Genomic DNA, 144,179 nt, shown 5'->3' with positions numbered 1-144,179 from the left:
TAGCTGTCGTTGTGCTCGTGCACAGGTTGTGACATGGCCCTGTGTTTTGCCATGGAGGAGAGGGGGGGTGCTGGCACTGGCCACCCTTGTCTACATGCACGCAGTCCACCCGCTGACGAGCAGACATTCCCACACACCACATGGCTGATTTGCTCTCCCTGTGTCTCCCTCCCTCTCTGTCCCCCTCTCCCTCCCTCCGTGTGTCAGCCTCCTCCCTCTGTCCGTGTCCCTGTGTCTCCCTCCCTCTCTGTCCCCCTCTCCCTCCCTCTGTGTGTCAGCCTCCTCCCTCTGTCCGTCTCCCTGTGTCTCCCTCCCTCTCTGTCCCCCTCTCCCTCCCTCCGTGTGTCAGCCTCCTCCCTCTGTCCGTGTCCCTGTGTCTCCCTCCCTCTCTGTCCCCCTCTCCCTCCCTCCATGTGTCAGCCTCCTCCCTCTGTCCGTGTCCCTGTGTCTCCCTCCCTCTCTGTCCCCCTCTCCCTCCCTCTGTGTGTCAGCCTCCTCCCTCTGTCCGTGTCCCTGTGTCTCCCTCCCTCTCTGTCCCCCTCTCCCTCCCTCTGTGTGTCAGCCTCCTCCCTCTGTCCGTCTCCCTGTGTCTCCCTCCCTCTCTGTCCCCCTCTCCCTCCCTCCGTGTGTCAGCCTCCTCCCTCTGTCCGTGTCACTGTGTCTCCCTCCCTCTCTGTCCCCCTCTCCCTCCCTCTGTGTGTCAGCCTCCTCCCTCTGTCCGTCTCCCTGTGTCTCCCTCCCTCTCTGTCCCCCTCTCCCTCCCTCCGTGTGTCAGCCTCCTCCCTCTGTCCGTGTCCCTGTGTCTCCCTCCCTCTCTGTCCCCCTCTCCCTCCCTCTGTGTGTCAGCCTCCTCCCTCTGTCCGTCTCCCTGTGTCTCCCTCCCTCTCTGTCCCCCTCTCCCTCCCTCTCTATCCCCTTCTCCCTCCCTCTGTGTGTCACCCTCTGTCACCGCAGCCCAGCTTCCTGGGCACACACTGTTAGCAGATCTTTGAATGGCCCTTGGCTTGTTGATGTGAGTTTGTTTCTGATCTCCAGGCACCCATTGGGTGTAGTGTGTGTCTCTGCGCTGCTGCTGTGGTGGTGTGTGCTGCCACTTGTTAGAAGGCGACCTCAGAGGGGCCCGGAGGGGGCCCTGACTGCCCTGAGACCCACCCTCGAGGTATCGTAGCCGGGCACTGGCGGGAGACTCCTCAAGGGAGGAACCTCGTATCTAGGATCGCACACTCGGCACCGCACGACAGAGAGACACCACACGAGGAGTTCTTAAGAGCAAATCTTTATCAGACCGGAGTGGTAAGATCTTTATGATCAGCAAGGCAAAATATATACAAGTAGAGCGCGGGCTCACAAAGTCTTGGAGGGGGGGTTAGGAGGTAGCGGGACAGTCTTTGGGGGTATGGATCAAATGCAGGAGCGTATCCGGCGCACAGCTCACAATCCTCGAGCTGGGGGATACGCTTGTCGTCGTGGGGTCCGGCGGAACCAAGGGAGTCTGTGGAAGCCGCGAGTCACTCAGCAGGCTCGAGTACAAGTTCGGAGGTCTTACGATCTTCAGGGAGCCGCGAGTCACTCAGCAGGGCTCAAGCACAAGTTCGGAGGTCTTACGATCTTCAGGGAGCCGCGAGTCACTCAGCAGGGCTCAAGCACAAGTTCGGAGGTCTTACGATCTTCAGGGAGCCGCGAGTCACTCAGCAGGGCTCATGTGTTTCCAAGGCGAATCTGCCGGACAGTCCCAGAGCACCCCTTGTTATAGGGCGACTCCTCTTTGATGTCCGGAGTCTGTGCAGGCAGGGGTCTTGTCACCTGGGGGTCGCTTGTTGGGGTTTTCCTGCCATTGTCCTTTGATCCTTTCAAGGCCGGGCCGGGAGGAGCCCCAGACACCCAGCAGGCGTGGAGCCAGCCCTCGGGGAGGCCGGCGGGTCGATCGAAACCCACCTTCCCAGGGAAGCGCAGAGGTGTGATGGAAACTGCTCCTCCCTTTCTCATCCCAAGGGGAGCGCGATATCCTCCAGCCGGAGTGGCGCCTGTGGCTAGGGTCCGCTGGGGCCGGGTGGCCATCTTGGTGCATGAAGTGGGCACGCGGGCCCGGGGTGGCCGAAGGAGGAAGGCCACGGACGGGGGAAGTCCGGGTCGGGTGTGTGTGTTCTGGTGGGAAGGATCGGCTAGGCCGTGGGCTCGGGGCTGGTGTGAGGTGCAGGGGTCAGGTCTGACTATGTTACGAGGGCCGGGTCTAACACCACTCTTTCACAATGTTGGCTGTTCATTAGCTGCTGTCATGTGCAAAACAGTGCCTTCACCCCCATGTGTTAATGCAAGGCGTCCGCCATTTGCTGGCGACTCTTTCCTGTGTGGGGACACACTGTTTGTCTGGCTGTGACCTAGGCCATATGGGCAGAGGGCATTGTTGTCTGCTTCTGAGTTGCACTATGTGATTTTTTGGGCCCACCCTCCCGCCATCCGGGTTACCGTGTCATGTGTTGGTGTCTTCTGTGGCCTGTGACTTGACATTGTCCAGCTGGGTGCATGGGGCATGGTGGCGCCAGTGGCATGTGCGTGTTCATGGAGTGTGGTTGAGTCATGCGATAGCTTGGGGTGGTTGCGTGCCTGTTTGTGAGTTTGGTTGTGGATGACGTTCCCCCCATGTGAGGTGCGTTGTTTGTGTACTCACCCGGGTCTCGGAGTCCTCCTAATCCTGCGACTGCCTCCACCGGCAGTATGGCCATCACCCTCTCCTCCCAGGGATGGTAGTGTACGGGTCTGCGGGACGGCCCTCCTCCAGTGACATTGGCCTGGTTGTGTTCATCCGTCATCTTGGCTCGGACCCTCCTCCGCAGATCGTACCACCTGGCTTGGCATTCCTGCTTGTTCCTTCTGGTGTCCGCAACAGCATTCACAGCATCGACGATGGTCTGCCACATGGCTGTTTTATCTGCAATGCTGGTCTGTCTGACCAATGTTCCAAAGAGCTGTGGCTTGACTCTGAGGATTTCATCGACAAGGACCTCCAACTCTCGGTTACTGAACTTTGGATTCTTGTTAGTGGGCATGGTGAGGGGTGTGGGTGTGGATGGTGGGGGGGTGTGGATGGTTGTGGGTGTGTGGTTGTGGTTGTGCAGGTGTGTGTATGAATGTGATGAGGGGGTGTTTGTGAAGGTGGTTGTGTGAAGGTGTGCAAGTGTAAGCGGTGGTGAAGCTTCTAGTTTGGTGCTGTAGGTTGTCTGTGGGGTCTGGCAGCAGTGAGTCTGTTGCAAAGGCTCATGGTTTGTGTGTGTGGGCCCTTTTTATTGGTCCATTGGTGGGTGTGGCTGTGTTTGAAGTTTGGGTGGGTGTGTTATAAGGAGTGGTGGTGTTTTGGGCCTCTGTTTGTTTTTGGCAGTTGCAGGTCAGTGAATGTGTTGTTTTGGTAGTTGTTGGACATGTTTTGTGGCTTTGTGCCATTCGAATGGTGTATTCTTGTGTCGTTTTGGTTTGTCCTGGTTGTGTACCTGCGTTTTTTGGCGTGTATACGGTGTGTACATGGCCCATTTTGTTGTACAGTGCTGTCCTTGTGTGTGGCTTGGTACGAGTCGTACATTCGGTTGTGATGTTGGGGCTTGGGGTGCGCTCCGTCCTTAGGATGTTGTGGTGGGGGTACGCTCCATGCATACGCGGGTGGGGGTACGACTCTGACGTACACGGGTGTAGGTACACGGGGGTACGACATGTACAGGGGTGTACATACACGGGTGGGGCTTCGACACGTACACGGGTGTACATACATGGTGGTACGACACGTACAGGGGTGGGGGTACGACTCGAACGTACAGGGGTGTACATAGATGGTAGTACGACACGTTCAGGGGTGGGGGTACGACTCGAACGTACAGGGGTGTACATACACAGTGGTACGACACGTACAGGGGTGTACATACACGGTGGTACGACACGTACAGGGGTGTACATACACGGTGGTACGACACGTACAGGGGTGGGGGTACGACTCGAATGTACAGGGGTGTACATACACGGTGGTACGACACGTACAGGGGTGGGGGTACGACTCAAACGTACAGGGGTGTACATAGACGGTGGTACGACACGTACAGGGGTGGGGGTACGACTCAAACGTACAGGGGTGTACATACACGGTGGTACGACACGTACAGGGGTGGGGGTACGACTCGAATGTACAGGGGTGTACATAGACGGTGGTACGACACGTACAGGGGTGGGGGTACGACTCGAACGTACAGGGGTGTACATACACGGTGGTACAACACGTACAGGGGTGTACATACACGGTGGTACGACACGTACAGGGGTGGGGGTATGACTCGAACGTACAGGGGTGTACATAGACGGTGGTACGACACGTACAGGGGTGGGGGTACGACTCGAACGTACAGGGGTGTACATACACGGTGGTACGACACGTACAGGGGTGTACATACACGGTGGAACGACACGTACAGGGGTGTACATACACGGTGATACGACACGTACAGGGGTGGGGGTACGACTCGAACGTACAGGGGTGTACATACACGGTGGTACGACACGTACACGGGTGGGGGTACGACTCGAACGTACAGGGGTGTACATACACGGTGGTACGACACGTACACGGGTGGGGGTACGACTCGAACGTACAGGGGTGTACATACACGGTGGTACGACACGTACACGGGTGGGAGTACGACTCGAACGTACAGGGGTGTACATACACGGTGGTACGACATGTACAGGGGTGTACATAGACGGTGGTACGACACGTACAGGGGTGGGGGTACGACTCGAACGTACAGGGGTGTACATACACGGTGGTACGGCACGTACAGGGGTGTACATAGACGGTGGTACGACACGTACAGGGGTGGGGGTACGACTCGAACGTACAGGGGTGTACATACACGGTGGTACGACACGTACAGGGGTGTACATACACGGTGGAACGACACGTACAGGGGTGTACATACATGGTGATACGACACGTACAGGGGTGGGGGTACGACTCGAACGTACAGGGGTGTACATACACGGTGGTACGACACGTACACGGGTGGGGGTACGACTCGAACGTACAGGGGTGTACATACACGGTGGTACGACACGTACACGGGTGGGGGTACGGGTGGGGGTACGACTCGAACGTACAGGGGTGTACATACACGGTGGTACGACACGTACACGGGTGGGGGTATGACTCGAACGTACAGGGGTGTACATACACGGTGGTACGACACGTACAGGGGTGTACATAGACGGTGGTACGACACATACAGGGGTGGGGGTACGACTCGAACGTACAGGGGTGTACATACACGGTGGTACGACACGTACAGGGGTGTACATAGACGGTGGTACGACACGTACAGGGGTGGGGGTACGGCTCGAACGTACAGGGGTGTACATACACGGTGGTACGACGCGTACAGGGGTGGGGGTACGACTCGAACGTACAGGGGCGTACATAGACAGTGGTACGACACGTACAGGGGTGGGGGTACGACTCGAACGTACAGGGGTGTACATACACGGTGGTACGACACGTACAGGGGTGTACATACACGGTGGTACGACACGTACAGGGGTGGGGGTACGACTCGAACGTACAGGGGTGTACATACACGGTGGTACGACACGTACACGGGTGGGGGTAGGACTCGAACGTACAGGGGTGTACATACACGGTGGTACGACACGTACACGGGTGGGGGTAGGACTCGAACGTACAGGGGTGTACATACACGGTGGTACGACACGTACAGGGGTGGGGGTACGACTCGAACGTACACGGGTGTGCATACACGGGTGGGGGTTTGACACGTACACGGGTGTACATACAGGGGGGGTGTACATTCACGGGGAGTACGACTCGTACGTATGGGTGCTGGGGGGAGTGTTGTGCGTGTATGCGGGCACATGTCTCCATGGTTGCAATGGGAGTTCGGTGCAGACGGTGTTTTTACCATACGGTTGTAAGATCGGACGCACGGGTTTGATCGTGATTCCTCGGTCGGACTTCACTTTTCACATTTGTACGGTAAATCGTCCGAGGACGTGTCGGACACATTTTCCGACCCGAGGACGTGTGGGGATTAATTCCCAAGGCGGTTCGTATGGACTTTTTACCATGCGAATCGTGATTGCCAGTTTGTACGGCACTTGTACGATTCGTACGGTAAAAAGACCGGATACGAGTCGTACGGGCTATTTTTTTACCGGATCGTGATCGGCACCCTAGTGTTGCGTGAACAGGGGCGATATTTACAAGCACGGGTTAAGTCACGCAGGGTGACTTTACCTGTGCTTGTAAATATCAATCAGCAGGCTGTGCCACTGGTGCGTCACGCAATGTGATGAACTGGCGGCGCAAGGGGCTTGTAAATCTGCCCCACAGTGTTTATTCCAAGCCTTTTTGAGGGACACATGTGCTTCATACTTTGAGCAAAGGTCAAATAAATTACAGCTTAACATTGGCCTACCAGGCTTGGAACTGCACTGTATGCTGCTTGTGATGGTTGGAGCCCCCTGCCATCTTCCATGAGCAGCACATGTCATGAAGCCAGCGGGGGCCGCCACAAAAATAAAGCAGTGGGCGGGGGGAGGGTTCGCGGGGGAGAGTGCGGGAGGAGGAGCAAAGGGGGAGGGAGTTTATATTAATAATAAATAGTTAAACTTACCTTCTGCTGGCTGCCTCATCATGGCTCTGTACTGGTTCTTCCGGGTCTCAGACTCCCTGTCCAATCTCCATGCTGCTGTCCTACTAGGAGAACAGCACAGGGATTGACCTGAGTGGGCTGGAGAGGTGCTCCGCTCAGGTCAGGGAGTCTGTGGGGTTTCTCCAGCCGGGCTGTTCAATGCAGCCAGGTTAGAGAAGCCTAAGTGCGCATGTGTGTTTTGGTCAGTCTGAGACGGCTGGCCTAGCACACATGCTGACTTGAAAAGTGCCCATAGCACTCCTCCTTCTGCCTCCCATGCCTCTGCCCCTCCCCTCCCTGCACACACTGGCTGAGCCAGCTGCTTCAAAATAAAACAATAATTAAGTATCGCATTTCTCTGACAGGCCTTCTTCCGAGGGCTCGTCCTCTGTAGCGGAGCCCAGTATTGCTGCTCCTGTGAGTTCAGATTGGTGGCCAATCACAACACACTTCACAATGTGAAGCAGCATACCAGATAGCCCTAGGCTGCACCTGGTGCTAGCAGCGAGGGCCGGAGCCACTTGCCATGTAGATTTTTAAGATGGGTGCTCTGTAGATAGCAGGGGCTGCAACTCGAGATAGATCAAATATTATAGTAATACGAGCATTAGCACAAACCCCATGGAGAAGTGCAAAAGATAGAGGGGGTGTTGGACTTGGCCCTTTTTTGCAAAAGTTCCTTAAACATTTTTCTTTCCTCCTAGAACTTTTTCTGACATTATGTTGCCGACTTAGATGCTTTGGGCACTTTGCCACTGCTGATCAGTGTCAAAGCGCAAGTGCTCCCTGTATAAAGTGTTATGGTAATTGGTTGTCCATAATTGATATGTTTATCTTACTAGTAAAGTCCCTAGTAAAGTGCATGATGTGTGCCAGGGTTGGTAATACAAATGCTACTAGTGAGCCTGCAGCACTAATTGTGCCACTCACACAAGTACCCCTAAAAAGAGATCTCAGGCCTGCCACTTCAGAGCCTGCGCGCAGTTTGTTAACTGCCTTGTTGTGTTGACAAGTGCACTCACTTCCCAGGCCTTACCCTTCCATTTTTATGCACATCAGACACCCCTATAGTAGGCCCAAGGTACCCCCCTGGGCAGGGTGCAGTGTATGTGAAAGGTAGGACATGCACTGAGGTGTGTACCATGTCCTGACAGTGAAATACTGCCAAATTCGTTTTTCATTTTTGCAAGGCCATCTTGCCCATAGGACAGAATGGGGAATGCTGGGTCCCATGTTTCCAGCATATCTTCCCATAAGCATAAGATGGAGGGATGAAGTTTAGTGTGCCTGAATTCAGAATTTAATAACACATCTTTCTATGAAGATGGTTTTTAAATTGTGTGTTTAGAAACCACACTTTTAGAAGTGGCTGGTTTCTTGTCCTAACCCTCCTTTGTGCCTCTGCCTGGTTGTGTATTGACGGTCTGGGTTTGGATGTGACAGGGTCTGGGGAGTGTCCTAACACCAGGGGGGAGTAGTTGAGACATCCCAGGCTGGCCTGCATTTGGTGTAGTGGGAGGAGTAGCCCCTTTGATGCGAAGAGGCCTGTGCTGCTGCCACAAAAGAATGGCTCCACCTCCTGCTTTGGTGCCGATTACGATCCGGCAAAAACCGGGTACGAACCGTCGGTCGGAGCGTTTTCTCCGTCCGACTCGTACCCGGTCGTAAAACTTCACAAACATGGAATTACGATTCGCACGGAAACACCATTTCCGAACGAATCGTAAAAAACACCGACCGACGAAAATATACATACGAATGTGCTCCGGGAATGCTGCGACGTGACGTCGGGACGCTGTCAGGCAGTGTTTCACGACCCAGGAACCACGATTCGAACCGACAGCAGTCCGGACGGCAATATTTTCACGGCACCAAAGAAGTGCCGGAAAAGCGAAGTACGTCGCGAAACGACCAGAGTAGGTGGCCCGGTACGTGCCGTACCCCCCCCCAGCCCCCGTACGTACGCGCCGACCCCCCCAAGCCCCCCAGCCCCCGTACGTACGCACCGACCCCCCCAGCCCCCGTACGTTCGAGTCGTACCCCCCCAGCCCCCGTACGTTCGAGCCGTACCCCCCCAGCCCCCGTACGTTCGAGTCGTACCCCCATGTATGTACACCCGTGTACGTGTCGAACCCCCCGTGTATGTACACCTGTGTACGTGTCGTACCCACCCGTGTATGTACACCCATGTACGTGTCGAACCCCCCGTGTATGTACACCCGTGTACGTGTCGAACCCCCCTTGTATGTACACCTGTGTACGTGTCGAACCCCCCGTGTATGTACACCCGTGTACGTGTCGAACCCCCCGTGTATGTACACCCGTGTACGTGTCGTACACCCCCGTGTATGTATACCCGTGTACGTGTCGAACCCCCCTGTGTATGTACACCCGTGTACGTGTCAAACCCCCCCGTGTATGCACCGTACATACACGGGTAGAGGTACGACTCGAACGCACACGGGTGTACATACACGGGGGGTTCGACACGTACACGGGTGTACATACACGGGGGGTTCGACACGTACACGGGTGTACATACACGGGGGGTACGACTCGAACGTACACGGGTGTACATACACGGGGGGGTTCGACACGTACACGGGTGTACATACACGGGGGTTTCAACACGTACACGGGTGTACATACACGGGGGGTACGACTCGAACGTACGGGGGCTGGGGGGGGGTACGACTCGAACGTACAGGGGCTGGGGGGGTCGGCGCGTACGTACGGGGGCTGGGGGGGTCGGCGCGTACGTACAGGGGCTGGGGGGTACGACTCGAACGTACGGGGGCTGGGGGGGGTCGGCACGTACGTACGGGAGCTGGGGGGGTCGGCGCATATGCGGGCACATGTCTCCATGGTTGCTATGGGAGTTCGGTGCGGACGGTGTTTTTTCCATACGGTTGTAACATCGGACGCACGGGATGGATCGTAATTCCTCGGTCGGACTTCACTTTTCACATTTGTACGGTAAATCGTCCGTGGACGTGTCGGACACATTTTCCGACCCGAGGACGTGTGGGGAATACTTCCCAATGCGATTCGTATGGACTTTTTACCATGCGAATCGTAATTGGCAGTTTGTACGGCACTTGTGCGATTCGTACGGTAAAAAGACCGGATACGAGTCGTACGGGGAATTTTTTTACCAGATCGTGATCGGCACCATAGTGTCTGGGGCCCAGACCCTCATTATCAAAGAAAGAGGGTGTGCATTGGCAGGAAGACACCCAGGTCTGGTTTGGACCAGGCTCAGAGCCCCCTGAACACAAAGACTTTAAAGGCATTTAGGGGTATAATTGAGAGAGCTGAAACCCTTGAACTCAAGACTGAAATCCAGACTGGAAAAGGATTGAAAATACTTTGTGATCAAGAGGAACCTCTGCCAAAGAAGAACAGCTGAAGAGACTGAAGAGAAGGACTGCCCTTGCTGTGTGTTATGGGGCTGGCCTGCAGTTTGCTGATTTGACTAAGGAGAGGACAAGGGACTTTGCTGTGTGCTGTGTCCCCCTGCTTGAAAGGACTTTGCTGTGTGCTGTGTCCTGAAGTAGCGTGTCTCCAAGGGCCCAAGGAGAGCTGGTCCCCTGTTGTGGAAACTCAGTAACATCAAAGATTCCAGCGACGCTTGGTGCGTGTGCTTTTGCATGCCTGAGACTGTCGTGTGGTCTGTGGTGCTGTTTACGAGGAGCCCCGTGACCGCATTGCCGCCGCAGCATGAAACGTCGTCCACGCTTCTGCATTGCTGTTTGTGGCTCGAGCCGTCATCGTAACTGAGGCTGTGAGTGAGGATCGCCGCTGCTGGCCCCAGCCTCAACGTGCTAAAGGATTTCTTGAAGCTAAGAAGGCTGCAAGGTGAATGGGATCGTGAGACTAAGGAGAAGGCAGCACCGTGACCTGTCTGGCTACAGCGTCGCCTAAGCAACGGAGCTGCAACGTCGTCGGGCCGCCCAGAAGGACGTCCGATGAGCGTAGAGAGAGAGAGCGAGGTAACGCACCCCCCAGGTTAGGCTTGGACTCCGGTCGGGAGTCACAAGCATGTGTGGCCTGGGGAGGCATGCAGGAGGAGTAAAGGAGTGCTCCGATCTCTCTCTCGCTGCACCGCATCAGACGCGCTGAGTCCCCGAGCGGCCCAGCAGTACCGGGGTCGCGCCTTTAAGCTTACGACCGATGTCTCTGCTGTTGGGGCCTAGTGGTGCCCGACTTGACCCCACAGATTGGCTTATAGCATTATTCCTTGCATTACGAAATGCCTGATTCTTGCATTCAGAACCGCATTCTTCTTGCATTACAAACTGCCTGATTCTTGCATTACGAACTGCCTTATTCTTGCATTACGAACCGCATTATTCTTGCATTACGAACTGCCTGATTCTTGCATTACGAACCACATTATTCTTGCATTGCGAACCGCATTATTCTTGCATTACGACCTGCATTATTTCTGCGTTACGAACTGCATTAGCACGGGCATTAAGGACTGTCTTATTACTACATTACGAACTGCATTACGAACTGCATAGCATTGCATTAGGACTGCATTAGATCATCGTGAACTGCTCATTAATACCGCAAGAACCTACAAGTGATTGCTGGCCTAATAACCGGCAAAGTGAAATATTGTGAATACACATATGTTGGATTACTATTGTTTGGTCTCATCGTATTCCTTTTGATAAAGATACCGCTATTTTTATAAAACCAGTGTAGTGTCCATTTGTGGTGTTATCACTGTGTTACTGGGAGTGTGGTTGCAAATACTTTACACATTGCCTTGGAGATAAGCCTGACTGCTCGTGCCAAGCTACCGGGGGGTGAGCAGTGTGTCCCTCCTTTGCCTGACTAGAAGCAAGGGTCCCTATTTGGACTAAGGTACCTACCTCAGCCAACTAGAGACCCCCAGTTCTAACAGGTGGTAACCAAGGAAATGGGCATCTCCATGTAGAATCACCACATGGAGATGGCTGTTGCATTGTGATGTTGACGCAGCGGTCATGTTCCTTCATTAAGGTGTGCAATCTACAGTTGTACTTTAGCAGCTGCAGCAAGATGGGATATCATTAGTAATAGAAAGAAGCAACACAAACCCCCTGCGGTGTACCTAAGGTGTGAGTAGCAGCTGAGGAGACGGTCTTCTTCATGGATAGTCCCTTCAAGTAAGAGGAGAGTTGAGTCATGACTGTGGCCTTCTTATATGAGGGGATGCCCACTCCTGGAGCAGCCACGGCCCCCAGACCACATTCTTCAGTGGTCAATTACTGTCCTCAGAAGTGCTGTAGGGTAATCACCTTGTGTAAGAAAAGAAACTGCTTGCTTGGAAGGAACTACTTTTTTCTACTCACCAATGGGAAAATGTATAGCGAAATGTGCAAACATTTGTGAAATGATGTGGGTTGATACCAGTTCTGATGGATGACCCTGTCAGCCAGTGCCTAAAGTGAGCTAGACCTCAGTAACCAATGGCTGAAAGGGGCATTCCAAAAGCCCCTTTCTGTATCTGTCTGTGTGTATGTTTTATGGTATGTGGTATGTATTGTTTGTTGGGTGATGTCAAGAGTTCTCATCAAACAGCTGTCGGTAGGTGAGACCTACCGAATAGAATGAAAGCATGTTCCCCTTACTGCCCTACCTTCTGTGTAGCTGCCAATTGCCCCCGTGTCATGTGTGAAACTTTCAAGGGTACTCTTTTGCTAACCCCACTTTGCACACTGGGACTTGTGGTTTAGCATTATGCTCATCATGAAACCCAGTATGCGGTTGAATAAAAGGCCACAACTGGCTGAATGTGTCAAACACATCACAAGGATACATTTAAGCTCTGCATCTCTTTTGGTCAGTGCTGGGTCCAGGTAATTACGTCAGAGTTTTATAAGGGGTGACAAATCAATAGTTTTGCAGATTCAAAGCTTTTGCGATAGCTCAGTGGGTTAATAATACATGTTCTAAAAATAATGACCGCTTATGTAGCACCATCACAAACTGTCATTGGTTTTGGCACCTTTTATAGCAGTTGCTACTACCATCCGATTGTGCAGTTCTCATTTTATTTATTTTGGAAGGATGACAATGGGAATGTGTAATCCATCTTGATCAGTCCCACTTTCATTTGGAGGCATGGCATCACCCTGTCAGCAGAAGGGTGTAAGTTTTCAAGAGATTTAGACACATTAAAAGAGCTGAGGTTCATTAAACCTGCACTCTTAAGTTGCGTTAAAATACCTGTATTTTTCCGGATTACTATATTAAGAAACATATATGTGGTCTCAGAATTATAGATCAACAGCTTCAGAATAAATTCTATCTTTGTGCCTTCAATGCTTGCCGACATGGCTTCGTGGCGCTGTATATCACAGATCCTGGTATTCCCCAAGATTGTGGGAATCACATCATCGTGCTAGGATTCAAACCTGTCAGATGCAAATAGCATAGATATTTCAATAGCAGGTATGATAACCAATTAAGTTATTTTAGGAAATTAAGAAATCAAAAATCTATGAAACTTTAAAATAAAGAGCATCTTTTTCAGCTGAAAAAGGTGCTCTTCATTTTAAAGTAATAATAATATTGCAGTGCTCAAAAGAGCAGATAGTCTAAACTAACTGAGTGATTATGCTCTTTTTTTGAGTTGTTTATCTCTTTCCAGTTTGCAGAGATTGCAGACCAGGTGGTATGACTTGGAAGTTCACTTTTTAGGTCTGCCTCACCCAGCGTATGCACTGGTCTGGCGAGACTTTTTGTGAGGGCTCAAAAAATGCTACCATGGCCAGCCTAGAGCTACAGTGCATGTTCGCGGGTGCGCGCTTAGGAGCAGAGGCTGGCAAACCTCGTCATGCTCATTAGGCGCCCGCGATCACTTTCACTTTCGCCCGCGATCACTTTCGCGGCACCCCTTTGATGTTCTCGTTCAAAGAACATCAAACATCAAAGAACATGTTATTGTGTTAATGCTTTGCTGCGCCCGTTTGACTTACAATGTACTTTCTCTTTCCACAAACTCGATGTTTGTGTTCCTTTATTTTGAGATGCTTTTAGTATTACTGTTTTGTGACTAAAAGAACATTAAGGAAATGTTACTGTGAAACTGGACAACGTTCACAGTGTTTATTTCTGATCGCAGCGGCTGCTTCATGTCCGTTGCACCAGTCAGGGAGTTCTTTCCTTGGCGCTTTCATGAGGACATGATGAGGAAGCTGGAAGCTTTTGGCACATTCTCTTTAAAAGCACAGCATGTTGGCGACTGGTTAATCGATTAGACCGATTTAGCGCTTTAGATCTCAAAGCGCTATGGTGGATGCAGCAGTTACAACTCATGAAATATGGGGTGCAACTCACAAGGAGGGGGAGGTTTGAGTGCACATTGGCTGCAATCAACCTCTTAAGATGATGGGCTGTGTGTATCCATTATCAGCACTCAGTCTTCGCTAAGTGATATTGTTTGTTTTGTTGTTCTGTTAATGCTTTGCTGCGCCCGTTAGACTTACAACGTGCTTTCTCTTTCCACAAACTCGATGTTTGTGTTCCTTTATTTTGAGATGCTTTTAGTATTACTGTCACACACAACCACAACCAAACTCACAACCACACACACAACCACACACACAACCACAACCAAACACAACCACATGCACAACCACACAACCACACACACAACCACAACCACACACAACCACACATACAACCACACACACAGCCACACACACACACACAACCACACCCACAACCACACACACACAACCACACAACCACACACACAACCACACACAACCCCATACACAACCCCACACCCAACCACACAACCACACACACAACCACAACCACACAAACAACCACACACACAACCACACACAACCACACACAACACACACAAACACACACAAACACACACACAACCACACACACACACACAACCACACACACAACCACACACACAACCACACACACACAACCACACAAACAACCACACACACAACCACACCCACAACCACACCCACAACCACACACACACAACCACAACCGCACCCAACCACACCCACAACCACACACACACACACAACCACACCCACACAACCACACATACAACCACAACCACAACCACACACACAACACACACAACCACACACAACCACACACACACAACCACACACACAACCACACACACAACCACACACAAACACATACACAACCACACACACAACTCCACACACAACCACACACACAACCACACACACAACCACACCCAAACACACACAACCACACACAACCACATAACCACACACACAACCACAACCACACACACAACCACACACACACAACCACACACAACCATACACACAACCACACACACAACCACACCCACACAACCACAACCACACACAACCACACCCACACACACACAACCACACACAGCCACACACACAAGCACACACATAAGCACACACACAAGCACACACACAACCACACACAACCACAACCATACACACAACCACACCCACAATCACACACAACCACAACCACACACACAACCACACACACAACCACACACAACCACACATAACAACACACACACACACACAAACACACACACAATCACACACACAACCACACACACAACCACACACACACAACCACACAAACAACCACAACCACACCCACAACCACACACACACAACCACAACCGCACCCAACCACACCCATAACCACACACACACACACAACCACACACACACAACCACACACACACACAACAACAAACACACATACAACCACAACCACACACACAACCACAACCACACACACAACACACACAACCACACACACACAACCACACACACACAACCACAACCACACACACAACCACACACACAACCACACACAAACACATACACAACCACACACACAACTCCACACACAACCACACCCACAACCACTCACACAACCACACCCAAACACACACAACGACACACAACCACATAACCACACACACAACCACAACCACACACACAACCACATACACACAACCACACACAACCACACACACAACCACACACACAACCACACACACACAAACACAACCACAACCACACACAACCACACCCACACACACACACCCACACACAGCCACACACACAAGCACACACACAAGCACACACACAAGCACACACACAACCACACACAACCACAACCATACACACAACCACACACAACCACAACCATACACACAACCACGCACACACACAACCACACACAACCACACACAACCACACACACAACACACACAACAACAACCACACACAACCACACACCAACCATACCCAACCACACATCCACAAACACACCCACACCCGCACCAACAACCACACCCGCACCCACAACTGCACCCACACCCACAACCACAACCACACACACAACCACACACACAACCATACACCCACAGCCACACACACACACAACCACACACACACACACACACAGTAGCCACACACACACACAACCACACACATGCACAACCACACACACACACACAACCACACACACACAACCACACACACACACACACACAGCCACACACACACAACCACACACACACAACCACACACACACAACCACACACACACAACCACACACTACCACACACACAACCACACCAAGCATTGTCATAGCCAATAGGTCTCACCTTTGGGACCTTATAAGTGTTTAGCCATGCAACAGTTGATGTGGTTGCAACAAGGATATTGTGCTGCATAACTAAATACTTAGAAGGTCCCAAAAGCGAGACCTATTGGCTATGCTAATGCTTGTTTAAATCTGTTTTCCCTCTAGCAGGCCTTCATTTACAGATACATCTCAAGGATGAACTGTCTAGCTAACTTTGGTTCCTTTCATTCTTTGTAAAGAGCAGATCACATGACAAACTATCATTTGGCAATGTTTTGTGCCTACAATGTTGGCATGTATGCTTGTATGGATGTTAGTTAAGCGTGCCTTAAATCCAGCTCTATTGGCTTTGTCATTGCTTGCATATAAGGTATTGCATGGTGCCCTTCGAATGTAGATATTTCCTGTTTCCATATTGATCTGAAAAGTATACATTAGAAGTTTTCCTAAATAGGAAGGTAAATAGATTGAAGGGGCACATGAGGAGGAGTACATACGTATTACCAGTTACCAGTTCATACAATATCTTGTTTTACAGATCTACGCTCACAAAAACACAGACATATAAAAAATACGCCTGCACACATAGACACACACACGGGCAGAAAGATGATTGAATCCATATGTTGCAGTTAAATAGCCCACGAGTACACCTTAGTCCTTTCTTTGCCTGTTAAGCGGGATCATGATATCTTACTGACTAATGTTCTAAAACTACAGGACGGCTCAAAAGAGACACTTGATTCACTCATGAATAAAGTTATTCATTGGCTCTGAAAGGTAAGAGGTTGTAGATCAGTCATCAAAGAAGACATGGTAGCGGCCACCCAATTTAGGGGCCGATTCCGATGCGATCAGAAACAGGTCCGACCATCGTTCGGAGCCGTTCCGACCGCATCGGAATGTCCCGTTCAAATTCCTTCCCGACCGACCCATTTTGATGGGGTCGGTCAGAAAGGAATCCGAACCGGATCTTCGAATGGCCTCCGATGGGCTCAGAGAGCCCGGCTGCCATTCGGAAAGCCTCCATCAATCCCTCGGGCGGCTCTTTCCAGCCGAGGGATTCAGATGGAAGATTCCAACAGCCTTTCTGTGCCGGCCTTTCCGACACAGAAAGGCTGTGGGAATCCTACTTTGGGGGTCCCCAGCAGGCCCCCCATTGGTGCAAGGCTTCCGAAAGGGGACCTAGGAAGCACTTATGGTGCACCCCTATTAATCCCTGCACCCGGTGGCAGGTACCTCCAAGTGCCTGCCACTGGGTGCAGTGATGAACTGCACCTCTGCTCTTTGCAATGAGAGCACTCATTTTGTTCGGAATGCATGCTCCCATTGTAAAGTATAGGATTGTGGCCAAACAAGGTTCAGTCGCATCCTAGTTGCTGGCCTAGAACTGACGACAGGAGTTCGTTCAGTTCCAGTTCCCAAACAATGTCGGCGGACTCCGGTCTGTCCAACATCGTATTCGGGAACTTAGTAGGAAGTACTTGCTATTAGATCATATTGGCATAAAGCTAATAAACTATGAGATTGCAAAAGGACTAATAGCACTAGAGCGTTGATTCAGGTCACCTATTGACTCACAAATGAGACTCAAGGCCAGTGCTCCCCTTCTTTCTCTTACTACAGAAACAAAACGCTGGTCGATTTCCCAGGTTTCCCCTCACCCCACTATTCCAGCTGAGGCTGGTGTAGCTGATATTTCAGATATTGACTGGCTGCCCCTGGAACAGCTTGTGTTTATGATACCCTGGGCACAAGACTTCCAGCCTCCTCTGATCGCTCAAGGTGGGCCAACTGCTAGTGTGGGATGCACTCAGGTGGAGAACCCAAAAGTAGACCCCAGCGATCCAACTCCCTCAGCATCACCAACAAGTTAACAGGCTATCATTATTTGCCCAGGTCTCAGAGGTAAATATGAGAGTAAACACTAGTTGAAACTCCTGTCCTGGAACGTTGCCAGGGTCAGATCTAAAGTGTGCCCAGAATGGGGTACATTCATTGACCAGCATCATATCACTCTACTCCAAAAAACCTGGGTGACAGAACCGTTCTTTAGAGCGGGGTACATTACATTTCATGCAAATGCGAAACCTTCTAGTCCAGAGAGGACTTCTGGCGGGCTCCTGATCTGGTTATGGATGGATCTGTTCCCTTTAACTATTAAAATTCTGGTTGAATGCAGAGACATATTGCGCATAGTAATAAAGTTGGCCTCTAAGATGGGGCAAGACTTGTTGCCATTTTCAACATCTATCTTCGCTCAGTCGCCCTTAATAATATATTCAGAAACAGTGGATTGTTTAGCGGCCACCATAGAGGAACTATACACTGGCTACCCAAAAATCATTGCAGGAGACTGCAATACTTATGTTCCATCTGTCACAAAGACCCTGGCCCAGACTGAACTTTTGTGCAACCCGAGGAGATCATCTTACGTTTCCACTACTCTGGTCACTAGGATATTCAATGTCTCTTCCCAATTAGTTAATCCACTCGAGGCCCAAGGATTGAGGGTGTTGAATGGTTCTACTGCCTCTGATTCCCCGCCACACCCAACTTTCACACCCAACTTTCAAGAGAGGCTCCTGCCTAAGCCATATCGATTCATAGACAGCATATTTTGGCCACATATGCTCGGTATGAAGTTTGTCGTAAGGCCTGATATTGAACACGACACACTAAGGGGCATATTTACAAGGGAAGTGGCGGAGCGAAGCGTTAGCTATCCTGGCTTAACGCCTCACTCCGCCACTTCAGAGATGCAGGGCTGCACCATATTTATAAAAATATGGTGCAGCCCTGCGTTTTCCCCTGCGTTGGCGTTACACTTAGCAGCCTAGCGCCAATGCAGTTATCCTTGCACCATGGTGCAAGGGTGTCTGCGTTCAGGGGAAAATTGTTTACGTGCCAGGAGGTGTCCCCTGCTGCACATAAACAATCTTTAAATGCCGCTTTGTAACTTCATGCCGCAAGTGCTTAATTTGTGCCTGTGTTTTCTGGTGCTCAGGAACGGCACTTATTTCGTAACACCGGCACATATTTAATATAGTCCATCGAAGGGTCCATCACATGGTGGCTCTGTCAGTCTATTTTTTTTTTTAAAGCAGATGAGCAAAGTGTTTATCCATTAAATATACACTAAAAGTAATAACAGTAGAGTGCTTAGGCCATTCTTAAAGCTTTGGGGATACCTAGTAAAGTTCAAATTGTAACATTTGTAGGACTGTAGTGGCAAGTATGTGTTGTTAGGGCTGGTATTTGGCAGCATTGGCTTAAAATTTAAAGTGGGACAAGCAGCAGTGCCTTCCTGAGAAATATCTTGGGCCCTGGCACTTATTATTTTACAAATTAAGCACTGCATGCACCACACATAGAAGTTGCAAAACTGAATTTTTAAAAAAAATTATTGTTTATGTGCAGGAAGGGGGACCTTCCTGTACATAAACAATCATTGACCTTTTGCTGTTTCCATGTGTGCTGCACAACGCAGAACATGAAAACAGCAAAAACAAGGAGAAATTAAACATTTATCCTTGTTGCACCGGGGTAAGACCATGTTTTCCCTGGTCTAAATTCTGGCGCTGCCTCCTTTTTATGCCTCCCTTGTAAATAAGGGGCAGCATCAGAATCAATCGGTGTTACGGTGGAACGTCCACAGCAACACCCATTGCCCTAAGCATAGCGTGAAAGGGGTTCTTATTTACAAGTCAGCGTTAAGCCACAATAAGTGGCCTAACACTTCTTGCAAATAAGGCAAAACCCATATCGCCACATGAATGTCACTAAAAGTGTTGTTCCTGTGGCGATAGGGTTTTGTAAATATGTCCCTCAATGTCATTTTCCAACTTGAGCCGTTTGCAAATAGCAAACTCACTCGTAACATCTCCTCGAGCCCAATGGAGGCCATTAACAACAAGAGACGTATGAAATGGCCTATACTCGCAGCCGATACCGAAATTCAAACCCAAATATACAAATAATTTGTGGATAATCCAGCATTATCAGTAGATAGGCATAAGGCCACAATAAACTTAGTGGGAATTCACTGCGAACTCATGGCATCCTTACAAATGTTATTTACAAAAACGGGGAGAAGAGGACATTATGCACCAAAACCCCAAAGATGGTACACTAAGTAATGCAGGTTAGCCAAAATGTAACTCTTGGATGTGGTAAAAAAAGGAGCAAGAGGGGTGATTACTGTAGCCAGAAAAGAAAACAGGACTATCCTACTACAAGCAAACAGGCACTGGGAACCAGAGCAGTAGGAAGAACTGGCGAAGCCCTGCAGAATGGAAATGTCAAGGGCTTTTGGAACCTATAAGAGCTCTAATATTGTAGACAATCATTTGCAGTCAGTGGTAGAACTAGGGGCTTGGGTAGCCCATTTTACTGACCTCTACAGGCAGTGACACACAAATAAAATGATGGGAGAGTTTGCGCCGCCCCCAGTTCCCCTACCTATTTTTGTTTAGGCTATTGAGGGATGCCTGAATGAACTAGAAAAGAGGAAGACAGAAAATCTTACACCTACTACAATAACCCTGATAGGGGACTCTTTTGTGTTCAATGCCAAGGAAGCATCACAGGCACTAAAGCTAATGAAAAAAGAGAAAGCACTGTGCTCAGATGGTAGCCCTGGGGACCTTTATTTGTTGCAACCTGAAGTATCGATCCCCTACCTGAACGCTCTAGGAAATGCCATTTTAGGCAGAGAGGAGATTACCCCGTCATGCAAGGGAGCCCATATAGTCCCAGTTTATAACAAGCACTGGTAATGCAGCGGTTTCGCCTATGTAATGAATATAGAGCTATTTTTATCAATCATCGTCCTGGAGAAAGAAAGAGCTTCCTGACAGATAACACAGGAGTAGAGAGGATGTGGATCCTGGTTCGAGTCTCGGCTGCACCGCGTAACATTCTATGATTCTGTGCAAATCACTTAATCTCTCTGGGTGATAAATTGTTATATAAATATGCTGCAAGAGTAAAAGGCAAAACTGAATGAAAATATAGTTCAGCCAAAGCAGATGTTAACAGTATTCTGGTGGCAGGAAACTGATATGAGAAGCAGACGAGAAACAAGCATTAGAAAATGCAGGAAAATATGCTACAGCCAAGAGAAATGAAGAAAAGGTAAGTGGCACACACAGGAACCAATGAGAAGCCAGGAACGAAAGGAGGCGGAATGCAAGTCCCTTTTAATTTTACACGAAAAACAATAGATTTCTCAAGCACAGCTCAAGCGCTGTGCAGGCAAAACCTAAAAAGGGGAGGAGGGATGTGCCATCAAACTATAGGCCAATTAGCCTGATTGATAATAGTCAGAAAGTCTTTTACAAGCAGGTGTTAGCAATATTACATGCCTGGATGTCAGACAATAACATTCTCTCAGATTGTCGAGTGAGCTTTAGGTCAAAAGTGAGCACCGTAGACCAGGTCTTTCGATTTTGCCTCACAAGTTAGAAGTATATCAAAATCAGCCTGAACCATCTCCATGTTGCCTTTATTGACCTAAGGGCAGCAATTGATTTGGTTCCAAGGTACAACCTTTGGAAAGTGCTTGATTCCTATAGTATTCCCAGGGACCTCCAGAGAATTGTACGACTTTTGCACATGGTTACATATTGTCGTGTAGTTCCTAGGAATCCCCCAGGACCTGCGCGTTTTGGATGACCTAAACTGAGGGCTTGGTGTCCAAACTGCTTGCGGACACCCCCACAGGATATGTCAGCCATTAGACCAGGTAGCTCTACAGTGCCACTAGCACCCCCCTGTATTCTAAAGTGGCATAGGTAGTCTCTGCCAACCACTAAATATGACAACCCTGATTCTTCAGGGACTGTGGAAAACAGTACAGTATGTTTCGCTCAGACACTCATGCTTGCATACTCTCAGAAAATACATAGGAAGGCGATTAGCACGTTTCAATAAGAATTTATTGGTCCAGCGACAATCTTGTGTAAAACATATGTGCTGCGACAATCAGGAGACAGAAGCATACAAAAAAGATTGCTAGTCCCAATAGAGTAAATAGTAGATACATTTCTACCGTAGTGCTAATATGATGAACATAAGTAGTTCAGGTAAAAACAGTAGCGCTTGCATATTCCTAAAATGCGCGCCCTAAGCAATTTGTCTAAATGTGTCAGGAAGCAGGCATCGCGCGCCTGCATTGACTACGCTTCCCAGACTAACCTGGGATAGAGTGGGAGGAGCCGTGTGAATAAATAAGCCATGACGCACACCCGACGCTGTGCGTAATTCAGGATTAGCGAGTTCCGCTTCCCGAACCAGCTCCAAGGCGTTTTTGGGAGCCGCGTTGTTTGGATTGCTCACCTGCCTTCGTGTGGGGATTTTCGTTCATGTGCAGGGGGCCTGGACACTTCCCCCCCACCTTTCCGGAGTATTTTCGAGGCCGAGGTTCTGCTGAGGACCACGGCTGTTGACGCGCACGCGAGTATCTGCGTGCACGCCGGAGCCGGGTTCGGTCATCGGACCAGGTAACACACCCACAGGTATTCGCGCCGGAGCTTACTTCCCCGCAGGGGGAGTAAGCCTTCTTTGGGACAATCACTGCTGGTCGCCTCTGTCTATGGCGAGGCAGGAAGCGCTACCACATGGGCAATAAGCGTTAAGCTTGCTCGTTTGCTACTTTGCCCTCACCTCCCTAAACTGGGGTACTTTGATTTATTTTGGATTTTGGGTATAGGAGCTGGGGTCCAAGGAGCGGTGAGGCAACCGTTGTGGACTTCCTAGCACTCACTTTCGTGAAACTCCAGGAGGTGCTCAGGAGACAGCAGTTCATGTCTTTCTGCAAGTAAAACCATTTTTAGTTATCAAGTCTCTGGAACACATACCTTCTTTTCTCTTAGGCCATAACGAGACGATTCAAGATACTCAGTGTGGGACTCATGAGGCATTAGGGAGTTTGCTTTCGCTCTTTTCACTACAGGAGGGCACCAGCACATGGAAGAGGATAGAAGGTCGCTATGTTCCTGTTTGTTTTTGCGGTGCCTGGGTTTGGGTCTGATTTATGTGTTGGCCTGATTATGGTGCAATATTGGTGCTAATGGAGAGCTGATAGCCACCGCCGTTTGGCTAACAGTTTAAGATGCATTGGAGCTCTTAGCGAGAATTAAAGAGTGTAGCATTTCATGCATGTCCAAGACGTGTGTTGTTTTTGTGTTATTGTTTTTCTTTACAGGCTCTACTCCCCGCTGTTCCCTTCCTTCCCTTCCCTCGCTTGATTGCTCCAACCTTCCGTGCCATTAGTGCAGGAGTTGGGGACGTCGAGAGGTGGACCCCCTATAGCATCACTCGAATCCTGAGGAGTATCGGACCTGGGACGGAATCGTTACAAAATGTACCTAGCCTAGATCTGTATGTGTAGCATGTATATGCATGTGTATGTATATCTATAGCCAAGAAACCCCTACGGAAGAACCAGCCCCTTCACCTGATGGTTGAGAATGGAGGACCCCGTCTCTGCTTCGAGGATGACACCCGCAAGGGATGTCAGACTGCTGCGTGTCAAAGATTCAGCATGCAGGGCCCGTGTCAGCTTGGAAGGAATTCTCCTCTAATTTGTAGGGGGCAGTGAGGGTCTATTATACTAAAGTGGTCACTCCAGGTTTTTTTCTAGAATCGATATGTTTTTAAAACAATTATGGATGCTTTGAAAACAATCATAAATATTTTGAAAACAATCACCAATGGTTATCTAAACAAATGCGATCATGCACAGGTGTCTGTTGGCCAAGGATGAAAAAAGTGGTGACCCTTATCCAGAATAATTCTGCTGTGCCTGGGGACATGTTTATGTACCTCAGGTACAGGGATTATGATAGAATACTAAGAGCCTGGGGTCGAAGAAACAGGAGCAAGCTACTAGGTAAAAGGTCACCTGTTTAGAACTGTTATTGTCGTGTGGATGGGACAAATGTATCTAATAGAGGTATACATTACAGGACTAGCCTAGAGGACATGACAATATTCCCAGTTGAGGAGGAACTCTAGCGGGGACCTCAATTCAAGGATTCCTATTAACCATGGGGTCAGACAGGGATGCATATTGGCTCCTACACTTTTTTGCTTGTATATAAATGAAGCAGTAGACTGTTTACTCAATGCATACATGATGCCTCCAAATTGGTTGGCAGAAGCCTGCCAACACTAATGTTTGCTGACGATACGCTCCTGATCTCTAGAACACCCGCAGCACTTAAAATACTTCTGGACAGCTTTCAAGAATTTTGCATTGCCAGAGGCCTTGAGGGAAACCCGGCTGAACCTAAATTCATGATGCTGAACCCACACAAGTTATTTAGAGGCAAGATGAGACTAGGTGGGGTCCCTCTTGAGAAAGTCAAATGTTTTGAGTACTTAGGTGTCAGACTCCCCGATAGTATGTCTTGGGTTCGCCGGGTCTGGAAAAGTAGTTCAGCCCTTCAACAAAGGGCATTTGCCATAGCAAGGAGATTTAAAAACACTTCCAGTAGTGCAGCGTCTCCTGCTCTGGAAGCCTACAGGGCTACTGCTTTGGCGGGAGCTACATATGGTGCAGAGCTCTGGTGAAGTGCCAATGTGTCCATCCTCACACTTATTAAAAACAAATGTATTAGATCTTTGTGCATCCGCTGCCAAAGTACTCCCCTCATGTCCCTTCGATTGAACCTTTCCTTACAAAGAATCTACCACGTAGTCCACTTAAAACTGTTGGCATACTTGGTCCATCTATGGTCTACAGAGGAAAAAACCCCTTATAGGGAGCTCTGACAAAATTTATAGAAACTGACAAGTATGCATGCACTCCATGGCTGAGCAGAATCAAACACTTAAGTAGGGCAATTAAGGTCCCCAAATTACGGTTAGCCCCTGACTCGTTAGAGAAATGCATACTTACTAAACTGAAACAAGCTTAGTGGGAGTATTTGCTACAGTTAAGCTGGAATAACGAAGATAGTATTACTGGGAAGTTTTTATCATACAAACGCTATCACAGCATTGAGTTGTATCTAGATAGGATAAGTACGCCCACAGCGAAAACCAGTGCTTGAAATGGAAAAATAGAAGTGCAGGTACCCTGTACCAGAGTACTTGCTAGTTTCTGAGGGGTGCTGGTACTCTCCAATTATAAGTATTTGTCCGTTTTGTCTGACTTTGCCAGAAACAGTCAATCACTGCATGTTTTCTGCCTGGTCTATGTAACCTCCTTCCCCCTCACCCCCAAAGGCGGTGGATTCTCCCAGTATGTAAGTCTCTAGGCACATCTCATTCCTAGGATGGAATCAGAATCCTGCTTCAATGTGAAATCAAGAAATATATTGCCTTTGCTACCTCTAGGTTTTTACTGCGGGCTTGGAGAATACACTCAGCCAAAATGAATGTGAGGGGGAAAAGACATGCCGTAGCCTCCTCTGGACTTCTGTGATAGTTTCATCTTTCTTAGGGCCCGATTCACAGAACTAACTTAAGACAAAATCCTAAACTTACTACCATTTTGGTATTCACAGAAGGCACGTACTCATTTTGGTATTCACAGAAGGCACGTACTCATTTCGGTATTCACAGAAGTTAGGAGTCCTAACTTTAGGACTCCTAAATGCCTTCTGTCAATACCGAAAGTCTTAAAGTTAGGATTTTTCTCAGTTTAGGAGTAGTAAAGTTAGGACTCCTAACTTTAGGACTCCTAAATGCCTTCTGTGAATACCGAAAGTCTTAAAGTTAGGATTTCTCTCAGTTTAGGAGTAGTAAAGTTAGGACTCCTAACTTTAGGACTCCTAAATGCCTTCTGTAAATACCGAAAGTCTTAAAGTTAGGATTTTTCTCAGTTTAGGAGTAGTAAAGTTAGGACTCCTAACTTTAGGACTCCTAAATGCCTTCTGTAAATACCGAAAGTCTTAAAGTTAGGATTTTTCTCAGTTTAGGAGTCCTACAGTTAGGACTCCTAACTTCTGTGAATACCGAAATTAGTAAGTGCCTTCTGTGAATACCAAAATGGTAGTAAGTTTAGGATTTTGTCTTAAGTTAGTTCTGTGAATCGGGCCCTCAGTTTCTACCATGAATGTCCTATTCTTTTAGTAGCTATTACCAATGATTTTAACTGGAAAACGGGTTTGTTATGGACTATGTATATGTCTTTTAATCTATGGTGTATTGTATTTTAATTATTTATGTTTTTATTGTATGTGTACTACTTTCATGCAAACCGAAATAAAGTATAGATATTGAGACGATTGACACCAACACATGTAGAGGTGCACAGGATCCACAGACACAGGCACACACACCAACACCGTCTCACACACTCACACAAAGAGAAGCAAACATACAACCAGACAGATTCACAAGAAGAGAAACCCTATCAGACATGGATGCGCATAAACCCACACTATACACGCACACACACACACACCCAAACACACAACTTCCTCCCCAGCCCATTTACAAACAGCAATAGAAGCAAGCTGACAAGAGTGTAGGTGGGGGCTCCTCGCCGTCCCAGCCCCCCCTTCCCCCCTTGGGTCGTGCGGTTCTCTGCTACGTTAATTTCATACATTGGCCTGTCTGTCTCTTGTGAGCTTTAGCAACTTTCAATGGATCAACAAAAAAGGTATTGACATGATACATGCAATCTTAAAATATAGAACTGTAAACAGGGGACTCAAATGGCAAAATGCTGCCTATTTTATCTTTGTGTAGTTGGTATTTTTGGTAAACATGCAACGCTGATTTTTAGTGTAAAATCTATCTCAATCGATGTTGCCTCTGTTTGATTTTATTTTGTTTCTGAAAAATGTCTCAATAAAAATCTTGGGCAGATTTACAAGCCCCTTGCGCCACCTTTGCGTCACTTTTCCCTTGTTATAAGTGGCGCAAGCGGCTTGTAAATCTGCCCCCTTGAATTAAAAAAAATCTATTTAGCAAGGGTTAATACTTCGAAAATGAAACCTAGTTCTGGCCAGTGAGGCATCGTGTGAGTACTTCCTTGAACAGCATATGTATGCTTCAGGAACAGTTCGCAGATGTGATGTGACGCTGGGGCGTGTAAATATTGTGCCCGTTGAGGGAAAAGGCTCAGCTGCGCGGTGAAAGCCGCGGCTCCGAGCGGCCACCTCCTTTCATCCAGTTGGTTACCCATGGCGACAGGGGGCATTGTATCCTCTGGACGGACAGCGCCGAGGCCAGACAAGGAACACGCAGATACACACGCAGGGCCAGGAAAGAGAGGAGGGAAGTGCAAATACCGGGTGGAATGCAGCAGCGGGCCTTCGCGGTGGCACGTGGGTTTTCCAGGAAGTGAGCTCTGCCTTTTCTTTAAGTACAGTACCAGATGGCAGAATGGCCACTGACAGAACACAATAGACCAAGAGGAAGAGTGCTATCACTTTGTAATGATAAATAAATAAACAGTTTGAATTAGGGGCCCTCCTGGCAGAGGGCGCCATGTTGTTTTGGGTGTGTCAGTGACGCAGGGGCGAGTGTGTGTATTGTAAATAAATGGAACGTTCGATGCCAGGAGGAGATAGGACTGCGCAATCATCTGGTGTAGAGTTCGGCGGTGTACGTCTCAAGTTCAAATCTGGCCAGGTCACACAATCAACTGACGTTTACCACCTGGCAGCTGCTCGGCGGCCAGGGATGTTGGCACTAATTAACCCCATTGTTGGCAGCCTGGGCAGCGGAGACAAGGATTGAATGGGCATGGAATTTCAATTGCTCCCTCCCGCGAGTCAAGGTCTAGAAACAAAAGGTAGACCATGTGGGATGGGGGTGGAAAGGGAAACAGGAGATAAATTACCTCTCTCCAGACTGAATCGGATATTGGAATAAATGGATGACTTTATTTTCTATTCCAGAAAGGCATTTTAGCATATTTCATAAGTCAGAAACCTGGCACACCTTACATGCAAAATGATTGGTCGAAGCACGGCACAAATTCTCCAGTAAGTTCCATTAGCGCTCTAGTGACATTTTTTACCGTAAATATGACGACACTGTTTATGCTGCTGTTTCTGAAACTGCTATCTAACTGGGTTAAAAATCTATCTTACCTTCATTGCAGTTTTACCAGTGAAGTGTACAATCCTCTTCTGAAGGTGCTAATAGACACTCTGGGAGATTTACTAAGATTTTACGCAAAAGTGACGCAAATTAGCTCAAAATCTTTTTTTCTGATTTACTTTCCAGTGCTAAACTTGTTTAGCGCTGGAAATAATGTGAAAGTAACGCAAAGCAGCGCATAGCGCTGCTTTGCATTGCTTAGCGCTAGGGGGGCGTATAATGGGTGGAGAATGGGCATTCCCATGGAACCAGCCAAGGTTTCTGGCACTAAACCCAATTTACTAAAAAAAGTGGACAGAGTTTAGCGTCAGAAAACTGCGCCCTTTTGAAGTAGGCGCAACGAAGGAGAAATGCTTTAATTTCTCCTTCTTTTTCTGACTGTACGTGTGCACTTTACAGCACAAGTACAAAGAGGGAAAAGGGTTAAAGTCAGTCTATGCACAGTATTTTGTACTGGAACGCTATCCTTCCTGTACGAAACCTATGCTAGACTCACGGAGACACCTGATTTCAGCACAGGCGCCTGGGAAAGTGGAGGAAAGTGACATATTTCTGTAAATATGGCGCTCTCTTCCTCTCTCATCTTTTCACGCAGCGCAGCATTTCCGGCTGCTGCACTGTGCTGCGTGAGTAAGTGGTAAATCTGGCCAGCAGAGTGCTCATACAAGATTACGCTTAACCCCTTGCATGCTTCTGACGGAACCACTCCGTCATGAGCCACGGGCGGCGTGTGCTCATGACGGAGTGGTTCCGTCATGCTGCGGCCGTTGGCAGCCGCTCCGCCCACGCGGTGCTGTTTCCCCGCCTGTGCGGGCGATCAGCGCAAGTGGGTGGAGTCATGACGGAACCACGCCGTCATGAGCACAGCTCGCCCGTGACTCATGACGGCGTGGTTCCGTCATGAGCATGGCGGCGCCGCGCTCGGCCCAAACCCCCCCAGCGCTGCGGCGGAATTCGCGCCGCAGCGAAGGGGTTAAATGGAAGAACATCCTGATAGGCAGAGTCAGCATGGACATCCATTTGCCCTCATAATAATACTAAATGCTGCCCACTGTCATGGTGAACAACAAAGCAGAGAACATGGAGGTACATCATATGAGCCAAACATTGGATGCAGGCTGGAGACAACAAAGATATAAACATGTATTCACAAATGCATCAGGTTTCCCTTTGCTCAACCCTTTCTCCAAATCCCGGGCTTTGGCAATGATTTATCTGTCCAGGGTTTTAGTGAAAGTGCTAAACGTACGCTCGTGCATGTGTGACATATAGTAATCTGTATGGTTCCTCTCTTCTCTGGCGAAGTATGTCAAAATAATGTCTACAAAAATGTCCCAATAAAAAATATCATGGTAAAAAAAATTATAGGTCAAACTTTCGAGTTCCCCTACTCCTCCTTAATCTCTCCTAATTTCCCACTTATCCAGTGCTTAATTTGAGCCTGTAGTTGCAGGTGGGAGTCGTCTGCACTTATTATTGGGGACCGGCACTTATTTTACCCTTCAAAAAATGTCATCCAGAGCAAGTCAGACACAAACACAAAAGAGGGGAAAGGAGGAAGAGAAAGATGGAGAAACTCTTACAAAGGGAGAAAGGAGGGCTGAAAAAGTACTTTAAAGAGTTAAATAAAGCAGCAGGGAGTGTCTGGTGGTGGATTAAAGAGATATGTAGTGGTATCAAGACAGCGCAGCATTGGTATACAGTTGTCTGAAATTCGATAGCGCTGGCCACAATTATATGAACCACATTTTGGGCCCCAGTACTTATTCTTTTGCAAATTAAGTACTGCACCTATACTCCACTATCACTTTTGTCTCATTGCAATACTAATCTCTCCCGGCACATCTTCTCCCACAAACCTCTCCATTCCACAACCCCTCCCATTTTTCATAAAGCACCCGACCACCACACCTAAACCCTCTACTTAACACCACAACCACAGACATAACTAGATGCATCAACTGCTGTGTTTTCTCCACTCACACATGTTCACCTACCTCCTACAAAAACTTACAAAGACAAACCAAAGACAGGTGTAGAAATCTGGTTATTGGTTGAGGGGGTGAAATCCCCACTCAGGCACCAACCACAATCCTAGTCAGGCTGAACCACAAAACATCACTAAATTAATCTGTGGTTAACCCTTGGTCAGCCTGGCACAAAGCAATCAGGCTTAACTTAGAGGCAATGTGTAAAGTATGCAGCACACAAACAGTAATAGAGCAAAAACACAAGAAAAATCCCAAACCAATTTAGAAAATAGAGTAAATTCTAATAAATAAAACAATATCAAAATGAGAAAAATCCATTCAAATGAATCAGAGATATGTAATTTCAAAGTTTTAGGTAAAAGTAAGCTCTTACAAGCACAAAGTGCCAACTGTGGTTATCTGGTCGCACTGGACCGGGAAAAAGTTAAAAGTTCAGGATGACCATAATTGGAGCATGGGCAGGATACAGGGAACAGTTTAGTCCAGCTTAGTATTGTACCCTATGTACGTGATGTGAGGCATTGTGTCATCCTGCATCAGTTCTGATGAGGAGCAGTGAGGTCCTGCGCCAGGCCGCGTCGAGCTGTGTCGTACTATGTGGGTTCCGATGAGACTGCTGATAAGGAGCTGCGGTGCGTGGTGCTGTGTCAAGTTGCGACACACTGAATTGGTTCCGATGAGACTGCCGATCTGGAGCTCTGAGGGGCTGCAATGTGAGGTCCTGTGTCAAGTTGTGTAGATCTGTGTCAGTTCTGGTGGAACCCACATCTAGGCAGGGAGGAGTATACTCTGAGGCCAGCCAAAGTGGGGGGGCAAGTCTCCTTCTCAGACAGCAAGGCAGTCTTCAAGCAGCAGGGCAGTCTTCTGGTAGTAGGGCCCTACGATCCGCTATCCTTTCCCTCGCAGACACCCCCGCAACCACCAAAGCAACAGCGGAGGACGCTACTTCTCACACCTTGCGGCCAAGACTTGGAACAATCTGCCCCTGCATCTCAGGACCGCCTCATCGCTCCAGCAATTCAGGAAAGGGCTCAAGACCTGGCTGTTTGAATGATCAGATCTCCACCAGCAGACAGCTACTCCAGAGCCTTGAGACCCTCATGGGTGGTTTGCCATGCTTTACAAAATCCTTGATTGATTGATAGGGCAGTCCTTTTTCTGTAAGGTCCACAGGCCCAGGAGTGTACTGATGAGTGGCTCAGGAGGTCCAATATGTATACCTGGTATCAGCCTTTGTGTCTGGGAAACACCGTGGCCTTCCCCCACTTCTGGTTTGCAAAAGGTCTTCCCTTCCCCTGTCAAGGCTCCAAGATGTCAGGGGTGACAATAGGCTGGTGGTCGTTTGTGTGTGCTGGAGGCAAGCCCTTTGAAGTATAAGAGGGGCAGGGCATAGCTCCACCTCAGCCATCCTGTCAGGGTCCGCAGTTCTCACCAAGTGCCATTTGTGCCACTGAATGGGAGGAACACACAAATCCCAACAGCAAAGTCATTCACAATTGATCTAGGGCACTGGTAGAAAACACAAATGGTTAGGACAAGAAAATACCAACTCTCTAAAATGGGGATTTTCAGAATTGTGACCTAAAATCCAACTGTACCATTGAAGATGATTTTAAATTACAATTCATTTGAGTGTAAATAGTAAATGCCTATCTGCTCCCAATCTAAAGTTATCACTTATTAAATGTAATAAGGTAACCCAGCGTTAGTCAGTGTGAGAGCTAGATCTTGCAACAGTGAAAAACAACTTTAGGAGTTTTTCACTGCCAGTACATGTAAAACTAAAGTACACATGCCCTACTTTTTTAAATACAATGCACACTGTCGTATGAGCCTTTAGGGCCTACCTCAGGGTTGACTTATATGTACAAAAGGTTATTTTGCCCGGTCAAAATGGCAGTTTAAAATTGCACTCCAGCTGCAGTGGCAGAATGTGTGCTGCAGGCCCACTAACAGCATTTAAGTAATAGGCCCTGGGCACAGGTAGTACTATTTTTATTTTTATTTAGAGTGTTTTATAAAGCGCGAACATGGCGCAAGGGTATCTGAGAGCTATACATATGATTGATAAACATTAATAAATACATCAAAAGTAACAAACTCAAGTAAGTATGTTATATTGTAACAGAGATAATATTAAACATCCACCATTCACCTATTAAGCACTGGGATAGAATTTTCAGGTTGGTTTTCTGTGTCAGCTCTAAATCCGTTCAGTACCAGGTACCCGGGGAGCAATGATTGAGTGGGGTTCTCCTGGGAAGAATGTGCTTCTGTTCAGATTAGAAAGTATTGTCATTATAGCTCCCACTGAGCCCAAGGGATAGGCTAACCAAGAGTTTATGAGAGGAACCTATTCATTAGGATCTTTTTCACCTCTTTTTTGAAAAAGTGGGTCGATGGGTTTGAATGCACCTTGGGTCGCAAGGTGTTCCAAATCCTTGGTGCCGATACAGAAATTTAGCACGTGTAGGTTTTATGTTTTCTGAAGCTAGGGTATTCAAGCCTGAGAGAGTTTGTGTTTTTTGAGGGAGCAACTGCATCCTGAGATTTTAATCTTTTCTGCCAGATACCACAGTTTGTTAAAATGTATGACATTGTGTGTGAGGCAAGCAATTTTCAGTTGAGTAATGGCCTTGAGAAGGAACCAGTCTAGATACCTAAGTGAAGAGGTAATGTGGTCAAAGCATCTAGTGCCTGTTACCAGTTGCACTGCTGCACTGAGGGTCGCTTTCAGTGCAGCTGTTCTCGCCTTGGGAATTCCTGAAAGGGTCGCAGATCCGTAATCTAGTCTGGAGACCACTAATGATTGTACTGCTTGTTTCAAGTCTGGAGGTGGCAGGAATGGTTTCACTTTTTTCAGTATTTTGCGTTGGAATGACTCACTGAGTGTGGTTGCACTGATATTTACTAGCATGTTCAGATTCTTGTCCAGTGTTATTTCGAGGGATTTAGTGGAATCAATAATGGTAGGTTTGCAGTTTAAGGCGTTTAGGTGATTAAGCCAATCTTGGATGAGTGTGGAGCTGTTATGAGGGGAGAAAAGTAGGAATTCTGTTTTCAGAGAGTTCAGCTTGAGGTGTTTTGAGATAGCCAGGACTGAGTTTTGAATAAGAGTTATTTAGTTGGATGACATTTTCTAGGGTTGATATCTTTAAATATAATTGTGTGGCGTCTGCATACAAGTGGTATGCAATGTTCAATTGTTTGAGGATTCCCATTAGTGGATCCATATATAGATTAAAGGATGTGGTGGAAATGGTCGACCCATGTGGGACTTCGAATCTCACTGATAAGGTATCTGAGCATGAGTTGCCTAGTTTAATTCGTTCTGAGCAGTTCATCAGGAAGAATGCGAACCAGGAGAGCAGTTTCACGGACAGCACCATTCTGTTTTCTAGCAATTTTAGTATTATTTGCCATCGACTTATAAGTAAATTAAATGTGTCAATCAGGTGGATGTCACTTTTAGCATGTCTGAAGGGGTGAGCACAAACACTTTACCACTTGTTAGCAGTGGTAAAGTGCACAGAGCCCTACCATCAACAAAATAAATTCAGCACACAGGAGGAGTGAAGGCAAAAGGTTGGGGGAATACCACACCAAGGATGTCAGGTCTAACAACAGCACAGTGCTAAATCCCTCAGCAGCAAACAGGAGGATGCTGAGGGATATAAGTGGAGTAAGAGGGCAACCTAGTGATCTTATTAGGTGGTTAAATGGTGCATAATGGCATTTAAGTTACTCCTGGCTTGAAGGTGATTCAACAGTAATGGATATATAAAAACCAAATCACTTAAAAACAGGCTAATGTCACACTACTCTACCTGGATAGCCCTTGTAATCCCAAACACACATGCCAAGGCCTTCTCTATAATAACACAGCATACTATGTAGCATTCTCCAGGCACTTCTCCCATCAAACACCAACACATACATATTACAAACTCCATCTTAACATCAGCATATACACAAATCTAAATGGGAGCACACCTAGGTGCAGTCCACACATTACAAAATATTCACAGTTTTCTTAGCCAAACTGAAATCAAATCAAATAGCTTTATTCGAACTTTTGATATTTATCATAAAAGCAAATACAGTTCATATTTTAGCATAATAAACAGTTAAGGTGTACATGAGTAGTAGTAATGTTTAAAGGCAAGAATGCCTGCAAAAACATTAAGAAAACATTACGAAAAAAACTTTACAATAAAAAGAAAACTCAACACCTTAATTCAGAAAAGCATGGAGTTCCTGACACAAAGGGCATTTTTTAAGAAAAGAACAAACACTAAGGAAAATTTCAGGCATGCTCAACAATTGTAAATAAAGTAACATCTTATGATCCCTAACCTAAATCTGATTAAAAGAGTCCTGTCACATGGTTTAATCACAAAGTCCAGGTACAGCCCTATACCTATTGTGGTTTAGATTAAGATACAATCTCAATACCGGGTCTTTGTCAAATCTGCCACCTCTCTTTTCCGCTGCCTCCAATCTAAATAGGATCTTTTGACCCAGGTTCTACCCATTTTGGTTAATTCACGTGGCTTAGTAAAGATAGTTCGTCTTCCCAGAGTGACACTCACTTGCTTGATGTAGTCCATCCACAGGATACAGTGACCAAAATCACAGGACATGCAGTCCTGGATGTGGGGGATGGAGGGCTGGGAGCACAATCCTTTGAGGCTTATTATCTTGCGGAAGAGAACAATGGTTCGGGATGGCCTGAGAAGGTCCGATGAAATGAAAAACCCTTTGGAGGGCGAATGATTTGGTATAGGTTCAAAGACTCATATGGGAGAGTAATACCTAATATAGAGAAACAGGGGACAGGAGAGGTCAATGTATGACACTTATTTATTGAACATAGATTGAATTCAAGTGCTCACATATTTAGTGACAAGAAAGCGTGACATGCAGGTGAGGGTGGACTCTTTAAAAAGGAACATCGCATTGGCAACAATAGAGAACCATTTTTTCTTAGTAAAATCAGTACAAAAAAGGTTCAAGTTGCATAGGGTCGACGACGTTTCGAACTCAGTTATTTGAGTTCATCTTCAGGACAAAATGTGAGCATATGAACTTGAAGTTACACACTAAGTCCAAGCCTTCTCAATGAATGGAGGCGGGGTGTCAGTGCCGAAAAGTTTTCAATCAGGTATCGGAAGAGGTCAGTTGCTGAAGTGAAGAGTGTAGTCCAGCCTGCTCAACGAATGGAGGCGGGGTTCCGGTGCCGAGAAATTAATTCAATACATGCGGCACTCGGAGCAGTCAATGGGGGTCATGGAGAGTGGAGCGAGTCCTGGGTGCGTGCAGCTACGCGCACCCAGGACTCGTTGAGCAGGCTGGACTACACTCTTCACTTCAGCAACTGACCTCTTCCGATACCTGATTGAAAACTTTTCGGCACTGACACCCCGCCTCCATTCATTGAGAAGGCTTGGACTTAGTGTGTAACTTCAAGTTCATATGCTCACATTTTGTCCTGAAGATGAACTCAAATAACTGAGTTCGAAACGTCGTCGACCCTATGCAACTTGAACCTTTTTTGTACTGATTTTACTAAGAAAAAATGGTTCTCTATTGTTGCCAATGCGATGTTCCTTTTTAAAGAGTCCACCCTCACCTGCATGTCACGCTTTCTTGTCACTAAATATGTGAGCACTTGAATTCAATCTATGTTCAATAAATAAGTGTCATACATTGACCTCTCCTGTCCCCTGTTTCTCTATATTAAGTATTACTCTCCCATATAAGTCTTTGAACCTATACCAAATCATTCGCCCTCCAAAGGGTTTTTCATTTCATCGGACCTTCTCAGGCCATCCCGAACCATTGTTCTCTTCCACATTATATCACCCCAGGTTCGCATAAGGGGTACCCTTGTCCTTTAAAACACTTATTATCTTGCAGCACAACTGGAATGGGTGGCCAGATGGCTATCGGGAAAAAATCTTTTTGGAACTAGTATGGGGGATGGCCTCCTGCCTCCGCATTTGATACAGAAAATTCTTCATCCTACTATTCAGCTGCCTCATTCCTGTACCCTGCATGTTTGTATAGCTTGCAAGTGCTTGACACGAGTTTTTCAGCGTACAAAACATACAATCTCTTACTTTCCAGTCACGTCATTACAAGGCCTACCAGGACCCCAAGGACACTTTACTGCTGATCAATTAGCAACCTGGTATGAATATTCCATCAACATTGTGGGGAATTTGTTTCAGAATGGCTACTTACTTACATTTGATCAGATATGTCAAGAAAATAGCATTCCTCCAACTCAACTTCCACTAAATGAGCAGTTATTAGGAGAGGCTGTGGGGTGCAGTGGACACAGAACCACCAACACAAAGTGATACACCGGTTACACACCTTGGGAACAGGTCATCACCTAATCACGTGGTTTTAGAGAGCCATTAGGGATCAAACTGGGATCTCTCTGAGCCAACTCCATCATTTTCATGCATAGAGCATACTTTCTTTTCTCCAATGAAAGCACAGCAATTTCTTCTTACATACTTCCTTACCGCCACACTTACACTTAAAGCCCACCTCAACTGCTCATTCACAGCAAAACCCACACCACTGTAACCATCCTAACAGCCCAGTCCCCTTGAATATCTCCCTTACAGTACACATCTCTCACTCCATGAACAACATACCCTTTTACACTCACAAGTTCCCTCACAGCACACTTAACACAGACCACATAACTTGGCAAATCTCCAGTAACATCCACAGCACTGCAATCCTCCCTCAAACCATAAATCCCTCCAATATTTCACACAAAGGCCACACTTATTCTACTCTACAAAAGCAAGGCAACTAACACCCACACAGCCTTACACGACTAAAAGTTAGCCCTGCAGCCATATTCACCATATAGAGAACCCATATACCCCATTCTCACAAACACCCTCAAACATGTTCCTAATCAGGGACATTTACCCATAACCTCACTGCTAGGTCACACTCTGCTCGACCACTAAAATTACACCAAATAACACATACACATGCACCTTGACTACAATATTTGAAATAAAGCCACACCACTGAAAACAATCTTCCCAGCAACATTTACACATGCATATAACCCACCTACTCCATTTCCTAACAACACTCCTGGCAGGAAATCCCCTGACTCCAATTTTCCGAATCAGAAGCCTCATACTCTCTGCAAAAAAAATGTCATCAAGGACACCACACTTCATATTATAAAGAACAATTACATTACAGAAAATAAGCAGTGTTGCACTGGTCTGCTGGATGCTCTTGGACTGCCAGATGGGCCAACTTGAAAGAGGCAGTGTTTAGGCCATTTCTTTTTTGGCCCGTCACAGCCGAAAGGACCAAAAAACGGACCCACATACTGATCCTTTTACGTTGATCCATATGGCAATGCAAGAGTGGCCGACAGGCCAATCCAACACTGACAATGAGAGTATCGACTGAACCATAGATAAAGAAACATGCTTTAGACCTGGAGTTTGACAGAACAGGCAAGTGAAATGGCACCACCATACCCACTCAACACCATATGCACAAACACAATGCTATCTCACTGTCCACAGAGCATCGCTGAACTGCAACCACCACCCAAAATGGAAACCCTAATGAACTACCAGGAATGGCGGAATAGTCAAAAACCTTGATGAAACAGTACACCCATTAACAGAATGGAAAGCCGGGTGCATAGCCACATTGCCTCGTTACCATTAGCTCTGATGTCCCTAGGGTTCTTACCTACACATTCAATGCTTACACCTATGTTTGGACTCCAATTAGGTTGGGTGGAACGTCCTCCAATTTTTGACACATGTCCCAAATCCACCAAACTCTACACCCCTCTAATTGTCTGTCTCACTTGTAACCACTGCAGCAACTTCAGGGCAGAGGTGACAAGGGGGCAGATGAATCCTTGGCTGTGTGATTGCACAGCACCTGGGATGTGACCTAAGCGATTCTTTGCACTGTGCTGAATATACCAATTCTGCACAGTGCTAGGAAGCTAGTCCTAAGGTCTTGCAGAAACACTACCTCATAAATATACATGACGCAGGATTTCTTCTGCCAATGATTGTGACCAGCTGCAAATTTGAAGAATTCAACCATCATATTGATTTCCACTATCTTATCCGGCCTTGCTGTAGATGGTATCAAGAGCAGAACTTTAATGTTCTTTATAATATGTTACATAAAACCCTATTTCAGATCTTCAATAATAGCAACTAGAGTCAGGCTTCTCCCACATTCCTTTCAGTCTTAGAGACAACCTTGCATTATTGAAGATAAATTACAGATCCTCTCCACTAATCAGGACACGAGGAACTCCATCTGTGACAGAAAGTTATTTTCCCTTTGCTAGTTGATTCTCTAACTTTTCCTATTTACTAGGTGGTATGAAGTTTGAGTTAGGGTGCATTACAACTCTATCATCTAGAGTCTCAGTGAGAGTAAAAACAGCAATCAAACAATGAAAGGCACACACATTGCATAGGTATCACAACAAACACAATGAAATACAGTTGCAACGCTTGACATTCAAGTAATACACAATGTATTTTGTTCTCATTCAGAGTCTGATCAAGAATGCTAACAAAGAGAACAGAAGCAATCATGTTCCAAATTATAGTTAACCTTTAAATAATGTTTAAATCCTGATCACAATACCAACATTGTTGAAACTTGTAAAGGAATAAAACAGGATCCAACTACAGATGGACCATGTGTTTCAGACGCTGTGTGATTTCAGACACTGTGTGACCCTCAGATGCAATGGATATGTGAGCACACAAGAACAAGAGCAAACTAAAAGCCTACACAAGTATTCTTTGAACTAGATAGTTACAGCTAGTGTACAAGCCCTCCCTACGCTGGATATCTACACTCCAGGGCTGTGCGAGGTGAACCCCAAGTGTGACTTGGTGGAACTTCTCCTCCTGGCTCCAAGCCACCTTTAGGCTGGCAATAGGAGCTCACACCACATCACAAGGGGCCAATAGATACCAGGGAAGGGCAAGCGGGGAGTTCTTTCCAGATCAAGAACAAGAATATCAAAATGATGGTACAAGGCGGGAGTTTGCACTCCAGAGGCACCAATCCACGCACATGTACTCGTAGGCTTTGGTTCTTGGGGAGTTCTCTTTGGATCTCTGGGGAGGGATAAAAAGTGCTTCTTGCTGTTCCATGTCACATCTGGTAGGCTTCTATGCAGGCAAGGCATGCCAGCAGAGCATCAGCTTGAGACTGGGCCTGATCCTAGCCTTGATGAAACAGGCAGCCTCATTTTTTCCCCAGCAGATCTTCATTAGGTTTTGCATAAAACAGGTACATATGTATATAATGGACTCAAAATAGGTGATATGTCCATTGACCTGGACAGCAATTACGGTGCATACACCACTGTGGAAGTGGGTGTGGGTATTTCACAATCACACGAGTAATTTGGTACATTTGTATTCGCAACCAGTGTTGCAATACCTAGTGGTGTATTGAGTGGGCATGTTATGTGTAATCAGCTTATGATATCCACTAATACACAGCATGACAGCTATGAAGTAATAATAGTGCCAAACAAGGGCTTTATGTTGTAACTTCTGGTGAAAAACAACCTAGCATTCGATTCTGATGGGCCGTAGAGTTCCTGTGCAGTATGTAGTCATTCTGTGGGTGGGGTCTGCGAGTGCAGCTCACACAAGGATGTGTACATCTCATTTATGATCCCATGGGAAGGAGTAATGTATGAATCCATATTCAGAAAGGGGGTCGGCTCTAGGGCAGTGCGTTCTGTCTTGAGTTTGGTTTCCGATCTTCTCCAAGAGAGCTTTGATATATTTTTTTGGCCCTCTTGTTGCCTTATTATTTTAGGTTGATGCATGTTTGCTTACATTTAAGGTAAGTTAACCTGTCTTTGCCTCATAAGACGTGATATGAAAACAATTTTCTCTTATTCGCAAGGATGAACCCATAGGGCAATTGCTGTAGTTTTTTTGGGGGGGGGACACGTTTTACATTGGAGAAGTGAATTCCTGTCATACATTTTTAGTACATTATGTTTGAGATGTCCTTGAATGATTCCTAAATAGATTCTTTTAAATACATTTTCCCTTTAATTTATTTTTAATGTGGGTAATGTCTGAAAGTTTTTTACAGACATTTTGCACAGAAATGTTGTGTTTATGTTTCATGCAACATCCATAAAAAAGTTTTTTAGATCAAAACAGAACCTCATATATGAGAAATGGGAGGGTTTCACAGAGATTTGCAGTCATGTTAGTGAGCTGCTGCTGTGTTACAGCATTGAAAACACACCTCACTGTCCCTGAATACTAGATGTAAACACATTTAGTATTTGGAGAGTGTTCCAATGCACCTGGCTAAAGAGGGCATGAAAGAGCTGACATTGAATCATAAATTCAAAGCTGTTCCAGACAGGGGGCCCCAAAATATGTTTGGCCTAGGGCCCCTAAAATCCTTAAGATGCGTCTGATGAAAATGCATCGAACAATTATAGATCATCTCCCAGTTTCTACACACCTGTACCATTCCAAGCAAGTCTGCATGTAGGGAACAATGCCTGTGCTCATCCCCCTCTGACTTGGGGGCCTACCGCTCTGAACTTCTGGCATCTCTGGCTCAAATTGTCACCTCCACTCCATCTATTGTAATAGGTATGTAGGAGGTGCCTAAAAACTCCACCCCCAAACTCTGCACGCAGTCCTAACTTTAACCTACCGGAAATAGGACCCCCACCCCTAATGCCATCGACCTTCCTAAAAACTACCCTTCCCCACCCCCCTTACGGAACCTTCCAATCCCCTGCTGTGCCTCCAAGCCTGAATCCACTACCTTAATCCCTTTTGGGGAGAACCCCACTAGTCTTATGAGTGGTATTATCTAATTGTTTGGCTGATGAGCAGGCGGTATCTTTGTAGGGTCTTAGGTACAGGTTGCATTCATGGTTGGTCTCACTACTGGTCTGGCCGCTCAGCTCGAGGGAGTAAAATGGGTGTAGGTAGAGGGGGTTAAGAGGTTGTCATTGCGAGTTAACAAGATCATTGGTTGACTGTTGTTTCCTTGGGGGCTCGAGGTATTGAGGATTGTTCTTGAACGGAGATGCTCGCATTTTTCATTGGATGAAAGTATTATGTGGGTTTGGAGATGGGGGAATTTGGATAGGTTTGCGTTGATGTATAGTGAGGCGTGTACATAGCCCGTAAGGCGTTTATAAGGGATTGTCATTTGGAATATGCACCTGTTTCATTAAAGCAGCCTTTTTCACATGCAACACATGGTGTGGTCCCTGTGTCCTGCACAATCGTGTACAAAGCCAGTTAGACAACATGTTGAGGATTGGACCCCCATAGACTATTGAGTCTATCAATAACTGACCAGTAGCTATAATATGACATAAATGAGTCCAGTTTCATTCCTTCATAACAAGGTGACCACACAAACATCTGAGTAAATTCTGGTCACTAATCGGACAGAGTATAAAGCTCCCTGGGTGAATATCACAGTGACTTACAATGTCTCTTTGCACTACAATCAAGCACGTTTGTGCAATAACTAGAAAAGAGAAGTCGAAAAAAACAAGCGTTGGATGAAGATGATGATCTCAAATTAAACATATTAATAGAAATAGACAGTGTAGAAACTCACATGTTTATAGACTTTCGACGTTCAAGGGAGATTATATAATGCAATAAATCGTATCGTATTGGCTGTAGAGGATGAGGCAGTAAATTGGACTTCTTCTTTCATTTCCCTCTTTTATTATCTGGTACGATTCGACTCCTGAACAAGAAGAGAAAAGACCTCTCTTTCCTCATCCCCCTAACAGCAGCTGGTACAGTAGTTCACATCAGTGTGATGAATGAGTAAAACCAGCCCTCTGCTATTAAAACACAGAAACGTGAGCAAGAACTGAAGGGTGACGATAGCCCTCACTCTTTGACTTCTGTGAATGTGTTAATAAAGGAATAGCAACCAACCGGTCCCAGTTTTAGCTTCTACATTAGCCCTTAGTGAACGGTATTGGTAACTTGGTATGTTAGTACCAGTATTACTGCAGCAACACATAAGCAATGCACGAGGCAGGAGGCAGATACCACTCCCCTAAAACTGTACTGCATTAATTTACTCCACAATATCCTTTTTGGACCAAAGGCAGGAAATAGTGTGACATCTGCAGGTTCCTCCTGGTCTTTAGCTGTATATGGTCGAGGTTCTTCCTTACGCAAGAAGTCCATCATTTGACTATGACTCCTAAGACGCGTTAACTTGAGACTGTAATGAGGATTGCTTCACATTCAATGTCAATCCATCCAAAAAACAGGGGGACCTTCCATGGAGTTTTTCAAAAGGGGAGGATTTTTACTGCTCAACCTTTCATGAGGTGGGTGTACTCATGGTTTTTTTTGTTTGTTATTGGAACGACTAGTATCGTTAAATTCTTCCCAAGAATTCTCACAGTATACCAAGGAACTTCTAGAATTCTGCTTAGTGTTGCCAGAATGTTGCCAAAAGGACCACAATGGTACTGTTCTGGGTAATTAGGGTACCATCAGGCGAAGGTGAAATACCCCACACCCCAACTATACACCCAGACGTCTTAGCCCTCCAATCTCCCAATCCAATACATACAAATTCCCACACTCGTATCCATGCATAAACTCGTACCCTCACATACACACATGCAACCCACATAAACATCGGCCATTCCCCTCCCTCCCTACTTATCTTCTCAGGCCTAGTAGTGCTGCAGGTAGATCTTGCTCCTGGTAGTAGAAGGCGCAGAGCAACAGCAGTGACAGGTGAAAGTGTCATGGCCGACAGCTTCCGCATGCCCCTTCCCAGTTCCTCAAGCCTTTGCTAATCAGCAGACGAAGGAGGGGTTGAAGTGGGCCTGGGTGTAGACTAGTGCTTCCACTCCCACGCTCTTGCAAAGACATGTTTTTTTTAAAGTACTCTGCTTGTAGAAGGTTATATATGGCTACGCAGCTTTCTGCTTACATGCTGGTGTAGATGTGCACTAGAGTAAGTAAGCTGATGGCCTGAGTTAAGATGCTCAGCATCACTTTAGAGTCTTCAGTGCTGGTTGAAAGTTGCACCGTAACCTAATGGGCCAGCCAACACTGGGTTTTTTACATTTTCTATGTTCATTTTTATATATTTCTAAAGGTCTAATGTGTGAAAGGTCAAATCCATGCTGGCCTCAAGGGGAAACTGAGTACTGAACCAAGCAACACAGATCACCCAATCACATCATGTACACAATGTGTAAGAGAAGTTTCTGCCTAAATAGCAACCCCGGGCGGAGCTTGCGGAGTGGATCTACACGGAGGTCCATGGAGTTTGGGGGAACTCCTTGGACCTCCGCTCTGCTCCGCTCTGCCACCCGTCTCCACTTACCTGTATTGCGGCGTGCCCGGGCTGCCCTCCTCCGACCTCACCGTACATCTTGCACAAACTGCGCATTTCTCACAAAGAAATGCACATGCGCAGTCCATGCAAGATGAACGGCGAGGAGGAGGAGAACAACCCGGGGACGCCGCAATACAGGTAAGTGACTTTTATTTCTTTTAAATTTCTTTGCAACTATTATTTTATTAGGCAGGGTGGAGGCGGGGGGCCAATTTAGCGGGGGCTGGCTAACTCCGCTCTGCTGCGGAGTCTGAGTTTTTTTCCCTACTCCGCATTCTCAGCGGAGCACGGAGTAGGGAAATCCCCGTAGACTCCTCTGGCGGAGCGGAGTTCTCGGCACACGCTTACTTAGTAGGAAAAGACAGAGATACTCTATTTGAGTATCACTGCTTGGCACACACTGCATTTCATGTGTATCTTAGTTTCACACCGGTAGAAAGTTGAAGATGTCAGAACCCTGTAGTTATGCAATAACTGTCATCATACTACATCCTGGATAGATCTTACAGAAATAAAGGGCAACCATTTATCCAATTTAAATACCTGCATATACAATGAAAATACCTCCTAGCTGTAATCATTTCCACAAAGCACGTATCATTTTTCATAAGACTATTTAACCAAATCCAACAATTTTCTAGATTAAAAAGTTTAACTCCATATTGATATAATGCTGAGTCAATTGAATAATTATTTATAGATAAAAAGGAATCAAAGACTTTAATTCATCAGAATTTCATTATGTAATGTTTACATCAAATTATTATTATCACACATTTGTACAAGGTGAAAATTGAGGACTGAAGTATAAAAGGTGGGCAGAACCATGAGAGAATACCTACCATGAGCTAATAATAAGGTATATGAACATTTTAGCCCATTGGGCACTATATAGTATCCTCCTGAGGAAATTAATTTCATTTATGAATCAAAATCATTTGTGCAGATTATCATATTCAGCCTCCAAAATAAGTGGTTGTCTGTCTCTAAGAAGGTGTTAGTCAGTAGGTGCAGATAGGTACCTACGGCTACTAATAACACCACAATCACTAATAAGGTCCAGTCAAGTCTCAATAAATTAATCCTTGCTCAACACTTGGCAGCTTGACTTAGGAGACAGGCGTGTAAAGCATTTAATATCACCAAAACAGTAAATAAGTAAAACCCAAAGCAACAAAAATTCAACACCAGTTTATGAAAATAGAGTATATTTTTATCTTTAAAAAGACATCAAAACGACCATAATCCAATGTAGGAAACTAGAGATATGAATTTTCAAAGATTAAATGCAAAAATGTGCTTTCTAGTGCCTAAAAGTGAAAAGCGCCAACCACGGCAATCTAGACGCACTGGACCAGGCCAAAGACAGGGTTTCAGGCTAACCGCGATGGAACGAGGTTCGGCTACGATGAGCGGTAGGGCCCGGTCAAGTTTTTACCTTCTGACTTAGTCACTTTTTTGGAGCTTTTTTCTCGACATCGAGCAAGCGGGTCTTCGGATCTAGACTTTGGTTTGATGACACTGACCTGCTGTAGCACGATGCTTCGGTGAGTTCTTGAGGTCTTTGTCTTCATCGTTGACAGTGAGGAGCTCCAGAGCTTTTAGCAGGGCAAACAAGCATGGTCATGTCAAGTCATGCTTCAACGTCGCCAGCTTGAATCTCGTCATCAATGCCAGTCTTCTCATGGAGCTTTTTCACAAACCTTTACCAAAACTTGGTCAATTTTCAGAAGTTCTTTCCTGAAGGTTGAGTTGCACAGGAAAGGGGTCCAAACCACCAGCCAAAGGTTCAGAAGCTCTGGTTTGCCTTTTGGGGTTTGGAACTACAACTTCCACAATTCACCTGGTCAATCCACCCACTACATGGCTGCATTGTTTCAGCCCCTGGCATCTTCAAACCTCATCAGGGAGCAACTTGGCTCAGGCTGCCAAAAGCTGGTCAATCAGAAAATGCTATACAGGGCTGTTTTAGGTAATTTAGGAAAGTAGGTTCTAAAACTACTTCCCTGCAATATAATGAATCCGACCTAGGTAAGTTGTTGGATGTATTGTAAGTATTATTATTTTTATACTTGAATTATGTTGCTAGCTCATTCCTGTCAAATGTTATACTTTATTAAAGTGGCATAAAGCCTTCCTATGCTAGCCTATGGAGCTAGAGGCACTACTATGGGGAAAATAGACTTTGGCTGTTTTTCCCTCACAAGGGCATATATTACATCTTTTATAATTTCCCCGCTTTTTATAACAAGGCACCCTACCCTTGGGGCACCTAGGGCAGAACAGATCTTAGGGGTAACCTATATGTAATAAAAAGGTAGTTTTAGACTTTGGAAGTATTTGTAATCCCAAAGTCGAATTTGGACACTGTGTTATTTTAAAATCAGCCTGAAGGGCAGGGCTGGCTTTAAAATGACAGCAGACACCACTGCAGTGCACTCTTACGTGCATTAAGTCCACTGGAGCCTCTAAACCTACATCCCCTATTATATACTAGGGATTTACACGTAGGTTGTCTGAACCAATTGTAATTACACTGATTACCATATACCTTTTAAACAGAGCACTGGGCCTGGTTAGCAGAGTCCTAGGGAACATTCAGAGTCCGTAACCACGAGTATCAGTCAGAAAATAGGGGTGATCAGGGCAAAAAGGAATACTATTTTCTCACACTGTCTCTTTACAGTACCACTGTGTAGTGTTCTGCAAAATACAGGATTGCCACACGCCACACGCCAAACTCCACATGCCACATGCCACAAAAGACAGACCACAGAAGACAGGTACTAGGGTTTCACCTTCTTTATTTAGAATATTGGCAACTTGAGGGATCGCTTGCCCCAGGGTCAGCGAGCTCTTGCTAGCTAAGCCATCTTTATCCTTGCCTGGTCTTTAATGTCCAATCCTCCTAATCCTGCAACCATTTCCATACCTCTCCTCCTTCCAAGAAATGGTCATTGCCCAAGTGTTCAGATGACCTCCAGCCTTTGACCTTTTTCCCAGGGTTCTAGCTCCTGCTCAACACATGCTTCTCCTATAATTGGTTAACAAGTAACTAGTGGGAGACTTGAAGCTTCACACAAGAGGAAAAAGCTCTTTTAATCAAGCTAAATCATTGTCCTTTCTCTTCCAGACCAATTCGTTGGAAGCCATGATTTCAATCTCACTCAACATGTAAAGTTTCATGCACAAGCCCCTCTCTGATTCTTCCTCTGTAAATCTCTCTTACTTTGTAGTCAAAATAGTTTATTTAAGGTATCAACAATATAGCATACCGGAATAAAACTAATAAATAAAAACAAATTAGCTGATAGAATGTTTTTTAAAGGAATTGTGGACAGCATCACAGTACGATAAAAATAGAATGGCAAATTATTCTTCTTTTAGTTGGAATATGATCAACATCACAGTCTATTAAGCCTGTAACTAAAAGGTAAGCACTGAACAAGTAACGGGCTAAGGCAAACGCTGTTGCTCTTGAAGTGGAGGCCTTAAATATTTTCAAGGCTAAAATGAGATTCTGGACACCTTTGAAAATGAGACTTGGCTTTAAATGCATTTATAAACTAGTACAATACTGATTCAATGTTTATTGTATGGGATAGGTAAGAGGATTTTGATACATAAATTCGATTTTCTGATGATTTTGAGACATAAATTAAATTTTTCCGAAGATCGCATTTCCCATGAAGGACATTGCGATTGTTCCCATACCATGTTTCTATTTATTTTCTTTTGTTTACCACGGCAGAATAACGCAAAATAATTCCTGTCCAATGTCCCCAATACATCTATAAGGGAAATCCTGATTTGACTGACTTTCCATTGAAATAAATATGTCAAGGTTCTTCTATAAAAGGCTAAAGAAAATGTATAAATTCACTGATGCTCCATCACATGCCACTGATCTCATAAATGAAAGATTTATTTCAAGGAAGGTGAGACACTCTGCTGGACTTAGTGTTGTATATTTGTGGGTTAGCATTTGCTACGATGCATTAAGACATATGTATCTAGAAAATACTTTTGAGATATTCCCAATTTGAACTAGTCCTTATAGCAAATATCCAAAGTGATGGTCACAAATTAGTTTTGCCACCTTGGTAAAAGTGAATACCTGTTTAATCAACAGTTAACTATTCCTTATCAATAGCATATAAAACCTAACACACTTATGAAGAACAGAGTTTTATCAATAATTCTTTCAGAACAATTATTTTTCAATTTCAACCTTTGATGGGTTTTGCTGCTAAATTCAGATGCCAGTTGTACTGTACATTGCATCTTTAAATATTAAAGCGAAAGGATATTTAGACTTATTGAAACATCAATATTGGTTGTCACAAGAGGAGCTCTCTATTCGGATGCATTTAATACTTAAAAATCATTTAAGATGCCAGAGATGTGCTAAGATCAGTTTATGACACTTTGGCACAGATTTAGGAAACCCTTTGTTGCTATTGTGTCATACAAGGCCGTGCAAGACAACGCAATGGCTTCAGTAGGATTTACAAAGCCATGAAAGCCACTTTGAGCAGCTGTGTGTGGCTAAGTAAATCCAGAGTAATGCAAGGCAGGGCAAGTTGAAGTCGAGAAGAAAGAGGAAATGCCTCTGAGGATTGGTTTGGTTCAAGAATGTGTCATTTCCAGTGCAATAGCAATCCTGCCTGTGATGCAGGCACCCTTGCACCACGGTGCAGGGGTGCCTGCATTGATACTAGACTGCCAAAAGACAACAGCTTCACCGAGACCTCATCTAGTGGCTATTCAACAACTTGAAGCCCTTTTCAGCCAAAGCCTGTTGCCTTGTCCGGCTGAGGATTTTTGACTTCCATTCTAGAGACTAAGACTGAAAGTAAAGCTTTTCTTTGGGACAAACCTGTTTCCTGTATCTCAACCGCGCTCCATCGCGGTCGGCCTTTGTCCCTGTCAAGAGCAACCAGAAGACTGCGGTTGGGTTCTAACGCTTTTTGGTGCTATTTTGAACTTTAAACTTTAAAAATTAATAAATGCCATTTTTGTCATTTTTATCAATTTTAGAAAAATCTTTACATATTACATTTTCTTGTTGTAAAAGTAAGTCAGTACAACAACGAGTTTCGTTAAGGTATACATCATTACTGTGCACATTTGTCTCTGTTAACCATTGTGGAAACTCCCCTGTGTACATCATAAACATAACAAGAGTAGCATTTAATTTTCCTAAGCTTATGTAAATTCCAGGTTGTTCAAGCTAGAGTAGTGGTTTCCACAGGGTAACAGGTGGAGTGTGCCACTGTGTTGTGTGTTAGTAACTACCTCCTGCCAGAGATCTGCAATTAGATTCCTACTGAGTCCTCCAATCGGAGTCCTGTTTCCTGCTCCCTCACCCAGATCAGCAACTTCGCCTTCTATAGAAGTTGCGGACTTCCAATGTCAGGCAATATCCCTGTGGGCTGTGCCAAGCAGTAGGTGCAGGAGTTTATTACCCACTTTTGCTGCATGCTGTGCCCTTAAAGGCCTAAAAGGCAGGTTTCTGTTGTTCCCAGGCCCTGCCGGCCCAGGGTGCATTCCAGGTCAGCTACCACCAGCGACCAGAAATGCGTAATCACAGAACAGTTCCACACCATGTGGCCAAAGTCCTCATCTGGGTGGCCGCACCGGAGGCAGCCCCTATCTGTCAGTTGCTACATAACATTCACCCAATGGGGTGTAAGAAGGTAGTGTGGCAATAGTTAAATTGTGTATCCTTAAAACATGTATTTCTCAAGACTTTTTTTTGGAGTGCTCCAAAGTGTGCTGCCATTCCTTACCTGCAATTTGTCGCCCAATGTATAGCCTCCCATCTGACCCCTGCAGTGAGGAAGACATCCCCGGTCGTAGCTGTCATCATTTGGTACAGCCACAATACTAGGTGCCGGCCACTACCAAATCTCAACACTGTATGGAGTAAGTCATGGACAGGCAGCTCCCAATCCAGATTCCTGTAAAGCCAAAGCAGCATTCAGGTGAGCGCCCCATACACCAGGAACTGCACTCCGGGGAGAGGACCATCCTCCACCAGTGTGTCCAGCTGTCAGAAGGTGTCCTCTTTGTCACAGTCTACTAAGGTCAAGTCCACTTCCACCTGACTTGCCATTCGGCGTGCCATGAGATAACCACCTCTAACAGTGGCTACTCCCACCACTGGCTCCACCGGAGCATACAGTGGCCATTCCCCCAGGTGCAGAATCACCCCTTTCCACCAGCACAAGGCCACTGCTAGCAGCCTTGGTTTCCTCGCAGGGCACATCTTTATTCCTAGGGTCAATGTAATAAGGGCTCCTTCCCTTTGAGTGTCTCCAAACCCCCCCAGATCTGCCCTGTCTAGCCCAGCAATCCATCATCCATCCATTGCAGCTGTGCTGTGTAGAAATACAGTTCAAAATCTGATACCCCAAGCCACTCTTCCAGTGGTGGTCTTGTCATTCTACTTATTAAAATTCACTCTATTTTTCTAAATTGTTTTGGGATTTTTCTTGTGTTGTGTTTAAACTTTATTACTGTTTGAATACTACATAAATACTTTGCACATTGAATCTTAGTTAAGCACTTTGCACATTGAATCTTAGTTAAGCCTGATTGCTTTTGTACAAAGCTATCAGAGGGTTAAGCACAGGTTTATTATGTGACTTTCGTGATTCACCCTGACAAGGATTGTGATTATAATTTGAGATGGGTTCTCAGCCCCACTGAATTAATACTCCCACTTTCTTACAGTTACATGATCATGATCGTAATAATATTGTGCGCACAAGAAACTATGTGCACCCTCCAATTACTAGTTACTTGTTACTGGAGTAGTCCATCATTTTCTATTCACTTCCCATTGCACTATAGAAAAAGTTGTACTTCAGACAAATTGTCAGAAGATAAATATTTTCTCTTTCAAAACATTATTTGCAGAAGTTTCCCTAAATTCCTAGTTTAGTAAAATATTATGTATATGTGATACAATAAAGTTTTATGAATCCTTTTTTATGAATTGGTAGGGAAATATCCAACAGAAATTCAAGTGAAAAGCATTTGAAGCACTGCAAACGTTATTGATATTAATCCAATTATTTGATTAGAGATGTTCAATCAATCAATCAGGACATTTTTAGCGCGCTACTCACCCATGGGGGTCTCAAGGCACTGAGGGGGGGGTCCGCAGACCTGTTTAGTCGAAGAGCCAGGTCTTGAGGGTCTTCCTGAAGGTGTTCGTCGAGGGGGCGCGTCCGATATCTGCCGGTAGCTCGTTCCAGGTCTTGGCTGCAATGTGAGAGAAGGATCTTCCGCCTGCTCTGACTCTGATGCGCTGTGTTTCGGCCAGTGCGAAGTTGGAAGATCGTAGGTTTCTTTTGGGTACGTGGAAGTTGATTCTGTTGTTGTGGTATTTGGGTCCGTTGTTGTGTAGGCATTTGTAGGCGTGAGTGAGGATTTTGAAAGTGACTCTTTTCTCCACGGGGAGCCAGTGGAGACCTCGTAGGTGTTGACTGATGTGTTTGTATCAGGGGATGCCGAGGACAAGTCTGGCGGCAGTGTTCTGTATTGTCTGGAGTTTGCGGAGTAGGGACTTGTTGATGCCGGCATAGAGTGCGTTTCCATAGCCAGTCTGCTGGTGATGAGTGCGTGGGTGACTATCTTCCTTGACTCAGGGGGGATCCACTTGAAGGTCTTGTGGAGGATGCAGAGGGTGTTGAAGCAGCTGGAGGTGACGGCGTTGACCTGTTGGTTCATGGTGAGTGATGAGTCGAGTACGATGCCGAAGTTCTTGGCGTGGTCTGAGGGGGTAGGTGGGCTTCCGAGGGCGGTCGGCCACCAGGTGCTGTCCCATGCAGAAGGGGTGGTACGAGGACGAGGACTTCTGTCTACTCGGCATTGAGCTTCAGGCAGCTGTTGGTCATCCAGACTGCGATGTCTTGCATTCCTTTCCGGAAGCTGAGTATGGCAGTGGTAGGGTCTTTGGTGAGGGAGAGGATGGGCTGGGTGTCGTCGGCGTGGGATACGATGTTGAGGCTGTGTTGTTGAACGATGGCTGCAAGGGGGGGCCATGTAGATGTTGAAGAGGGTGGGGCTCAGGGATGAACCTTGTGGGACTCCGCAGGGGATTTTCGTGGGGTCGGAGAGGAAAGGTGGGAGTCTGATCCTTTGGCTTCTTCCGGTGAGGAATGATTGGATCCAGTCCAGGGCTGTTTCTTGTATGCCTGCATCGTGTAGTCTAGCGACTAGTGTGCAGTGGGAGACAGTGTCAAAGGCCGCTGATAGGTCGAGTAGGATGAGGGCTGCGGAGTGACCTTGGTCCAGGAAGGTGCGGATGTCATCTGTGGCGGAGAGTAGGGCGGGCTCTGTGCTGTGGTTGCTACGGAATCCGGATTGGGACGGGTCGAGGACTGCGTTCTCTTCAATGAATCATGTCAGTTTCCTGTTGACTGTTTTCTCTGCAACTTTGGCTGCGAAGGGGAGGAGCGAGATGTGCCGATAGTTCTTGAGGTTGGTGGGGTCAGCTGTGGGCTTCTTGAGCAGAGGTCTGACTTCTGTGCGCTTCCAGTCATCTGGGAAGGTGCCTGTTTTGAAGGTGGTGTTGATGGTGTGTTGTAGTTCGGGTGCGGTGGTGGCCGCGGCTCTGTGGTAGATGTGAGGGGGGCAGGGGTCAGTGGGGGCCCCAGAGTGGATGCTTTTCATGGTCGAGGCAGTGTCTTCGGCCGTGAACAGTGTCCAGTTGGAGATGGTGGGCTGGCTGGTGTTTCTGGGGGGTGGGAGGCCGTCTGTGGCACCTGGTGGATGGTCGATGAAGTTGTCGTAGAGGTTTTTGATCTTGAGGTGGAAATAGGTTCCAAGCTTGTCGCAGAGGTCTTGGGATGGAGTGATGTCCGTGGTTTCGCTGCACGGGTTGGTGAATTCTTGAATGACACTGAAAAGTTATTTGGAGTTGGTGAAGTTGGCCAGGATTTTGTTGTGTATGAAGTTTCTCTTGGTGGCTCTGATCTGGTTGTGGTAGTCCGTATTGGCGTCCTTGTAGGTGGTGTGGTTTTCGGTTGTCTTGGTGTTTCTCCAGTTATTCTCCAGGCATCTGCAGGTGCGTCTGGCTTCTTGGAGAGCGGTGGTGAACCAGGCGGCTTTCCTGGGGCGTTGTCTGTTGGGGTTACGTAGCGGGGCGAGCTCGTCTGCGCAGTCGGAGATCCAGGTTTAGAGTTCTCTGGCTGCGTCGTTTGCGTCGGGTGCCCAGGTGTGGTTGTCTCGGGTGAGGGTGGAGTTAAGTTGCTCGTCAGTAACCTTGCTCCAGTTTCTTCGTGGTTAGCGTGGGGCTAGTTTGGGTGCCTTGGGTTTGTTGATGGCGAAGTGTACACAGTGGTGCTAGGTCCACTGCATTGTGTGGCTGAATTGGATGCTGTTTCCGGTCGCGAAGATGGGGTCAAGGGTGTGTCCTGCTCTGTGGGTCGGTGTGTTGACGAGTTGTTTATGTCCGATGCTGGTGAGGTTGTCACGAAGGATAGTGGAGTTGGTGTCGCTGGGGTTGTCGAGGTGGAAGTATAAGTCTCCAATGAGTATGTAGTTTGTTGAGGTGATGGCGTGGGGTGCGATGAAGTCGGTGATGGTGGTGGCGAAGGGTGTTCGGGGGCCGGGGGGTCTGTAGTCGAGGTTTCCTCGGAGTGTGGCTTTGGGGGTGGTCTGGATCTGGAAGTGCAGGTGTTCGGCGGAGGTGAAGATTTCGCTGGAGGTTGTGAGGCGGAGGGTGCTCTTGTGGGCGATGGCGAGGCCCCTTCCTGGGTGGTTGGGGTGGTCTTTCCTCTGGATCTTGTATCCATCTGGGATGGCGGTGCTGATGTTGGGGGCGGAGGATGCGTTGGTCCAGGTCTCTGTGAAGAAGGCGATGTCGGGCAAAAGAGAGTCGAGTAGGTTCCAGATTTCCATGGCGTGTTTGTGTACGGAGCGTACGTTGAGGAGGATGCATTTTAGGGTGTCGCCGGTGCTGGTGTCGGTGGTGTTGGAGGCCGGGGTGGCTGTGAGGGTCTGGCGGCAGTGGAGGCAGGAGAACTGGCCGTGAGTCCTGTACGGCGAGGCCTGTTGGCATTCTCTAAGTCTTCCAGGGTTGAGTGCAAGGAGGGTGGTGGTGTCGCAGCGATGGGTAATAGGAGGTCCAGGGTTCCTGGCACTGGCCGCGGTCGGGTTGCGGACGGGCACAGACGGGCTTACCCCTGGCGAGCCTTCGGCGCTCCAGCAGCGCACCCGCTGCGCGACCGCGCAGTGGCCTCCATTAAGTAGGGGAGGTGGGAGGGAGGAGAGGCTGGGAGGCGGGTGCGGGGGAATTCCGGGGGAAAATACCTGGGTGGACTTCCAGGAGGGAGGGGCCGCAGGGGCAACAGCGGCGAAAGGCGAAAGGAACAGGCAGGCATGAGAAAATGAAAACAGTGGTGGAATTAGAGCAAGACACAGATGGGCACAATAACCGTGGCACAACAGGGAAAAATTAAGAAGAAAAAAACAGCTGAGAAAGGTTACAGTGGTTGCAGGCAGTCTGGTCCCAGTTGGAGCAGGTAGCAGGCGCAGGAGCGGACAGCAGCCTCGAACCTCTGAGGAGGAGGTCAGGGTCTGGAGGCAAGAAACGGCACAGCAGAGCTGCAGGGAGAGAGTGGACCTAGACCAAGTTTCGGAGGTCTTGGATGTTAGTAAGAATACTAAATATGAATCTAATTAATCTAATTGAACTGATATCAGCTATGTATTGATATTGTGTCCTGGCAGGTAAAAGAGCACTTACTATGCAATTTAACACAACATTATTATAGAAATGAATATACATGCTAAAGTCTGAACACACATATTGCTCCAAAGACATTTTTGTTGATATGTGTCTTGGTAAAAGAATAATTTCTAGCGCTCTACTATTTTCCCATACCAGTTTTTGATGCTTATTTACAGGAATGTATCAATTCCAATAAATGAAAAAAGAACAATTAATGGACAGAATGCTGAACAATGTCAAACATTCACCCCAGTACAGCGATCTGGGCCTAATTCCATCATTTTTTTTGTTCCACATGCCATTCCAGTTTAAACCCAGCCAGATGCAAATCAGTCTTGTCCCTGCCCCCCATGGCAACAGTCCAGTCCGAACTGCCAGTCCAGGTCCTCCCTGGACCATCAAAAAGCATCCTGGGACCAGTTTCGGGGGAATATATGACGTTACAACGCGGTCGTTGTAACGACAGCGTTGTAATTTCCTGCGGCGAATAAGTTTAGTAGTAATCGTTGTTTACTGCGCTTGCTGCACATATTGTGCCCCGTGTGTCTCATTACATAGAGTGCTCGATGAGTGAGTGTGCTGCCTGCCTCTATCATGCTAGCTGGCATGCAAGCCACTCACATGGGACCCAGCACCAGGTATTCTGGAGCACATGTGGCTCCTGGCATGCAAGACGGTGTCCATGGTTATCCTGTGTGACTCACCGCCTTGCATTCAGTTAAACCTATAACCAAGAGGTAAACACTTTCATGGCGACAAATACCAAACGCAATAAGCCCACCCTCCTCCTAGGGTTAGAAAAAAGAATCAACACATCTTTGACTAATCAGTTTAGTCCTATCATCTAGGTGCATTCTAGCTTTAAACCAAACATAACACCTATTAAATCACCCACAGGTCGGTTTGCTAATCCTCTGCACATTGGCCATATTGTATTCTTGGGAGGTAACTGGCTCAACTGTTTGTCTAAGAGACCTAGGGTTGATGCTAAGGATCAGCTCTCACATATACTGATCGGGTGGATATGTCTAGTTTTTAATTGCCCAAAAATGTAGAATTGTGGGCACAAGCATGACATAAAAACGAAGTCCTCGAGAGCACAGTAATCCCTAGAGCTTTTCTTGAAACAACACAAAACACAAGGCCTCAAGGGAAATACCTGAGATGCAAACTAAATAAAAAGCTGAAAGTAGCAACAAAAATTAATGAGAGGATGAACAATAGCCAGTGAACTGTTCAAGGGATGGAAAATCGTATCAGATGATATAATTTACTCTAGTCTTGCTCCTCACGACTTTATGAAAAACAAAATAAAGATTATCTATTAATGAACAGCAAGGTAAATGGACATAAGAAAGTGAATAGAAAGGGAAATAGTTATGTGAGAGAAATACCTAACTAACCTCTGACAATTATTGGAATCTTTTACCATGAAGAAAGATAACCCTGAAAATGGGACTTCTGTGCATCGGCTGACCCAAGTAACATATCAGAAAAGGGCAAGGGGAGAGTTCCTTCAAGCAAAATTAAGATACCATCAGACAATCAGAGCACATTTAAGAAAGGTCACCCAACCAAATGTTACATTTCCTCTTAAGAATGTTTTATTTATATATACAGATAGAGCCTCATTACGATGTCGGGACACTGTCGCGGAATCGGGACCGACCGACCTCCTGTAAGTGGTCCCGACCACCTAATTATGAATCGACCGCACATGGTGCGGTAGCATACTCACATTTCCCTATGGGAGCTTGTGTTATGGCTGTAAACTAGAGGTAACACAAGCTCCCATAGAGAAATGGGAGCTTGTGTTAATCCCTGCACCCCATGGCAGGCACCTCAAAGTGCCTGCCACAAGATGCAGGGATCAACAATGCCCCCTCGGTTTCCAACCGGAGGCCGCAAACAGAAGGGGGCCCTACTAGGGGCCCCCAAACATGATTTCCGACAGGCTTTCCATGTCGGAAAGCCCGGCATGGAAAGCCTGGCTGAATCCAGCCAGAATGACCGGCCAATTTCAATTCCGACCGGCTGTATTGTAATCAGCCGGTCAAATTGAAACTGACAATGTCGATCGGAAAGGCTCCGACCACGGGTCGGAGGCTTTTCGACTGAAATCGGAATTGGCCCAAGAATGTCTCTACCTTCAGTTGTTATGAAAATGACATTGACATTTTGATCCAAGATGTTCTATATTATCTATATTTCTTCAAAGCTCTGAACTCGACTATTCCCAAAGGTTAGGAGAAGCTCTTGGGGTGTCTTCAGAGAAAGGCAGTTCTTGGGGTAATGTCCACTATTACCCTTCAGAACTATGCCATGGTTACTCTTCTAGAAAGGGTTGTTTTATAGACTCCAGTCACCTAACTTTACCACACATGTAAGCATGTCTGATAAATCTGGGCACAAGTAAAGTAATGCCTTAAGGGTAATTGCCCCAGCCAATATTAAACCGCCAGTGCAAACTCAATCCCTCATATTATTATGTGACTTGTTCACTTTAGTTAGGCAGTGAAATAGGGCCGGTGTTGGGAAATGGAATGGGCGAAAAACTATTTCAAATACTTATGAATGGCTTAAAGGAATGTATCGTAGCGGCTCAATGGAACATCTAATGGATCCATCTAGCTAACCTTATTTCGACAACGATCACAATTTCCCAAAAATGTATTGCACCAGTAAAGTGATACGGGGGCATCATGCTGTGGTCTAAGGCACTGCCGTACCACCACCAATATCGGAAGTGCCACACAACCTGTGGGATCTGTCTGGCTTGGACCGAGTTGACTTTTCGAAGAGAGATGGTCTCTCATCGTTATCGGGTAACCATGCAGTGCGGAGCAAGATGGGGCATGGTGGAAGCATCCCTGTACTGAATCTTTTCCAGGTGACTCACAAGAGCTCGCAATAGGTGCATTCCAATTCCAATTGCTAATTGCAATCAACATCTGCATATTACAAATTAATAGTTTGGATTCACTAAGTGAGGTTTGCTGTCTTTGCTAATGCAAAGCACTTTCGTTAAATTGGTCCTATATTGTTATATTTAGTGGGAAAATTATATAAAATAAGCACAAGGTAAAAACACAATTAAAAAGTATAACTAAAATAAACATTATTCTGGAAACTGCCTGGTTACTCCTAGGAAGAGAATGTTAACCAGACTCCTTCAGGAATCCTGACAAACATGGATTACAAGAACAAAACAGGTAGACGTTTACCTTTTTACATTCCCTCATTAGTCATTTTTGGGGAAGGACATATCGTACTTCATGACTTTGACCCAGAGAAAGAAAACGGAAAGCGGGAAGGGAGAAAGAAGGCGAACGGGAAAGATAGGCAACAGTGACAAAAGGGAGAAAGCAGGGGTGAAAATAACCTGGAAAAGTGAAAAAAAAGAGACAGGAATTGTTGGAAGGTGGGAGAAAGCGGAGAAATTAATAGTAGACAATCTTTGTATTGACACCCATGTGTCAACCTTGGATTCTGGAAGCTCAGCACATTGGGCTCCTAAGGAAAGAAATTCGCCTCTTGCACTTTTTTGTATGATTTTTATTTTTCTATCTACGTACCGCCTATGAACATATTAGGAAGAATTTATCTTGATTCTCTCCTTTAACCCTGATTGCCAACTGATGCCTCTCTTAGACTCCCCATTGACGGGGGAGGGTCCAGGTAACACATACAGAACTTAATGGGCAGTTCTGAAGTCATGGCCTGACTTGAAATGTGTTTAAAGAAAGAACCCGGCCGCGTGACAGGTTCATCGAACATGAGCTGTGCCCTTGTTATGAAATAGTCCCAATTCCCTGAAAGTACAAAGTAATAGAAGAGATGAGAGATGCAGCATTTGTCCCTGAAAGGAAATTCCCCGATACACCCGTTAACATGCACATACCAGAAGAGGGAAATAAGGCATGGCACTGTTTACCAGAAGCCAACACCTGCGGCCAAGAACGAGTGTCACAAGGAGGAAATAGCAGAGATCTGAAAAGCAACAGTTTTTTCAGTGGGCGAAAGGCTGGAGGATGTTGTCTAGTGACTCAGCAGGATAGTCCCCGGTGAATACCTTAAGCGCACGCTAGCAAAGAGCGCGGAGTTTTTGGTGACACAGTGGCCAACCTTAGACATGTCACCGTAGATGACTGTGAAAATTCAGTGAACTTTTTTTACTTTACTTATTTGCAGTTTGCTTTAGCATGGATCCTGTCAAGATGATGCCAGGGAGCATCATTCCATTCCATTACTCCTTTGCATTGAGGCAGCAATGTGTGAGCACACTGTAAAGACTCAGCAGGAATGAGGGTATTTTGCAGACTGGCAGGGACTTCTGGTCACTGATCCAGTGCTTACCAGTGGGGAAGGTGCTGCATTCAAACAAGCCGGGTTAAAGGTAGACTTGGCGAGGACCTCTGGTGCCTGAACTCTAAGTAGCTCAATAGAACTCCAGGTGACTGCCAAGCACCTTGGCTCAAGCACACACTCCTATCAGCGCTGGACCTCTTTGCTACCTGTATGAAATGGTCCAGGATCATCATTGGGCACCGGCCACCGACAACCACCGCTGTTCGGCCTGCGTCACTGGATAACATCTTTACATTTTACATGAATGGGCTTCGAATACATTCTTTTTGGCTTATCAATGATGCTCAATGTCTCACACATGAGGTGCTGTCTCATCTTCCTTTGGGACTAAGAGGGGCTGCTGGCACTAGCCCCCTGTTCTTTCTAGAGCAGAGACACAGCAGAAGGCGATACCATCTACTGGGGACCAGGCTAATTTAGGAACTAGGGAACCACCTAGGTTCAGGATTGGCGTGTGACTAAAAATTCTACCATTCTGCGCACATCGCTTAATCTTCCTCTGCCTAAAGTTCTATGTGAGATGCAATTGTAAATACATGATATGTAAATTAATTATGGAATTTAGAAATGTAAATCCCCTCTTGATGTTCACGATCTAGCGTCTCCCAGCACGGGGGTCTGTTACTCTATCCTTGCTTCAGATAATTCCCACAGGCTGATACACAATTTTTCCATTAAAATTCAGGAGTAGTGACACCAGAGTCTAAGGTAATAAACAGCACCTCACAGAAAATAATGAATGAATGGGGACCTGATTGTGCCCGTTCAGAGTGCCATGCAGCTGATAGAATGATGCCCCTCTCTCCTTTGCCAGGTTAAACACCCTGAGAGTTCAGGAGGGACTTAAGAAACTAGAAATTGAATTCACAGACTGATACGATTGCTATTTAAGTATTTGACAGTGCGTTGAAGATTCACAAAGTGGAAAATCAACCACGATCAGACTAATGACCTCAGATGATTCATTAATTAACCTGGGCGGAGTCGGCCAACTTTAAAGCCAATTTGCATTGATGGAGAGCTCTGACTACAGGACATTGATCACGTAACAGAGAACAGAAAATGTTTGTTTGCAGTTCACCCAATAGGTGGATTTTCACATAAGTAGTTGGTGTTACAGCCAGCTCTTCATGCCTTTGTTTGGTAACCTTCAGGAAATAAAGTTTTTGGTACTTTCCAATTCGTAGAAAAAGTGTGCTTCTTCTTGTCCAATAACAGTTCTCTACTGGGAGAGATACTAACCTGATGTGGCTTAGAATTCACATGTAAAATGTTAGGATTCAACATTAAAAGAGTTGGTTGATACTGGTGTGTGTCCCCTGGTCAGATGCATTTGTTTCGAAACCACGTAAAATGAGGTTCCAAGAAAAGAATCTGCCTGGAAGACAATTAAACTAAGAGTTTCTAGTCACAACTTGCGGCAACATTTTGGACCTAAGACAGTTTTTATGGGTAGCTTATAATGGGTTATTGTCATATCTAAAGCGGTACACAACCAGGGATAGTACAACCTATTGGAAATGTCATGATGGAAGACAGGTTCATTTTCTAAAGTGGGTTGACTGCGAGTTAGTTTTGTAGGTTATACCATCAGGGAAATTATTTTTGGACAGGTCATTCTCTTACTCCCTGACGTCCCCCATAAATTATGGTAAAGGTTCATTCATTTTCATTACTAGAAAAATTTGCTGCTGCACTGGTCTTACTCTCATCTTGACACCTCCCACTTGTCTCATCATTGCTGACTGTGGTCAATTTCTGGTGTGAAGATTACTGTCCTAAAGCTGGCTCTCTGACCTAAAACCCTGTGTCTCATTGAATAGATATTGAGGACAAAGACCAAAATCACACTAGTTGGTAAGAAACCCAACACCTAACATGACAATAACAGACCTCGGTTGACTCAACAGGATCTATAAATCATTCTCAAAGAAAAACGGTTCCACTGTTCCCGATGGATTTCCGATGCCAAATGCCCTACCAAAAAACTTCAAAGGATCCTCACGGGATTCCACAACTTGAGGTGCATCATCCCCCATACAGACCCAAGCTTTCTGAAATACAACAGACCAACTCATTTTAAAGCAAAGATTCATGTAAAACAACAAACATTCAGTATACCTGGACCAAGATGAAGACAACTACATTAATTTGCAAAAAGCTAGCCTCCTTCCATCAACTCATAGGGGCCTATTAGGATGTCGGTCAAAGGCCCGGATCACCAAATTATGATGCGACGACACATGGTGGGGTCGCATTCCCCCATTTCCCTATGGGAGCATGTGTTATGGCCGCAAACTGGCCGTAACACATGCTCCCAAAGGGAAAAGGGCGTTTGTGTTAATCCCTGCACCCCGTGGCACGCACCCCAAGGTGCCTGCCATGGGGTGCAAGGATTAACAGGGGGCCACCATAGGTGCCCCTTTGGCCCCCAACCGGAGGTCGCAAGGGAAAGGGGGCCCTGCTAGGGGCCCACAAACACGCATTCCGTCAGGGTTTCCATGTCGGAAAGGCCAGAACGAAAACCCTGCCGGAAACCATGCATTGTAATCCAGACGGCATACCCCGCCATCCATATGGATTACAGGCCAATTCCAACTGTCCGATTGGCTCCTAAAGCCGGAAACCACCCGGAATGACTGGTGGGTTTCAATTCCGACCGGCTGTATCATAATCAGCCAGTCGGAATTATAACCGACGATGTTGGTCATAAAGCCTCCGACTTAAGGTCAGAGGTTTTTTGACCAACATCGTAATCAGCATCTAAGACTCCTAATTCGGGGAACTGATAAAGGGAAATGACTCTGCAAGCCCGGAAACAAACCCTGGTCTTGCTAAAACTGGCAAATATATTTTGCTATCAACAGGGCCTCTTACAACAGATCTCTCATCATGAAGAAGAACCATCATCCAGCAGACCCTTCCGGCTATTGAGTCTCCAATGTCCCGTTCTTACCAAAATTGCTTGAAAGAGCTGGCATCAACCATACCTGTGACATTTTGGAACAAGCCTACATACTTTTTGGCCATGATATGATTTCACCTAGGAGAAGCACCAAATACACACTGATTTCCATTTGGAATGACCTAAAAACTACAGTGTACAGACATGAAGTCGCCACACTTTGCTCTTGAAATTGTCCACTGGACTTGACATGATCCACCATTGCTTCCTATGGAGAACAGGCGAATACAGCATGAAAAAATCCACATACCTCCCTGACAAGTGTATCATCATCTTCCTAAGGCAATTTAGTGCATTTCCTCTTAACACTAACATCTCAAAGCATGATCATTCAATCACTCCTCTTCAATGTGTACCCCAGTCCACTCCTCTTCAAACCTTCAACCTAACTTGATACAGTTACACAGATTACACTCAAATGTTCCAAAAGCCATTAAACCACTGCCTCTGAGGGATAAACATGAAGTTGTTGAGTTACCATCTTAAAGAGAATATTCCAAACCAGAGATCCTAACTTCAGTGCTTAATTTGAGGCAGTGGTTTCAGTTGTTCAGCACCAATAGTTAATTACCAACATTAGCACTTATGACAGTCTGCCACATGGTGGTTCTGTCTATCTAATTTAGAGCTTAGGACAACAACAGTTGTATATTCATTCAATATACATTACAAATGACTAGTGCCAAGGGCAGCGCTGGCAGGGGCAATGGGTGGCGCAAGTGCAGTTGCCTCCTGACAAGAGCCCTGGCACTTATATCTTTACAAATAGAGCAGTGCCTAACTTGAGTTGAATGTAAGAACTCCCAGCCTACAACAGTTTGGCCACCGGACTTAGACCCCCCCAAAAGTAACATCACTTTTCCAAGTCCTTCAATAGTACCAGATGACAAGAAGCATGTTCTACACCATGCAAACTCTTTGATGCATCTTCCCTCCTCAAGAATTTCTACAGAAGTTAAAAGCCACAGTCATCCTTGTCATGTCTCTTCTAGATCCATTCACCTTTGTCTGTAGGACTACGTCTCACTAGCCCTTAAAGTGCGCCACTGACTACTCAAGAATAGGTGCTCTGCCTTCAAGGCCATCTACATTGCCAACGGGGTCATCCAGGGCAAGAGCCTATGATCATTCAAGAAATATTGCAAACATACCCTCAGAACAGAACCCTTCACTCTAGACTTTCACCCTGACTGATGATTCCCTCCTACAAGGTGAAATGGTAGACTTCCAGCCTCTTTACAGACAGGAACACTATGGAAAAGATGAGAAACATACAAGGACCACCTGGAAATGAGGAAAATTGTAAAATCCAGCAGACCAGGGACCTTACCTAACCACGAACTGGAACCAAATCTGTCTAAAGGATGGTAGTCATATGGACATTTGCAACTAAGTCTCACTAATATTCACTCTACTCCTCATATAACTGTGTCTGCTTTCTAATTTTCTTTGATTCCCTTTCATGTACTTTCCATGAAAGGGAGGAATAGAGTCAGTGGAAGGCAAAGATAAAGTACAAGCAATGGTGGGTGTGTATAAGGGGAGGCAGAGCAAATAGTAGAGCTGTTTTGTGGAGGTGAAGGTGGAGTGGACATAAGGTGGAATGTGTTGGCTTGGATTGGAGAAGACATAGATGGTGCATGAAAAGTGACTGGTGCTACCATGGGTGAGTAGCTGAAGGGAGGTGCTTATTGATGGTAGAAATTGAGGATAAACAAAGGATTAGCTTGGAATGAGATTGGGTGATGGACTGAGTGGGTTGAAGAAGAGCAGTACAACGTAGCTGGATAGAAAGAGGGTTCCTGGTGTGAGTATGTGGCCTAGGTGGTGGTAGAGGATTGGGGACTTCAAGGGGTCAGCCATGGATATTTAAGGGGAGGAAACACTGCGAAAGTATGAATGTATAGGTGGTGAAGGGGAACAATGTATATTGAAGATTATTAGTAAAAATAATGAAGTAGGGGAAAGTGTTATTTTAGCATATTTGGTGTGAATCAGAATGAGACCAAGAGTCTGGGTAATGGAGAAAGTTGGAGGTGGGTAGCCATGTTATTGAGTTATGTCACAGAATTGGTTATGGATGCAGTTCCTCAAACATTTTCGGGTGATAGGTGTTTTGAGTATGATAAGGTACAGGATGATCAAGCTGAGTAAGATGGAAGGTTGAAGGTAGAGTAGGGTTGGGAATAGCACAGTGGAAGAGGACAGTTATACATATTAGAGTGTAATGCAAGTTAACTAGAAAAGAACCAGGCATAAAGGAGTGTGCAGATATATAATAGAGTAAAGGAGATACCAGTTTGGTGCTTGATGGTTGAGGAAAAAACGGGCAGGGAAATAGAAGGGATTCAGAAGTGGTGCCAGTAGATGTATGTATTCTATGGTTTGGTTCAAGAAGCATTGTTATGAAGTTACGGTCTTAAGGTTGAGGGAGTGGAGGCTAGAAGGAGGGTATCAGGTGAGGAAAGGTATCAAAGTTGGTGATGATAACTGGTAGGGGAAACATATGGCAGAGCTGGGACAAGTGAGTTGCGTGTATGCCAGAGTCTGGCGTAGGCAGTGGGTTAGGATGATATACAAGGGTGTATAGGAATGTGTGCCATGGGATTAGGGCAAAACAATTAGAGGCGAAAATGGGACAAGAGGTGGAGGTATCTGGAAGTGGTGGGGCAAGAAGTAGGAGGGAGCTTAGTGGGAGAGTGGGTGAAAAATTGGCCAAGAGGTGGAACATAGGGTTAACGTGGTGCAGTTGAGAGGCTGTTTCTGAAGGAGATACAGTTATTTGAAGGGTAAGAGTATGGGAGTTTGGAAACATTGAAAGTGATTTTAATGTGAAGAATGGAAGTTTGATTTTGCCAAGGTGAAGTTTGGGGAAAAAACATGAATTGATGGACTTCAACTACCAATATCACAGAAGAGGAAATATCAGTGGCACTTAAAGTTATTCCCGCAAACAAAGTCCCTGGCGAAGACGGTTTGCCACTCTAATTTCATAAGGTCAGTGCACCAATTGTTGTTTAGCTTCTACGTAAAGCTTTTGCTGAAGCTTTGGCATCAACGATCGTATGACCCGATTTCAAACACGTCCTCATTTCTCCGAATCAAAACCCGGATAAGGACCATCACTTCTGTAAACACTATGGACCAATCACACACATCAACGTTAACATGAATCTATCTTGGTAAAAATTATAGCCACCAGACTACAGAGTTCATTAAATTTTCTGATCCACAATAATCAGGTGGGATATGTTTCAGGGTGATCCTCACCACACCCTCTTCGGACACTCATGCATTTATTCTGGCAAAGAAGACACGACCAAAAGAATGTCCTAGCAGTATCGCTCAATGCTGAGAAATTGTATTATCACTTGGAATGGCAATATTTGTTCTGAACACGGGAGAATGCCTGGCAAGGCCTCAAATTCCTCCCAAAATTAGCTTGCACTTCCATAATCCCTTGGTTGCAATGAACAGTTGTGGATTTATGTCTGACACGTTTCCGATCCACAGGGACGCCGGGCAAGGATGTCCGTGGTCCCCTGCTCTTTTCTTACAGTCCCTGCAACTAAGCAGAGCACTGCTGAGTTGCGGTTCGTAGGACCAGGAAAAACGCTAATTGTTTTTGCACGTTCGCTTACAACTGTCTTTTTAAAATTTTAATCCACTTACTTGTTGTCACCTGGAGCTGCCCTGCACCCCGGTCCGTCGCGGCAAGTGCCGATCGAATGGAGGGTGGACCTCGGGCTTGACTCCTCCCCCTCCCCCCACCACTTCCGGGGCATTGGGGTCAAAAACACTGGCGTGGCGAACGCGCAGCGGATGCAGCAGAGCACTGCTGAGTTGCGGTTCGTAGGACCAGGAAAAACGCTAATTGTTTTTGCACGTTCGCTTACAACTGTCTTTTTAAAAAAAAATTTTTTTTTTATTTATTTTTTTTAAAACCTTTATTTCGAAATTCAGGACACAGCTATTCAGCCGACAGCCCGAAGGTTCGGCAGCATTGCAAGTTAGATACAATAATGCGTCCCGGATACAGTACGAAGAGTAATGCAAAGGTCCAATTTTAAATAAACACAGAAAAAACACACAACAACCCCCAGCAAGGCAGAACATTGAAATCCCATGGCGAAAGCCCCCAGGGGAGGCAGGACCCCACTCATCTACTGTTGGACTTGGCCCTTTTTGCAGGGTCATCCCTAAACTTTTTGCCTTCCTCCTGTATTTTTTCTGACCTGTTGTTGGCTGTTTTATGACTCTGGGCACCTTACCACTGCTGACCAGTGCTAAGGTGCATATGCTCTCCCTATGGTAAAATGTATACATTGATTGGTGTCCATGTTTGGCTTATTCGGTTTACTATCAGCCCCTAGTAAAGTGCACCAGGAGTGCCAGGGCTTGTAAATACGAATGCTGCTGGTGGGCTTGCAGCACTGGTTGTGCCACCCACGGAAGCGGCCTTGTAAAATGTGTCTAGGGTCTGCCACTGCAGAACCTGCGTGCAGTCTGGTACTGTCATGCTGGCTGGGCAAGTGCACACACTTGCCAGCCTCCAAACCTTCCCTTTGCCTCATGTTAGTCACCCCTATGGTAGGCCCACGGGCAGGGTGCATTGTAGGCATAAGGTAGGACCTGCCCTGATGTGTGTGGCATGTCTTAGTAGTGAATTACAGCCATTTTCGTTCTTCACTATTGAAGGCTACCTGCTCTCCATAGGCCAGAATGGGCTGCTGGGATCACGCCAACGCTGTGACCCCAGTGGACTCAGAGAGCATGGTAGAGTGTCAAGTTTAGTATGCCTGAACTCAGAATAATAAAATACTTCTTGTAGTCAAGTTTATTTTAATATCCTGGGTTTGTAAATACTACTTTTAGAAAGTTAGTATTTACTGACCTGACCATCTCAGTCCGCCTCTGCTGTGTGTGTGTGTGTTCTGCCTAGCAACAGTAAGGAGCAGGGTGGGGGGATCCCCAGAGACAGGTTGGCTGCCAGGTGGTGGGTAGAGAGATTACACCAGGATGGGTGGGAGGAGTACACCTTGACTCTTGAATAGACCTGTGCTCTGCCACCACAAAGCCGGCGCCACCCCCTGTGGGGCGGCTGATGTCTCTGCCCTGCTGCTGAAAGGAAAGAGCAGAGTCACCATAACAAAGTGCTCCAGAACTGGACTGAGCCAGGCCTAGGCCCCCTGGCGCTAAAGAACAAAAGAATTGGTGTATAAAAGTAGGAGCCTGGCTCCTAAGAAATCAGAATCCCGTTTACCACAAAGAACCTCTGCCCGACTAGAAGGAGAAGGAGACGCTGGAGGAGCTGGCCTGCTGCCTGCCTTGCTGAGAAAGGAGAGGAAGAGACTTACTGAAAAGACTTTGCTACTTTGTGCTTGAACATTCTCCAAGGGCTTGATCTGAGCTTGCCCCCTGAACTGAACCCCAGGAACAGTGGGTTCTCTGTGCTTCTTGCTCGTCCTCCAATTCGAGCCGTGTGTGCATCCCGCTGGAAAAGAGACTGCGCCCCTCATCGCCCCTCCTAGGGCCGTGACACTCAGAAGCTCGCCTGCCTCCAACCCGTGAGAGCCCCGCTCCGTCCCGAGCCGCTCTCTGTTCCCGGGCCAGGCCGCCTGCATCCCTGTCACCGCCTGCCATTGGAGTGCGCTGAACGCGCTATCACCCCTCCTGCCGGAAGCCGTCCGACGACTGTGATCTACGCCGGGTCATCCAGCTGCACTGACTGTGCCCTGTGACCCCGCTTCGCTATCCCCGGACATCTCAGGCCGCGCCGCCCCCGCTGTGGAGACCCTCCTGCACCGCCGTGCTAAAGGGTCGCTGGCCGCGCCTGCCTACGTGCCCACACCTGCTGATTGAGGACCCAAGAACACTTCCCAAGCTGAGAGTCGCCCCGACCTGTGCCGACTCTCCACATCACGAAAGAAGTTCCAGTATCGGGCTCGGGGCCCGCAACGCCTTATTTCCCCGTTCGCAGGAACCGATCTCTGTGAGTACTGGAACTACAAGTAAAGAGACTACGAACTATCCATTTGAAACTACGAACCAAGAACATTTACCTGCTGTATAACCTGGTGGTCTAGCGAAAACGTTATTGGTCTTGTGATAAGTCTGCTGAGATATATATACCTTATTTTTACATAAAGAATCGTATTTTTATATATATCCAAGTCTGGTGTCCGTTTCTGGGGGGATTGATGTATTTACTGTGTGTACGATTGTAAGTGCTTAACCAACAACGCCTGAGGAATCGCCTTGGCTGCTCACGCCACGCACCTAGAGGGTGAGCAAGGGTCATTCGCGAGGGGTTATCCTGCGCCCTGACGTGGAGGAGAGGGTTCCTGCTTGACACAAGGGCAACCTTGCGCCAACCAGAGATCCCCGACTCTAACATTGTTGGCAGCGGTTGGGATTTCGGATTTGCACTTGTAATTTGCATACAGTGAATTATTAATCGCCAGATAGTGAGAGCAGACCAAATAACGCAGCCACAGGTTTGTAATTGTTGAACTTTGTTGAGACATCTGCCATTACTGCAACCATGCCTGGCTCGCACTCCGCTGGAAGAGCACTCTCTGTGATTTCTGGAATAGATGAGGTGGATTGGGAGAGACTGGAAGGCTACACGATGGAGCAATTGAAAGGCTACAGTGTACAATTCAGAGTCCCCCATGCTGGATGCAAGAGGAAGCCCCAGTACACCAAGGCGTTGAGAGCCTGGAAGGAGTCACGAGACCTACGGAATGCGGGGGACATCGTTCCACCCGACAACCTTGTGGAGCCCAGCAGAGTCCTGTCCCCAGAGGAGTTGGCAGACAGGGCAGCAGACAGGGCGCATGCAATGGAGATGGCAAAGTTGGCAGGACAAATGGAAATGGAAAAGCAGAAGTTGGCCTTGGAGGCACAACAACGCCGAATGGATCATGACCTAAAAATGAGGGAGTTGAATCTCAAGATCAAGAGTTTAGACCGCTCTCCCTCTGGTGGCAGCAATAGTGAGTTTTACAGTGCTGAGAGAGTAGTACGCACACCCGGAGATGTGGCGCCTGACTTGAAGGAGGGGGTTAACATACACCAGGAGGTTCAAGGGCATGAGGTAGCTCCAGTAGTGCGCAGTATCCCTGAAGGGAATAGGGTAACTGGCGCAGGGGTTCATAGTCCTAGTGGAGGGAGGGACACTCTACTGACTCTAGCTGAGAGGTACAGGGAGAGGGGTTCCCCCAACATTGAAGTCCTGGTGGGTGAGTGTGAAGACCGCCCAGAAGAGTGTGGGTTGTGGGACAGAGACAGTCAGATACTGTCTTGCCAGTCTCAGGAGAGTGGTGTGGAGTACGTGTGTGAGGCACTGGATGGTAAGGTGAAGGATAGTTTGGTTAACCCCGCTAGGGGGCTGTGTGATCCAATTGTGGGAGAGCATATTGTAAGTCCCTGTTTTCCAGAGCTATGCCAACACCTGTGTGAGGGTGAGTTCTCTGACCGCAGAGAGCCCACATTGGAGGCAGACATTTTGGTGGATTCCAGAGGGTCTGGAGAGGCATTGGGGAGTGACCCTGTGGGGAGTGGCTCAGGTATCTTCCAACCCAGAGTGGTGGAAGTGGTGCAGAGTAGCCCAGCTAGGTCCCATGGTAGTGGGAGGGGTGTAGGGGCTCACGTCCTGTCTCAGTGGAGAAGGAGTGAGTGTGGGGCTGCGTGCCCCCAGGTGCCCGAAACCCAGTCTCAGAGCCTGGATGGTTCTTTAAGGGAACACCAGGCGGGGAGCCTAGGCTGTCCTGATGGGCCGCCCGTCGTACGGGATCCCCTAGTGTCTGGTGAGCTAGGAGTGTCTGTAATCAGACCTCCATCATTCCTGGTGTCTGGCAGTACCGCTCCATTTGGGAGGGTGCAGAGGTCCAGATTGAGGGGTGAGAGGGGGAAAGAGACCCAGTGGAAGAACCAGTGGGTCAGGGGCCAGCCAGAAGGGCTGCGTCGCCGGTGAATGACCATGGTGACACCACTTCTGTCCTGGGGGATCTTCAGGCACTGTCGGATGGACAGGGGTCGGGAGATCAGCACCAGGAAGACTGTCACGCGACACAGGAGTTCTGTGTCACCCTCAGGGGGGGCATGCGTGCTCCCCGGGAAGTCCTGGTGCGCCAGGCGAGCGTTCAGCCGCGTGGGTTGGTCCCAGGGTTGGGAAGCCAGGTTCAGGTGTTGTCTGACCTGGAGGGTGGGACCACTGTAATCAGTGTCCTGACCCATGTTGCTTCTGGGGGTACCACACCAGTTGGGGGTGGGCAGTACTCTGGAAGGGGGTGCAGAGGGAGGGAGTCCTCACCTCTGACCCCGGCTCAACTGAAGGGTTTAGACCCCAGGTTGGAGGGCCAGGTTCAGGGTGTCCCCCCTGACCTGGACGCCCAGTTGCCGGATAGAACCCCTGAACTGGTGGGCGAATTGTGCAGGACACCTGCCCCAGGTGCCCTGGCAATTCTGGAAGGGGGTACCACTCCAGGTGGGAGGGTACAGAGCCCCAAGGAGAAGGACTGGGTGTGGGAGAGGCCACCACAGTCTTGGGTCCAGCCGCCGGGTACAGTCCTGGGGCTGGTGGGTCAGTGCCAGGATGTCATACCAGGCCTGACAAGGGGGAGAATGGACAAAGGGTGCCAAGCACCTGGGGCTACTGCCCCCCGCTCCCTGGCGCCACAGAGGATTGAGAGCCCTGAGAAGCATACGGCCTGGGTCTCATCCCTGACTACTGTCAGTGGCCACTGTAGCATTTTGCTGTCTGTCTGTTGGGACACACCTGTGGGCCAGTTAAGGTTAGGTACTGCACAGGTGGTGTCCACAGGTGAGGAGAAGGGTTCCCCATGGATTGGCTTGGTGGGCCCTGAGAGTATGGACAGAGGTAGTCCGATAGGTTCAGATTGGCGTAGAAATGGAGTCTGCCCCTGCAGTTGCGGGCCAGGTCCTTGTTCTATCGCCCCAAGCAGGGAAGACCATCACGGTGGTGATTGGTCTACCCTGCGTTTTGGCTGGAAGGGGGTTGTGTTGGACTTGGCCCTTTTTGCAGGGTCATCCCTAAACTTTTTGCCTTCCTCCTGTATTTTTTCTGACCTGTTGTTGGCTGTTTTATGACTCTGGGCACCTTACCACTGCTGACCAGTGCTAAGGTGCATATGCTCTCCCTATGGTAAAATGTATACATTGATTGGTGTCCATGTTTGGCTTATTCGGTTTACTATCAGCCCCTAGTAAAGTGCACCAGGAGTGCCAGGGCTTGTAAATACGGATGCTGCTGGTGGGCTTGCAGCACTGGTTGTGCCACCCACGGAAGCGGCCTTGTAAAATGTGTCTAGGGTCTGCCACTGCAGAACCTGCGTGCAGTCTGGTACTGTCATGCTGGCTGGGCAAGTGCACACACTTGCCAGCCTCCAAACCTTCCCTTTGCCTCATGTTAGTCACCCCTATGGTAGGCCCACGGGCAGGGTGCATTGTAGGCATAAGGTAGGACCTGCCCTGATGTGTGTGGCATGTCTTAGTAGTGAATTACAGCCATTTTCGTTCTTCACTATTGAAGGCTACCTGCTCTCCATAGGCCAGAATGGGCTGCTGGGATCACGCCAACGCTGTGACCCCAGTGGACTCAGAGAGCATGGTAGAGTGTCAAGTTTAGTATGCCTGAACTCAGAATAATAAAATACTTCTTGTAGTCAAGTTTATTTTAATATCCTGGGTTTGTAAATACTACTTTTAGAAAGTTAGTATTTACTGACCTGACCATCTCAGTCCGCCTCTGCTGTGTGTGTGTGTGTTCTGCCTAGCAACAGTAAGGAGCAGGGTGGGGGGATCCCCAGAGACAGGTTGGCTGCCAGGTGGTGGGTAGAGAGATTACACCAGGATGGGTGGGAGGAGTACACCTTGACTCTTGAATAGACCTGTGCTCTGCCACCACAAAGCCGGCGCCACCCCCTGTGGGGCGGCTGATGTCTCTGCCCTGCTGCTGAAAGGAAAGAGCAGAGTCACCATAACAAAGTGCTCCAGAACTGGACTGAGCCAGGCCTAGGCCCCCTGGCGCTAAAGAACAAAAGAATTGGTGTATAAAAGTAGGAGCCTGGCTCCTAAGAAATCAGAATCCCGTTTACCACAAAGAACCTCTGCCCGACTAGAAGGAGAAGGAGACGCTGGAGGAGCTGGCCTGCTGCCTGCCTTGCTGAGAAAGGAGAGGAAGAGACTTACTGAAAAGACTTTGCTACTTTGTGCTTGAACATTCTCCAAGGGCTTGATCTGAGCTTGCCCCCTGAACTGAACCCCAGGAACAGTGGGTTCTCTGTGCTTCTTGCTCGTCCTCCAATTCGAGCCGTGTGTGCATCCCGCTGGAAAAGAGACTGCGCCCCTCATCGCCCCTCCTAGGGCCGTGACACTCAGAAGCTCGCCTGCCTTCAACCCGTGAGAGCCCCGCTCCGTCCCGAGCCGCTCTCTGTTCCCGGGCCAGGCCGCCTGCATCCCTGTCACCGCCTGCCATTGGAGTGCGCTGAACGCGCTATCACCCCTCCTGCCGGAAGCCGTCCGACGACTGTGATCTACGCCGGGTCATCCAGCTGCACTGACTGTGCCCTGTGACCCCGCTTCGCTATCCCCGGACATCTCAGGCCGCGCCGCCCCCGCTGTGGAGACCCTCCTGCACCGCCGTGCTAAAGGGTCGCTGGCCGCGCCTGCCTACGTGCCCACACCTGCTGATTGAGGACCCAAGAACACTTCCCAAGCTGAGAGTCGCCCCGACCTGTGCCGACTCTCCACATCACGAAAGAAGTTCCAGTATCGGGCTCGGGGCCCGCAACGCCTTATTTCCCCGTTCGCAGGAACCGATCTCTGTGAGTACTGGAACTACAAGTAAAGAGACTACGAACTATCCATTTGAAACTACGAACCAAGAACATTTACCTGCTGTATAACCTGGTGGTCTAGCGAAAACGTTATTGGTCTTGTGATAAGTCTGCTGAGATATATATACCTTATTTTTACATAAAGAATCGTATTTTTATATATATCCAAGTCTGGTGTCCGTTTCTGGGGGGATTGATGTATTTACTGTGTGTACGATTGTAAGTGCTTAACCAACAACGCCTGAGGAATCGCCTTGGCTGCTCACGCCACGCACCTAGAGGGTGAGCAAGGGTCATTCGCGAGGGGTTATCCTGCGCCCTGACGTGGAGGAGAGGGTTCCTGCTTGACACAAGGGCAACCTTGCGCCAACCAGAAATCCCCGACTCTAACATCTACTAATTATAAGACTGTGTGCGGAGGAAGAAGGGGAACAGCAGAGGCTCAGAACGGGTACCTAAACCAAAACTGTGCTGGAAGGTAGGTCAGGGGGAAAGCTGTTCCTCGGGAGGTTCCAGATCCGGGGCAAGACATATTCCCCCCCTATATTGGTTCCACCGCCCCCAGATGGCGTGCCACTTCCGGGGGCGACCTCTAGAGCAGTAGACCGTCTTCTCCCTAAACATGCTCCAATCCATGTTCTCCTTCCACGCGGTCAGTGTAGGGGGACCCGAGGAGCCCCATAATCGCGCGATATCCCTCTTAGCCACCATGTTACCCAGAGTCACCCATTGGGTCTGTGCCTCATCGAGATCAGTGGGCCCCCAAACGTTCAGGAGGCAACACCGCGCCTCCGGCTGTACCACAATGCCCGTCACCTCCCCCATAACTGCATGGACTCTCCTCCAGAACTCCACAACGACCCCACATTCCCAAATGATGTGCAGGAAAGTACCCACCATACCACATCCCCTTCTGCACAGGCCATCCTCCGAGAATCCCATGTGGACCAGCCGTGGCCCCGTAACATACACCCGGTGCAGTATTTTGAGCTGCACCAGCCTCAGACGCGACGGAATCGCAACCTCCTTAGGCGAAGAAACCGCTGACTGCCAGTCCTCATTATCCAACTCGAGGCCATCCCTGGTCCACTGTTCTCTCAGCCCCAATAGCAAGTCTGCCCGGACGTTTATCAACTTCTTATATATGAGCGAAATCGTGCTCTCGGGCATATGACCATCAAGGACTCGGTCCTCAAGGGGAGAGGACTCCGGCACCTTCTCACCCTCCACTAGGACTGATCGGAGGGCGTGACGCAGCTGGATATACCTAAAATATTCTGAAGGCCCTAGCTCAAACTCAGTCTGCAACTCCTCGAAAGACTTCACCCTCCCCTTATGCAGCACATCCCCCACCTTGGATATCCCTATCAGATCCCACTTATCAAAGCCCTTTGTATGCCAGAGTCTTCCCAACCGTTCCGATTCAAACAATGGAGTAGCGAGGGTTAGCCTGTCCTTCCAGCCCAGCGAGTCGGTCGCCATCTTCCATACGCGCACCGCCACACCTGTGGGCCCCGTGAGGGACGAGTCTAGGGACCGCGAATACAACGCCCTGTAGTAGTTGCCGCCGCGCAGCAGCCACCTATCCATGGCATACCCAGGGCTGAGGGCAGGGCCGTAAAACCCATGGTTGATCGCGCTCAACTGCGTGGCCCAGTAGTACCGTCGGATGTCTGGGAGCGCAATGCCCCCATCGTACCATGGGAGCGTCAACTTTGAAATAGCTATTCGCGGCCGCCCATCCCATAGCAACGTCCTTTGGAGGCCTTCGACCTCCCGAAAGTATTTAGCCGGTACCCAGTCCAAGGTGTTCTGGAGGGCGTAGAGGAAGCGGGGAAGAGACATCATTTTGAACAGGGCCGCACGCCCAACAAGGGAGAGCGGCAGCCTCCGCCAACCCTCAACATCTCGTCTCAAGCGTGCCAAGGGGGGGAGCAGGTTCCTCTCATAGCGCACAGCAGGATCCATGGATATAAAAATCCCCAAATACACAAAACCTTGCTGGGCAACCTGTATCGAACATGTTCTAGGGATCGGTGGGACCTCGCCACTAAGAACGTACAAGTACGATTTGCCCCAATTAATCACAAGCCCTGAATTCCTACCGAACGATGCGAGTACGTCACAGACCACTATAAGGGACTTCTTAGGTGAGGCGAGATACAGCAGGATATCATCGGCATAAAGTGAAATACGGTCCTCGTGATCAGGCGACCACCGAAGGCCCCGTATATCCGGGTGCCAACGTATCCACGCAGCCAACGGTTCAAGGGCGAGGGCGAACAACAGAGGCGACAGGGGGCAGCCCTGCCGAGTACCCCTTCCAAGCTGAAACGGAGCAGATGCCCGACCATTCACCACAACATTCGCTAGTGGCCCCTCGTACAGCAACCGGACCCAACTCACAAACCCGCGACCAAAACCAAACTTGGCCAGCACGGCCCATAAATATGCCCACTCCACCGTGTCAAAGGCCATCGTGGCATCGAGAGATGCCACAACAGCCGGTTCGCGCAGCGTGCCCGCCCTGGCGATGACGCCATGAAGACGCCTAAGGTTCAATGCTGTGTTTCGGTGCGGGATAAAGCCAGATTGATCCGGGTGGACCAGATCGCCAAGTACTCTAATCAGACGGGTTGCCAGGAGTTTGGCCAGAATTTTCGGCTCAGCGTTGAGGAGTGAAATGGGCCGATAGGAGGCGCATCTATCTCGGGGCTTACCCTCTTTGTGTATGACCACGATCGACGCCAGCCGCTGATCCAACGGAAGGATCCCATCTCCCCGCGCCTCCAAGAACATGGCGCGCAGGTGAGGGGCGACCCTATCCGGGAACAGTTTGTACAGATCGATCGGCAGTCCGTTCGGTCCAGAGGCCTTACCCGAATTCAACGCGCGAATCGCCCCCGCCACCTCGTCAACCGTGATGTCGCCATCCAAATCGTCCCTATCTATGTCAGAGAGGCAGGGCAACTCGATATCGCGAAGGAGATCAGACGAGTCCTCGGGCGGCCTGTCCGACACAGAGGAATAAACCCTATGAAAATACTCCGCGAAACACTCCACAATCCCTTCAGGTTCCACAATCACCTCTCCCCCCTCTCCAATCAACTCTGGCACCACTCTATTGACCCGTTCCTTCCTGTCCAGCCACGCCAGGAGCTTCCCCGCCTTATCTCCAACATCATACAGACGGCCCTGTTGTTCCCTGCTGAGGGTCTTGGCGGCGTCCGTCACCAGGTCCCTATACTCCGCCTGCTTCAAGCAAAGCTCATGCAACGAGGACTCTGTGACCTCCTCCTCCATATCCCCTTCAAGGGCCGCAATCTCCTCCTCTACTCGACGCACTTCGCAATCCCTCCGATTCTTGGCAGTCACCACCAGGGAGAGGGCCTCCCCCCGAAGCACGGTCTTAAAAGCTTCCCACAGCGAGATCGCCGAGTCCACGGATCCCAGATTGTCCTTAAAGTAATTATCTACCTTCTTTACCAGGGCGCTGCGCATCTTGGGGTCTCGGAAATACCAAGGGTTAATGGGGGCCACCCTCCCTCCTCCCTCTCGACCGAGATCCAGCCGGATCCACACTGGCGAGTGATCAGAGATACCACGTGCCATGTGCCTCGCCTCGGATATCAACGAGGCATGTGCGGCCAAAGTGAGCAGGTAGTCAATCCTGGAGAGGCTACCATGCGCCCCGGAGTGAAACGTGTATTGACTCTGTGTGGGGTGCCGGAGCCTCCGTCTTTTTAAAATTTTAATCCACTTACTTGTTGTCACCTGGAGCTGCCCTGCACCCCGGTCTGTCGCGGCAAGTGCCGATCGAACGGAGGGTGGACCTCGGGCTTGACTCCTCCCCCTCCCCCTCCCCCCACCACTTCCGGGGCATTGGGGTCAAAAACACTGGCGTGGCGAACGCGCAGCGGATGCAGCAGAGCACTGCTGAGTTGCGGTTTGTAGGACCAGGAAAAACGCTAATTGTTTTTGCACGTTCGCTTACAACTGTCTTTTTAAAATTTTAATCCACTTACTTGTTGTCACCTGGAGCTGCCCTGCACCCCGGTCCGTCGCGGCAAGTGCCGATCGAACGGAGGGTGGACCTCGGGCTTGACTCCTCCCCCTCCCCCACCACTTCCGGGGCATTGGGGTCAAAAACACTGGTGTGGCGAACGCGCAGCGGATGCAGCAGAGCACTGCTGAGTTGCGGTTCGTAGGACCAGGAAAAACGCTAATTGTTTTTGCACGTTCGCTTACAACTGTCTTTTTAAAATTTTAATCCACTTACTTGTTGTCACCTGGAGCTGCCCTGCACCCCGGTCCGTCGCTGCAAGTGCCGATCGAACGGAGGGTGGACCTCGGGCTTGACTCCTCCCCCTCCCCCCACCACTTCCGGGGCATTGGGGTCAAAAACACTGGCGTGGCGAACGCGCAGCGGACGCGCGCAGCGGACGCGCGCAGCGGGCGCGCCGGCGCGCGCCAAAGGCGCGCCAAAGGCAAGCCCGTCTGCGCCCGTCCGCGCCCAACCGGGACCAGGGGCCACAATCCCTGGCCCCCACGTATCCCAGGTCAGGACATACAGTTCATTAGACATCTACAACATTGGGGCTAGGGCAGCTGTCCACTGCTCACACATCTACGCACCAGCCGACCTTCCCCCCCACTGCCTTGGATGTAAACACTCCTTTTATAACACCACAGCACTACCCCCGACGCAGGAATACTATATGTATTTGTTAAATTGTAGATCACTCCCGAGACATAGTACACAAATCGCTCTATTACTTGAGGAGCGCAAGCCGGATGCCGTCTTTTTGACAGAAACTTGGCTCACCCCCCATTCAGAGCCACACATAATCTCTGCCTTACCCCCTGGTTTTCAAATCCATAGACTGGACCGGACAGAGGGTAGAGGAGGAGGTCTGGCTATTATTCTGAAAAACCAGTACCAGTGCCGCATTATGACCGAAACCATTCCTGAATGCGAGAGCCTAGCTTTTAGCATCGAATTTACTGCTAACAGCTCCTTCTCTGGCACTCTAATATACCGTCCCCCCGTCCCCCAGAGCCGGCTAAATTGTTCCACAAATTTCTTCCCGACATCATAGCTAAACGAGCCATGGCTTTAGCTAATTATACTATGCTGGGAGATCTTAATTTTCATTTTAATTCTTCCATAGACCATATTGCTATGGAACTAACTGACGATCTGGCAGCCCTACAGCTAATTCAGCGGGTCACAGCCCCTACCCATGAAAAGGGCAATTTACTCGACCCAATTTTTAGCAACTGTTTCGAGTTGATGGTGGGTCATCCCATCTCCCTTCCCTGGTCCGATCACTTTTTAATCCCGCTGACCTGGGTCACCAGCAAACCCTCTACGCCTGCCCCCCAAGTAAAAGCTAAGAGGAACTGGCCTAAACTTCCTGTGGAAGTGTGGTGCAGGAACTTAGAATCCACCCGCCCATCCCTCCATACAGACCCTAACTTGGCGAACAAGGATTATGAGGGCTGGATTACAAACTCATTGGAGACTATTCTCCCCTGTCGGAAAGTCACATCGAAGAGACTGCATAAATCAGCACCCTGGTTTTCAGACACCCTAAGGGAGAAAAAACGCCTCTGTAGGAAACGAGAGCGAGCGTGGCGCCTAGACTCCCTACCGGAGAAAAAGTTGCAATATAGGGAAGCAATCAAGGCCTATAGAGACGGAGTCAGGGAGGCCCAGGCTGCCTATTTTGCAGACACAATCATGGAAGCCAAATCCAAACCTAGGGAAATTTTCCACCTGGTTAAAAAATGCACTAGATTAAATACAGCTACACCTCTGCCAAAAACGCAAGACCAGTGCAACGAGCTAGCAGAATTTTTTCATGATAAAGTCTCTCGGATTTATTCCTCTTTCTCGACAGTAACCTCAAATCCTGGAGGTGCTGAGGAAGCACCCTCGACACATTCCATCCTCCCAGGCCAACCAACTCTAGAACATTTCCCACTTCTAGACCTCGACACCCTGAACATGCTGGCTCGGCAAGTCAAATCCGGTTCTCCACTTGATCCAGCTCCACCGGAGATTATGTTGCGGACAAGCCTAACCACTTTTCCCGTAATTCTGGATCTATTAAATTCCTCGATCTCATCATGTATTATGCCTACCGTTTGGAAAAGAGACATGGTACGGGCACTGCTAAAAAACCCAAATCTTGACCCAGAAGATCACGCCAATTATCGCCCCATTTCATTGCTCCCCTGGGCTAGTAAGATCCTGGAAAAATACATAAACACCCAGCTGATTCAGTTCCTAGAGAACAACCTACTACTTGATACGACTCAGACAGGCTTCAGACCCAGGCACGGAACTGAGACTGCGCTGCTGGCAGTCACTGAAGAGTCACGGAGGATACTGGATCAAGGAGGATCAGTGGCAGTGATCCTCCTTGACCTAAGTGCTGCCTTTGATACGGTCAGGTATACCACCTTACTGAACCGTCTCCTTGACATCGGGGTAACAGGCAATGCACTGAGGTGGTTTGACTCTTTTTTGACTGACAGATCGTTGCAGATCTTTGACGGGGACACAGTGTCAGTCAGCAAATCACTGAGCTGTGGGGTTCCGCAGGGTTCCTCCTTGAGCCCTGCGTTGTTCAACATATATATGAAACCGCTCGCTGGGGTCATCGAACCGCATGGTATTAAGATCATATCATATGCGGACGATACCCAGCTAGTGGTTTCATTGACGCAGGAGGGCAACAGGCAAAACTCGTCAGGCTTGATGAAATGTCTGGAGGAGGTTAAAGGGTGGATGACAGCCTCCTCCTTAAAACTCAATGGAGACAAGACTGAGCTCATGCTCTTGGGCCCAGCATCACCAGTACCATTTACCTCCTTATGGCCCTCATGTCTGGGTACTCCCCCTATCCCCAAAGAGAACGTAAAGAGCCTGGGAATTTGATTGGACAAAAGTCTGACATTTACCCACCAGGCCACTAAGTTATCTGCCACATGTTTCGGCCTGCTCAGAACACTCAGAAAAGTTCTGCCTCTTTTACCAATGGAGGCCAAACTGGTGGCAGTACAAGGCCTGATACAGTCCCGGCTGGATTTTAATAACGCCCTCTACGTGGGAGCCCCAGAACTGACTCTACGGAAGTTACAGGTTGTGCAGAACTGCGCAGCCCGTACCCTGCTTAACATTCCACGTACGCAGTCAGCTAGACCTGGACTAAAAAGTCTACACTGGCTGCCGGTGAAGCAGCGAGTGGCTTTTAAGGCATTATGTATTTCACATCGTGCCTTCTGGAAAACAGGTCCAGCAATAAATGACAATCTAGTCACCCGCTATCACCCAAGCAGGAATCTACGCTCCACTGAAGCCTTTTTGGCCGTGGTTCCGAAAGTTAAGAGAGCTAGAACTGGAGGCAGAATGTTCACTCTGAATGCCTCAAAACTGTGGAATTCACTCCCTCTTCAACTCAGGTGCAACCCCAACTTGCAATCTTTTCGCAAACGATTGAAGACCCTTCTGTTTGCTAGGTCCAACCTGTCCTAAACTTCTGCCGTACCTCCCAACTCTGTCTACATCCTCAGCGCTTGGACGCCCGTGGGGCAGCAATCGCGCTTTACAAATCGATATACAATACAATACAATAATAGTCACTGCAGCAGGTGAGCTGAACATTTTCCTCTATACAAAAACCAACATGTAAGCACTCACTTATCCAGAGACGTCACTTAGTGCAATGCCACACACCATCTCAGACTTTTCAATATTATCCTGCTATAAAATAAACTGGGGATAAAGCGAGTTTCTGCCAAGAAAAGCCTTCACAACAAAATAGTTATTGCGGACCTGCTCTTTAAATGGATGCCACTCAAATGAACTATCTAAGAATTTGAATCAGTAGGAGCTTCATTGGGACAATAACAGACAATATAAGAATGCACTAAATCTCCTTGAAAGCTATCCTTCAGAAAATTGAAACAATGGCAGCTTTCACTTTGGCCCTGGGACCAGTGGTGATATATCCATGTTTTAATTATGTATTTAGCATGCTACCTTTTTAATTACCTTGACACATACTATGAGATATAGATAACACAATCACACAATACTTATGAGAAATATACATACCTACAGTGTTAGTGGGTTTGAGATTGCCAACAATGGAAATATACTAAACAGCACATCATCTGTCACGTTTAGGGTAAAGTTTTCCATCCACTCTGGAAACCCGAGACTGGTTTTGAATAGAATGACATCTAGTGCGGAACTTACAAAGAGCATTGATGCTTTACTACGTGGTTAAAAACTCTCAGGCTCCTGATAACCCAATGCTGCGCGAGACAGAACTTATCTGGTTCTGGACACATAGAAAGCTCAAGATGAACTGATTCTAACCTCCCCACAAAGGAACAATGCAAGTATCCCTATCAATAATGTAATGGTTAACTGGCTAGACTGGTCAATATCTGGGATCATTTATGTGCAGCCTATCATTATAGAAGCTACACTGAAGTTCTTTAATAAACCATTAGAAATGAGGGATAGACACCTCTTTAGCTATTGACCAAATAGGAAGTCTAAAAAACTGAAAATCACAAAGGCCTCCTACCCAGAACCAACTGGATGCAAGATCTGACAACACTTGAGCAAGTGATATATAGGCCTCATGATCAACAGTCGCTCAGTGATCAAATATGGTGTTCTTTTCTCACTACTTAACTACTCTGCAGTGTAGTGGATAAGGAGATTCACACAGCACCATGCTAGAACTGCAATATTTTTATGGACTGTGTAAGGTCTGGGTAAAAAAGAGGCTTTAAACGAGGTACATCTGAATGGACCGACTCTACCACTGCCACTGATACAGACATTTGCACATGCCTTCAAAATCACTGTTGCTAAGCTTGACTAAGTGCCGAAGACCCATCAACTTCACTTCAGGAAGGTATCACCAGGAAAGCACAGATAAGTTCATCTTATCATATTAAGTGATAGCTGTATTTGCATGAGTACATATGAGTAATATGTGACCAGATCGGTTGGTTATTTTATAGTTCTGCTCCTATTATTCCCACTTCCTCATTTATCACCCATCACCTCCTGCCACGTATCTTCTTCTTGGAACACGTTGTACTGACTCACTACTAAACCAAGAGCAAAGTCTTTCAATCCATTTACGGGCAGATATCCTTATTGAGATATTTTTGGCATACTAGAAGAGGCAGAGACACAGTCTTTATCTCTTTCTCTATTGTTCTTTGCAATTCAAATTTACTGTTATTATCACAACAATATTCTTTCTATATTATCACTCTAGGACTATAAATGTCGATGCCCATTAGTTTAATAAAGTGTATTTGGCAATGCTAAGCTATTGATACCTTGTTTAAAAACAACAGCCTCCGGACAGAAGTCATGAGGTTTTGTTTAGGGATAAATTAGGGAATTCCTCAGATCAATCATTGCTGAAAATAAGCACTGTTGGGCAATGCATTGACGTATGTGTGAAGGTTGAGTCTTTTAATTTAGATTTAACACAACCAATAATGGGAGATTTGCACTTCAGGACATCTCAGTAGTCAATGCAGGATTGAACAGGTAAAAGTGAATGAGCTGGCGGGGCCAGGACAAACACATGGTGGCCAAGCATCTAGACTTCAAAAGACTTTACGGTTTTAGAAAGATGTGAAACATCATTGGGATTGAAAATCTTGAAATAAACGTGTGTATCATCCACATACTGATGATTTATGATACCAAAGTTCTTAAATATGAGTCAACTTAGTTTAGTGCACAAATTGAAGTAATCTCCAGAACAAAGCCTTGTTGTAACTCCTCATTTAAGGCAACTGAACTTGAGACACTGGGTTCAATTTTGATCTGCTGTGATTGGTCTGACAGGTACGGAGGGAATTAATTCCAAATAATGATACCAATACCAATAAGTTCATTGGGGGTCTAAGTGAGCATAAAATGATGAGCTATATCAATGTATTAGATAAATTAAGGATGACCATAAGATAGGAATTGCCAGAGTCAAGGATGCAGATTACATCATCTAAGACTTAGAGCAAGATAGTTTTTCTACTGCATCCCAACTGGAACTGATCAAAGAGATTATTCTCAGATATATGCTGAAATAATTGTGTTGCACACAGCTCTCAATAACGTTTGAGAGGAAGGGTAGACCCGAAACAAGATTGGAATCTCTACTTTGATTAAGGGCTTCTTTATTAGTGGGATGACTTAACCAATCCTAAGGCATTTGGGTAACATTTCTTGTCCATTTGGTCCAATGTGGCAGTCGGGTCTGCAGTGGCAATATTCCCTGGAATAGGATTGGTCAAGTGGTTTGAAGGTTTAGTTTTATTGGTGATTTTTAATACTTCATCTTTGTAAAGGGAGTCACAGTGGTACCATATTACCTTGGATTTGCAAGAAAGATTCATATTTGTCAGTGAATCCTGGAGCTTAGGCACTGACTGTTCAACAAATGAAACTTTCCGATTGAAAAATTAAGTTATTAAATGTAGCAGAAGGATGTTCAAGCGTATTGTATGGAGGTGAGGGGGGAACTATTCACAATTGTAACTATTTTGAATAGTTTTTGTGAACAACTTGTAGCTGTAGTGATTAAGGATTTGAAGTGGGAAGCATTAGCACTGAAAATGTTTCTTTTAGATAGTCTTCGGGCTGTCCTATGAACCTCACGATTGAGGGAGGAGGGTAATTATCCCTACTTCTCCTCCAACAATCCTACTGGTTTTCTCTCCTATGAAATATTTTTAGAACAACAGGACAAGTAGGATAAAGTTTATTCAGGACCAGTGCTGGAAAATTATTTATGTCAAGATTCATTTTTAGTGGATTGAAACCATGGTAACTGTTTTATTGACTGAAAAATGGTTAAGGAGATGATCAAACCAATCTGCAGGTGAAGGGCCATGCACAGAAAACCTGCTGCCCTATAATATAATAAGCGTTACAACAAACAAATGATGTACGGAATGCTGACAATGCAGACATTCTCCCCCAGTCAAGAGATCTGGGTTAAATCCATCGTTCTTTTGCCCACTACACCACCCCAGTTCAGACATGGCCATATGCAAATCAGTCTTGACCCTGTGCCTCATGGGAACAGTCCAGCCCGAACTGCCAAGCCATGTCTTCCCTGGACCGGAATCAAGCATCGTAGGACCGGTTTCTGGCTATCAGCCGTCATCAGCCAGGATAGCTTGACTCCAGTGGCGTAGTGAGCACGGGTCCCACGTCTGGGAAAACCCATCCCACTTAGGGCGAAAAGCGTTACAACAAACAAATGATGGACGGAATGCTGACAATGCAGACATTCTCCCCCAGTCAAGAGATCTGGGTTAAATCCATCGTTCTTTTGCCCACTACACCACCCCAGTTCTGACATGGCCATATGCAAATCAGTCTTGACCTTGTGCCTCATGGGAACAGTCCAGCCCGAACTGCCAAGCCATGTCTTCCCTGGACCGGAATCAAGCATCCTAGGACCGGTTTCTGGCTATCAGCCGTCATCAGCCAGGATAGCTTGACTCCAGTGGCGTAGTGAGCACGGGTCCCACGTCTGGGAATACCCATCCCACTTAGGGCGAAAAGCGTTACAACAAACAAATGATGGACGGAATGCTGACAATGCAGACATTCTCCCCCAGTCAAGAGATCTGGGTTAAATCCATCGTTCTTTTGCCCACTACACCACCCCAGTTCAGACATGGCCATATGCAAATCAGTCTTGACCCTGTGCCTCATGGGAACAGTCCAGCCCGAACTGCCAAGCCATGTCTTCCCTGGACCGGAATCAAGCATCCTAGGACCGGTTTCTGGCTATCAGCCGTCATCAGCCAGGATAGCTTGACTCCAGTGGCGTAGTGAGCACGGGTCCCACGTCTGGGAATACCCATCCCACTTAGGGCGAAAAGCGTTACAACAAACAAATGATGGACGGAATGCTGACAATGCAGACATTCTACCCCAGTCAAGAGATCTGGGTTAAATCCATCGTTCTTTTGCCCACTACACCACCCCAGTTCAGACATGGCCATATGCAAATCAGTCTTGACCCTGTGCCTCATGGGAACAGTCCAGCCCGAACTGCCAAGCCATGTCTTCCCTGGACCGGAATCAAGCATCCTAGGACCGGTTTCTGGCTATCAGCCGTCATCAGCCAGGATAGCTTGACTCCAGTGGCGTAGTGAGCACGGGTCCCACGTCTGGGAATACCCATCCCACTGAGGGCGAAAAGCGTTACAACAAACAAATGATGGACGGAATGCTGACAATGCAGACATTCTCCCCCAGTCAAGAGATCTGGGTTAAATCCATCGTTCTTTTGCCCACTACACCACCCCAGTTCAGACATGGCCATATGCAAATCAGTCTTGACCCTGTGCCTCATGGGAACAGTCCAGCCCGAACTGCCAAGCCATGTCTTCCCTGGACCGGAATCAAGCATCCTAGGACCGGTTTCTGGCTATCAGCCGTCATCAGCCAGGATAGCTTGACTCCAGTGGCGTAGTGAGCACGGGTCCCACGTCTGGGAATACCCATCCCACTTAGGGCGAAAAGCGTTACAACAAACAAATGATGGACGGAATGCTGACAATGCAGACATTCTCCCCCAGTCAAGAGATGTGGGTTAAATCCATCGTTCTTTTGCCCACTACACCACCCCAGTTCAGACATGGCCATATGCAAATCAGTCTTGACCCTGTGCCTCATGGGAACAGTCCAGCCCGAACTGCCAAGCCATGTCTTCCCTGGACCGGAATCAAGCATCCTAGGACCGGTTTCTGGCTATCAGCCGTCATCAGCCAGGATAGCTTGACTCCAGTGGCGTAGTGAGCACGGGTCCCACGTCTGGGAATACCCATCCCACTTAGGGCGAAAAGCGTTACAACAAACAAATGATGGACGGAATGCTGACAATGCAGACATTCTCCCCCAGTCAAGAGATCTGGGTTAAATCCATCGTTCTTTTGCCCACTACACCACCCCAGTTCAGACATGGCCATATGCAAATCAGTCTTGACCCTGTGCCTCATGGGAACAGTCCAGCCCGAACTGCCAAGCCATTTCTTGCCTGGACCGGAATCAAGCATCCTAGGACCGGTTTCTGGCTATCAGCCGTCATCAGCCAGGATAGCTTGACTCCAGTGGCGTAGTGAGCACGGGTCCCACGTCTGGGAATACCCATCCCACTTAGGGCGAAAAGCGTTACAACAAACAAATGATGGACGGAATGCTGACAATGCAGACATTCTCCCCCAGTCAAGAGATCTGGGTTAAATCCATCGTTCTTTTGCCCACTACACCACCCCAGTTCAGACATGGCCATATGCAAATCAGTCTTGACCCTGTGCCTCATGGGAACAGTCCAGCTCGAACTGCCAAGCCATGTCTTCCCTGGACCGGAATCAAGCATCCTAGGACCGGTTTCTGGCTATCAGCCGTCATCAGCCAGGATAGCTTGACTCCAGTGGCGTAGTGAGCACGGGTCCCACGTCTGGGAATACCCATCCCACTTAGGGCGAAAAGCGTTACAACAAACAAATGATGGACGGAATGCTGACAATGCAGACATTCTCCCCCAGTCAAGAGATCTGGGTTAAATCCATCGTTCTTTTGAACACTACACCACCCCAGTTCAGACATGGCCATATGCAAATCAGTCTTGACCCTGTGCCTCATGGGAACAGTCCAGCCCGAACTGCCAAGCCATGTCTTCCCTGGACCGGAATCAAGCATCCTAGGACCGGTTTCTGGCTATCAGCCGTCATCAGCCAGGATAGCTTGACTCCAGTGGCGTAGTGAGCACGGGTCCCACGTCTGGGAATACCCATCCCACTGAGGGCGAAAAGCGTTACAACAAACAAATGATGGACGGAATGCTGACAATGCAGACATTCTCCCCCAGTCAAGAGATCTGGGTTAAATCCATCGTTCTTTTGAACAGTACACCACCCCAGTTCAGACATGGCCATATGCAAATCAGTCTTGACCCTGTGCCTCATGGGAACAGTCCAGCCCGAACTGCCAAGCCATGTCTTCCCTGGACCGGAATCAAGCATCCTAGGACCGGTTTCTGGCTATCAGCCGTCATCAGCCAGGATAGCTTGACTCCAGTGGCGTAGTGAGCACGGGTCCCACGTCTGGGAATACCCATCCCACTTAGGGCGAAAAGCGTTACAACAAACAAATGATGGACGGAATGCTGACAATGCAGACATTCTCCCCCAGTCAAGAGATCTGGGTTAAATCCATCGTTCTTTTGCCCACTACACCACCCCAGTTCAGACATGGCCATATGCAAATCAGTCTTGACCCTGTGCCTCATGGGAACAGTCCAGCCCGAACTGCCAAGCCATTTCTTGCCTGGACCGGAATCAAGCATCCTAGGACCGGTTTCTGGCTATCAGCCGTCATCAGCCAGGATAGCTTGACTCCAGTGGCGTAGTGAGCACGGGTCCCACGTCTGGGAATACCCATCCCACTTAGGGCGAAAAGCGTTACAACAAACAAATGATGGACGGAATGCTGACAATGCAGACATTCTCCCCCAGTCAAGAGATCTGGGTTAAATCCATCGTTCTTTTGCCCACTACACCACCCCAGTTCAGACATGGCCATATGCAAATCAGTCTTGACCCTGTGCCTCATGGGAACAGTCCAGCTCGAACTGCCAAGCCATGTCTTCCCTGGACCGGAATCAAGCATCCTAGGACTCGGTTTCTGGCTATCAGCCGTCATCAGCCAGGATAGCTTGACTCCAGTGGCGTAGTGAGCACGGGTCCCACGTCTGGGAATACCCATCCCACTTAGGGCGAAAAGCGTTACAACAAACAAATGATGGACGGAATGCTGACAATGCAGACATTCTCCCCCAGTCAAGAGATCTGGGTTAAATCCATCGTTCTTTTGAACACTACACCACCCCAGTTCAGACATGGCCATATGCAAATCAGTCTTGACCCTGTGCCTCATGGGAACAGTCCAGCCCGAACTGCCAAGCCATGTCTTCCCTGGACCGGAATCAAGCATCCTAGGACCGGTTTCTGGCTATCAGCCGTCATCAGCCAGGATAGCTTGACTCCAGTGGCGTAGTGAGCACGGGTCCCACGTCTGGGAATACCCATCCCACTGAGGGCGAAAAGCGTTACAACAAACAAATGATGGACGGAATGCTGACAATGCAGACATTCTCCCCCAGTCAAGAGATCTGGGTTAAATCCATCGTTCTTTTGAACACTACACCACCCCAGTTCAGACATGGCCATATGCAAATCAGTCTTGACCCTGTGCCTCATGGGAACAGTCCAGCCCGAACTGCCAAGCCATGTCTTCCCTGGACCGGAATCAAGCATCCTAGGACCGGTTTCTGGCTATCAGCCGTCATCAGCCAGGATAGCTTGACTCCAGTGGCGTAGTGAGCACGGGTCCCACGTCTGGGAATACCCATCCCACTTAGGGCGAAAAGCGTTACAACAAACAAATGATGGACGGAATGCTGACAATGCAGACATTCTCCCCCAGTCAAGAGATGTGGGTTAAATCCATCGTTCTTTTGCCCACTACACCACCCCAGTTCAGACATGGCCATATGCAAATCAGTCTTGACCCTGTGCCTCATGGGAACAGTCCAGCCCGAACTGCCAAGCCATGTCTTCCCTGGACCGGAATCAAGCATCCTAGGACCGGTTTCTGGCTATCAGCCGTCATCAGCCAGGATAGCTTGACTCCAGTGGCGTAGTGAGCACGGGTCCCACGTCTGGGAATACCCATCCCACTTAGGGCGAAAAGCGTTACAACAAACAAATGATGGACGGAATGCTGACAATGCAGACATTCTCCCCCAGTCAAGAGATCTGGGTTAAATCCATCATTCTTTTGCCCACTACACCACCCCAGTTCAGACATGGCCATATGCAAATCAGTCTTGACCCTGTGCCTCATGGGAACAGTCCAGCCCGAACTGCCAAGCCATTTCTTGCCTGGACCGGAATCAAGCATCCTAGGACCGGTTTCTGGCTATCAGCCGTCATCAGCCAGGATAGCTTGACTCCAGTGGCGTAGTGAGCACGGGTCCCACGTCTGGGAATACCCATCCCACTTAGGGCGAAAAGCGTTACAACAAACAAATGATGGACGGAATGCTGACAATGCAGACATTCTCCCCCAGTCAAGAGATCTGGGTTAAATCCATCGTTCTTTTGCCCACTACACCACCCCAGTTCAGACATGGCCATATGCAAATCAGTCTTGACCCTGTGCCTCATGGGAACAGTCCAGCCCGAACTGCCAAGCAATGTCTTCCCTGGACCGGAATCAAGCATCCTAGGACCGGTTTCTGGCTATCAGCCGTCATCAGCCAGGATAGCTTGACTCCAGTGGCGTAGTGAGCACGGGTCCCACGTCTGGGAATACCCATCCCACTTAGGGCGAAAAGCGTTACAACAAACAAATGATGGACGGAATGCTGACAATGCAGACATTCTCCCCCAGTCAAGAGATCTGGGTTAAATCCATCGTTCTTTTGAACACTACACCACCCCAGTTCAGACATGGCCATATGCAAATCAGTCTTGACCCTGTGCCTCATGGGAACAGTCCAGCCCGAACTGCCAAGCCATGTCTTCCCTGGACCGGAATCAAGCATCCTAGGACCAGTTTCTGGCTATCAGCCGTCATCAGCCAGGATAGCTTGACTCCAGTGGCGTAGTGAGCACGGGTCCCACGTCTGGGAATACCCATCCCACTTAGGGCGAAAAGCGTTACAACAAACAAATGATGGACGGAATGCTGACAATGCAGACATTCTCCCCCAGTCAAGAGATCTGGGTTAAATCCATCGTTCTTTTGCCCACTACACCACCCCAGTTCAGACATGGCCATATGCAAATCAGTCTTGACCCTGTGCCTCATGGGAACAGTCCAGCCCGAACTGCCAAGCCATGTCTTCCCTGGACCGGAATCAAGCATCCTAGGACCGGTTTCTGGCTATCAGCCGTCATCAGCCAGGATAGCTTGACTCCAGTGGCGTAGTGAGCACGGGTCCCACGTCTGGGAATACCCATCCCACTTAGGGCGAAAAGCGTTACAACAAACAAATGATGGACGGAATGCTGACAATGCAGACATTCTACCCCAGTCAAGAGATCTGGGTTAAATCCATCGTTCTTTTGCCCACTACACCACCCCAGTTCAGACATGGCCATATGCAAATCAGTCTTGACCCTGTGCCTCATGGGAACAGTCCAGCCCGAACTGCCAAGCCATGTCTTCCCTGGACCGGAATCAAGCATCCTAGGACCGGTTTCTGGCTATCAGCCGTCATCAGCCAGGATAGCTTGACTCCAGTGGCGTAGTGAGCACGGGTCCCACGTCTGGGAATACCCATCCCACTGAGGGCGAAAAGCGTTACAACAAACAAATGATGGACGGAATGCTGACAATGCAGACATTCTCCCCCAGTCAAGAGATCTGGGTTAAATCCATCGTTCTTTTGCCCACTACACCACCCCAGTTCAGACATGGCCATATGCAAATCAGTCTTGACCCTGTGCCTCATGGGAACAGTCCAGCCCGAACTGCCAAGCCATGTCTTCCCTGGACCGGAATCAAGCATCCTAGGACCGGTTTCTGGCTATCAGCCGTCATCAGCCAGGATAGCTTGACTCCAGTGGCGTAGTGAGCACGGGTCCCACGTCTGGGAATACCCATCCCACTTAGGGCGAAAAGCGTTACAACAAACAAATGATGGACGGAATGCTGACAATGCAGACATTCTCCCCCAGTCAAGAGATGTGGGTTAAATCCATCGTTCTTTTGCCCACTACACCACCCCAGTTCAGACATGGCCATATGCAAATCAGTCTTGACCCTGTGCCTCATGGGAACAGTCCAGCCCGAACTGCCAAGCCATGTCTTCCCTGGACCGGAATCAAGCATCCTAGGACCGGTTTCTGGCTATCAGCCGTCATCAGCCAGGATAGCTTGACTCCAGTGGCGTAGTGAGCACGGGTCCCACGTCTGGGAATACCCATCCCACTTAGGGCGAAAAGCGTTACAACAAACAAATGATGGACGGAATGCTGACAATGCAGACATTCTCCCCCAGTCAAGAGATCTGGGTTAAATCCATCGTTCTTTTGCCCACTACACCACCCCAGTTCAGACATGGCCATATGCAAATCAGTCTTGACCCTGTGCCTCATGGGAACAGTCCAGCCCGAACTGCCAAGCCATTTCTTGCCTGGACCGGAATCAAGCATCCTAGGACCGGTTTCTGGCTATCAGCCGTCATCAGCCAGGATAGCTTGACTCCAGTGGCGTAGTGAGCACGGGTCCCACGTCTGGGAATACCCATCCCACTTAGGGCGAAAAGCGTTACAACAAACAAATGATGGACGGAATGCTGACAATGCAGACATTCTCCCCCAGTCAAGAGATCTGGGTTAAATCCATCGTTCTTTTGCCCACTACACCACCCCAGTTCAGACATGGCCATATGCAAATCAGTCTTGACCCTGTGCCTCATGGGAACAGTCCAGCTCGAACTGCCAAGCCATGTCTTCCCTGGACCGGAATCAAGCATCCTAGGACCGGTTTCTGGCTATCAGCCGTCATCAGCCAGGATAGCTTGACTCCAGTGGCGTAGTGAGCACGGGTCCCACGTCTGGGAATACCCATCCCACTTAGGGCGAAAAGCGTTACAACAAACAAATGATGGACGGAATGCTGACAATGCAGACATTCTCCCCCAGTCAAGAGATCTGGGTTAAATCCATCGTTCTTTTGAACACTACACCACCCCAGTTCAGACATGGCCATATGCAAATCAGTCTTGACCCTGTGCCTCATGGGAACAGTCCAGCCCGAACTGCCAAGCCATGTCTTCCCTGGACCGGAATCAAGCATCCTAGGACCGGTTTCTGGCTATCAGCCGTCATCAGCCAGGATAGCTTGACTCCAGTGGCGTAGTGAGCACGGGTCCCACGTCTGGGAATACCCATCCCACTGAGGGCGAAAAGCGTTACAACAAACAAATGATGGACGGAATGCTGACAATGCAGACATTCTCCCCCAGTCAAGAGATCTGGGTTAAATCCATCGTTCTTTTGAACACTACACCACCCCAGTTCAGACATGGCCATATGCAAATCAGTCTTGACCCTGTGCCTCATGGGAACAGTCCAGCCCGAACTGCCAAGCCATGTCTTCCCTGGACCGGAATCAAGCATCCTAGGACCGGTTTCTGGCTATCAGCCGTCATCAGCCAGGATAGCTTGACTCCAGTGGCGTAGTGAGCACGGGTCCCACGTCTGGGAATACCCATCCCACTTAGGGCGAAAAGCGTTACAACAAACAAATGATGGACGGAATGCTGACAATGCAGACATTCTCCCCCAGTCAAGAGATCTGGGTTAAATCCATCGTTCTTTTGCCCACTACACCACCCCAGTTCAGACATGGCCATATGCAAATCAGTCTTGACCCTGTGCCTCATGGGAACAGTCCAGCCCGAACTGCCAAGCCATTTCTTGCCTGGACCGGAATCAAGCATCCTAGGACCGGTTTCTGGCTATCAGCCGTCATCAGCCAGGATAGCTTGACTCCAGTGGCGTAGTGAGCACGGGTCCCACGTCTGGGAATACCCATCCCACTTAGGGCGAAAAGCGTTACAACAAACAAATGATGGACGGAATGCTGACAATGCAGACATTCTCCCCCAGTCAAGAGATCTGGGTTAAATCCATCGTTCTTTTGCCCACTACACCACCCCAGTTCAGACATGGCCATATGCAAATCAGTCTTGACCCTGTGCCTCATGGGAACAGTCCAGCTCGAACTGCCAAGCCATGTCTTCCCTGGACCGGAATCAAGCATCCTAGGACTCGGTTTCTGGCTATCAGCCGTCATCAGCCAGGATAGCTTGACTCCAGTGGCGTAGTGAGCACGGGTCCCACGTCTGGGAATACCCATCCCACTTAGGGCGAAAAGCGTTACAACAAACAAATGATGGACGGAATGCTGACAATGCAGACATTCTCCCCCAGTCAAGAGATCTGGGTTAAATCCATCGTTCTTTTGAACACTACACCACCCCAGTTCAGACATGGCCATATGCAAATCAGTCTTGACCCTGTGCCTCATGGGAACAGTCCAGCCCGAACTGCCAAGCCATGTCTTCCCTGGACCGGAATCAAGCATCCTAGGACCGGTTTCTGGCTATCAGCCGTCATCAGCCAGGATAGCTTGACTCCAGTGGCGTAGTGAGCACGGGTCCCACGTCTGGGAATACCCATCCCACTGAGGGCGAAAAGCGTTACAACAAACAAATGATGGACGGAATGCTGACAATGCAGACATTCTCCCCCAGTCAAGAGATCTGGGTTAAATCCATCGTTCTTTTGAACACTACACCACCCCAGTTCAGACATGGCCATATGCAAATCAGTCTTGACCCTGTGCCTCATGGGAACAGTCCAGCCCGAACTGCCAAGCCATGTCTTCCCTGGACCGGAATCAAGCATCCTAGGACCGGTTTCTGGCTATCAGCCGTCATCAGCCAGGATAGCTTGACTCCAGTGGCGTAGTGAGCACGGGTCCCACGTCTGGGAATACCCATCCCACTTAGGGCGAAAAGCGTTACAACAAACAAATGATGGACGGAATGCTGACAATGCAGACATTCTCCCCCAGTCAAGAGATGTGGGTTAAATCCATCGTTCTTTTGCCCACTACACCACCCCAGTTCAGACATGGCCATATGCAAATCAGTCTTGACCCTGTGCCTCATGGGAACAGTCCAGCCCGAACTGCCAAGCCATGTCTTCCCTGGACCGGAATCAAGCATCCTAGGACCGGTTTCTGGCTATCAGCCGTCATCAGCCAGGATAGCTTGACTCCAGTGGCGTAGTGAGCACGGGTCCCACGTCTGGGAATACCCATCCCACTTAGGGCGAAAAGCGTTACAACAAACAAATGATGGACGGAATGCTGACAATGCAGACATTCTCCCCCAGTCAAGAGATCTGGGTTAAATCCATCGTTCTTTTGCCCACTACACCACCCCAGTTCAGACATGGCCATATGCAAATCAGTCTTGACCCTGTGCCTCATGGGAACAGTCCAGCCCGAACTGCCAAGCCATTTCTTGCCTGGACCGGAATCAAGCATCCTAGGACCGGTTTCTGGCTATCAGCCGTCATCAGCCAGGATAGCTTGACTCCAGTGGCGTAGTGAGCACGGGTCCCACGTCTGGGAATACCCATCCCACTTAGGGCGAAAAGCGTTACAACAAACAAATGATGGACGGAATGCTGACAATGCAGACATTCTCCCCCAGTCAAGAGATCTGGGTTAAATCCATCGTTCTTTTGCCCACTACACCACCCCAGTTCAGACATGGCCATATGCAAATCAGTCTTGACCCTGTGCCTCATGGGAACAGTCCAGCCCGAACTGCCAAGCAATGTCTTCCCTGGACCGGAATCAAGCATCCTAGGACCGGTTTCTGGCTATCAGCCGTCATCAGCCAGGATAGCTTGACTCCAGTGGCGTAGTGAGCACGGGTCCCACGTCTGGGAATACCCATCCCACTTAGGGCGAAAAGCGTTACAACAAACAAATGATGGACGGAATGCTGACAATGCAGACATTCTCCCCCAGTCAAGAGATCTGGGTTAAATCCATCGTTCTTTTGAACACTACACCACCCCAGTTCAGACATGGCCATATGCAAATCAGTCTTGACCCTGTGCCTCATGGGAACAGTCCAGCCCGAACTGCCAAGCCATGTCTTCCCTGGACCGGAATCAAGCATCCTAGGACCAGTTTCTGGCTATCAGCCGTCATCAGCCAGGATAGCTTGACTCCAGTGGCGTAGTGAGCACGGGTCCCACGTCTGGGAATACCCATCCCACTTAGGGCGAAAAGCGTTACAACAAACAAATGATGGACGGAATGCTGACAATGCAGACATTCTCCCCCAGTCAAGAGATCTGGGTTAAATCCATCGTTCTTTTGAACACTACACCACCCCAGTTCAGACATGGCCATATGCAAATCAGTCTTGACCCTGTGCCTCATGGGAACAGTCCAGCCCGAACTGCCAAGCCATGTCTTCCCTGGACCGGAATCAAGCATCCTAGGACCGGTTTCTGGCTATCAGCCGTCATCAGCCAGGATAGCTTGACTCCAGTGGCGTAGTGAGCACGGGTCCCACGTCTGGGAATACCCATCCCACTGAGGGCGAAAAGCGTTACAACAAACAAATGATGGACGGAATGCTGACAATGCAGACATTCTCCCCCAGTCAAGAGATCTGGGTTAAATCCATCGTTCTTTTGAACACTACACCACCCCAGTTCAGACATGGCCATATGCAAATCAGTCTTGACCCTGTGCCTCATGGGAACAGTCCAGCCCGAACTGCCAAGCCATGTCTTCCCTGGACCGGAATCAAGCATCCTAGGACCGGTTTCTGGCTATCAGCCGTCATCAGCCAGGATAGCTTGACTCCAGTGGCGTAGTGAGCACGGGTCCCACGTCTGGGAATACCCATCCCACTTAGGGCGAAAAGCGTTACAACAAACAAATGATGGACGGAATGCTGACAATGCAGACATTCTCCCCCAGTCAAGAGATGTGGGTTAAATCCATCGTTCTTTTGCCCACTACACCACCCCAGTTCAGACATGGCCATATGCAAATCAGTCTTGACCCTGTGCCTCATGGGAACAGTCCAGCCCGAACTGCCAAGCCATGTCTTCCCTGGACCGGAATCAAGCATCCTAGGACCGGTTTCTGGCTATCAGCCGTCATCAGCCAGGATAGCTTGACTCCAGTGGCGTAGTGAGCACGGGTCCCACGTCTGGGAATACCCATCCCACTTAGGGCGAAAAGCGTTACAACAAACAAATGATGGACGGAATGCTGACAATGCAGACATTCTCCCCCAGTCAAGAGATCTGGGTTAAATCCATCGTTCTTTTGCCCACTACACCACCCCAGTTCAGACATGGCCATATGCAAATCAGTCTTGAGCCTGTGCCTCATGGGAACAGTCCAGCCCGAACTGCCAAGCCATTTCTTGCCTGGACCGGAATCAAGCATCCTAGGACCGGTTTCTGGCTATCAGCCGTCATCAGCCAGGATAGCTTGACTCCAGTGGCGTAGTGAGCACGGGTCCCACGTCTGGGAATACCCATCCCACTTAGGGCGAAAAGCGTTACAACAAACAAATGATGGACGGAATGCTGACAATGCAGACATTCTCCCCCAGTCAAGAGATCTGGGTTAAATCCATCGTTCTTTTGCCCACTACACCACCCCAGTTCAGACATGGCCATATGCAAATCAGTCTTGACCCTGTGCCTCATGGGAACAGTCCAGCCCGAACTGCCAAGCCATGTCTTCCCTGGACCGGAATCAAGCATCCTAGGACCGGTTTCTGGCTATCAGCCGTCATCAGCCAGGATAGCTTGACTCCAGTGGCGTAGTGAGCACGGGTCCCACGTCTGGGAATACCCATCCCACTTAGGGCGAAAAGCGTTACAACAAACAAATGATGGACGGAATGCTGACAATGCAGACATTCTCCCCCAGTCAAGAGATCTGGGTTAAATCCATCGTTCTTTTGAACACTACACCACCCCAGTTCAGACATGGCCATATGCAAATCAGTCTTGACCCTGTGCCTCATGGGAACAGTCCAGCCCGAACTGCCAAGCCATGTCTTCCCTGGACCGGAATCAAGCATCCTAGGACCAGTTTCTGGCTATCAGCCGTCATCAGCCAGGATAGCTTGACTCCAGTGGCGTAGTGAGCACGGGTCCCACGTCTGGGAATACCCATCCCACTTAGGGCGAAAAGCGTTACAACAAACAAATGATGGACGGAATGCTGACAATGCAGACATTCTCCCCCAGTCAAGAGATCTGGGTTAAATCCATCGTTCTTTTGCCCACTACACCACCCCAGTTCAGACATGGCCATATGCAAATCAGTCTTGACCCTGTGCCTCATGGGAACAGTCCAGCCCGAACTGCCAAGCCATGTCTTCCCTGGACCGGAATCAAGCATCCTAGGACCGGTTTCTGGCTATCAGCCGTCATCAGCCAGGATAGCTTGACTCCAGTGGCGTAGTGAGCACGGGTCCCACGTCTGGGAATACCCATCCCACTTAGGGCGAAAAGCGTTACAACAAACAAATGATGGACGGAATGCTGACAATGCAGACATTCTCCCCCAGTCAAGAGATCTGGGTTAAATCCATCGTTCTTTTGCCCACTACACCACCCCAGTTCAGACATGGCCATATGCAAATCAGTCTTGAGCCTGTGCCTCATGGGAACAGTCCAGCCCGAACTGCCAAGCCATTTCTTGCCTGGACCGGAATCAAGCATCCTAGGACCGGTTTCTGGCTATCAGCCGTCATCAGCCAGGATAGCTTGACTCCAGTGGCGTAGTGAGCACGGGTCCCACGTCTGGGAATACCCATCCCACTTAGGGCGAAAAGCGTTACAACAAACAAATGATGGACGGAATGCTGACAATGCAGACATTCTCCCCCAGTCAAGAGATCTGGGTTAAATCCATCGTTCTTTTGCCCACTACACCACCCCAGTTCAGACATGGCCATATGCAAATCAGTCTTGACCCTGTGCCTCATGGGAACAGTCCAGCCCGAACTGCCAAGCCATGTCTTCCCTGGACCGGAATCAAGCATCCTAGGACCGGTTTCTGGCTATCAGCCGTCATCAGCCAGGATAGCTTGACTCCAGTGGCGTAGTGAGCACGGGTCCCACGTCTGGGAATACCCATCCCACTTAGGGCGAAAAGCGTTACAACAAACAAATGATGGACGGAATGCTGACAATGCAGACATTCTCCCCCAGTCAAGAGATCTGGGTTAAATCCATCGTTCTTTTGAACACTACACCACCCCAGTTCAGACATGGCCATATGCAAATCAGTCTTGACCCTGTGCCTCATGGGAACAGTCCAGCCCGAACTGCCAAGCCATGTCTTCCCTGGACCGGAATCAAGCATCCTAGGACCAGTTTCTGGCTATCAGCCGTCATCAGCCAGGATAGCTTGACTCCAGTGGCGTAGTGAGCACGGGTCCCACGTCTGGGAATACCCATCCCACTTAGGGCGAAAAGCGTTACAACAAACAAATGATGGACGGAATGCTGACAATGCAGACATTCTCCCCCAGTCAAGAGATCTGGGTTAAATCCATCGTTCTTTTGCCCACTACACCACCCCAGTTCAGACATGGCCATATGCAAATCAGTCTTGACCCTGTGCCTCATGGGAACAGTCCAGCCCGAACTGCCAAGCCATGTCTTCCCTGGACCGGAATCAAGCATCCTAGGACCGGTTTCTGGCTATCAGCCGTCATCAGCCAGGATAGCTTGACTCCAGTGGCGTAGTGAGCACGGGTCCCACGTCTGGGAATACCCATCCCACTTAGGGCGAAAAGCGTTACAACAAACAAATGATGGACGGAATGCTGACAATGCAGACATTCTCCCCCAGTCAAGAGATCTGGGTTAAATCCATCGTTCTTTTGCCCACTACACCACCCCAGTTCAGACATGGCCATATGCAAATCAGTCTTGACCCTGTGCCTCATGGGAACAGTCCAGCCCGAACTGCCAAGCCATGTCTTCCCTGGACCGGAATCAAGCATCCTAGGACCGGTTTCTGGCTATCAGCCGTCATCAGCCAGGATAGCTTGACTCCAGTGGCGTAGTGAGCACGGGTCCCACGTCTGGGAATACCCATCCCACTTAGGGCGAAAAGCGTTACAACAAACAAATGATGGACGGAATGCTGACAATGCAGACATTCTCCCCCAGTCAAGAGATCTGGGTTAAATCCATCGTTCTTTTGCCCACTACACCACCCCAGTTCAGACATGGCCATATGCAAATCAGTCTTGACCCTGTGCCTCATGGGAACAGTCCAGCCCGAACTGCCAGTGAGGACCTGGCTTGGCAGTTCGAGCTGGACTGTTCCCATGAGGCACAGGGTCAAGACTGATTTGCATATGGCTGGGTTCAAACTGGAATGGCATGGTGAGCAAAAAAACGATGGATTTAGGCCCAGATCTCTGTACTGGGGTGAAAGTATGACATTGTTCTGCATTCTGTCCATCAATTGTTGTTTTTGCATTTGTCACCCCGAGTGGGAAGGGGATGCCCAGACGTGGGTCCCTTGCTCTCCATGCCACTGGAATCAAGCTGTCCTGGCTGAAGAGGGGTGAAACCCCGAAACCGGTCCTAGGATGCTTGTTTCCAGTCCAGTGAGGACCTGGCTTGGCAGTTCGAGTTGGACTGTTCCCATGAGGCACAGGGTCAAGACTGATTTGCATATGGCTGGGTTCAAACTGGAATGGCATGGTGAGCAAAAAAACGATGGATTTAGGCCCAGATCTCTGTACTGGGGTGAATGTATGACATTGTTCTGCATTCTGTCCATCAATTGTTGTTTTTGCATTTGTCACCCCGAGTGGGAAGGGGATGCCCAGACGTGGGTCCCTTGCTCTCCATGCCACTGGAATCAAGCTATCCTGGCTGAAGAGGGGTGAAACCCCGAAACCGGTCCTAGGATGCTTGTTTCCAGTCCAGTGAGGACCTGGCTTGGCAGTTCGAGCTGGACTGTTCCCATGAGGCACAGGGTCAAGACTGATTTGCATATGGCTGGGTTCAAACTGGAATGGCATGGTGAGCAAAAAAACGATGGATTTAGGCCCATATCTCTGTACTGGGGTGAATGTATGACATTGTTCTGCATTCTGTCCATCGATTGTTGTTTTTGCATTTGTCACCCCGAGTGGGAAGGGGATGCCCAGACGTGGGTCCCTTGCTCTCCATGCCACTGGAATCAAGCTATCCTGGCTGAAGAGGGGTGAAACCCCGAAACCGGTCCTAGGATGCTTGTTTCCAGTCCAGTGAGGACCTGGCTTGGCAGTTCGAGCTGGACTGTTCCCATGAGGCACAGGGTCAAGACTGATTTGCATATGGCTGGGTTCAAACTGGAATGGCATGGTGAGCAAAAAAACGATGGATTTAGGCCCAGATCTCTGTACTGGGGTGAATGTATGACATTGTTCTGCATTCTGTCCATCAATTGTTGTTTTTGCATTTGTCACCCCGAGTGGGAAGGGGATGCCCAGACGTGGGTCCCTTGCTCTCCATGCCACTGGAATCAAGCTATCCTGGCTGAAGAGGGGTGAAACCCCGAAACCGGTCCTAGGATGCTTGTTTCCAGTCCAATGAGGACCTGGCTTAGCAGTTCGTGCTGGACTGTTTCCATGAGGCACAGGGTCAAGACTGATTTGCATATGGCTGGGTTCAAACTGGAATGGCATGGTGAGCAAAAAAACGATGGATTTAGGCCCAGATCTCTGTACTGGGGTGAATGTATGACATTGTTCTGCATTCTGTCCATCAATTGTTGTTTTTGCATTTGTCACCCCGAGTGGGAAGGGGATGCCCAGACGTGGGTCCCTTGCTCTCCATGCCACTGGAATCAAGCTATCCTGGCTGAAGAGGGGTGAAACCCCGAAACCGGTCCTAGGATGCTTGTTTCCAGTCCAGTGAGGACCTGGCTTGGCAGTTCGAGCTGGACTGTTCCCATGAGGCACAGGGTCAAGACTGATTTGCATATGGCTGGGTTCAAACTGGAATGGCATGGTGAGCAAAAAAACGATGGATTTAGGCCCAGATCTCTGTACTGGGGTGAATGTATGACATTGTTCTGCATTCTGTCCATCAATCGTTGTTTTTGCATTTGTCACCCCGAGTGGGAAGGGGATGCCCAGACGTGGGTCCCTTGCTCTCCATGCTACTGGAATCAAGCTATCCTGGCTGAAGAGGGGTGAAACCCCGAAACCGGTCCTAGGATGCTTGTTTCCAGTCCAGTGAGGACCTGGCTTGGCAGTTCGAGCTGGACTGTTCCCATGAGGCACAGGGTCAAGACTGATTTGCATATGGCTGGGTTCAAACTGGAATGGCATGGTGAGCAAAAAAACGATGGATTTAGGCCCAGATCTCTGTACTGGGGTGAATGTATGACATTGTTCTGCATTCTGTCCATCAATTGTTGTTTTTGCATTTGTCACCCCGAGTGGGAAGGGGATGCCCAGACGTGGGTCCCTTGCTCTCCATGCCACTGGAATCAAGCTATCCTGGCTGAAGAGGGGTGAAACCCCGAAACCGGTCCTAGGATGCTTGTTTCCAGTCCAGTGAGGACCTGGCTTGGCAGTTCGAGCTGGACTGTTCCCATGAGGCACAGGGTCAAGACTGATTTGCATATGGCTGGGTTCAAACTGGAATGGCATGGTGAGCAAAAAAACGATGGATTTAGGCCCAGATCTCTGTACTGGGGTGAATGTATGACATTGTTCTGCATTCTGTCCATCAATTGTTGTTTTTGCATTTGTCACCCCGAGTGGGAATGGGATGCCCAGACGTGGGTCCCTTGCTCTCCATGCCACTGGAATCAAGCTATCCTGGCTGAAGAGGGGTGAAACCCCGAAACCGGTCCTAGGATGCTTGTTTCCAGTCCAGTGAGGACCTGGCTTGGCAGTTCGAGCTGGACTGTTCCCATGAGGCACAGGGTCAAGACTGATTTGCATATGGCTGGGTTCAAACTGGAATGGCATGGTGAGCAAAAAAACGATGGATTTAGGCCCAGATCTCTGTACTGGGGTGAATGTATGACATTGTTCTGCATTCTGTCCATCAATTGTTGTGTTTGCATTTGTCACCCCGAGTGGTAAGGGGATGCCCAGACGTGGGTCCCTTGCTCTCCATGCCACTGGAATCAAGCTATCCTGGCTGAAGAGGGGTGAAACCCCGAAACCGGTCCTAGGATGCTTGTTTCCAGTCCAGTGAGGACCTGGCTTGGCAGTTCGAGCTGGACTGTTCCCATGAGGCACAGGGTCAAGACTGATTTGCATATGGCTGGGTTCAAACTGGAATGGCATGGTGAGCAAAAAAACGATGGATTTAGGCCCAGATCTCTGTACTGGGGTGAATGTATGACATTGTTCTGCATTCTGTCCATCAATTGTTGTTTTTGCATTTGTCACCCCGAGTGGGAAGGGGATGCCCAGACGTGGGTCCCTTGCTCTCCATGCCACTGGAATCAAGCTATCCTGGCTGAAGAGGGGTGAAACCCCGAAACCGGTCCTAGGATGCTTGTTTCCAGTCCAGTGAGGACCTGGCTTGGCAGTTCGAGCTGGACTGTTCCCATGAGGCACAGGGTCAAGACTGATTTGCATATGGCTGGGTTCAAACTGGAATGGCATGGTGAGCAAAAAAACGATGGATTTAGGCCCAGATCTCTGTACTGGGGTGAATGTATGACATTGTTCTGCATTCTGTCCATCAATTGTTGTTTTTGCATTTGTCACCCCGAGTGGGAAGGGGATGCCCAGACGTGGGTCCCTTGCTCTCCATGCCACTGGAATCAAGCTATCCTGGCTGAAGAGGGGTGAAACCCCGAAACCGGTCCTAGGATGCTTGTTTCCAGTCCAATGAGGACCTGGCTTAGCAGTTCGTGCTGGACTGTTTCCATGAGGCACAGGGTCAAGACTGATTTGCATATGGCTGGGTTCAAACTGGAATGGCATGGTGAGCAAAAAAACGATGGATTTAGGCCCAGATCTCTGTACTGGGGTGAATGTATGACATTGTTCTGCATTCTGTCCATCAATTGTTGTTTTTGCATTTGTCACCCCGAGTGGGAAGGGGATGCCCAGACGTGGGTCCCTTGCTCTCCATGCCACTGGAATCAAGCTATCCTGGCTGAAGAGGGGTGAAACCCCGAAACCGGTCCTAGGATGCTTGTTTCCAGTCCAGTGAGGACCTGGCTTGGCAGTTCGAGCTGGACTGTTCCCATGAGGCACAGGGTCAAGACTGATTTGCATATGGCTGGGTTCAAACTGGAATGGCATGGTGAGCAAAAAAACGATGGATTTAGGCCCAGATCTCTGTACTGGGGTGAATGTATGACATTGTTCTGCATTCTGTCCATCAATCGTTGTTTTTGCATTTGTCACCCCGAGTGGGAAGGGGATGCCCAGACGTGGGTCCCTTGCTCTCCATGCTACTGGAATCAAGCTATCCTGGCTGAAGAGGGGTGAAACCCCGAAACCGGTCCTAGGATGCTTGTTTCCAGTCCAGTGAGGACCTGGCTTGGCAGTTCGAGCTGGACTGTTCCCATGAGGCACAGGGTCAAGACTGATTTGCATATGGCTGGGTTCAAACTGGAATGGCATGGTGAGCAAAAAAACGATGGATTTAGGCCCAGATCTCTGTACTGGGGTGAATGTATGACATTGTTCTGCATTCTGTCCATCAATTGTTGTTTTTGCATTTGTCACCCCGAGTGGGAAGGGGATGCCCAGACGTGGGTCCCTTGCTCTCCATGCCACTGGAATCAAGCTATCCTGGCTGAAGAGGGGTGAAACCCCGAAACCGGTCCTAGGATGCTTGTTTCCAGTCCAGTGAGGACCTGGCTTGGCAGTTCGAGCTGGACTGTTCCCATGAGGCACAGGGTCAAGACTGATTTGCATATGGCTGGGTTCAAACTGGAATGGCATGGTGAGCAAAAAAACGATGGATTTAGGCCCAGATCTCTGTACTGGGGTGAATGTATGACATTGTTCTGCATTCTGTCCATCAATTGTTGTTTTTGCATTTGTCACCCCGAGTGGGAATGGGATGCCCAGACGTGGGTCCCTTGCTCTCCATGCCACTGGAATCAAGCTATCCTGGCTGAAGAGGGGTGAAACCCCGAAACCGGTCCTAGGATGCTTGTTTCCAGTCCAGTGAGGACCTGGCTTGGCAGTTCGAGCTGGACTGTTCCCATGAGGCACAGGGTCAAGACTGATTTGCATATGGCTGGGTTCAAACTGGAATGGCATGGTGAGCAAAAAAACGATGGATTTAGGCCCAGATCTCTGTACTGGGGTGAATGTATGACATTGTTCTGCATTCTGTCCATCAATTGTTGTGTTTGCATTTGTCACCCCGAGTGGTAAGGGGATGCCCAGACGTGGGTCCCTTGCTCTCCATGCCACTGGAATCAAGCTATCCTGGCTGAAGAGGGGTGAAACCCCGAAACCGGTCCTAGGATGCTTGTTTCCAGTCCAGTGAGGACCTGGCTTGGCAGTTCGAGCTGGACTGTTCCCATGAGGCACAGGGTCAAGACTGATTTGCATATGGCTGGGTTCAAACTGGAATGGCATGGTGAGCAAAAAAACGATGGATTTAGGCCCAGATCTCTGTACTGGGGTGAATGTATGACATTGTTCTGCATTCTGTCCATCAATTGTTGTTTTTGCATTTGTCACCCCGAGTGGGAAGGGGATGCCCAGACGTGGGTCCCTTGCTCTCCATGCCACTGGAATCAAGCTATCCTGGCTGAAGAGGGGTGAAACCCCGAAACCGGTCCTAGGATGCTTGTTTCCAGTCCAGTGAGGACCTGGCTTGGCAGTTCGAGCTGGACTGTTCCCATGAGGCACAGGGTCAAGACTGATTTGCATATGGCTGGGTTCAAACTGGAATGGCATGGTGAGCAAAAAAACGATGGATTTAGGCCCAGATCTCTGTACTGGGGTGAATGTATGACATTGTTCTGCATTCTGTCCATCAATTGTTGTTTTTGCATTTGTCACCCCGAGTGGGAAGGGGATGCCCAGACGTGGGTCCCTTGCTCTCCATGCCACTGGAATCAAGCTATCCTGGCTGAAGAGGGGTGAAACCCCGAAACCGGTCCTAGGATGCTTGTTTCCAGTCCAATGAGGACCTGGCTTAGCAGTTCGTGCTGGACTGTTTCCATGAGGCACAGGGTCAAGACTGATTTGCATATGGCTGGGTTCAAACTGGAATGGCATGGTGAGCAAAAAAACGATGGATTTAGGCCCAGATCTCTGTACTGGGGTGAATGTATGACATTGTTCTGCATTCTGTCCATCAATTGTTGTTTTTGCATTTGTCACCCCGAGTGGGAAGGGGATGCCCAGACGTGGGTCCCTTGCTCTCCATGCCACTGGAATCAAGCTATCCTGGCTGAAGAGGGGTGAAACCCCGAAACCGGTCCTAGGATGCTTGTTTCCAGTCCAGTGAGGACCTGGCTTGGCAGTTCGAGCTGGACTGTTCCCATGAGGCACAGGGTCAAGACTGATTTGCATATGGCTGGGTTCAAACTGGAATGGCATGGTGAGCAAAAAAACGATGGATTTAGGCCCAGATCTCTGTACTGGGGTGAATGTATGACATTGTTCTGCATTCTGTCCATCAATCGTTGTTTTTGCATTTGTCACCCCGAGTGGGAAGGGGATGCCCAGACGTGGGTCCCTTGCTCTCCATGCTACTGGAATCAAGCTATCCTGGCTGAAGAGGGGTGAAACCCCGAAACCGGTCCTAGGATGCTTGTTTCCAGTCCAGTGAGGACCTGGCTTGGCAGTTCGAGCTGGACTGTTCCCATGAGGCACAGGGTCAAGACTGATTTGCATATGGCTGGGTTCAAACTGGAATGGCATGGTGAGCAAAAAAACGATGGATTTAGGCCCAGATCTCTGTACTGGGGTGAATGTATGACATTGTTCTGCATTCTGTCCATCAATTGTTGTTTTTGCATTTGTCACCCCGAGTGGGAAGGGGATGCCCAGACGTGGGTCCCTTGCTCTCCATGCCACTGGAATCAAGCTATCCTGGCTGAAGAGGGGTGAAACCCCGAAACCGGTCCTAGGATGCTTGTTTCCAGTCCAGTGAGGACCTGGCTTGGCAGTTCGAGCTGGACTGTTCCCATGAGGCACAGGGTCAAGACTGATTTGCATATGGCTGGGTTCAAACTGGAATGGCATGGTGAGCAAAAAAACTATGGATTTAGGCCCAGATCTCTGTACTGGGGTGAATGTATGACATTGTTCTGCATTCTGTCCATCAATTGTTGTTTTTGCATTTGTCACCCCGAGTGGGAATGGGATGCCCAGACGTGGGTCCCTTGCTCTCCATGCCACTGGAATCAAGCTATCCTGGCTGAAGAGGGGTGAAACCCCGAAACCGGTCCTAGGATGCTTGTTTCCAGTCCAGTGAGGACCTGGCTTGGCAGTTCGAGCTGGACTGTTCCCATGAGGCACAGGGTCAAGACTGATTTGCATATGGCTGGGTTCAAACTGGAATGGCATGGTGAGCAAAAAAACGATGGATTTAGGCCCAGATCTCTGTACTGGGGTGAATGTATGACATTGTTCTGCATTCTGTCCATCAATTGTTGTGTTTGCATTTGTCACCCCGAGTGGTAAGGGGATGCCCAGACGTGGGTCCCTTGCTCTCCATGCCACTGGAATCAAGCTATCCTGGCTGAAGAGGGGTGAAACCCCGAAACCGGTCCTAGGATGCTTGTTTCCAGTCCAGTGAGTACCTGGCTTGGCAGTTCTAGCTGGACTGTTCCCATGAGGCACAGGGTCAAGACTGATTTGCATATGGCTGGGTTCAAACTGGAATGGCATGGTGAGCAAAAAAACGATGGATTTAGGCCCAGATCTCTGTACTGGGGTGAATGTATGACATTGTTCTGCATTCTGTCCATCAATTGTTGTTTTTGCATTTGTCACCCCGAGTGGGAAGGGGATGCCCAGACGTGGGTCCCTTGCTCTCCATGCCACTGGAATCAAGCTATCCTGGCTGAAGAGGGGTGAAACCCCGAAACCGGTCCTAGGATGCTTGTTTCCAGTCCAGTGAGGACCTGGCTTGGCAGTTCGAGCTGGACTGTTCCCATGAGGCACAGGGTCAAGACTGATTTGCATATGGCTGGGTTCAAACTGGAATGGCATGGTGAGCAAAAAAACGATGGATTTAGGCCCAGATCTCTGTACTGGGGTGAATGTATGACATTGTTCTGCATTCTGTCCATCAATTGTTGTTTTTGCATTTGTCACCCCGAGTGGGAAGGGGATGCCCAGACGTGGGTCCCTTGCTCTCCATGCCACTGGAATCAAGCTATCCTGGCTGAAGAGGGGTGAAACCCCGAAACCGGTCCTAGGATGCTTGTTTCCAGTCCAATGAGGACCTGGCTTAGCAGTTCGTGCTGGACTGTTTCCATGAGGCACAGGGTCAAGACTGATTTGCATATGGCTGGGTTCAAACTGGAATGGCATGGTGAGCAAAAAAACGATGGATTTAGGCCCAGATCTCTGTACTGGGGTGAATGTATGACATTGTTCTGCATTCTGTCCATCAATTGTTGTTTTTGCATTTGTCACCCCGAGTGGGAAGGGGATGCCCAGACGTGGGTCCCTTGCTCTCCATGCCACTGGAATCAAGCTATCCTGGCTGAAGAGGGGTGAAACCCCGAAACCGGTCCTAGGATGCTTGTTTCCAGTCCAGTGAGGACCTGGCTTGGCAGTTCGAGCTGGACTGTTCCCATGAGGCACAGGGTCAAGACTGATTTGCATATGGCTGGGTTCAAACTGGAATGGCATGGTGAGCAAAAAAACGATGGATTTAGGCCCAGATCTCTGTACTGGGGTGAATGTATGACATTGTTCTGCATTCTGGCCATCAATTGTTGTGTTTGCATTTGTCACCCCGAGTGGGAAGGGGATGCCCAGACGTGGGTCCCTTGCTCTCCATGCCACTGGAATCAAGCTATCCTGGCTGAAGAGGGGTGAAACCCCGAAACCGGTCCTAGGATGCTTGTTTCCAGTCCAGTGAGGACCTGGCTTGGCAGTTCGAGCTGGACTGTTCCCATGAGGCACAGGGTCAAGACTGATTTGCATATGGCTGGGTTCAAACTGGAATGGCATGGTGAGCAAAAAAACGATGGATTTAGGCCCAGATCTCTGTACTGGGGTGAATGTATGACATTGTTCTGCATTCTGTCCATCAATCGTTGTTTTTGCATTTGTCACCCCGAGTGGGAAGGGGATGCCCAGACGTGGGTCCCTTGCTCTCCATGCTACTGGAATCAAGCTATCCTGGCTGAAGAGGGGTGAAACCCCGAAACCGGTCCTAGGATGCTTGTTTCCAGTCCAGTGAGGACCTGGCTTGGCAGTTCGAGCTGGACTGTTCCCATGAGGCACAGGGTCAAGACTGATTTGCATATGGCTGGGTTCAAACTGGAATGGCATGGTGAGCAAAAAAACGATGGATTTAGGCCCAGATCTCTGTACTGGGGTGAATGTATGACATTGTTCTGCATTCTGTCCATCAATTGTTGTTTTTGCATTTGTCACCCCGAGTGGGAAGGGGATGCCCAGACGTGGGTCCCTTGCTCTCCATGCCACTGGAATCAAGCTATCCTGGCTGAAGAGGGGTGAAACCCCGAAACCGGTCCTAGGATGCTTGTTTCCAGTCCAGTGAGGACCTGGCTTGGCAGTTCGAGCTGGACTGTTCCCATGAGGCACAGGGTCAAGACTGATTTGCATATGGCTGGGTTCAAACTGGAATGGCATGGTGAGCAAAAAAACGATGGATTTAGGCCCAGATCTCTGTACTGGGGTGAATGTATGACATTGTTCTGCATTCTGTCCATCAATTGTTGTTTTTGCATTTGTCACCCCGAGTGGGAATGGGATGCCCAGACGTGGGTCCCTTGCTCTCCATGCCACTGGAATCAAGCTATCCTGGCTGAAGAGGGGTGAAACCCCGAAACCGGTCCTAGGATGCTTGTTTCCAGTCCAGTGAGGACCTGGCTTGGCAGTTCGAGCTGGACTGTTCCCATGAGGCACAGGGTCAAGACTGATTTGCATATGGCTGGGTTCAAACTGGAATGGCATGGTGAGCAAAAAAACGATGGATTTAGGCCCAGATCTCTGTACTGGGGTGAATGTATGACATTGTTCTGCATTCTGTCCATCAATTGTTGTGTTTGCATTTGTCACCCCGAGTGGTAAGGGGATGCCCAGACGTGGGTCCCTTGCTCTCCATGCCACTGGAATCAAGCTATCCTGGCTGAAGAGGGGTGAAACCCCGAAACCGGTCCTAGGATGCTTGTTTCCAGTCCAGTGAGGACCTGGCTTGGCAGTTCGAGCTGGACTGTTCCCATGAGGCACAGGGTCAAGACTGATTTGCATATGGCTGGGTTCAAACTGGAATGGCATGGTGAGCAAAAAAACGATGGATTTAGGCCCAGATCTCTGTACTGGGGTGAATGTATGACATTGTTCTGCATTCTGTCCATCAATCGTTGTTTTTGCATTTGTCACCCCGAGTGGGAAGGGGATGCCCAGACGTGGGTCCCTTGCTCTCCATGCCACTGGAATCAAGCTATCCTGGCTGAAGAGGGGTGAAACCCCGAAACCGGTCCTAGGATGCTTGTTTCCAGTCCAGTGAGGACCTGGCTTGGCAGTTCGAGCTGGACTGTTCCCATGAGGCACAGGGTCAAGACTGATTTGCATATGGCTGGGTTCAAACTGGAATGGCATGGTGAGCAAAAAAACGATGGATTTAGGCCCAGATCTCTGTACTGGGGTGAATGTATGACATTGTTCTGCATTCTGTCCATCAATTGTTGTTTTTGCATTTGTCACCCCGAGTGGGAAGGGGATGCCCAGACGTGGGTCCCTTGCTCTCCATGCCACTGGAATCAAGCTATCCTGGCTGAAGAGGGGTGAAACCCCGAAACCGGTCCTAGGATGCTTGTTTCCAGTCCAGTGAGGACCTGGCTTGGCAGTTCGAGCTGGACTGTTCCCATGAGGCACAGGGTCAAGACTGATTTGCATATGGCTGGGTTCAAACTGGAATGGCATGGTGAGCAAAAAAACGATGGATTTAGGCCCAGATCTCTGTACTGGGGTGAATGTATGACATTGTTCTGCATTCTGTCCATCAATCGTTGTTTTTGCATTTGTCACCCCGAGTGGGAAGGGGATGCCCAGACGTGGGTCCCTTGCTCTCCATGCCACTGGAATCAAGCTATCCTGGCTGAAGAGGGGTGAAACCCCGAAACCGGTCCTAGGATGCTTGTTTCCAGTCCAATGAGGACCTGGCTTAGCAGTTCGTGCTGGACTGTTTCCATGAGGCACAGGGTCAAGACTGATTTGCATATGGCTGGGTTCAAACTGGAATGGCATGGTGAGCAAAAAAACGATGGATTTAGGCCCAGATCTCTGTACTGGGGTAAATGTATGACATTGTTCTGCATTCTGTCCATCAATTGTTGTTTTTGCAACTATAATATAATAAGGTCTGGTGTAGAGCAAAATTCAGCGGAGTTACATGAAAACTGCGAGAGTCTGGAGTTTGGCGAACAGGTGGAAATCTGCACGTTGTGCTGCTCGGGCTGATTTTTAGTGCCAGAAGCTTGTTCCGTGCTGTAAAATCAGTGCGAATGGCACCACATGGCATGCCAGAAGGTGCTGCTTCTTTGCTGCTGCTCGAGTAGAGTTTCTCATAGCGAATGGTCGTGACCGCCCGCCTTGAGAAAATCTCGCTGGGTGCCCTGCTAGCGCCCAAAAATTAAGCTAGGGGATACCAATTCTTGCTCGCTCCAGCCAACTTACATTGTTGGGCCATGCACAGCGGTTTACGGAATTTAGCAGGAACTAAGTGGGCAAAATTCTGCCAGCCTAGCGTAATTGATCACCCAACCCTAAAAGATAGTTGAGATAATAGGCACATCATGTGCAAGAGTTGCATCAAAATCCAGGTCAGGGATACATGGGATAATGGAGGGAGATTGATGTTTACATCCATTCAGGAGGTCCACATTGGAAAGGTAAGTGTAAGCATGTAGCTAACCAGTGTGAAGCTTATGGTTGCACCTCAGTAAAGTGAGCCAGTCATTCCCACTAAGCATAAGTTGTGGTGACGGTTTATCAAGAGATGGCAAGGTTGCATGGAGATTAAAGTGAGTGTTCAAATTGAGATATCATAGTAGTTATGAGGTTGATTTTGCAGTAAAGGTCACCGAAAGAGACGGGGTTGATGTGTACTGAACCCAGTTAGATACTTTTTCATTCAATTCAGTTGGGGAGTTGGAAAGATACCAGGTCGGGAGAACCTCAATATCTTTGGAATTATGAGGGTATATCTTCTCTCTTTTCAGTGAGGAGTTGATTCAAAGATATATCTCAATGAATTATTTGGATCAACTGTTCATGACTTTACAATCGATCTGTCTCATGTTGTCCTAACTCAGAGAGACAGTGCCACTTAATATGTCAGAATGGTGAAGCCCCTAGATTCTGAAAATGGGGAGTTCATCAAAAGTGAGGGAGCAATAAATGAGAGAAAAGAAGGGTGGGTGGAACAGGGAGAATCAACCATATCAGTGGTAATAGGGGAGGAAGGTAATAGAAGCGAGAGTGTGATGAGTCTGGTGAAAGTGGCAAGGAAATGTTTTGTGGGATGTAAGCTGGACATTGGAATTTGGCAAGGTAAGGATTGGGAGAGGGGGATTTGTGTAAAGAGGGAGATTTCAGGATGTTTTGAGTGGAGATAGGGTGTGGATTATCAGTTGAGGCTAAAAACTGAAGTGTGTAAACCAATATGCCTTTGTGCGGAGGAGGATCCAGGTAGGAGGTTTGGATGGGCTGTTGAGTGCATCCCTGAGTTCTGGAGAGAAAGAGGGGAGAGTGCTCGGAAGGAGCTGTCCTGGTATGCGAGCAGGGAAGGGATGCACGTGGTGATGCGATTAGAGGGGAAAAGAGTGAATGAGGAGGGTTGGCAGGAGAGGCAAACAAATTATGAGAGTGCGTAATGCTACAGTAGCCACAGTAATAAATCCAGAGAAGCTGGTCTGACTGGGCAAAGGGAGTAGAACATTGGTCTTGTTGAAAATTGGTTAGTGAGATATATTTGGGTAGGAAAGCAACTAGAGAAGTGCTGAGAACTGAAGCACAAATATAGGATGTCCATGAAATAAATAATAACCTTCCCTGTAAGAAACTGGGTTATTGGTTGAGAGGGGTGCAAGCCCTGCTCAAGCAACTACCTTAATCCTTGTCAGGGGAACCACAAAAAAGTCACTAAATGTACCTGTGCTTAACACTCTGGTAGCTTGGCACAGAGGTATTCAGGCTTAACTTAGAGGCAATGTGTAAATTATTTATGCAGCACACAAACAGTAATGAAGTGAAAACAAAACAGATGTAAAATTTCATAACAACTTAGAAGAATAGAGTACATTTTAATAAATAAAATGAAACCCAAATGACAAAAATCCAATCGGCAGAACCAGAGATATTAACTTTAAAATGTAAGTAAAAATAGTGCATAAAAGTGCTAAGCACCAAATGAGGGTATCTGTTCTCACTTGAGCAGGGCAAAGTCACAAGTTCAGGCCAACCACAGTTCAGGCATTAGACTGAGTTCAGCCGCTGGGAGTTGCACCTTATGTCTTTTGTGCAAGGTCAGGTGGTGTTGCTTTGTGAGGCTTCAGATCACTATTCATTGATTTCGATGTAGGTTTCAGCTGTGCAACAAGACTTTGCAGGGCTTTCTGTCAGATGTCATCAGTTCTAATGACGCTTTCAGTGGCGGTGAGGCTTTGCGTGAGTCAGCGTTGGTTCTGATGAAGCTCTCAGCTGTGCGGCGAGGCTTTAAGGGGCTTCTGGTTGCTCGCCATTGGTTCCCAATGAGGCTCTCAGCTCCATGGCGAGGCTTTGCGGGGCTTTGTGTCACTCAGCGTCAGTTCTGATGAAGCTGTCAGCTGCGTGGCGAGACTTTGCGCTGCTTTGAGTCGCTTTGCAGCAGATTTGTTGGAAACGTCAGTTAGACAAGGAGACGTTCTCTGATGTCAGTCAAGGGTCCAGGGCCTGGAAGGCACCTCTTGAGGATCAGGGCTCACTCCAGCACAGGGCAGTAGCAGGGCTCTGGCAGGTCCAGTTGCAGGCCCAGGCAGGTCCATTTGCAGCAGGCCAGCTGGGCAGTAGTACAGAGGTCTCTGAAGCTTCTTGTGTCCCTGCAGCTCAATCAGGAGGTCATCAAACTTACTCTTGGAGTCACTCTGGGTGGCCAGGGTTGAAGGCAAGCAGGTCCTATCTTCCTTCTCAGACAATAAGGCAGTCCTTCAAGTAGCAAGGCAGTCCTCTGGCAGCAAGGCAGTCCTCTGGCAACAAGGCAGCCCTTCTTCTATAACTTCCTCAGGACCAGGAGAGGTCTAAAGAGTGGTTCATGGGGGCCAATATTTATACCTGGTATCAACCTTTGTGTGGGGGGAATCCCTGTCCTACCCCAATATCGGGTTCTGGGAGGTTCGTCCCCTGTCAAGGCTCCAAACTATCAGTAGGTGATGGAAAACAGGGCAGGCTTTGTGTCAGGCTCCTTTGTATGTGCAGGAAGCAAAGCCCTTTGCAGTGTAAATGGGGCTGGGATCATCCTCGCTCAAGTCATCCTGACAGGATGGCCCATCCTGTCCACACCTAAACCCCCTTTGTGTTACTTGCCTGAAACAAATACACAAGCCCCAACAGCAGAGCCATTCACAGGCATGTGATCCACAACACTGACAGAAGGTACAATTGGTTGGGACAAGAAAATGCCAAATTTCTAAAAGTGAGATATTCAGAATTCTAATTAGAATCCAACTTTATCTTAAAGAGGATTTTAAATTACAATTAATGTGTGTGTCAACAGCATATTTCTTTCTGCTCCCAATTTAAAGTTAGCACTTATTAAATGTAACAAGGTAATCCAGTGTTAGTCAATGGAAGAGATAGACTTACTACAGTGAAAAACAACTTTAGGAGTTTTTAGCTGCCATGACATGTAAAACTTAAGTAGACATGTCCTTCTTTTTAAATACAATGCACCTTGCCCTATGAGACTTTAGGGCCTACTTAAGTGGTAACTTAGAAGAATTCTGTTATATCTTGTTTATATAAATATGCATCTCCCCTGTTGCTTTGGCCCTGGTTGCTCAGCCTGTGTGAATGTGCTGCATGGAATGTTGGGGTGGTGATGATGATGAAAGGAATGTTTGGGTGCCTGTGAGGTGAGGTGTGACAGTTGGTGTATGTGCTGAGCAGCAGGCAGGCTGCTCCTGGTGGGGCTGCTCTATGTGGATTTACCAACCTGCAACTAAATCTGAATAAATCATTTTAAACTACAACTCGGCTACTTGACTTTGATTACAACATATTCAAATGGAAGGTTTAGGCCTGGCAAAAGGTTTATTTTGCCAGGTCGAAAAAAGGCAGTTTATAATTGCACTACAGGCTGCAATAGCAGGCATTAGACATGGTTTAAACAGCTACTTTAGTGAGTGGCACAAGAAGTGCTGCTGCCCACTAGTAGCATTTAAATTGCAGGCCACCGCTACATGTAGTATCAATTACGAGGGATTTATAAATAAATTGAATGTGCCAATTAGGTGTAGGACAATTTTACCATGTTTTATGGAGAGAGCACGTGCACTTTAGAACTGATTAGGAGTCGTAAAGTGCACATAGCCCTAAAGCCAACAAAAACGAATTCAGCAAAGTAGGAGCGGAGAAGGCAAAAGGTTTGTGTGTGACCCTGCAGAGAGGGTTATGGCCAACATCCCCATTATTATAGACAGAGATAGAGCTGTTGATGTGTGATGAGAGGGAGATGGACATTTTGTGACTGTCGAGAAAATTTGAAAAAAGATGTTACATTTAACTCTTAATAGAATATTGCTTTTCAAGTTGCTGTGTCATGGGAAAAGAAGATCTGGTCTGTTTTTAGTTTTCTCTTATGCCTGCAGTGATATTGATTAAATTAATGTGTCAGGGTACTCTCTCCGGAACTCATCTGTTTGAGATTTGTCATGGAGGATTTCGAAAGATTAGGAGGGAAAAATATTCTGAAAGAGTTATGTTGAGGTTTAACCAGTTGTAATACTAAAGCTGTGGGTTAGGAAGGAGCCATGTTACAAAGAAAGACTACAAGGACCAGTAAAAAGATCGGAAAGACGTGCCTTGTGGAAGACCAGTACTTAGATAAAGATGTGGTATTAAAAAAGTTCAATTTGGACAGGTAAAGGAAGCAATGAGTGCTGCAGTAGCAAGAGTGAGGACATGAAATGAAATACTCTAATGAGGACACAACAGAGATTGTTATTCCACATGGATGGTCATGTCTTAAATGTTGTTACTGCCTGAGAAGAAGGCATCTACGATGTAAATTATGGGATAGGTTCAGTAGCTGCTCGCATAGGGCGTGTTGCGGGGTGGTGAGACGGGGCGGGGGAGGGTCACGGTGGGGGGTAGCAAACACGTACATAGGACGGAACGGAGGAAAGTAATTATTACGTTCCTCCGTTCTGTCATATGTCTGTGTTTGCTACCCCCAACCTTGCCCCTCCCCCTCCCCCACCTGCCTCGCCCCACCGCCCCACAGCACGCCCTATGTGAGCCGCTACTGGATAGGTTACAATGGATTTAATTATGTAACTTCAGCAATTACATAAGTTTGCAGACAAATAACATTTGGCTATCCTAGGAAAGGTGTGCATGTAAGAATATTATAAGTTCAGGTAGAAAAGTAGGTTGACAAAAGCAAACATAGGTAGTGTATGAAACCAGAGGAGTCGTAGAAGTGATAAATGTAACATCTGCGTAGGATAAAGGAACTACAGAGGGTATATAGTCAACAAAATTAGCCACCTGCTAAATTCTAATTAAAGTGCAAACCCTAATGTATATTTATTTATAAGGTCAGTCTGGATGGTTGAGGTAAGACTGAGGCCCATTCATAACCAATCTTTCAAACATTTCCAAAGAATTTGGCAAATCAGAGGTAAATTGTAGTCTCTTTCTGTTTTCCACAGATATGGTAGAGGGGGAGCGGCGGTCCTGCTGCACTTTCAGGACAACATCCCCAGTGTTGTGTTCTCCGTGTGGAGTTTTATATCCCTTTGTCTCATCAAGACTGCACAGTCCACACGTCTCCACTTGTCTCTTATAGAAAAGAAAGGATGAGATCATTACAATCACAAAACGAGTCAGCAAGATCGAGAAGTCCACCACTTGGAAAAAAAGATGAATTACAGAATTTCATCTCCCCAACCACAGCGACACTGTGGAAGAGCCCACACACCTGGCCCACCTTCATCCTTGTTAAAATCTTCACCTTAGTCTTACGCAAACTTTTAAACCTTCCCTTACTGTTACCCTTGTTGGAATCTGAGGAAATATGTAACTGGGAGATGGCACAATAAACTGTTGCTAGTCATGTAACAGCTCCGGCTTTAGCACCTTGATTTCATAAACCACTACTACATCTACCCGACTACATCATCGGGTCATTACATCTTAGTCACTACTAGGCCTGGGTGGTGAACTTCACTCCGTTCGCTGAGTTTGCTGAGTTTTCTGCACTCCGCACTCCGTGGAGCTTGCGGAGTGCAGAAAACTCTGCTTCGCAATGTGCAGCCGAGTTTTTTCCCTATCGTTCGCGGTATCACGAGCAGTAAGTTCGCAAACGCGAGCTGCCGCTTGGGTAGAATTTCTACCCGAGTGGTAGGAATACCAGCACAAACTGCAGTTCGCACTGCACTCCGCCACTCGCGGAACTTCACAGAGTTTTTTTGTAACTTCGCGGAAACTATGCCCAGGCCTAGTCACTACCTCAATGTCACAACTACATCAAAGACCGTTACGTCAACGACTGTAAGTATTTAATAATTGGAAAAGTAAAAATAATTAAATTAAAAATAAGAGTAGTTTTTTTAATAAAATTAATTAAAAAGCAACAGTACATTTTCAATATTTCACCCCAAGGTATAACATATTATAATTGCATGCATACATTCAAAAAAGAAAAACATTAGATTTAGGGTTAGCATAACATTATTATTAGAAAGAGGTAAACTCAAGAAGCAATGAAGGTAACTGTGTTACTTTATTTAAAACTAATATAAAAAGGTTGCATCAGGGTTATTGCCCACAAATATATTTCAACCACTCAAAACATTAACAAATTGAGCTTGAATAAATATATTTATACATTAAAAGATATAAATATGTTGAACAATGTTTTGGATGAATATTAGGTTTAGATATGGGTTGAGAATAATTAATTAAATTGCATTCATTTAACTATAATTTTTGGTTTATGGTTAAGCAAGTAATTGGGTTAGGTAGATGGTAATTAAAAGATGAATTGGCAAATATAAAAAATAATAGTACAGTTATATAATACAGATATATATATTAAAAAATTAAAAACAGCTCAGTCACAATAATTGAAGGGTAGGTATGTTAGATAGAATAAGGGGAGTGCAAGAAACAGCCTTTGTCTGCTTGACCTCCATGATCTTTCCCTTTTTATTTCTTACTTTTGCTAGCTTTATGAGTCTGTGCACTGTGACACTGCCGTTTAATGTCACTGACAGTGTGCTCTGCCCCTAAAACTGTACTTGTAATTTGATTACACCCAATTGGCTGATTTACCTTTCCAGGGAATGCACCATTGGTGTTGGAGTTAAATGTTTTATGTGGGTTGCAGTGTGTATTTACATTACCTACATACATGACCAAAGAGGCCATCATTGTTTTCCGGCTGGGCTACAGTTCAAAACCGCTGCAGGTACGCATGGTAAGGAAATATTTTAGTATGTTTGCTAAGTCACCCCTAAGTGTACCCTGTCAGCCCAAACCCCTATTTAGGTAGCTTCGTCTGGAAAAATAATAGAACTTTAATTCAAAATTATTTTCCCCTTTTTGTTAAACATCTAATCTAATGGTGAATGTAGAGTTTGGTGGAAAACCTTTTTTTTTTTTTTAAATAACTGTACTTTGTGCTGCCTGAGCGCAAAGTAGGGTATTACAAATTTACCCAGGACCACTGCTCAATTGACCGGAATGCACATGCCAGACTTGTTAACAATGGCTTTCTAGAGGACAATAAAGCTGCCTCTACAACAGGCGTCTTTTTGGCAATTAGAGCTACATATGTACAATGAAAATCATCCTGAGCTACTAATATTTAGTTTAGTGACCACATCAAACAATATTACTTCAGCGACCACCCTATGCAAATTTCCCAGCAGTAAACACGTCTGTGCATCAGGCAGGGTTTCCAGCACTAATGTAAAAAAGGCTTTGCAATTTGGAAAGCCTTGTCATAGACAATACATAACAGCCATAGCTGTAGTGCCCCTGGCAACAAGGAATAATGTTAGTATTAAGTTTCCCCATCGTCACACGATTTATCAGTCAGTAGCAGATTTATATATGTTTTGGAAATGCAACCATTTTTTGCCTAACATCAGATTATGAGGTCTGAAAAGACACACATTTTCATCTCAAATGCACTCTTTAAAATTTTTATAGATATATATTTATTGATCCAAGCAAAATCTCTTGATTTATTAGGCTGGACTGCACACAGGAGAGCTACTTACAGTTAGCTGGAGAGTTACCACTAGGTCACAAGCTACCTGTTGGAAAAGCCTGCTCTAGGAAGTAATATCAACAGGGATGATTTAGCAGGGATCAGTCGTCATCTGGGAGGTGGACAAAAGGAGGTGGCATCACAAATAGAAGCATTAATAGCTTTTTCTTCTGAGTGGAGAACTTCATGGGGCCCTCAGGAACTAAAACCATTTGTGTCCAGAGCCACCCTAGAATGTCTGTCTGTACCAAAAGGATAACCAGTTAGAGCACTGGCAAGGGGAGGACACCTCATCTCCGTATGGTAGTGGCTAGAAAGGAGGACAAGACCACAGCAGTTTGAAGAAGGCTAGGTTCATTTTAGATGAGGAGCTGAGGAAAGGTTTGCGGTATATAGAGAAAGGAAGTGCTGAAAAGTAGGTGGGGCTTCCATGGGAAAGTTGCTAGAACTGGATGTAGGAAGTCATCCAATCAGTGGCTAGAGCATAATGACACCGCACCACCAAATTGCTAGAACAATCCTGGATCTGGGAAGAACATCAAGAAGAAGAAGTCTGTACCTGCCTGCTTGGAAGAAGATGACCAAAGGACTCCTGACTCCTGCTGTCACTCAGGGACTGAACTACTTTCCAAATGCAAAGTGGTTGGCCTCCTCTTAGTGCTAGAGGGATACAAAAGGCAGTAAGGCTCTCTCCTCTGAAAAAGCCCAGATACCCACTTTGGACTGGACCCTGAGAAAGCCCTAGCTGGAGAGAGCTGGTAATTATTAGCCCGCTTTCAGGACTTGAGCACCGTAGGAGAGACCAAGAGCCACTGTTCGAGCATCTAGAACTTTGTGGAATGTAGTCCTTTTTGGACCGCTAGGAGAGGGGAATAAAAATGCTTATGCTTTCCCAGGGCGAAAGCCCCCATGGTGGACAAGATATCTAGCTTTTACCACACTTGGAACATTTCACCATGAAAAAAAAAGATTTGCCAGGATCTCACAGTGAAGTTATTTAGCATTGTGGAGCCATACATAGCTACAGCATCCAGACAAATGACTTAGTCCACAGGAAAAACCTTGAGCTGGGATGAAGAAGCAAGTCTCCCCCAGTGAAATTACCTCAGTGGCTGCGTCTTCCTGCTTGGAGCTCTTAAAGCACTAACTGAAGGCTTTAGAGTGCACTCAACATGATCTTTCTGACTTTGAGGGGCTGCGGCATTCTATCATGACCATATGGAGGATTGCGAGAACCAGAATAGGAAAACAATTCGGCATACTTGGCCTAACCGACCCAGTCTCAGTCAGCATGAAGTCTTGGTCAACTGCAAACACTGACTGTCAATTAGCAGTTTGTTATTAGTGATGTGTTTGCCTTAAAATATTGTCTGTTCCCTTATTCTAATGTTAATCATTCATGTGTATTTTAATGTATAACTTTTTTTCTTGATTATGTTAATTAGTTTGGGAACATTGTAGTGGTGTGTTCAGGGCCGGCGCTTGGCATGGGCAGCGTGGGCAGCTGCCCAGGGCCCCGCGTCTGCTCACAGCAGTGGGGCCTCGCAACTTTAAAGACTTCGGAGTTTGGGGGCCCCTAAGAGTTCAAATATTATCAATTGCCCCTGCTGGTCCTTCTCTCTGGGCCTAATCGCTGCATCTGCATGATGATGGCAGCGATTAGACAGGTATTTAAAGTGCCCTTATGTGTGAAGTGGTGGCGCCCTGCCCCTGTATGAATGCAAAGCAGGATAACCTGCAGGGCGCACAACAAAGGAGAGAATGACGTCCCATCACATGACAAATGCTCACCTGGGATAAGGGAAAACTGGGAAAGGAAGCATAGAGGTGAGGAAAAAGGGTAAGGCAAATGGAATAAAGTGAGAAGGGGGGGAGTGGGCAGATAGGTGTGAGTATGGCAGTGAGACAAGGGGTGCAGGCAGAGGAGCAGACACAGCATATACGAGTGGCTGGAGCGGGGCTTTAAGTGTCTTAGACCGAGCAGTAAATTAGAACGGACATTGAAACGGACCCCTAGCTGGTCCTATATTCATGTCCTTACTTGACCTGCAAAAAAACTGTTTATTCTGCACGATGAAGGTATAACACGTTTGCAAGGTCTGACTGGCTTATAGGGTAATCGGGCTGTGCCCGATGGAATAATCTGTCAGGTCAGTATGTAGAATTTTTTGACTGTTAATTGGCCTGCTTAATGGTCATATGAGCTTACTGTTGATTTTGGTGATGCTAAAACAAACATTGCTTTCATTAAACTTAAATCTATGCAGTCTTCCATATCTTACACAATCATATACAGCATGTCTTTACAAGTTAAAAACTGCTCCAATTTGCAGATATAAAACATTTTTCGATCTGTCTAATTCACTAATGAGGGCCACTTTTATTTTGGTGGTGGGGCCTATTTCCTGTCCCTGTCTGACAATGCATGTTAGGGTAATACATGGCAGATAATTAGTTCCTGTTTTTAGTTCACATGCTTTACTTAATCTAGCATTCCTTAAGAATGCTAGGTATTTCCAGGATGTGTGTTTCTGTATTTTGTTTCACAGCATATTACTCTTGACTGGTGCACACTTTGTACTGAGTCTCCTCCAGGTGTTTATAACAGGCTACAATTGAGGGCTTTGGAGTTCAGGCTGGAGGCAGTACAGCTCTCTCACTTTGCCTGCTTGGGGGTCAAAAAGGTGTTCAGAATACATGATCATTCATTAAATGGCCTCTCTGAAAAGAACACAGAGCAACAGTACTCTATTCCAGTTGCAGTTGTGATTCTGTGCAAATGTTTGTGAAGGAGGTACTCATTGGTCAAAACAGTGACAAGGTGAAAGTAGATGAATTTATTGCTGTTACTCATTTATTCTAAACAGCTAACAACCATTGACAAAATCAATACTCCTGCCTGTTTTTAGGTGAATGTTAGTTGTTGTGTTATATTTCTGGATTGAATCACGGAAAGCCCAGAGAGGAAACAAAGTACCAGTCAGATTGAACTCTATGGGAATCACAGACATTTAGACTACGTGTTTAAGCTACACCATTAACTACATAGACCACACCCCTTTTGGAAACCCATTCATTTTTTCAGCCCTAGGCTGGCAGAAAGGGAGACAGGGAAGAGGAGAGATGGATGTAATGGGCAGAATCTATGCGAACAGGCTGGTAGAGAGATGAAGAGACAAGGTGAAGGGCATTACATTCAAAAGACAAAGATGCAAGAGGTGTAGAATCCACGCAAAATGGTAGGAGACTGAGAAACTGGTTAACTTTGAAATGCAGAGGTTCCTAATGAAACTTTCAATAATTTGTTGTGTGCCAGGCAAGCCTTATCCTTTCTAGTGGTTTGGGGGTTTCACCCTCCTCAAGAATACTTTGAAAAATGGCAGAAGATAGTATTTTTGGCCCATTTTCCATATAAAGTGGTCTAGAGGTCACATGTGTGACCCATTCTTACCAGTTTGCACCACTTTCTTCTGCCTTATTGTCATGTAAGAGCTGCACTCCTGTCTTTTCCCTTCTGCAGTCCCTACTTTCCTATAAGCTCCATTTTACCCTTTCAATCAACACACTTTCTTGTATGCAACATTTGCCCCCATTGATCACCTCTCTTTATTGTGTAATGTTCTATAGTGCGCACCAGTTTGCTCTCTAAGCTCTTTTCTCTTTAGAACACCACTACAATCCCATGTGTAATGTGTCTGTGTTGTCTCCTCTCTTCCTAGTGGACAAAACAGGAGCATGCGCCATTTGCATGTGGGTCTTATTGTAAACATTACTGTTACATCAGGTGAAAATTCATTTTGCACCTATTTCTGCCATAATTGCATTGGTCAGCTGGTCACAAGTTTGAATTGGCTATTAATAAAACATCTTTACAGAGCGGCGAATGTGTGAAATTAAGCGATTTATAAAAAAGTTATTGTTCCATTTACCTTTCTTTGCAATTTAAGCATTTTCACCCCTTGAGATGTGTTCCTACTCAAGTGTAGACATTGTCAGTCTAAAATAGTTCAATCAAATTAATATATGTCTGCTTTATACCAGGGGCTCTCACTGTTTTGCAGAAAATATACATTATGTTCAAACTCGGAAACAGGAAATACTGCAACACAGGAGGTGCACTTCATAAAAAGGGTTCTCTCTTTGTACAACACTTCTTACGCTAATTCCAGAATCCTATACATGTGCCATCCGAAACTTTAGAGGTCCCTGATTGAAGGGAGATCCTTCTCCTTTCTAGATGTGCAAGACTAGAACTCTATCCCTCTTGAACTATGGTGTACATCTAATCTTTTGCAAAAACACTTAAAACTGTCCTTCCTCCACATTAATAAAGTCCGCACCTCTCCTTTGGAGCTCTCTTAGTGCCAGGATTCCCGATTAGCATATCATTTTCATTTATACTATTCAATAATTTAATGTATTTCTACTTAATAGAGATGTAAAATATATGTACGCATGTTATAAGTATTAATAATTATATTTTAACCATTTTATTCCTATCCAAACTAAGTAAGTAGCTTCTTGCAACGGCGGCATCAACAATGCCACATAATCTGTAATCTCTGAATAACCTGCAAATTTGACAAAAAGCAGCAGCTCACCTTTTAATAAGAATTCCAAAGTTCAAATCTGTGTCACATGTATTGTTGGAGCTACACTAGCTTCCCATTAGAAAGGGGGTAGGCTATAAGGAAGGCACTGTGTACTGAGCACAACATTGGTCCTGAGTACCTTAAGAGAAAATTCATATGGTAGACACCTAGGGGAGCTTGTCAATCAGCGTCTTCGAGAACAGTGCAAACACCTAAAATAAACAAAGCGTCCTAGGGTGGCAGAAGCTTTATCTCCTTACTTGCAAACTTTGAAACAAAAACCCTTTGTATTTCAAATCCCAGCCAAATTTGATCTGTTTTAGAAAACAACTTGCCCAATTAGCTTTATTTACTATTACAGCTGCAGACGCCAGCGCCAAGACGCCATTGGACTTTGGCACGCTCTATAAACAATATCAATATAATTATTGGTCAATTGAAATTACTTCCTATGATGTAACTTCCTGTGAAGTTAAATCTTGTTCAAATTATAGGGGCCTCGCGTTTTCCTATTCTGCCCTGGGCCCCATGAATCCTAGGACCGGCCCTGGTTGTGTTCTTAACTTCAGTGTTGTCTAGCCCTGCTTTAACTTAGCACACAGTTCTCTGAGGAATAGTCTGCTTGTGCCACACTTATTGGGGGTTAAGAAAGGTTTAGCCTCCACACCCCCAAGTGGGCACAAATCTCTATGTCTTCAGTGGGGCCACTGTTGCGGCCCTAAGTTGGCAGAGTATGCCCAGACGTGGGTCCCTTGCTCACTTTGCCACTGGATTCAAGCTAGCCTGGCTGATGACGGCTGATTAGCCAGACACCGGTCCCAGGATGCTTGTTTCCAGTCCAGGGAATACATGGCTTGGCAGTTCGAACTGGACTGTTTCCATGAGGCACAGGGTCAGACTGATTTGCATATGGCCATGTCTCAACTGGGGTGGCGGAGTGAGCTAAAGAATGATGATGGATTAAACCCAGATCAGTTGACTGGGGGTGGGTGCTTGCATTGTTCAACACTCCGTCCATCATCTCTTTTGGTTTTGCTTTGCATTCAAGGCACTGTATATTTGCTGAGTGGGTGCCACAATTGATGTATTCACTAGGTAAAGTTGTGTAGGTTTGTTTTCAGAAAACAAAACATGATGGCTGTAAATGCTCTCCTTGGTGCATGGGGTCATTATGCATTTTCCCTGCTCAGGACAGCCATTCCTTTCATGATTTGATATCCCTGTGGTGGAGGGCTTGCCAGGTCAAGGGTTTACAACAGAAGAGCCAGCTGACATCGTAAACTCCACAGTTCCCCTGACTCTGAATTGAATGGGCAAACCAGGAGTTTGATGAATTACAGTGGTCCTCTTGTTCTGCCAAATTCCACGTAATCCCCCCTCAGTATTGTTTGCAGATATAGGTAAGAATTAGGTTTAATATTTTTACCTACCTATTACCACTTTAACAAAGTGGTAATAGGTAGGGAAAAATATTTATGAGTTGTTTAGGGAATACCGCAAGTCTTCTTATGAAGTACTGCGCTGCGTAAAATAATTTTAAAATAAATATGTTACAAAATAGAAAATACACTGTAATTCACTATATTTTACAAATATAGTGTACTAAAGTGTATTTTTTATTTTTAACATATTTAAATATGCACAAAACTTCTATTGAGTAGTTATTGCGCTGCTTAAAAATGTTTTAAAAATGTGTAGTTCTCCCTAGACTGATATACAAATATATAGAAAATCATAAATACATTATCTACCTATTACCCCTCTAATAAAGTGACAGTAGGTAGTGAACAATAATAAAACCTACAACTTACCTATATCTACGACCCTAACATAGAACATAGCAATGCGCAGAACAAAGCCAAACTGTAATAAAAAATACATGACTGACATTTACCTTTCGTAAACACAGCCATTAGCCAATCACATACTGAGTTCTCATCCACATGTACAGTAAATTTACCATGGTATACCGCAGCACAATATATAACTACTTTTTTTAAAACATATAACTTTAACATAACGTACACTGTTCACAAATACAACCATAAATTACCATTTACACCTCATAATGTATATTCCTGCCACATTACATCTACATCTGTTCACACACTTTTAATCTACTTCTCTTTCAATTACCACACTCAGCTCTATGCCACTTCACTCTACGCTACTCCACTTTAAGCTATTACACTCTCACCATGCCACTCCATGTCACTCCACTATACAACATTACACTTTATACTAAACCTCTGTACCCCACTCCACTCTACTCCACTCCACTCTAAATCACTCCACTATATACCGCTATACTGTACGCTATTACACTTCAGTTTACACCACTCCACTGTATGCCCCTCCACTCTACGCTACTCCACTGTACACTATTGTACTGTACGCTGCTCCACTCAACACAATTACACTATATTGCACTCCAATCTACACAACTCCACTCTTTGCCACTCCACTGTACGCTATTTTAAAGCATGTCATTCCGCTCTACGCCACTACACTCTACACTATTCCACTGTACACCACTACACTCTACGACACTCCACTGTACCCCACTGCACTCTACACCACTCCACTATACACGATTCCACTCTACGCAGCGATACTCAATGCTACTCAACTCTACGCAATTCGACTGCACCCCACTCCACTCCACGCAACTGCACTATACATCACTCCACTCCACGCCATTTCAATCTATGTCCCTCCAGTGTATGCCACTCCACTCTATTTATTCATCTAGTTTTGTATAGTGTGGACTTGATCTGAAGGTATCAGACAGCATACTCAACTCAGTAGCCACACTACATTATCTATAACGCTGTACTCTACCATGTACTGTGTTCTCTCAAAAGATGTGATTTGAAATGTACTGTTATTTTAAATAGTATAAGTGATATAATATAAAATGGTATAAGCCGTGCATGGAGAAGGCTAATTTATAATTGCAATAGATTAAGAAATTGTGGCAGTTCAGTCTCAAGAGCTAACAACATCAATTAAATTGCTGCACTAACATGATAGGCTGCAAACACGTGACCTGTTTGGGATTCAGCTTTCTGCCCTGAATGTTCTCATTTTCACAAAAAGCTAAGAGCGGGGAATTTCTTTACCCTGACCTTTCATTCTAAACCTTGAAAAGGATAAACTTTGCCCATGGATAGATCTGACCCTGTTGCCTGTGTAACAGTGTCAACTTGACCACTGCATTTCCCTTTTTTGAACTGAAGTGCCTTGCTATATATCTGTCATATTGTATATGAAACAGCACTATCAATATTTAAAACTATTGGACATGATGTCCGAAGGATGCACAGTACATAACACAGACCCATGCTGGCATTGTTCAGGCCATGTATCATCCTATGCAATCCAAATGCACTACAATAGCATAAATGAAAGAAATGTGCTCTGTTCAATCACTATTGGCAGCCTACAGTATCTGTTGAGAGCAAAAAATAGCTACTTGAAAGCACACCCCTTTCTGATTATGATTTTAATGACATGCTCCCCAAGCCCATTGGTTTGGGGTGGCTTTAGTTGGAGAAATTATAAATACCTATGCAAGTATCCCACCTTAGCTACAGGTAGTTGGACATGCCATTCAAGTCGTTTTCAGAAATCAGGTCGTTGGGAGTTAAACTGTGAGAATAAATTCTAAAACTAGGTCTGGGCGGTGGTGTTCTTCTATGACATACACTCAGTATACCTAGTGGCATTGACCTTAATACAATGCTCATACTTAATTTCTGATATGGTTGAATGATCCACTGGACAGACAATGTCAATCTCTGTTGTCTGAAATGGTACCCCAACCATTGGCAGTAGTACCAGGGGGCACCTGGTCTACCTGCTACACCAACAACTCACTTGACAAGCTGTGGGGATCTGACAAAATCTCTCAACTTTTATGACCATTCCTGGGAAAGACTTGTGAGCGTAAATCCTTTCCAGTGCTTTCTTAACTTCAAGTGTTCCCAACCACAAGAAACATGTGTGGCAATGCTGTTTTAAATGGTTGTACCCCTTGGGCTCCACCGTCCTCTTTGTAGTTCTTCTCCTGGATCAGACTCCAAACGATGTTCCATCACCTCTGGGAAGACTCTGGTTGTGCAGTAGTCCTCTAGGTACTCTGTGGAGCACCACCCACCCTCGTCAAAGAGAACTTGGAGCTGGAACAACAAGAGTGTCAGCAGCTCCTACTCTAGTACATGTGCAGCTGATAGAGGATGTGTATTCATCGTCTGCAGTTTCAGAACTGGCTAGGGTCGGTTCACTTTTTATGTCTCTTCAGGCTGTGTTCTAGGCTCAGCCTTTGCACTGAGTGTTGCTCATCACAGCACAGTGCCAGGCTGGAGTACCTTCAACCGAGGCTTAAAGAGGTGTGAATGGTTCGCCCTGTTATATCATAGCCAAACCTTACAGTGATCAGGAAGAGTCATGATAGGCTGCCCCGTTTCAAAAGACTCTTTGTTTTGTAATTGCAGAGGTTCAGCCAACACGTGTTTTGTCCTATCATGGCCAGAAAGACTAGGGCTTTTTCAAGGCTGACAAGGAAAGCCCCACAGAAAGGCAACAGAGGTAATAAACAAAGACAATACACACAAGAAAAGAAAGATACATTTTCAAATCAATATAGTGGGCCTTAAAGCATGGTGAAGGCATAGGTGGAATAAGATGTAGTGAGGTCAAATTGCCCGGGGAAGTACCTATCCTAAAAAGAATTAAAATTAAACAATGAATCAAAGGAGAAAGCTATAGTATTAAATAGTCAATCCAATTACCATTCACAAAAGCATGTTTTCTAATTTAAAAAGCAAATGAAGGGATACAGCTACAGGGGTGTGGAATTTCTCCAAAGACCGAGACATGCACACAAGAAGATTTAACAACTATTTTGCCTGATGAACAAGTAGACATTAAATCGAGATAAGCAGAGACAAGGATGCGGTAGCCTGGTGCTAACAGCCAATCAGGAAAGTAGAAACTGGCCTTACGCTTTCCCTGCTTTCATAGCATATAGAGGAAGAAAGCCACATCTTTAAAACACATTTTAAAGGACTCTTTCATTTTGTTTTGTCTTTTTTGAAAAATTAGGTTAAGATAGAAGAGTGGATAGACTTCTTGTTCAGCTTAACTGTCTCTTTGTACCACTTCAATACGAGTAGCTTATAAAAAACTCCAGATTGGGTCAGGTTTCAGGTCTATTTAGTCTAGTTGTAAAGAACTACAGTAACTCTGTGTTAAAAAAGAAAAACAAAAATAATGCACTGGACAAGTCTGGAGACAAGTACAGTGAATAATGAGAAGAACACCAGCTCAGAAGCAGTACACTGCTCCAGGGCTTGCTGGCTTAGCACTACCTTCAGAGCTGGCCTCTTTGGCTGCAACCCACAGGCCTCATTTACCATTCTGTCTGAGGCACCTTCCTCTTCCCCAGACCTCCAGCCACAGTCCTAGTCTGGCAGCTTAGTCCACCTTCAGCCCTTAGTGAATGGCAAGCTCCCTCATACTCTCTCTCAATCCCTCTGAAGAACTAACCCTTCTCTGCTCAATGCTAGATCTGCAACACATGCTTCTTTCCTCCATGGAATGCAGAGCATCTAAACTCTAACCCGATACTGACACTCACTCCTCACCTACTCCATGAAGGCAGGCTCTGCACTCTTTCTAGTCTCACAGATCCAATCAGGCAGTCTGAGCACCCATCTATTGACCCCTCTGTGCTTTCATACGCCCCTCTACCCTTCTTCAAAGAGGAGCCTCTACAGCTGGGATTGTCGGATCGCTGGTAGGACAACTGCTGGGGGTATGATTCTGCTGAATTATTGTGTATATGTGCCTAGAGTCCCTGTGTGTTTGTAGATTGTGTGCTTATCTCTCTATTTCTGCAGTCTGAGTGTGTGTGTGTATCTCCAGGGTTGGTGTATCTGTCTCAGCAGGCTATGAACCCTCCACAGACCTGAGCAAACTCTAGAACTACTGCCCCATCCCGCTCCTCCCTTTCCCTGCCAAAGTCTTGGAGAAGGCCATCATCCGGCAGTTCATCGACAACCTGGAGAGAAACAATCTGCTGGACTCCTCCCAATCAGATTTCTGTGCCAACCACATTACTGAGACCACCCTGATCGGCACCACAGATGGCATCTGCACCCTACTCGACAGGGTAGAATCTGCAGCCCTGATCTTCCTCATCCTCGCTGAAGTTTTTGACACCGTATCCCACCACACACTTATCAGTCATCAAGAGACTGCACCAAATCGGGATCAAGGGAGACGCACTAAGATAGAAAGCATCATTCCTCATAGGATGAATGTAGGTAATCCGCCTAACGCCCTTCACCTCAGAACCCAAGAGCACCATCTGCGGCATCTCTCAAGGTTAATCCCTCAGCCCCACCGTCTTCAACACCTACATGAAGCCTCTAGCCGACATCATCAGAACCCAACATCTCAACATCATATCCTACGCTGATGATACCCAGCTCATCCTCTTAGTCTCAGCAGACCCCACCACCACTAAGACCAGCTTCCACAACTGCATGAAGGATGTCACAAACTGGATTAAGGACAACTGTTTGAAGTTCAACACTGACGAGACCAAAGTGCTGATCTTTGGTAACCACGCCTGCTTCTGGAACGACACATGGTAGCTACCCAAAATCGGACCCATACCCACACCAAAAGACCATGCCCGCAACCTCGGCTTTACCCTGGACAGAAAACTTACCATGAAACAACAGACCAACACAGCTTCCACCACCTGCTTCCACACTCTCCGCATGCTTCAAAGAATCTTGAAATGGCTCCCCATCAGCACATAGAAAACGGCAACACATTGTATGTAGGAATCACCAGCGAACTCAAGAAAAGGCTCCAGACAATACAGAACTCAGCGGCCAGGCTGATCCTCAACTTGCCCAAATGAACCAACATCACCCAATACCTGAGGAACTTCCTCTGGCTCCCCGTCCAGAAAAGATGCAATTCAAGTTACTGACACATGCTTACAAAGTCCTCGACAACCAAGGTCCCGCATACATGAACCACCGCCTGAACTTCCACCAACCATATAGGAACCTTCGCTCTGCTTTCCTCGCATAGACAATGCACATGCACCATAGCAACAGTTGAGGTCGCTACTTCACCCTCCTAGCCACCAAGTCCTGGCACGCCCCCCCTCTCGACCTCCAAACATCACCCTCGCTGACGGAGTTCAGGAAGAGATTCAAGACCTGGCTGTTCCACTAAGGCCAGCAACCAAGTGCCTGGATACCCTAACGGGTGATAAGCCGCGCTCTACAAGTATTGATTGATTGATTGATGTGTGTTTGTCTGTGTTGAGATGTCTCGGCTCTGATGCTGACCCGTGTCATCTGTATCTTTGAGGTTCATATAGGCTCCAGTGTAGAGATCATTCTGCTGCCACATTACTTTGCCAGAACCTCTCCCATGTAGAATAAAAACAGGAGGGACGAGAGGAAAGATGAGTACAGTGGACAAAGTAAGAAAAGGTGACTAGAGAAAGTAAATGAGAGTGTGCAATGGTTGAAAAAAGGGGGAAGAATAAAAACAAGCAATGGGAAGAAATGTTTCAGTAAAAATAAATTTCAAAGAAAAATTCAAAACAATACTATGATACTAATAAGTATTAAGCATCTGACATTCATGTTATCTTGCAGGTTGCAGGTTTTGGACGCAGTGGGAATACTGGGGGTAAATGCGATTTTCAGCGAAATATGTGCATCATGTGTATTTAAGATTATAATATTAGTGAAGAAGCTCAGTGGGTCAATGCACCCACTGCGGAGATTCCTGTGCATCACAGGTTCATTCCATTCATAGTCCTACATAAGTGTGTTAAAGCACATCCATCAGTGGTCCATGTGGAACCTGTATTCCACAGGTTCCAATCTTGCTGAAACGAAATGGAAGACTGAATACCACTTTGGCGCTGAAAGCATGATCTATAGCAAAAGAGTTCTGGGAAGTGGAATTTTAAAATTCTACAATAAAATTTGATAAGTAGCTAAAAGCAGAAAAAACAATTAACCAGATAATTGGCGTGTGTATTTTACAGCCTCTTTTCTCCTCATTTTCCGCTCATTCAGTGCTTCATGGTGGACTGGCCTGCGTCTTGGGTGCACAGTGGGCAGCGCCTCTCCCTGCAGTCGGTGAATTCAGGAGAACAGAGGCCTTTGACTCTGTGGGCTTTGCTGGAGTAGGTGTGTTGTTTTTCCTAACTGTAGGGTGACGAAGAGCCTTTATTGTTGTCGCTGTGTTTTCTGTAGAGTAAATTTCCAGCATTCATGCGTTCCCAGCTGCTGGACTCAGAAGGCTTTTCCTTTTCAACTTCCTGTTCACACAGGGTGGGGATGGGAAGTGGGGGGAGGGGGTTAGGCATTGAATAAAAGGAATTAACTATTTCCCTTCTGTGACCTTTGGGAATTTCCGTATGTGAAAGTGGCAGTCTGTGCGTCTAAGAATTATTAATGATGGAAAGCAAATTACTGATTAGTGAAAAACAGGAATAGCCTGCGCCTGGCACTGCGGGCTAGAAACCAGAGCTGCAGGGCTCTTTTTTGGAGTAATGTGATTGGAGCAGGTCCAGTGGCCCAGCAGCACTGGTCTGGCACACAGGACACTGGAGCTTTTGGCTTAAATATCATTTCTTGAGACAGATTGAACTGGACGTGCTTTGGAGACAGAGCAACCGGTGTGGGTGGAAGTCTTGGGTCATCACTTAATGCACTGAGCAGATTACTCTCAGGCTAACACCAGCCCCTGACTCGTGTTAGGCTGATATACAGCTCCAGCGATTGCCATGTGTCTTGTCCCTCGCCTCAGGGTGAGTCCTGGACCATAGAAATAATATTCAAAGGGCCAGATTTACAAAGCTTTGTTGCAACGCAGGGCAGGAAGCAAGGCTGCTGCGTTGCGTCAACTCGAGAGAGCAGAACTGCGCCATATCTACAAAGAGGATGCACAGCTCAGCACTCTCCGTGCACTGGTGCACTTACTGCTTACATAGCTTGCTTAGCCTCCACACCGGCCCCAACAACGCTAAGGATGCCTGGCTTCACCCTGGGGGTGCCCAGGAGTGGACACTTCACAGGGAAAGCCAGGAGGGGTTCCACAGCGGTATGAGTATCAGCGCCAGGAAACCGCAAAAAGGCGACACCGCAAGGTGGCCGTCTGGTGACAGTGCGCTCTATAAGTACCTTGACATTTACATTTACATTTACTGCAGCATCGCGCCAATGCAGCCACCCTGCGTTGGGGTCTGTATTGTTTTTGTGCGGGATGGGGTCCCTTCTTGCATGAAAACTATTCTAAAAGGCAATTTCCTCCCTGTGTGTGTGTGCTGCATAACAAACAAGAAAGCAGAATCGCACAACCTACCTCTGCTTTGTTGACTGTAAGTCGGCTTTTGACTGTGTTAAACGAACAAAGTTCTGGAGGAAGCTCAGGGCTTGGAACATCTCTTCACGTCTGCTCAGAACCATCGAGCCACTTAACAGTCAAACATGGGTGCGGATTAAAATCGTAGATGGCTCCCTCCTGCCAAGAAAGATCTAGACTCATCAAGGCTTAAAACAGGGGTGCGTGCTGGCTCCATGCCTTTTCAACCTTTTCATGGCCGACCTCTCGCCTGTTCTTGATGAAACTAACAGCCACACTCCTCGTCTCAGCACCATAGCATTGAACCTTTTATTATATGCAGACGACGTGGTCCTGTGTAGCCTAACATGAGCAGGCTTGCAGAGATTGATATCTACCCTGCACTTGCATGCCACACAAAATGACCTGGTCATCAACCAAAGCAAAACCAAGGTGATGATGGTCAGCAAGGCAATCAAGATTAACATAGCTTGGCATCTCAGCACACACGACCTAAAAACAGTAAAAGAATATAAGTACCTAGGGATACTGATAGACGACAAGGGAACAGCCAATCAACAGCTCCGAGCCATCACAAACAAGAGCAATGCCGTAATCGGCGCTTTTAACACCCTGCACAAGAAACTGAAAGTCCCAACACACGATCCACCCTTGAAAGCATTGGTGGCAAAAATCATGCCAACTTTAACCTACGGCAGTGAGGCCCATCTCAGTCGTGGCTCAGTCCTACTGGACACGCTTCAATCAAAAGCCCATCCTTACATGTTGAACTTAGCACAGAGCTCTTCTCCAAGTCAAATCTGGCTGGAGTTCGGCATCATGGGGTAATCAATCGAGCAGCAGGGGGCATCTGTTAAGTGCTGATGTAAATTTAAGCACGCACGGCCCAACACTTTAAACAACATCCTGTGGTCTGCAATTGGCAACCCGGGTCGCTGTAACTCTAGTAGCAGGTTCAAAGAGAACCTGGACCAATCCTTAGTAAACTTGCACATTGGGAACCTCTGGGCTCCGCCCCTGTCATATAATGCCTTTAAAAAACAGTGAACTCTGCAATGGCCAAAATCCCTCTCCTAAAAGGCAAAGAGGAGCACGCTGAAAGAGGTCATACCTGGGCGGTCATCAACAGCTACTGGAAGCTAAAGCGAGCACCGTACTTAGCCTGCACACATCTGCTTCATTTGAAAGAAAAGCTGCTGCAGTGCCTCATGGGTCACCCACCCACACTAGTGGAAAAACTCGCATGGCTGTACTCCGGCGACAGAGGTTGCCTCCTCTGCGGCTCAAGCACAGAGAATCTCCTGCATCTAGCCGGCATCTGCCCTGAGATGGCGGTGGAGAGAAGGTGTCTCCTGAAGCCTTCACTGATATGTGAAGGGATACGTACATGCAGGCAGGCCGTCATATCCGGTCTAGAGCCTGATGACCCCATTCTGAATTGCCGCTTCTTGACATTTTTATATAAATTAGAGCAAAAACTAGCTAAACAAGTAAAAGAGAGCATTGAGATGCAGTGTAAACGGATGCCAGCCGGGGGCTGGTCAGTAACACAAAAACATCTGGGCCAGGCTGCTAGACACCAACGTCAAAACCATGGTCTCCCCTGGCTCCTTGGAGATCTCCAACAAACTTGCTCGTATTACCTGAACACAGTTGCGTGAAGTTTCCATCCTCATCATCAGTTCATAAAAGCTTACTCATCTTGCATACCTGGTTTCTCAATCAGGTCCTTGGGAGCCCGTCAGACAAGTCCTGGGCTTACCAACCTGCAGATAGCACCTATGCGCTCTAAAGCTGCTAACGTGCGCGCTGGCACTTTAATAACATCTCTGACCTCCAGGACCTTCTGAATCAGACAGTCTTTCTGCCTTCAAAGCTGCTACTTTGCACGCTTGCAACTTAATACCACTCTTGGCCCCCAGGACCTCCTGTATCAGTGGTGACACCTGGGCCAGGTTTGGGAGCCGACATTAACATCAACACTTGGGAAACTCCTGCAACTGGGAACCTTTGGGCAAAGTTGAATGCTTGGTCCCAGACTCAGCTGTGTGACTCTTTTTAATTTTACGAAGCAGTCTGATAAAACCTTTTATCCTGTACACCTGCACTTTAACCCAGCGCATAGGGAGGCCTCTGGATACGTCCTCTGTCTGAGAAACTCCAGACAGCCATTGAGCACGTACGGATCTTATATCAGTTTTTAACCTTGTTTGAAGCCTATATTTTGTCCTATGAATTTTACTTAGTGTTTTTTATTTTTCTAAGATTTTAAGTACAGTTTCTTACTTGCTTAATTGGAACCTAGAGCTTAACTTAATATGGGTTCCAAATAGATTTAGGGTTTATATTAGCTTCAAAAGGTGGTAGAAACATTTGTTTTCTTTAAGGTGCCCTATTTTACCTGCTCTACCATTCACGTGTGAAAAAGACTTGGGGTCTGCTTGACAATGAATGTCATCACTCTGCACTCCCCAGATTTCTGTCTTATACTGATGCAGATATGCGACTTTTTGGAATTCTCAAAACATCCCACATGTACGTCTGGAATACTGTGCCAGTTGTAGCTTTATTGTATGCTGTAGTGTGTTGTCCTAAGTGGGACGGATATGCCCAGATGTGACACCAGTGCACACTGTGTCACTGGATTCAAGCGATGCCGGGCTAATGAGCCCTAATTAGGGAGGAGGGGAGGTAGACAGGAGGTGAAGGAAGGACCAAAAGGCTGAAGCTCCTCCCACAGCATGGGTGGACAATCCAAGCAGCAGCCAGCTCTGCTGCTGGATGGAAAGAGGAAGCACGTAGACGACCACCACAGGGATACCAGCACAACAACATTTTCAAGAGAGAAGGTACACAAATCAATGACGCAAGCACTTTACTAAAGCGTTTTCATACGCTACTACCCACAACCAAGCACCCCTAGGAGAGCTATGTGGTGCCAGCTGTGGCACCGTCAGGGAAATGTTTTTTTCATCAATCTTGCACTGCAGGTCACACTTTGAAGTTCCTACATATGTTTCTTTCTGATGGTTATGATGCGTACCAAGCTTGTGGTTAGGGCTGCAATGGCAAGGTGGGTTATGCACTTGCTTTGTTATGCACAGTCAGTTTGTAGACCTTCACCATCATTTTCAATAGTCACCATTATAATCATCGAGTGGTTTCTGCTCATAGTTTGGTGTGTATGTTTCAGCTCTGTTTACCCCGGGTATTCGCACGCTTCCTCCATGTTCAAGTTTATAATGCTTGATTCTTCATTATGTTTGATCACCTTTGTGTGTTTTTGCTTGTGTGTTTTTCCTGAAAGATAATAAGCCATTTCCTTGTATTGAAAGCAAGAATACATTCCATCCGTTTGCTTGGTTTCTCCCAGATGTGTTATTTTTGATGTAGCCGTAGAGGAGGTACGCCTGAACCCCATGACACACCCAAGAGCCAAGGCCTGCCAGGATAATGTCCACACATTAGATAATAGGACCTCTAACTGTTTCGACCTTCTCATGTTTAATACAGTTTGTAGACCTGTGGCTTTGCCTCTTTGTACTTTATGTCTGGTTGCTGTAGTGGGACGATCGACATTTACTAATTACTATGCTCTAGCAGAGCAGTTGGGATGGTGTGTGTTGTGAACTCCTTGCTAGAGTTGATGGTCAGCTTATGATTTTGCAATGTTAAGATTTGATATTGATCTTGTACGACACAGCCACACTATGTGGTGGCAGTCTGCTGATGCATGAGCGTAGAGACATTACTTGTGTAGCGTCAGAAGTCCCCTCATATTCAGTGCAATTCCATAGCTGCTCCACAGTAAGGATCATCAACTTTCATAAAAGGTGATCCTTTTTCACAAAAGCCAACTCACATTGAGGGCATGCACATGATTTCTCCCTAAAGTGTTTTCTTTGATAAATTGACAAATTACACATTTTCTTTAGTCTTTCCCCATTTAAAAGCAAATATATGATTGGCTGTATGGTCCCTTATGTACAGTGACAGCTCCCCCTTCACTTCAAAGCCCTTTCACATATAGATCATGTATACAGTTTTCTAGTGTGACTCTCAGATGCAGTTATACTTGAATGTGCAGCTTTCAGAATATGTTCATGGTTTCTCTATTGTCCCAGCTGTAGCACCCCTGTGCCCCTACCTCCATCACCTATGTTCTAATAGCGCTTTTATACTTGCCCGAGCGGTCAATGAAAGATAGATGAGCTGGCTGTAGGGCACACTCCAGATGAACTTCTTCCTAAAGACCATTTCAAGCAGGCAACATAGATACAACAGCATAACACATATAATATTTATCAGATTATACATCATATGCTGGACCCACCCGACTACAGCTTTACACTCTGCTGAACATTACAGTGTGGTTTACACAGGTTAAACTTTACAGTGTGGTTTCCACAGTTTAAACTTTACAGTGTGGTTTCCACAGGTTAAACTTTACAGTGAGGTTTACACAGGTTAAACTTTACAGTGTGGTTTCCACAGGTTAAACTTTACAGTGTGGTTTACACAGGTTACACTTTACAATGTGGATTACACAGGTTAAACTTTACTGTGTGGTTTACACAGTTTAAACTTTACAGTGTGGTTTCCACAGGTTAAACTTTACAGTGTGGTTTACACAGGTTAAACTTTACAATGTGGATTACACAGGTTAAACTTTACTGTGTGGTTTACACAGTTTAAACTTTACAGTGTGGTTTACACAGGTTAAACTTTACAGTGTGGTTTACGCAGTTTTGAAGGCTGTGAGTTCCATAGAATCTGGACTGATGACAGTTTATAAGCTGATTCATACAACAAGGCTTCATTAGGGCACAGAGGAGGAAACAACTGGTTGAAATTTGGCTACTGAGTTAAGCCAAGCTCTTTAGGGTCATGGGCTACAGCTTCTCTTATGAGGATGGAAGTGGGTCCTAGTGTTTTATGGTGCTCAGGTCACTGTATGGTATCACGTTATTTAGTACCATTGAACTGGGTAGTGGTAATAACTTTTACTTATGGTACTTTGTAATGGAAACACAGCAGTAGTGTGAACTTTATGACAAATAGCTATTATTTTAATAAATAAAATAATTTTGATAGCATCATGCACTTTCACGTGTACCATTTATGGGCACTGCTGTTGCTGTTCGTGTGAATCTGCTCCTTTCGTTTATTTGTTTTATTTGCATGTTAAATTTCGTGTTTATTAATTTTTACTATCCCAAAGACAATGTTAAGTTTTTGATTTGTGGTTTTATATTTATGCTTCCTTCTTACAGATGTGCAGAGTAGTGATGTGTTTATCATTCACAACAATATAAGGTTATTGTTTACATCGCCCATCCACATGCTTTTCCACAGTTTATAGAATAGTGCTTGTGAGTCTGGAGAGGATTCCATTTCAGTTTTAATGCATGTTTTTTTATAAAGTCTCTCTAGCCGCAAGTAATGTTTTTTAGAATGGGTACAGCACAAACCAGGTTTTTAGGTCTCGCCTGAGACAGCGCTTTAGCGCTGCTCTGGCGAGACTTATAGTAAGCGAGTTTTGGAAGTGCAAACAGTGGCTTTTCAGGCCTCCAAATACAGTGCATGTGCGTCGGCCGGGCGCGCGCACCATTTTGAGGCCTGAAAGCACTCGTTTGCTTTCACTTTCGCGGGCCGCACGGCCGCTTTGATGTGATCGCGATCGCGATTACTTTTCCCTCTGTTCACTCTTGTTTCTTTCACTATTAGATTTGTCCTTTATATCTTTCTTCTGTTTATTCGCTTTAGCTTCATGTTCATGCTTCATCCTTTCCCTTACCCTCTTTCATTTCAACCATCCTTTTCACAGTTACCCCCTTTTCTCTACAAATATATTTCTCCATCTCTTGCTCTCTCCTTTTCCCCATGTTTATCTTCGCTCTCTCTGTCTTGCTTGCTGTATTTGTCTTGATTAGAATGTTTGAGCCACACCATTATGAAGTTTTCATTGAAAACAAAAGCGTCCCATAGAAACTCCTCTAAGTGTGTTTGGCCCTGTGACAACCTACTCCCCCTTCCTTCTCCCTCTTTGCAGCTGCTAGAATGGGGGTTTGTGACGCCTCTGCCCTCTGGGATGGCCAGAAGCAGCCCCTGCGTTCTACAAAGCCACAAACTGCAGCAGCCAGCCCCATATAAAACCAGCTAGTTGTTTACGGGCCACAGTGCGCCCTCTTCTCTGCCCCAGCCCCACACCCCTCCTCCCCCATTCCCTACGTGTTTATTAACCACATGTGCCTTGAAGCTGTGAAGATAGTTCTTCTTCTTTACTATAGAGTTTCTAAGTTTAATGAACTGGCCACATCCCCCCCTCAATGCCTGTGCAGTGAATCTGGAAGCCTGAATATAAAAAAAGTGCCTGGCAATCAGGCCGTCGAGTGATGGATAAATGCCTCTCTCCTGAGTGCCTTCCATTTCCGGCCAGCACACATACGCACACGCCCTCCATAATTCATCGAGAGCCCCATTCATATCGGCGCGAGACTTCATTTCAAAGCGGGCACTTCACTCCCAGCTCCGGCGGCTTAATCAAAGCACATCTGTTAATGAATTCCCCCTCCTACCGCCCCCTGGCGCCCTGGGCAGGCCCAAGACTGTCCACCTTCCCCAGCTGTTACTTTATTGAACCTCTTCTGTTTATTTCACAAACACTCTCTACCGTGTTTATTTAGTGTATTAATTTGGATGTTTATATAGCGCGTTGAAGTCCCATAGGGTGAGACTATACACTTGCAGCAACATAAAATGTGACTAGAACACATATTTAAAGAAATAGGCCTGAAAGCACTCGTTTGCTTTCACTTTCGCGGGCCGCACGGCCGCTTTGATGTGATCGCGATCGCGATTACTTTCACACACGCACATACCCTACCACGGTCAGTGAGTTTAGCAGAGTGCACTTCAACCAGCTTGCTACTGCATTTTCTCTTGCAGCTTTAAACAAGCATTTGCAATGCAATAGGTCTCGCAGTTACACGAGTTAAAGCTATTGGCATTGTAAATGACAATGCCAATAGGCATTGTTATTTGCAATGTCAATAGCTCAAACTCGCGTAAATGCGAGACCTAATGCATTGCAAATGCTTGTTACAGTTTCTAATCATGGACGTCATTTAGGGGTTGTCAGGAGTCTCAGCTGTGACCCCTGACTTGTGCCTTGTGACCCCTGGCACTGCCTTTGCGACCCCTGTCCTCAAAGGTGGCAAAATCAGTGCTGAGATTTGGGGCTTCAACGCATTCCTTATTTTCTGACCTTTTTTTACTATACTAATAGTGAATAATATTTTGTTGTTCACTATTGGTGTAAGTAAATATGGTTTTAAATGTATCTTTTGTTTATATTTGCGGGTGAGAGTGTGTTTATGTGAGAGAGAGCATGTCTATGTGTGGTGATGTGTCTATATGTGTAAGCATGTATGTGTGAGAGAAAGTAAGTGAGAGTCAGTGACAGGTGGTAAGTGAGATTATTTGAAACTGAGGCCCAGATTTACAATTTTGTGACACAAGACAATGCTCCACCAAAGTTGCTGCCTTGAGTCAAAGTGAAAGAGCAAAAAAGCACCATATCTACTAAGATATGGTGTATTTTTCTCTCCCTGTGCACTGGTTCATGTTAGACAGCCACGCCATATGCACACATCCTTGCACCATAGTGCAAGGGTGTGTGCTTTCTCTAAAGAATAGGTTTTGTACAGGAACGGGTCCCTTCCAGTACAAAAAACGCTTTAAGGCATTTCTCAGTTTGTGTGTGTGTTGAACAATGCAGTACACGTGCAAAGTTGGAAAAATGAATCAGAATTAAATATTTTGGTGTGTTGCAAACACGGTGCAAGTGGTAGTAAACCTGGGCCGGAGTGTCAGTGAGTGTGAGTATGAGTGAGATTAAAAATGAATGCAAGTGCATGATTAAGAATGAAGAAGAATGAGTGTAATGAGGTGTAAGAGAGTGTGAGTGTAATGTTAGGGTCATGTGACATGCCTTACTGGTAAAAATCAGGATCAAGGGTCATATGTTGTCACTTCCTGTGATACCATTTAGATCAAAGAGGATGTGATGTCACTTTTGCTGCCCCTGGCATTTTGGTGAATCTACGAAAATGTTCCTTATGTAACATGAGGAAACTGTTGGAGGTGAAAATGTCTTCTTTGCACTGTGAGGCAGAAACATATGGCACAAGTGCAAAGAGAGGGCAGTCACTAGTTACAGTCAAGCTAACACAATGGACCTATATATATTTTTTGCAGATATAACATCGGACATGATTGTTGTGAAATGTGATATAAATATTTGATCCGATGGAAGCCTAGATTTAGAGTAAGTTCCTTCTATCCAGTTATTTTGGTTCTGAGCATGACTGTGCATTTAGATAATCAATGCCTTAAACTACTCTAACACGCTTAATAATTGCCCTTTCAAATCAGAAGATTCCTCATGAAATCTAATTGCAATCAATGGTCACTGTTAGCTCACCATTGCAGAGAGAGAGAGAGAGAGAGAGAGAGAGAGAGAGAGGGAGAGAGAGAGAGAGAGAGAGAGAGAGAGTACAGCTAAATGGAAGAATACCATTTAACAACAGAAAATTGACAGTGACAGATTAATTATCACCCACATAGTAATTTGTAGTTTTGTATTTCAATATATCAAGAAACCAAGAAAATACTCTGTTGTGCAACATACATTAATACCTTAACTAAACAGAAGTGGCAAAAATTTCATGACAAATAATATTAAAAAAAATATTTTAGATATTTTCTCAAAGAAAGTTATGCAGCTTAATATTAAAACTTTTAGTTGAAAAACTGCAGTAAAAAAAAAATGTTGACTTCATGGGCAAATAGGATATAAAGATAGCTAACCCAGCAAATCTGTAATGTCCCCATTGAGGGACCTAAAAGTGCCACATTCTCACCGTGCCCCTACTAATTCCCAGGAAGCAGCCCTGTTGATGAGGCTATTGAGTCATTTCTTGGTGTAGCTGGAGAAGTGACTGAGCATGCTCAAAATCACCCTAACTAACTAGGCATGACCACAAACCATACATCAAAAACACATACTTCACCTAAAGTCCTACAGAGAAATGTTAAACATCACAGCACCTGAAATTCTGATTATCAAAGACTTGATCTTTTATCATTTCATCCTATAACGTTACCAGTCCCTTCCACTGTAGCTCTCTGTACTCTCCGTTTATGGCGTCACCTCAGTTCTCCTGCGCAACGCTCTCAATTCTACACTCCACCCAACTACACCAGTCACATTCAACATCACCAACACACTCACATTATTTTAATACCAGTTCCACGTTCATAGGAAAGGCAAACTATTCACCCAGCTTAGACATAAGAACCAATGTCCACGGCTGAGCATGCTACAGGCCTGCCGCAAGACATGCCCTGATACTGAGCAAGGGTACCCAACAAACCACAGCTCCCCTTGTGCCCACTTACTGTAACACATCACACCCATTCTGCTGTCCCTCTGGTTCATTTGACTTTATAAGGACCAAGTAGAAACAATCCACCAATCCAGAAGAACACAGCCCACAGGTAGGGCATCCTTTCTCTGAAAGACAATAATGCAAGATTCCAGCACAATCATTCTCCAAAGATACCATAGCTGAACTCCTGCCAATCAAAGCCCTACCCCCCTGCCGATCACTTTAACACACTCATTCTCTGCCCCTGGTAGAAGATTTACCCACACAAAAGTACAGTGAATATTGTATGTTGTATCTGGACTCGCCTGTACCTTGTTTCAATAAATAACCTTATGCTTTCTCTTGTGGTTTGATTCAACTTCTTTTCAGCAGTGAGCAAATCTAGTTATAAGGGTGGAAATCACTATTTGTGAATAACAACAGTGACTACACACCAGTAAAAGAGACAATTTCCATTTACCACGTGCAAATACCCTTACGACTGGTACACACAGTCAATTAATTTTAAATTAACAACTTGAAGAGAAGGGCACCTGAAAAGAAAAAGTTCTGTTCTGGGACTTGGGAAATACAAATACCCCCCCACCCCCCCTCTTATTGTCCAGTGAGGCACACTGACGCTTAACCACCTATGATAATACACGGATGTTTTTGTGTTCTTATTTATGACTTAAAGCAAAACCTGAAGCAAAACAGTTGAGTTTCACTTTACAATTTCCGCTTATTAAGATAACTTGTTTGTGAAAATGCACGTTTTCTCACTCTTCTGCTGCCTTTCTATTCTCTTGCAGTCCACTGTCCCCCCCTCCAAGCTCCTCTTTTGCCCTCGCCCTTGTGATAACAGCTTCTGTTTATCACGCCTTGGACAGGAGGCCAGCTAGGATCACATGACCCTCGCACACTCTTCGCCCAGAGAGGCAGTTAAACTCTGCATTGGTTCCTGGAGTAGCCTGAGAATTCCGGATGTTACATCCTCTAGGACAGGAAGCCGGAGGGGGTTGTGTACATCAGGGACCTCAGAAAGGAAAGAGCTAGCTTTCTGAAGGCTGCAGAAGCTACTTGGATGTGTCGCAAACGTTTTCACACTCACATCCACAGAGGCAGGGCCTATTGAGCACAGCCATGTACATCATTAAAGAATGACCGCGCTTTGGCACAGGGATGAGCCCAGGCAGACCTGGGATGAGTGATTGGTAACTTTTTCCAGGCATTCTCCGCGGTCTTATTTTGGGCATGGGAGACTTTAAAAATCCGTTCTATTCAGAGGCAAATCATCCCTTTCCTGACAAAAAACTGTTAAGCAATTTTGACGTCAATGCCGGAGCTGTGACCGGAAGTTATAAAAATAGGCATTCCATTTGGGAAAGGAGCAGTGAGGAAGCGACCAATGATAATAGACAAAAGCAGATCTCTGAGTGGAGGGAATTGGGGAAGTAAATATTGACAGAGTTGCTCGTCACTGATACAGAGTGGCGGTACACCGGGTTTTACCACAGGACGTAGGACTGGATTCGGAGGAAGGGAGAAGCTATTTGTGATTGAATGGAGAAGGCAGACATGTTTCTCTCATCTACAGCAGCATTCTTATAGGCTATACTGTGCTGACGCATCCCAAAGCTGCGTAAATGGTTCAACAATATTAATGAGAAAAGCATCTAGTTTAGGTGAATAGTCTGATTACAAGTGGCATGAAAATACCATTTGCTTTGAAATGCATAGTAATTTAAATCAAGTTGTTTGAAAGTAAATTTATTTCAATTTTTTCACTTTTCTCACCCTAAAATCTAATCTTAATCATAACCCTCCCTGTCCCTCGCCCTTATATTATCCCTAACTCTAATCTTAATGATAACCCTAAATTTCACGATAAACCTCAAACCATCCTCCTAACACGCACTTCATTTTTATCCTACCCCAAACTGTTAGCCCACCATTTTCCCTCACCCCTAATCTTAATCCTCACCTTGACCCTAACTTTCAGTCAAACCCTAAAATTAACTCTCGCGCTACCATTTCCTTTAACCATAACCCTCACTATAACCTTAACCTTTTCCCTAACTCTAATCCTAAATCTGACTCAGTGAAATCATAACTTTCAGTCTAACTTTAAAATTAACTCTCACATTAGCTCTAATTCAATCTCTAACCATAACTCTCACAGTAGCCACAACTGTTTTTATATTCCTAATGTTATACTGTAACCCCAATCAAAACTTTGACTCAAATCTTAAAGCTAACTCACAATCTCATGATAACCCTAAATCGATCTCTTATTGTAACCCACACTACAACCATAAGTTTTTTCCTCACCCTAACCCTAATCCTTACTCTCAACCTCACACCAATACCAGTTTAAGAGAAACACACTGCAATTTTTACTTTCCTGAATCCTAACCCTCATCTCAATCCCAATCCTAACTTTCACCCTAATCATAAACCTAACACCTAAACCTACCGCTAATTGTAATCCGAACTACAACCCTAACATCCTTCTTCACCCTAATCCTAATCTGGACCCTCACACAATCCTAACTTTAACACTAAACCATACTCTCCCTAGTCTTAACTCTATGTTTAACTGTAACCCACATTGTAAC

Source organism: Triturus cristatus, chromosome 9 (genome assembly GCF_964204655.1).
Source record: "Triturus cristatus chromosome 9, aTriCri1.1, whole genome shotgun sequence".
Taxonomy (NCBI): Eukaryota; Metazoa; Chordata; class Amphibia; order Caudata; family Salamandridae; genus Triturus; species Triturus cristatus.
Note: the sequence above shows the minus strand (reverse complement) of the source record.